General features: G+C 37.1%; 3 protein-coding genes across 5 annotated transcripts; 1 reads left to right on the top strand and 2 right to left on the bottom strand.

The window, feature by feature from the left end:
- The first annotated feature begins 9,120 nt into the window (after nt 1–9,120).
- LOC135712456 (peroxynitrite isomerase THAP4-like) lies at nt 9,121–9,698 on the top strand. The gene is made up of 2 exons (XM_065235408.1): nt 9,121–9,136; nt 9,198–9,698. Exon 2 carries the CDS (start codon nt 9,213–9,215, stop codon nt 9,696–9,698), a length of 486 nt encoding a protein of 161 aa, XP_065091480.1. The 5' UTR covers nt 9,121–9,136; nt 9,198–9,212.
- A 16-nt stretch (nt 9,699–9,714) lies between these two features.
- sage (salivary gland-expressed bHLH) lies at nt 9,715–20,015 on the bottom strand. 3 transcript variants are annotated; one of them, XM_065235405.1, is made up of 4 exons: nt 19,836–20,015; nt 19,112–19,728; nt 10,094–10,226; nt 9,715–9,967 (listed from the first exon to the last, which is right to left on the bottom strand). In XM_065235405.1, the coding sequence occupies exons 2-4, from the start codon at nt 19,686–19,688 to the stop codon at nt 9,715–9,717; spliced, it is 963 nt and encodes a 320-aa protein (XP_065091477.1). In that variant the 5' UTR covers nt 19,689–19,728; nt 19,836–20,015. The 3 variants fall into 3 exon arrangements, with proteins under 3 accessions (XP_065091477.1, XP_065091478.1, XP_065091479.1); XM_065235406.1 differs by having other exon boundaries at nt 19,859–20,015; XM_065235407.1 differs by having other exon boundaries at nt 19,112–19,706; nt 19,905–20,015.
- Nucleotides 20,016–34,927: 14,912 nt separating this feature from the next.
- gukh (GUK-holder) lies at nt 34,928–128,410 on the bottom strand. Its single transcript, XM_065235411.1, has 6 exons — nt 127,508–128,410; nt 70,678–70,961; nt 56,845–57,131; nt 56,384–56,632; nt 47,797–50,300; nt 34,928–37,585 (listed from the first exon to the last, which is right to left on the bottom strand). Exons 1-6 carry the CDS (start codon nt 127,803–127,805, stop codon nt 36,036–36,038), a joined length of 5,172 nt encoding a protein of 1,723 aa, XP_065091483.1. The 5' UTR covers nt 127,806–128,410; the 3' UTR covers nt 34,928–36,035.
- Nucleotides 128,411–133,544: the final 5,134 nt, after the last annotated feature.

Raw genomic sequence — 133,544 nt, 5'->3', positions numbered from 1 at the left:
ACAAACTTGAGTCATTTACCATTTATTTTATTGTTTTTCTATTGTTTAAAATGTATACTATATAGCACGTATTGTTGATCTATTGTAATAACAATATTTTAAATTTACTTGTATGATAAACATACAATAAGATCGATTGTTGGCAATAGATCACAGAGAACAGACATTGAGGCTCGAACAAAACTTCTCTAAAAACTTTTGTAAAGATTCCTATTTGACTTAAGCGCCACTAACGGCGACTTCCCCACTTAAAAACCCTCTTTGAAAACATGATGGCCCTGGCGTTGCAAAATATACACTAGACACTAAGTGCTGGTAGCGCCAAGTGGCAATTTTCAACTGATAATTCTTCGATATTAGCACCAAATTGTCGAAAGTGAAGGAAATCAGGAGATGCTAGTGCTATGTAACGGCAACGTTTCCACTTAACTTTACACAAGTTTCTGACCAAACTAGGACGTCTGTTCTCTGTGGTAGTAGTGTTGCCATGTGGTACACTGAAAAATTGCAGTTGCAGGTTCGTCACCCATGTTTTCGAGCCGCTCCGTCGGTCACTTCGTTTGTGGTTACTGTGCGCAGCTTTTTTTTTTAGCAAGAATGGACGATCTCCGGAAAAGGTTATATCAACAATCAATACGAAACTAACGATTTTAAATTGGCTCACCACTTTAGTAGCCTATTGGTCCCAAGCAAACGATTAACGTACCCTATTCTAGTTGAAATTCTATTACTACACTATGTTTGTTTTGATTCGCTATGAAAGTTTGACAGATAACATCAGGGGTGTGTGGATTCATGCAGAACATGCAGGGGTGAGTGAAATAGCTTGGGACTGCTTGGGACCGTTGTTCTGGTACTGAGTGAGCCAAAAATAATAATGATTTTCTTCGGGACCCAGTGGTCTTAGAGTTACCTCTATGGTTATATTCCGAAACGTTGGAGAGGCTTACGGATAAGTCAATGCAGTTTTTTCCAATATGGTATTATATTGTCGCGCTTATGTTAAATTCAAATTTGCGCCGCGATGCAACGATTATACACAGGTGTGATACTTTGATAGTATTTTATGGCAGCGGATTGAGGAGCGAATCCTGGATAAAGAGCCACTGTGTGTTTAATCAATGGGCGCAGTCGTACGGCCATAAACAGAAAACAGATGATATAATCCCTTTTTGAGAAACTATCCTGTATTTATGAGAACAAATAACCAGCACCTGCATCCTCCTTTTGAAAAAAATTGTATTTTTACGCATTCTCACGGAGAACAAATCATAGCAGACGCAATTATTTTTCCGGTCAAAATAACGATATTGTTCAATTAATCATGTTTTGTTGTTTTTGACATCATCCACATCCAGAGGGCCAATCACTTTCGAATGTATGGCAATGGTAGGAAACCATTTGGAAATGCGTGAAAGTTTTCAGTTTTTATTTATTATTGTCTTTATGGGCAGTTTTAGATGCACAAAAATTGCACGAGTACATTACTATGGTGATAAGGTAAACACTCGTTTATTTGTTTCCTTCTGTGAAAGTATGTTTAATCACAAATCGTGGATTTTCTGATATTCTCCATACTGCAAAAATGATTTTCCTACCACTGAAGGGGCGACATCTCTCGGATCTTCAGTATAGCTGCTACTCAAATCATATAATTAATTGTTTTAGAGATAACCCGAAACTATAGTTGATTTGACTATATATAGAGGGCAACAACTAAAGTCCATAGTTGGCTCCTCGGTTAGCTCAACTATATTTTTCAGTAGATGAACTAACATCAAACTTCAAAATACAACTATGCTTTAGTTGATTCAAGAAAACTATTGATAGGAAAGCAAAATATTACAATGTTTATTAAACAAACTACTCTTCATTATCGACATATTAAGGAAGTTTGTGTTGCTTCTTTATCGATCTCAAAAACACAAATGCAAAATAATAAAAAAGTGAACAAGAAGATTCAACTTAGATTTGAACCGTGTTCATCTGCGTGAGAGCCAGCTATCTTATCGCCTACTCTACGCATCACAAGTTAAAGGTATGTGGATTTATGATGATCACTTGAAACCAAATTAAATAAATACATTACATTTGACGGTTGTTATAATTGATCAAAGTTATAGTTGAATTGAGTATAAGATGAACAGTTGAATCTATTAGGTAGATATAATTGAGATGACGGTCAAATTCATGTTGGATTAACTATTGGTTTCTACACACAAAGAACAAAAATTGTTGCAATAAAAATAATGCATTTTAAAATTAAAAGTTTCGCTAATTTCGTAGTTTCAACTACGAAAATATTCAAATGAAAAGTTATTGTTTTGTTTTGAAAGTGTTTCTTTTACTCTCGACTCGTTATTTTAAAAGCGCATTCTTTTAAAATAAAAGTTGATCAACTTTCAATAATACCTTTTCATAGTGATGTTTTTGGCAACACTTGACCTCCATTTGGCGCTAAATTTGAGTTGACGTCGATTGATGGAGGAATGGTTTTGGCTGGCTTCCATATATTCCTATAGGAGTTTTTTGAGTGTGGTAATTGATTCAACGGTAAGTTTAATAAACTACGAAACCATAATTGATGATGATGAATCTATTTATGAAACGTAACCAATAATTTCATCTCCACAGATCAACGTATTTAACTCGGTATTCAAGGCGCTTAGTGAAGAGCTCCATTCTGATCTTGAATTTTCTCATCTTCCGTGGGAATAACCTGACGATTCCTACGGGATCAACTGACATGGTGGAAGTAGAACGGAGAATCATTGTTGCAATTCCAAATATCTAAACCACTGAAATAATGGTCAGCGGATGTTTCATCTTTCTCCTGCACACAATTCATCCACATGGAAGTGGGAACAATTTTTAATTCCAAAGGGACGAATGAGTTGCACATTTTGCCCGACGACGTGTAAAGGGTTCCGTACTTGACATATATAAATTAATCCGTTCGATAACTTATATACATATATGTTGAACCCGTACTTGAATTTCAACTGCATTAGTCATACGACAACGGTTTTGAACAACCATCTACTAGCCCTGTTCGTCTTGAGAATGGTACAATTAGCAATTATGGGTGATTGGAGCTATACCTGTATGCAGCTTATAGATTAATGTAAGTATTTACAAGAGATAAGTAAAGGTTTCCAATATTGATTTGTATCTTTCTCATTTGCAGTCTAAATACCCGGAACAGGTACACACAAAAAACGAAAATTGTATCGGTAAAAATATTAACCTTTCAATTTAAAAGTACCCCAAAATTTGTTACTTGAACTATGAAAATATTTGAAACAACAAGGTTATTTTCAATCCAAAAGTAGATGTTTTGATTTTAACTTGTAGTTTTAAAAGTGCAGATTTTCAAATCAAAAATTGTTTTACTGTCAAAACAACTTCTTCGGGGGTAGGTTTCTACCCATTTCTGGATAGTTTTTGAATAACGTGAGTAAATAAAAATAAAAACGCGCAAAATGAGAATTGAAAATTTTGCTTTATTAATTTCTATTCGACCAGTTTTCAAAACAAATCCCTGCTGCATTCACCGGATCATCCGTGAGCTAGACCGGCTGAAAATATAAATAAAATACGGCGATACCACAGGATCAATATGGTAAGTTTATCTACGATAATGCCTTGTTCAGACTAGAGAGTTTTTTACGGTAATAGAATCGCTTTCTTTTCGGAAATTTCAGTATCAGTCAAAAGTAAGATCATCGTTCCGGATTGGGTCACACCGGACTCTGAGCCAGATGGCTGAAACGATAGCACCACAGTTTAAGGTTGAAGCAGGGGGAGTGGATTGCATGGACGGCTCAACAGATGCTGACGAGGATGGCGGACAATTCCACAATTCAATATTTTTAATTTTTTTGTTAGTTTTACATTTAAAATATATATACGTAAAAATCAAAACAATGAACTTTATGTTTAAAAAGAAATAAAATTTTATTTGATTAACTACGCTCTCATTTTGAAATAAGATAAAATTTATTTTGACTTAACCTACTCTTAATTTGACAGTTCTACAATTTCATTTCAAAAGTAGAAACTTTTAATTTGACATTTATAAAATTTAATCATAAAAGTTGTGACTTTTAAAATCAAAGGAGTCAGCATTTTTATTTTAACTGTTCATGTCTTTTGCAATTGAAAGTTTCTGACTTTCTACCAAAAAGAACCAATGCAAACTTTTAATTCTACCAACGGTTTTTTTAATTCTATTAACGTTTATTTTTTGTGTGTACCAGTTGCAGGATGAAGCATTCCATCAGCTGCAGTGGAAAAATCATCGACGTTATCGAAATCATCAGCAGCGACGTCTTCGGAAACCGGGTAGACATAACATAAATAACATATTTATAAAATATACACCGAGGTGAATTTCCATATACCTTTTATGTGTGAAACCACATAGTTTTTTGCAATTAGACTTCACAAATAAAAAATATGTTTGAAGAACATATAAATTATTTGGTTTCCCACCAATACATTCAATGGCATATAAGAAATGAATTTAATTTGCTTTGGTAAATAGAATTTATGTGTGACGTTTATAACATTTATTTCTCGGTAGAACATAAAGATTATGTGTCTAATTCAAATGAAAGTCATGGTACAAATAATAACGCTTACGTGTCAATTTCATATATTTTATGTGCTATAAATATAAATAAAATAATAACAATACAGACTCTGGTAAATTATTTATTTTCCTGAAGATTTTACACCGTCACTGACGTCAGTGGATTGTATATTCCCGCGTGAAGGCGTTTTTGGTTTGAGTCCTCCGATGTATGTCGAAGGCGAGGTCGAAGGTGCCTCGGAGGGTCTAGCGTATACATCGCCGCCTTTAGTCTCTACGTCCTCTTCCTGCGCGTCCTCTTCCTGCGCGTCCTCCTCCTGCACTTCCTCCTCCTGCACGTCATCCTCCTGCAAGTCTTCCTCCTACACGTCCTCCTCCTGCACGTCCAACAGGAAGAATCCCTGTGTAGAATTCACAAAAAAAATAATCTCAAACAATTAAAATTTTTGCACTAACTCACGTTTGCCTTATGCCATTTAGGTATCCGACGGAAGATTTAGGTTTCCTCTGATTTTAAAGCTTCTCCGAGCTCATCACGGCTGTTGGCTAATGTTTATGTGAATTTTGTTTCACTGAAAACAATCGAAAATAATAGTTTTATGGTAAATAGTTAAAGATAAATGAGATAAATTATTATTTACCTTTGAGAATGCTCAAGTTTTGTTGGAAGATGGAGACGATTTAGCACAATTTGTGCAATAGTGTGCACTGAATTGAAGCACTTAAACATTATGTGTGAAAACACATAACCTTCATCTATGAGATTCGAACCATAATTTTTATGGCAGCATACATATAAATAAAATTTGACACGCATATACGTGATATGGACTAGCTTATAGTAGGTAAGGGGTTTATTATGAAAATTATGTGAACACGTATAAACATAATGTTTTGAATATCTTATAAAAATTATGTGCACAGACAAAATAAACATTAAGTTTAGAATTTTATTAGTGTAGTATATGCTATTAAATATTATCAAGAAATTAAAAATAATATAAATAATTAAAAAAATATTATATTGAAAATGATTGTTTTTAAATTGAAAACATTTATTTTTCCTATTCAAAGTGGTACATTTTATTTACACTATATTAAACTTTCATGTCAAAAGTTTGTTTGAAACACGCTGTTAATTTAAATACTGCCATGCTTTCAATTTGACAGTTCTACAACTCGATTTGAAAGTTTCAACTTTTAAGAGTAGGGGTTGGGCAACTTTTGAATTGACAGTTTGATCAACAATCAATACGAAACTAACGATTTTAAATTGGCTCACCACTTTAGTAGCCTGTTGGTCCCAAGCAAACGATTAACGTACCCTATTCTAGTTGAAATTCTATTACTACACTATGTTTGTTTTGATTCGCTATGAAAGTTTGACAGATAACATCAGGGGTGTGTGGATTCATGCAGAACATGCAGGGGTGAGTGAAATAGCTTGGGACTGCTTGGGACCGTTGTTCTGGTACTGAGTGAGCCAAAAATAATAATGATTTTCTTCGGGACCCAGTGGTCTTAGAGTTACCTCTATGGTTTGATTACTTTCGTTTTGAAAGCTAGCCGCTTTCTACCAAAAAGAACCAATGCAAACTTTTAATTCTACTAATGGTTTTTTTAATTTTATTAACGATTATTTTTTGTGTGTATCAAACAACAACATTTTTCCATGTGAAAGTAACTATTAGGATTGTTATCTAACTTAACGAATTTGTTCTCCGTGAACCAATGCAAACTTTTAACTCTACCAATGGTTTTTTTAATTTTATTAACGATAATGCTTTGTGTGTACTTACCCTAATACATTTCAGCCGGTGTTATACAATAATTTCGCCGTTTCATAGAGCGTATGCTCCGACACGGCAGGCATTTTTATTAAGTCCCGGATTTGGCTGACTGAGTGGCTTTTACTCAGTTTGGCATTTCTCGTTTACTCAGATTTTGACAACCTAATGCATCGGATGAAATTTAGTACGATCGACTAAAGCTTTCTAGTTAAAGTATGGACGACTGTCACCACAAAACTGAAAAAAGCTGTTCCAATCGAGCAAAACGGTGCATTTTGACGGTTCGATTGGAACAATTTTTGACAGACGTCCATAGAGCTTTTTGACGTTTAATCGGCGCACACTACTGCACCATTTAAATCGAACGAGTGCGAGCAAGAGGGAAACAGATTAGTGGGAAAACAAACCGTTCATTCATCCATGTGTGCTAGATAGAGAAAGACGATTAAACGTCAAAAATCTAGCTTTCATACTTTTACTGAAGGGCCTAATAAAAATGTTATGGTTAATTTGCTTAACGACGTGTTCGGGGTATCATCCAAACCATTTGTGGAATTGTTCAATCATTTGGGTTACCGTTCGTTTATGGTTATTTTTTATTAGGGGGGCTTTACGATAGACTCACCCGGTGAGTAAACTGAAGTAAGCGTGAGGAGCACTGTTAGCGGAAATGGGTATTTTTATACCCATTAATGGGTTTTCGCCTAAGAGGAGGCAATACGAGGCCGAAACGAACCACTTTTCTGTCAAACGCGAACCATCTCGTGATTGGCCGATTTTAAGTGCGTAAGATAGAGATAGATAGAGATAGAGATAAAAGAGTAAGAAGCCAGTTGTCTCCTCTTTCTCTTACACAGAGAAAAGAAAAAAATATCCTAAATTTAAGTTCTTTTTACTTAATTTTGGGTAGTTTTGAGTTTTGCATCTCACTCTCACTTTTTGTTGTTGTCAAAAACGGAACGAGAGATTCGATTTTCTCATGACTATCGTTCAATAAGCCTTGCAATAAGCTACGTGTGAGTATGAGGTACTCTGAAATTTGAATCAATTGAACTTAATTTTGTAGAAAATACACACGGAACCAAATTTTGTTCATTTTAGTTAAAAATATATATGTTTATTAAATAATAATATGAATAGTTCAAAGTAAATTAAAAACATGCTTTCACAAAAATATGTATGTTTAAATTAAATTCAAAAGCATGTTTATTTCAACAATACATAATCTGGGTAATCAATTTTTAGCGTGTCCTTTTTTTCCTTCTTGTTTACATTCGGCAAACTTAACCGAAAACGGCCTGCAAGCGGCGAATCCGAAGTATACTCTATAGAGGGTCTGGAATTTGTTACATTGGTCTATTTGAAAAGTGACGCGAGAAATTAGCTTATTATAGAGATGAGTGAAAATAATTGGGTAATTTTTCGGTTCCGTAGGTTTTCGCGAAACACCGTCGTGGATTCACGGGATTCACTCGAGTTTTTCGCAGATGTCATGTGCACGTTATTCCGAAAAAACCCATTAATGGGTATAAAAATATCCATTTCGGCTGAATGTGCCCCTCCTCATTTATTTACTCATTAATGGGTACCCATTTTCTTAAGTTGTGTTTACCGTAAAATGGGTGAAAAAATACCATTTTAAAAATGGAGGATGTAAGTTCTTCACGGTGTTTCGTGAAAACCCATTAATGGGTAAAAAAATACCCATTTTCAAACCATGTATGCAGCTGTCAAAAAATGGGGGAATTTTGAAATCCTAAAATGGGTGAAAAAATACCCATTTAAAGAATCAGTTCACGGTTGAATAATGGGTATATTTTTTACCCATTAATGGGTGAAAAAACACTTCGAAATTTTATCGTCTCATTTCCGTCACCGGCTCATTGGGAATGCAAACCTCGATGCAAACAGTTACTGTCCGCAGCAACGATCTCCGGAAAATGTTAGAATCCAAAACGTTGGAGAGGCTTACGGATAAGTCAATACAATGGATAACTTGTATTATAATGTTTCGTGAAAAATTTGAGCGGAACACCTGCATTTATTTTCAATGTTTTAAAAACATTTTTACATCAACGATCGCTTGCATCCTCCATTTGTAAAAATGGGTATTTTTTCACCCATTTTACGGTAAACACAATATAAGAAAATGGGTGAAAAAACACCCATTTATTGACAGACCACCCATTTACCCATTTATGAGTAAACCATAGTTTACCCATTAAATGAGGAGGGGCACTTTTAGCGGAAATGGGTATTTTTATACCCATTAATGGGTTTTCGCGAAACACCGTGTTGGTTATTTGCCCTTGTTGATATTAAAAACTTTTTAACGTTTCGGATTCTATTCTTTTCCGGAGATCGCCTATTTTCGCTAAATATGCTGCGAACATAGTAACTGTTTGCATTCCCAATGAGTCGGTGACGGAAATGAGATGATGAAATTTCGAAGTGTTTTTTCACCCATTAGTGGGTAAAAAATATACCCATTATTCAATCGTGAACTGATTCTTTAAATGGGTATTTTTCACCCATATTATGATTTCAAAATTCCCCCATTTTTTGACAGCCGACGTGGTTTGAAAATTCGTATTTTTTACCCATTAATGGGTTTTCACGAAACACCGTGGGGTTTTAATCGACCGTGCTATTTTCGCGTGACGTTTGTCGGAGTTGTCAAAGCGATAGAATAAAATTTTTGTAGTAAAAATTTACTACTCTGTTATCTCTTTTTTTATACGGCCGGTGTAATGTATGAAGACTCATCGTCAATATATTTCTACGTGCTATTTTCTATACGTTTCTATTTTCAGACTATAGTTTGTACAATGGCAAAAATTCACGAAGCGCTCAAACCAATCCAGTGGCTTATCGGAACTTGGGAAACGGTCAGTGCTAAGGGTCATTTCCCAACTATAAAAGACTTCGTTTATTCCGAGGTGCTGAAATTCGAATCACTTGGTCAACCATTGCTGAACTACGAAGCTCGTTCCCGTAACCCCGTGTCTGGTGCACCGATGCATTTGGAGAGTGGTTTTTTGCGAATCAAACCAGGTACAAATCAATTGGCATTTATGATCTCGCATAACTTTGGCCTCGCAGTATTAGAGGAAGGTACGGCATGTGAAAACGGGCTTGAATTGGAAACCAAGTCCATCAGTCGGATGTCGTTTGCCAAAGATCCATCAGTGAAAGCTTTGAAAAAGACTTATGTATTGAATAAAGATGGAACACTGGAAATTCGGACCGATATGGAAACCAGTAACACTGCAATGACCAACCACCTTGTGGCCGTTTATAAAAAACAAGAATAGGAGAATTAAAAAAAAATTAGGGCAAATAGTAATAGCTGTAGCCCTCGGTGTTGCTAGTTATAAACCACTGTGAGTTGTGAGCCGGCATATGATGAATAGCGTTGTTATTAGGATCCACATTATGATACGCTGTTGATGGTGCTGGTGGCGGTACCGAAGGTGGTGGGTTATATGAAGGTAAATCATAACAGTATTCGACAGCGTGAGGTGATGGAGTTGTCGGATATTGTAGCTCACGCTGTAGATGCCGAATGTATTGGATAGCAAGTCTGAAAACAAAAATAATGAAATACATATTATTTTTCATGTAATTTAATCAATTATTGGATGACCAACTGCCTTTAGGAAAATTACAAAATATTTAATATATGATTGAACTGCTGGTATATACCCACCTGAGACATTCAATTTTAGAATGCTTCTTGCCAGATGGTTTAGTGTGGGGTAGTTTCATACGAAGCAGATCAAAAGCACGGTTCATATCACGCATTCGGGTTCTTTCACGATCACATGCTGTCTTTTTGTAATCTGAAATACAAAGAAATGTCGTTAAAATAACGTACATAATAAAGTTGGAGTCAAATCCCCTAACATAGCTACACGGAGAACAATTAACGAATCGATTTGTGTACACAAATTATTGAAACAGGATTAATACATTCAAAAGAAACAGTTTGAACAATTTTAGGAAGTGGCAGTTATTTCATTTAATGTTGATAAATATTAAGAAAAACGGGATTTCATATTAAAACGCCAGTTTCTAATTTCAAACAATGCAATATTAAACACTAACGTAGACACTCGCCACCCCCCACACTCCCCCTATAGTGTCTACTAGAGAGGGTCTAGTATAAAAGAGAATGTCTGACCGTTTGTCAAATTTAAAAATGGTGTTGGCTACTCCCCAACACTCTTTGCATGTTGATCTCAGAAATCATGCGAAGACTTTTTCGACGTGAGGATGCGAAGACTTTTTCTAAACTCGTTGTGAGCCGCACAAAATGAGGCCGCGGGCCGGATTTACAAAGTGAAATACATATAAAAAATACCAGTATCATCACTTATGCCGTGGATACACTTATATGACAATATATGTGAGAAAGCAAAGCAGTCACGCTTACCACTACACCACCGGCGTCAGCCTCGGCATTACTCACACATGAAAGCTGCCTATTCCAAACTGGCAGAACGCGCCCTAACCCTCAAGGCCCACGCACATCAAGCCCCACGTGACAGCTAAATCTATTGTCTAACTGCCAAATTTACGTCAACGCAACGCAAACGGATCTAACAACAATCAATACGAAACTAACGATTATAAATTGGCTCACTACTTTACTAGCCTATTGGTCCCAAGCAAACGATTAACGTACCTCTTCTTCTTCTTCTTCTTCTTCTTCTTCTTCTTCTTCTTCTTCTTCTTCTTCTTCTTCTTCTTCTTCTCCTTTATTTAACGTCGGTCTCTGTTCCGCAATCTAGTGCCAATCACCGACGGACATCGATTGCCATCCATTGACGGCAACCGAATGTGCAGGAAGGCAGCTTCCACACCTGCGTAGGATATCGCACCCATTCACAACACACATGGACCGGGACCAACGGCTTTACTTCCCTTCCGAAGGAAGACGTGACCAGAGATTTTTATGCCTCAGAAAAATCCCACCGACCTCGGCTGGGATTGAACCTACTACCTACTACTACCTGACTCATTGGGGTGTTAGAAAGCAGTCACGCTTACCACTACACCACCGGAGCCGGCTTTAACGTACCCCATGCTAGTAGAAATTCTACTACTACACAATGTTTGTTTTGATTCGCTATGAAAGTTGGACAGATAAAATGAGGGGTTAGTGGATTTTCCTATGTTTCGAAGGGTGAATCGATTAGCTTGGTACTGAAGAGAGTACCAGAGCTGCGCCAAAAAGTTGAGCACGTTATTTCGGGACCTTCTAGTCTTAGAGTTACCTCTATGGATCTAATGTGGGCAAAACCAAACCAAAGGGCAGGAATTGGTCAAAAACTGAACCTACCCATAAATTGGTAAACTTTGCTGGGAGTGACAAGTTGGCAAATGAACAACATCGATCGAATTCATGCCGATATTGTCTATTTGTCAACTTGTCACTCCCAACGGGGTGGGACACCTTGGCAGAATATCTCCCATATTCACGTTTTCGTTCAAACCGTATTTTCAATTAAAAAAAAAGTTTTTTTTTATAGAAAATACGGTTCGAACGAAAACAAGAATATGGATTTATAGGGGAAATGGCTCTAATGTTGGCCTATGGATCTAAGATTGGGGCCATCGCTAAAAATCTACTATTTATCAATTTTATCTAGACGAACGCGTCATTGGGACGGTATTAATGGATATTTTTGGTCGCTATTGAAAATTTAATCGATTGTTGTTGACAACTTGTATTTATGTATCAGTCTAATTTTTAATTTCACAAATCTCGGAAATTAGAGTTCCATTTCACCTGAAATAGCCACTGCAAACGTGAAGTAACAGCTTCATTGTAGTACGTGTCGTGGAAGCTGATATTGGTGCACTGAAAGTTTCGAAGTGGTAGCGAGAATAAGGATCTCACAGCGAACCACTTTAGGCCGACATTACATCCATTTCCCCTACCTATGTTTTTTTTTATATTTTCGGTTCCTTGACTTACAAAAGTTATTAACGAATGTGAAAGTCGACGAAGATAATTCACCAAGTACATTCAGCTTGATATTTTCGAATAAACTAAGAACAAATTTGTTAAAGTAAAATAACAATCCTGATAGTCGCATTCACATGGACAAAGATTGTTGTTTAGAAGAAACCAACATTAGTTTGACCGTCAATTCAATAACTACCTAAAAGATTCAACTTAAAATTTAATCAATTTGACTCTTTAGCTGAGTTTAATCATATCGAATGATTAAAAATTAATTATATCTTGCTAAAAAAATAATCATCTGACAATAAACCCAATTTAATCATGTTTGATTAAATTGATAGTTAGGTATCTTTTGTGAATTAATTTTAATCGTTTTTGATTCCATTTTAATCATTTTAATTGATTTTTAATCTTTTTTCAATGATTTTTAATCTTTTTTGTTTATATATTAATATTCTAAAAGAATAAAAAATAATACCGAAAAGGCCTCCCTCATCTTGGTCAATATGGTAACGGACGGAGGTGGAAATACTCGCAAACAATGGGCGATTGTCTATGAATGCATGTTAAAATAGGTTAAAACGAGTGTGACAGCGATTTGTTATGCATTTTCCTCGGATTTCACTAAACGCTTTCACATACCGCACCAATACACTGCCGTTCTACGCATATCAGTCCCATGTTTCAAAAGTTGCTTCTGAGAAAATCGCGAATATTGTTTCAATTCATTTCTCCTCATTGGAAGATATATACGTTAAGATAAGTTCAATTCAATCAATATGTTTTAGTGAAAACTACAGAAATTACCTTCCATGAAATCAGTTAACACTATTTTTATACGAACAATATGTAATGGGACTGTTATGCCTAGAAATTTGCACTAAAGTAGGAAATTCTACGCATGTTAGTCCCACTAGGAACTGTTACTGCCAGTGTTGCTTTGATGGCCACGTTGCGTTTGACGTATTTACTCTTGTGATTACATGAGCGTGCTTGCGTTCTCCGCAGTTTTGGAAGACCCTGGATAGTTTGTATAGCTTGCCATCATTAAATTATACCAACAATAAATTTGTTGACACTTCTATAAAATCATTAAAAGTATGGTCATCTCAAGAAACTAATGATGAATGCACTATTTAGAACATAAACTTCTTAGCATCTTGTTCTACTCCTTAGCAAGATGAACGTAGGCCTAAAAGAGATTGTGCTTAATCATTTTGACCATCTATTTAAGATTTCAAGAAATACTTTGGAAGAGTTGACATGCACATTCAAATTTCTTCCGTACGGAGTTGACCTTTATACTACGTATTATTATATTATATAAGGAGCTTTTCATGAAACACGAAGACACTAGAGAGGGTCTAGTATAATAGTACGTTCAGACTACAGCGTTATAACATATTATAGCGCTATCTTGATGGTGGTTTAGTTGTTGAAATTTGTTTTTCTTCAAAGTAATTGATAGATTAGAATCATAGCTTACTATGGATATGCAAAGAGTAGGCAAATCTTAACATTTGAATCAACACCAATGAATTTTACGCTTAAAGTCCGAGATGTGTAGCGAGCATTTCTCACTTCATTTTTACAACGCAAAAACAAATACAGTTTATTGCTAGAACTAAAATCTTGTTTTTTACGTATCTATAACAAGCTTAAACTCTATTCTATCTACTACTTCAAAAAGAACTATGTTTCGTCAACTGTGTTCAAAGTTATTGGCAAATGAGCAGTTCGTGACAAAAACTGTGTATGCCAAGCATGCTAGAAACTACCCAGGCATAGGTTGCCAAGGCAGTTTGTTTTGAATCCGCGCCCCAACAAACAATTCAGTCACAAATAAGCATACACATTGAATAAATGCTGTATAACAGTGTACAATGCTGAATAAAACAGGATGTCGAATTATGTGCTGAAAAAAGCTCATTGATATGATTAATTTACTTATTGAAAGCTTTATAAACGTTGACTTTCTTCCTGATTCAGAACCAGAAGTTTGATCTAATAACAAACTGAATAAGTGTAATTTGCACATACATTGTCGACTGTTTTCAATTTATTAAATAATATCCTTATTAGACGTCCAATAATTGTTTTATAGCTCCAGATTCCATTGCATTGCTTTACTAAATTGCTGAATAAAGGTAGATACAGTCAGCATAATAGCTCTTATACCACTATGCGTCCATGTTTTAATGGCATGCATTGTACATGCTTTATAAACGGCGTATTAGATTCATTATTCCACAACACTGTCCAGCAAACAATTCAGAGTCACAAATAAGCATATAGATTGAATGAATGCTTTACAACAGTGTACAAATTATGTGCTCAAAAAACTATTCCGCTGATTTCTCTGATTTGATTAATATACTTATTAAAAGCAATACAAATGATGACTGTCTTCCTGATTCAGAACCAGAGGTTTGATCTAATAACATACTGAATAAGTGTAATTTGCATATACATTGACGCTTTAATTCGACTGTTTTAAATTGATTTAATAAAATGCCTTATTATACGTCTAATAATTGTTTTCTAGCTCCATTATTAGATTCCATTGCGTTGCTTACCAATATTGCTGAATAAAGGTGAATACAGTCAACATAATAGCTCTTATACCACTATGCGTCCATGTTTTAATTTCATGCTTTAACGGCGCCGGTGGTGTAGTGGTAAACGTGAAAAAAAAAAAATCATGCTTTGTAAATGCTTAACAAACGGCGTATTCATTAATTATTCCACAACACTGCTTCAGGCTAACAACAAAACGAAATTGGTAGCATAGTGGTTACCGTTTCCGGTAACCAAGTTCAATCCCAACATCAACCCTTTTTTTATTTATTTTCTACGCCTAATTAATTTAAATTGTAATCATAGATCGTATCACTCACGATAACCAATTCATAGATCTATCGAAAAGAAAAACATCCTTTCCATCGAAATTAGAAAGATTGAGAGGAAACGTTGGTCTCATGTTAAACAACTATGAATAAATTAATCATTCTCACATCTCCTTGAATTAGCTAGAATGCTGATAGGTTTTCAGATTCAAGCTTTTATTGATTATTTAGCTGCCCATATGATGTAATCTAGGATAGCTCAGATGGTAAGGCAAGCGGCTGGTGATCGGAAGGTCATGGTTCGAATCCCATCTAACTAACGGACATGTATGTGTATGTATGTATGTAGTAAATTTTCTAGTTCTGTATGGTGGGTGCGTGCTTCGACAGAAATAATGACACAACAATCACGAACGAAAAAAACAACCCTGCTCTGTTCCGTTCTTATTTTCGGATTAATTATCCCGTCGTTGAATAATCGTTTAATAAACGTATACCATCGCTGTTTTAAGGATGTTAATGATGTCTAATAAACGCTGAATAATCAAAAAATTGATCAAATATAAAGCTCTGTTTACAACTCTTGTAAGTCGAAGCTTCTCGACATACCTTATTCAACACCAAATATTTCAGATTTGTGTGAATAAAGCCTGAACAGAAGTTATTATTAAAAATAGTACAAATATTATTAAGCATGCAGTCACAGCATTGGAACTTCGGATCAGAAAGTGGCTCCACTTGTCATTTGCGAACACTAACGCACCTAGCGGTAGAAGGCATCTTCTGTCTGCAGTTAAGATAGGCAGCATGCTATGATAGTGTGAGTGCACATAGATAGCCCGTGTGGAACGCTACCACAACACATCGCATGTTGAGCAGAAAAACGAACCATTTTTGATTCACCGATTTGTTTGCAGTTCCCTTTCTGTTCTGTGATGCAGTTGAATAAAATCGTCAAGGGGTTGGCAATTATCCACGGCTTATACAAAATTATTATTTTTTGTATGGAAAATTGTCTACGCAGGGGGAGGGGGGGGGGGGGGTCAAGAATCCGAAAAAAACTGTCTACGTAGTTAATGCACTGCCCCCAACAGGTTGTTTCTTCAATAGACAATTGTTTGTTGGGATAAACACTATAGAGGTATTGCAATTATGTCATGCATTCCTAAAATGTTTGAAGCAATTGTTAATCAGAAAATATTTAAGCAGGTTAAGCACCGCATTTCATACTAATCTTTTAGAATTTGTAAACTTTTCTATTGAAGCAATGGATAGAGGTTATACCGATGAAACCTTATACACTGACAGAGTAGACAATGTCATACTACTAGACATTCCCTTAGCTTGGGCCGAAGAAAGTACCAGAGTTGAGCCTTCTGGTCTTAGAGTTCCCTCTATGAATGAACGTCCTTTGAAGAAACCGTGTTGTATGTTAGTGAAACAGTGATTCTGTTTTTGGTTTAATGGAACAGATTATCGATCGCTTCATCGGTCCCTCCCCATGGACATGGAGGTTGACGGTACTGAAGCAAAGGGTTATGTTTAATTTCTTTATATTTGCAACGATGATGATTTCCTATAGTGACACATATCACCTTCTTAATGCTTCAGTATACCTCAAACGATTAATTCTTGGTTGTTAATAGAACTTCCTTGATGCAATCGGCTGCATTATGCAGACTGAGCAATTCTGATTATAGTATCAGATTTGTTCTGTATACAGAGGAACTGGGAGGGCTTATTAAAAACTTCTCACCAATAAAGTAATGATCTTCTTGTAAATTTTGCATATAATTTTATTAATATTTTATTTTATTTAAGCATATTATTTTTGTTACAGTCAATTTGCATTAGCATATGATACAAGAGATTTAATATTACTTGCTCGTTTTCGCGTAAAATAATCAATATTTATCTTACTTGTAATTACCTTTGAAAGTTTTTTTTTTGTGATCTGAAAATTTACCCAGTTTGGTTAGAAGTTTCGAAGATAACGCATGTCCACAGGCCTAATAGAAAGATAGGCAGAACAAGTGTATCATTAAGAATGGTTGCATGCAGGGTTGCTTCCACTCACTTGCTATAGATGAGTGATTTTCGGAGTTTTGAATTCGTTAGATGTTGTAATGGAGATTTGTGCTGTTGGATGCGGGTGGAGATTGGAGGGCGGGTGTTTGATGCATAGAGCCTGTCAATTTCGCTTTCAGAGTGTCGCAGTCATCGGTTTTATGATTCGTGAGCGCTCGCGATTCGTAGAATCGTTGATTGGGGATTTGACGGGTTTGGTGTGTCGGACGCTTGTTTTTTTGGCCTCTTCTTGTATCTAATATGTGCAGAGTATCATTATAACGTCTAATGGTTTTGAGATTCCTGGTGGCGTGAAATATATTAGTGAGAATATCTTTTTGAGATTTTAGCAGTCACGTTTTGTTTGTAGTTTATATTTTATTTATTTCATGTAATTATCGTAAATAATAGTTATTCAAAGCGCTGTGGATTATAAGATGCTCGATGACCCTCGAGGGATCGATTTTGCTTACTGAGCAGAAAATCATGGATTTAACCCCAAGCTCTTCCACAGCACAATAAATCGCCACCATCATTTGTATATTTGATATTGAACATTAACCTCGGAAACTATTTGCATATCAAGCGAAAACGTAGTCCTGTATTGTCGCGAAGCGTTATGGTTCTGAGATGCTCGATGACCCTGGAGGGATCGTTTTTGTTTACTGAGCAGAAAATCATGGGTTTAATCCCAAGCTCTCCATCATGACTCTTAAAATTCATTATCACTAAACAAAATTAATATGTTCTTTCGATAGCCGGCTATCGAGAGATTAAATAAACAACAAATAAACAATACATACTTTTGGTTGCATCGCCAACTTGAGGTGAATCCTAGCCAAATACCCTACCCAACCCTCCAACTCCGTAGCACTTATGAGGGTGTCGCTAAGTCGGTGGCCTCTCGTTAAGTAAGTACTACATCAACATTTCCTTCCTTATCCCTAGTTATGGTAAAGATGGGCGTGGCCGGGAATAGCGACAGTCATGCTTCTGTTACTCTTGTTTAGATTGGAACCAATGTTTACTCCTCAGCATTATTCCTGAAAGTAGTCTAACTGAGAATTTCAGAAGAGACGTGAGTGTCGCTAGTATCCAATCTACGAAGTATATCATAACAACGCTAACGCTAACGCTAACGCTAACGCTAATGGAACAGATTATCGATCGCTTCAAAAAGCTTTGGAATACAAAAAATAATGCCAATTCCATGATAATGATCTTACTTCTCAACCAGGTAATTAGCGAACAATTTTGGAGTGTACACTCCGTTGTAACGCCAATGGGTTAAAACTATTTTAACGTAGTTGAAGAACTTTTTTGCTAGCAAGATTTTATTGCCATTTCAGGGAAAAAAATCTACGAAACCGGAGTATGACGATAATTTGACGCCAAATGATAATTTTTCTCTTAATTAGCAATATTTCATGTTCCGGTTTCCTAAAACGCAATATCAATGACCAAATTGAATTTATCGCAAATGTGCAAATAGTGTTTCAAGCGATTCCATACTTATGATGGGTAGTGTACTTTCCTGATAAATGAAAAAATCCCAAAGTTGTTCCAACCAAAATCCAGCTGAAATTTCAAGATATTTGAATTTGAATCAAATATTCATAAATTAATCATAAGGCAAATGTGTCATAAATGTCCTTGACGCAGTGTATTTAGATTCAAACCCATCTAATTTTTCATTTTTGCAGGATGGAGGATGCAGTTGTTTATTCTATGTGATAGTTTATATTAAGTCTCCGTGTTTGAGTCTGATGACAGCTTGTCTGGATTTTTTGTTGTTGCTTGCATGAGAAATATTGTGCCGAATATTTTATAATATTATTACCTTTTTCCATTTCAAGAGCTCGCCTTTTCCAAACAGTTGTATCCAATTGGTTCAATGTATCAAAATTACTCGAATTTTTGAAGAATGAACTCGTGTTGGAAGCACCATATCCGCCAATCGATGTACAAACATGTGAATTGACGTGATTGTCACCACAGTATCTTTTGTCGATATTCCCTATGCTTTCAGATCGGTCACTGCTTGTAGAACAGGATTTTGAAAAATCTATTGTAGCAACAGGGAAATTTTCAATTCTGGAATTAATCTGCAATAACGTTTCCGGTGGTGACGACGATGGTGGAGTTACTTTTAACACATTTTCCGAAACAGATTGCGCGTACAAAGCTCGACTTGAAGAGCGTAAAACACGTGGTTGAATTTTGTCACTGCTCATTATAGTTGCACTGGTTCCCAACACTATCTGATGCGCGCTTGGAGATTGTTCTACATCTTTTGTACTATCCGTCGCTTGAAGCTCATTACCACTGTCCACCTCGACGTCCAGAGAAGAATTGCTTGTCGACGGGTAGTCATGATCATTACTCAGATCGATTGGAATTAAGTCAGCAATATTCATTGCGCTTTGTGAAACACACTGTTTTCAATAAACAATAACTCTTTATCGGAATATATACAGAGGTATTAAAACTTTGTTTGGAGAAAAAAGGTCTGTTCCATTGCAACGTGTGATTAGAAATAAAAAACAGATTGTGGGCAGTGCTACCTAGCTTCCATAGTCAATTCTACCATCCTGTGGACCACATAAGCGAGTGATGGATAACGTCTGATGAACCGTATACAGAAGCCACGTGGTTGCTGGAAAAGAGCTGCCGGGGAAGGGAAAATTCTAATGCACAAGGCGCAACGAACTAAGCTTGCGGGTGGGACAAAACATGCGTCGATAAACGAAAGAGAGCAGAAGTAAACTAATGCTGCTCATTATTCGAATATCGCGCAGTATAATTGAACAAAATGGAAATATTTTTATTTATTTTTCATTTCTTTTTTACCTCGGCACATACTGGCAGTGTATTTCCTTTTCTCCTTCTAGACGACAAATGTGTGCACAAGTGGTTTCGAATAGCCTCTACTGAAAATATGTAACACGTACCTACCTTGTCACCTATTCATCTTGTCGAGAACATTTAGATACGGTCCATCATTTTCCTTCAGTTGAATGATTCATAAATGAGTAATGCTATTATATTCTGTAAAGATTTTACGTTTTTTTTTTCTAGAGGCCACCGACGATGATACAATTTTAAGGAAAAGAAAAAAAAATCAACCGTTCGCAATGTCTGAATGTATTTGGAATGAATATTAACCCTCGGGGTCTCTCTTAACGCATTCGGTAATGAACCGGTGTAAGAATTTTTCGGATTGGAAAATTTACAGCCTGCTAGGATTACTGCACTATGGTCGTGGATGGGAATGCAGAATTTATTAAAATTTTAGACGTATGATATTTTCCAGAATGCTCCTTCTTTTAGCCATAGAAAAAATAGTGACATAGTCACGAGTTCAAATCTCATCCCGGACAAACCACTACCTGTTAAAGCGACGATGATAAATTTTATTTAAACGTATTCTTCTGCAATGCTGTATAATTTAAAACTACGGTGATGAAGTATTACATGTTTGATCTCTTAACGTTCTCGTTTTAATGAAATGTTTTGCTCTGAGCGAAAAAAGCACTTGCAAATGAACAGTTTTTGGAGAAATGTGTGAACTGATCAAATTGTGGTTGTACAAGTTTTGGTGAAATTTTGCACAGAAAACGATTTAAAAGGCATTGTTATTTTTTTCAAAAAATGTAGCTACCAAACTTTCAAAAATTTGATCAAAAGATGTTGTTTTTCGACTTTTGTAAATTTTTCCCTGTCCAAGATTTTCATTATTCCAAAAGTTTGCATTTTTCAAAAGCTTTTTTAGTAACAAAAAAAAGTAAAATATTGAACATGGAAATTGCCGGCGCCGGTGGTGTAGTGGTAAGCGTGACTGCTTTCTCACCCCAATGGGTCTGGGTTCAATCCCAGCCGAGGTCGGTAAGATTTTTCTGAGGCATAAAAATCTCTGGTCACGTCTTCCTTCGGAAGGGAAGTAAAGCCGTTGGTCCCGCCCAAAGGCTGTGTCATATGTGTTGAATGGGTGCGATATTCTACGCAGGTGTGGAAGCTGCCTTCCTGCACATTCGATTGCCGTCAATGGATGGCAATCGGTGTCCGTCGGTGATCGGCACTAGATTGCGGAACAGAGACCGACGTTAAATAAAGGAAATGAAGAACATGGAAATTTTTTGTAATTTTAGTTTTTAATACCTTTTTGAAATTTTTGTTAAAAAGTATTATTTTTTTACCGTGTATATTTTTACTAAAAAAAATCATTTTTTCCCTAAAACTCAGACGTTTTTTCGATTAGAAGTAACGTTTTCATGCTACGATTTTTTGAAAAAAACACCATTAAAAAAAACTGCGGGGTTCACAATGGTGGAATTTTAACAAACAATTATCTATAGCTTCACATAGTCCACTTAATGCAAAATAATTTCTGCATTACGTTTATCAGCTTTTTTGTCAAAGACCGGCTTTACCTGTATTCGTTAAGAATTTTAACTTAATTTTTATGTTTTACTAATGAATGCCAATTTATTTGTTCTACAAAGAAGTGGTAAAAAGTTGTGATGAAAATTTCAAGGGTACACCAGAGAAAAACCCTCTGAAACGTCAGGAAAAGTCTAGGATCATATGTTTGAAGGATATTTGCACGCAAATTAATTTCTCTTACATCCAATGTATTGTTGGATTTAATACATCCTCTGCTGTGTTTCATGCAACAAATGTAATGGCAATCCTTGCAATGTACTCTGTACAAGCAAGTTTTCCAGAATGCATGGTTTTTGTATAAAACCTTGACGAGATGATATTGTACACGCAATGCATTCGGGGAAAACAATTTGTTAAAAAATTAAGCTATCATAAAAAATATAAAATAATTCAAATAACCTTCCAGTAACGACATTACAGAGACTGTTCATGTCACGAACAATTTAAATTCTGCATACTTTTCATGCACATCTGTAATAGGTGAATCCAATAGAAACTAAGCAATAGAAACTAGTGTGCAATAAAGTATACATTATTAAGAGTTTTTAAATTCGTCATTATGATGTAAACAAACGGTTTGGATGACATTTCTTCTCAAAATCGTCATAAGACCCTATAGAATCTTACAGTATCCAGTTGGGTGTGCGAATGTATTCGGATAATCATTTCAAGGGAATTCAGAAAATTGGGTTGAATAATTCAAGGAAACGTTATTGTTATAGAAAGCTATGAGATTTTGTTTAGCAAAATTTCGTCGGAGATAATATTTAGAGTATTATGCAATGAAATCCTAGAATGGTACAGGCATAGAAAATAGGACTACGTCTGAGATTTCTATATGGGGGAACACTTTGTGAAAACCGAAAATGGAACATGTAACAAAATTGTGAAAGATTTTGAACATTAATAACTCAGCTGCCCCAGGACCAATTTCAATAACTTTATCACCAATCGATCAGTAATTTTTCTATGCATCAATAGCTGATGGTTTTCAACAAGAATCTATTGAAAAAGTGATTATGTCAAGCATTGTCGAATGTACAAACAAAAAGTGAAAATATTATCACCGTTCTTTCCAAATCCAGTCGTCATAATCGAGTACCACTTGGTTGCACATTGTTCTGCTTTAACATGAAAAGATATAAAAGAGCGCTGCTGCCTAGCTTCAACTTACTTCGCATCGGACGGCGCGGTGAGCAGGCAGCAGAAGCATCAATAGCAGCAGTAGGAAGGTGGTGACAGGGTAGTCCACTCTTCTACCCAACATGCAACAAGGTCGTGGAAAAGGAGGAATAGGTCTTGGCAAAGGAGGCGCCAAGCATCATCGCAAGGTTCTTCGTGATAACCGCCATCCGTCGTCTGGCTCGCGGTGGCGGTGTTAAACGTATCTCCGGTTTGATCTACTAGAAAACACGAGGTGTGTTGAAGGTGTTCCTGGAAAATATGATCCGTGATGCTGTCACCTACTCTGAACACGCCAAGCGTAAGCAGCCATGGATGTCGTCTACGCTTTGAAGCGACAGACGCACTCTGTAGGGTTTCGGAGGTTAAATCATCACCAACTTTGGCAACAAAACGGCCTTTTTCAGGGCCAACAAGTTTATTACAGTAAAAAGTTTGAATATAATTTATCTGTGCCTGTTTGTCCATATTCAGAACCACACCCCCAACGAGCACACAAAATGCTCTCCAGAATTGTAATCTTGTAACCATACTTGGCAGCAGGGATGTAAGCGATTTTGGTCGATTCTCTTCATCAACTTTCTATTTGAAAAACAAACAAAAAAATACTACAAATTTGGTACGCCCACAGTTAAAAAATCGAAAAAGTTAAGATAGTACATGATCGATTAATTAAAAAAACTGAATGCTCTTCACATTGGATACGTCCACCAGCGGTCCTACGTCAGCTTCCGTTCGTGCCCGTAGGCACAAACCCATATACTTTTTAAAAATTTTAACACTCTGTAATGAGTAAGAGATCAAACGTGTTACATTTTTTTCCATATACAGCATAAATAACACCTTTTTTTTTTGTTAATTACTTTATTTGTACAGGCTCAATCGAATAAACTTTACAGAGCCAAGTTATCATTTTCTTTATACATTATAAATGTCTTAAATCTAAAATTAAAGGATTGGAACCGATTACTCGCGGTCTTCTCGAGGTTAGTGGATGACAATTGTTTGGATCGGGAGAGGGAAAAGAAGATTTGGAATATGATTTATGATTAAAAAATTTCACTAAAACATATACGACGTTATATCAACTCTGTAATTATACAATTATTACAGAAACAAATCTACAAAAAAAAAAAAAAAATACACACACACATACAAAACACAAACTAAACACAAGGTTAATCAAACTTACAATCTATGGTTAATATTCTTCAAGAAAACATATATGAGTTGCATAAACTCCAGATCGCGTCTAGCCAAAATATCCCGAACTGGAACATTAGGTTGTCTACCTCGAGCCCGAAGGGAATCGTACAACTCGGATCTGACTCCACGGTGCTCAGCACATGACCAAATAATGTGATCTGCGTCCTGGTAACCTTGTCCACATTCACAGAGATTACTGTCCCCCAGCTCAACACGGAACAAGTGAGCGTTTAACGAGTAGTGATTGGACATGAGGCGAGACATCATACGAATGAAGTCTCGACCCACATCCAACCCCTTGAACCAAGGATACTTCGACACCTTAGGGATGATTGAATATAACCATCGTCCCAAACTCCCTTCACTCCATTTATTTTGCCAGCTGGCGAGGGACTGTTGACGATAAATGAAGAAAAATTCGTCGTAGGCGATTTGTCGATCGTAAATATCGCCTTCCATAGCGCCCACCTTTGCAAGCGAGTCCGCCTTCTCATTGCCCGGAATCGAGCAATGAGATGGGACCCATGCAAAGGTGATGACAAAAGATCTTAAAGATAAAGCACTTAGAAGCTCTCGTATTTTCATGAGAAAATACGAGGAGTGCTGTACCGGCCTCATGGAGCGAATAGCCTCGACAGAACTGAGACTATCCGTAAAAATAAAATAATGATCTGGTGCAAGTGAGGCGATCGTTTCTAGCGTATAATGTATTGCCGCCAGTTCCGCAACATATACGGAACAAGGAGCATGAAGCATTAGAGAGGCGCTATGAAATTCGTTATAAATACCAAAACCAGCGGACGCCTCTATTAGTGATCCATCTGTGAAGAACGATCTTGCGGAATCAACTTGGCCAAACTTTGCAGCGAAAATTGACGGAGCAATCATGGAACGATGATGCTCTGGGATTCCGCGAATCTCTTGCGTCATTGATAAATCAAAATGAACAGAACTGTCGAAGTCGGAGAAGCAAACACGATAGGGATTATGCTCCGAAGGGCTGACATCCTGTGTTATGTACACGTAGTACAATGACATAAAACGAGTTTGAGGGCTTAGCTCAAGAAGCTTCTCAAAGTTTGCAATCACCAGTGGGTTCATAATTTCACAACGGGTGAGGAGCCTGAGGGATAATTCCGAAAACCGATCAGAGAGTGGCAACATGCCCGCTAACACTTCGAGACTCATCGTATGAGTCGAGTGCATGCATCCTAACGCGATACGAAGACAGCGATACTGGATCCGTTCCAGTTTGATGATGTGCGTTTTAGCCGCCGACTGGAAACAAAAACTACCGTACTCTAAAACCGATAAAATCGTTGTCCGGTACAACGTTAGAAGATCTTGCGGATGGGCTCCCCACCACGTTCCGGTAATTGTTCGGAGAAAATTGATCCTTTGTTGGCATTTCCGCTTCAGATACTCAATGTGGGATCTCCAGGTGCATTTTGAATCGAACCAGACCCCAAGATATTTGAAAGACATGGAATGAGTGATCGGCTTACCCAAAAGTTGAAGCTTCGGTTGTGCTGGGCTATGCTTCCTAGAAAAAAACGACCAACTCAGTTTTCTCCGTGGAGAATTCGATACCTAGCTGGATAGCCCAAGTAGACAAATTGTCTAAGGTATCCTGTAAGGGTCCTTGCAGGTTGGCCTCTCTGGGTCCTGTCATAGACACTACGCCGTCATCTGCAAGTTGTCTCAACGTGCAGTTGTCCCTTAGACAATTGTCAATTTCTCTGACGTAGAAATTATACAGAAGGGGGCTTAAACATGAGCCCTGGGGGAGACCCATGTAGCTAAATCGTGAAGCTGTAGAGTTTCCATGAGAAAAGCTCATATGTTTCTCTGACAGCAAATTGTACAAAAAGTTATTAATTAATGGAGAAAGGCCACAAGCGTGGAGTTTGTCTGAAAGGACTTCAACCGATACTGAATCAAAAGCCCCCTTAATATCCAAGAAGACAGAAGCCATTTGCTCTTTATTAGCAAAAGCCAATTGAATTTCAGTGGAAAGCAACGCGAGACAGTCGTTCGTTCCCTTGCCCCTACGGAAACCAAATTGAGTATCTGAGAGTAGGTGGTTCAACTCAACCCATTTGTCCAGACGAAAAAGGATCATTTTCTCCAACAATTTTCGAATACACGATAACATCGCAATGGGACGATACGAATTGTGATCTGACGCGGGTTTTCCAGGCTTTTTAATGGCTATAACTCTCACCCGCCTCCAATCATCCGGAACAATATTAAGCTCCAGGAACTGACCAAACAAGTTCAACATGCGCCTCTTAGCGACGTCTGGGAGGTTCTTCAACAAGTTGAACTTGATTCTATCAGCCCCCGGAGCCGAATTGCCACACGAAAGGAGCGCGAGTGAGAGCTCCAGAATTGAAAAAGGCTGGCTGATCTCGTCTACCGAATTCGTCGTTTTGCGAGGAATCATCTGTGCCGGCACAGAATCAGGACATACTTTTCGCGCGAACTTGAGAATCCAACTATCGGAGTACTCCTCGCTCTCGTTGTTTGAAGACCGGTTACGCATCCTTCGCGCCGCATTCCAAAGCGTATTCATCGACGTTTCGCGTGATAATCCGTCCACGAATTGCCGCCAGTATCCGCGTTTCTTGGCTTTGATGAGGCTCTTGAGTTCGCGTTCAAGAGCCGAGTACGCTTCGAAATGTACGGGTGTTCCACGTTTCCGGAAAAGCTTAAACGCGTCGGACTTTTTACGATAAACCTCAGTGCATTGCTGGTCCCACCAAGGGGAAGGAGGTTTCCTACGGAAAGACGTTCCAGGAACCGGCCGAGTTTGAGCTTGAAGCGCGCTGTCCAAGATCAGATTGGAGAGGAAGTTATATTCCTCCAACGGTGGAAGCCCTTCTACCGACGTTAGGGCATCTTCTATCACATTCTTGAACTTTGTCCAATCGATATTACGGGTAAGATCGTACGTGACGTTAACGGGTTCCGACGGATTGAACCCACTGGCAACTGAAACTTTGATCGGCAAGTGATCACTACCGTGGGGATCTTGGATCACATTCCACGTGCAATCCAACGATAATGAGTTAGAGCACAGTGTGAGGTCTAATCTACTTCCATTCGAGGATGGGCCAGCCAAACGTGTTACTTCTCCATTATTAAGAATTGTCATATTAAAGCTGTCGCAGAAGTCATATATCAAAGTAGAACGGTTGTCATCATACAGTTCCCCCCAGCCTGTACCGTGGGAATTCAAATCTCCCATAATCAACCGTGGAGCAGGAAGTACCGAACAGATATCTGAAAGTTGTTTGCGATTAACAACGGCTCTAGGAGGAATATAAACAGAAGCAATACAAAGGCTCTTACCTTTAATAATAGCCTGACATGCAACAACTTCAATACCTGGAAATTGTGGAAGATTCACTCTATAGAAGGAATGGCACTTTTTGATCCCCAAAAGTACCCCTCCTCCACGCGAATCCTCACGATCCAGTCGAATAATGTTAAAATCATAAAAAGGAAGATCGATATCTGAAGAGAGCCAAGTTTCACAAACAGCAAATGCATCACAATCATTATTGTGAATTAAAAACTTAAAAGAATCTAATTTAGGAATGAGACTTCGACAATTCCACTGTAGAACAGTGATCAAATCCCCGACCTCGTTTGGAAAATTATCCATCGAAGGAAATGATTGCTGCAATGAGGGGCCACTTCAATGTCAATTGCTTCAAGAGGGTCTTCACAGTAGGAAGCATTGCCAGAACAATGCTTTTGAGAGGATCAGAAATATTGAGGTACTTGAGAATATCGTCCACAATTTTATCAAATGAGAACAACCCGGATGAAGAAGGGGCTTCTGTTCTTAAAAATGGGCCATCAGGGGTTTTTGATGTCCCCGGGAGAGATGGAAAATTCAGGTTATAATCAGTTCTGCGGAAACCAGGAGGAGTTGAAACTTCCTTTTTTCCATCACTCCTTGATTTGGGCAAGCTGATTTGGGGTTCCTTATCTGCAACTTTCCGCGAACGGATGCGTTTTCGTTTCCGTGCAGAACCTTCCGGAAAACTGAAAGAAACTCCCTCCTCAGCCAATTCAGAGTCAGACTCGTCATCAGACAAAACAGCAAAGGGATTTTGGTCGTTGGTTGATGGTGTGGCTGTTTTTAGCATTGCTGCAAAAGACTGCCTGGAACGCTCCTTAAGAGAGCGTTCTAGTTTCTCCCCGCGTTGTTTGTACGCCGGGCACGATGAGAGACCATGAGGAGTTCCTTTACAGTACACGCATTTTGGTGCAGTGACTGTGCAGGCACCATCCTCGTGCTTCTCCCCGCATTTGGAACAGCGTGCCTTGCTGCCACAGTGAGAGGCCGTATGTCCCAACTGTTTGCAGTTTTGGCAGTTCATGACCCGAGGAACAAACAAACGCACAGGTAGCCGAAGTTTTCCCAACTCGATGTAGTGAGGAAGGGCTGAACCAGAAAAGGTCACCCGAAACGAGTCTGTGGGGGTAAAGCTCTTTTTACCCTCGCTGAAAGATACTGAGTTCAGCTTCTGGACTTCCAGTATCTCAACCGTGGGAAGCAAGGGGTTCTTGAAACGGCCAACCGCTTGCTTCGCCAAGATCTCGGGGGTCAGACTCGCTTCGGTGACCACACCTTCGATCTCCACATTACGAGCTGGGATGTACACTCTATACTCGAGTGTAAAGAGCTGGGAGGCAGCAATCTCGTTAGCTTGTTTCAGGTTAGAGACGACAACGCGAAGTTTATTGTACCTCACCTTCGAGATTTCGCCGAGAACCGCTTCGTCAGATCATTAGTAATTTGCATTACATTCAAAGGTTTCTTTTTGGGCTGAAAGTAAACAACCCATGGGCCAGTCGAGTCTTCTGGGTAGGCTCGCGATCGGGGGCTTATCTGTCCCTGTCCATTACCAGACTGAGATGACGAAGCAGGGATGGCATCATCTGATTTCTGGGATGACAGACGTTTTCGACCCTTCTTGCTATCGCGTGGCAAAGTGGTGTCGTCTTCTGACAAAACGTCCATTTCGTCTTCCGACAAAATGTCCATTTTGCCGTACTAGTGGGAGCGAAAAACGCTCTACCACTGCAACGATAATCAAAATTACTCGGACACAATACACGAAGAAAAAAATACTAACACAGAAACACAAACTTAAAATTCAACAGATGGGAGAAAGAAAGAAACAAGAACAAAAACTTATCTGATAATCCTATACTACTATCACCGAGCGTCTACACAGCAGTGGACTTCGTTGGTGTGTGCTTGTATGAAGCTCGGCACTCAGCTGAACACACGATGATGGATGAGCGGTTTGAATGTGGAGGCAGATGCGGACATTCGATGACGATGATCCGTGTGCACAGGTATGCGTGACCACGCACCGATGGTGCGCAAAATGATTGGCGAATTGCCAATCGCAAAAACAATTTTCGATGATGCCGAAAACACACTTTCTTCTCAGAAAAAAAACTCACTTTTTGATAAATTTATCCGGAATTATGCCAGGAATCACTAAGCGAGAAAAACTGATTATTTACGTCAGATAATAGCGAGAAAACTTCCAAATTAACGGAGCGCGAAACAAGTCAACCGTACTTCTTGCTAGGACGCGGTGGTGTCCAATAAATAACACCTATATTATTTTTATTTCCCCCTCATGATTTTCATAAATTTCAAAGGTGCGACAAAACTAAAAGAAATGTTTTTTTTATGCCTAAGTTGTTCAGATACGGCACTTGGCACTTGACACTGAAGAAGTCTGCAAGTAGTGGACGATATACGTATATCGTAGAAGGTAGCATTTATCTAAACTTTATCGCTACCGTGAACAGCGTTGCCACGTCATTTTCAGAAAAATCTGGACCAGTTAAAATATAAAATCTGGAAAAATCTGAAATGCTCTAAAAAATTTTTGAAGTCTCAAGCTCTTGAAGTGATTCTAAATTCTGGAATTTATATTTTTCTGAATATCCTTGGAACTATTCACAGGATATCTTCGTCCTTTTTTCAGAGTTCAATTTGATTCATCCTAGGTTCCATCACACTTCTTTCCTTAATTCCCTTAAAATTATCTTTATTAATCCAAACTTTTTAGTAACATTCTAATAGTTCTTAGCATTATCTCTAATAATCTCTTATAAATCACTCTCTGATTCAACAATTCCCTCAAACTGGAAATAATTTTTCTCTATGAAATTCCCTTAGAATATTATTAATAATTTCATTGATACACTCTTCAGAATGACCGTCACACTCTTTTCAGACTTATTGAACTGCTTTGTAGGTAATGTTAGAATTGTTTTGAAATACTCTTGATAAAAATGAATCTCGATAGAAAGATTGGACAAAATTCCATTGAAATTATTCTCACGATTCGTATCAGCACACTTCTTAAGTTTCATCTTAAGAATTTTCTATGATTTATCTTCCGAATGCTAACTATTTCCTTTCTTCACAAAATCTCCATGCAATTGTAATCAGAGCTTTTTAAAATACAATGTGTCAACAAGAGGTTGCATAGACTGCATACTTAACACTAGACAACTGACAACACACCACACTAGTAGGGAAATTTTTAGGTTGCGAAAAGTTAAACCGGCTGGACCGGGAATCACAATACGCCTGAACGACAGGTGACGCCGCACGACAACGGAGTTGGATGGAACTCTACTCAGATTTAACTTGAAATTCTCCTTTGGTTTCACAAGGAATTCGCCTCACACTTCACTGTAAACTATTTACAGAATTACTTTAAAATTCTGAATTCTAGGGCAGCTCAGAAATCTGCAAATTAAAAAAAGCAGGCTCGATATTTTTTGATAATTTGAGATTTTTTTCAGCCAATAATCTTTAGAAAATGTTTCAATTTTCATGGTTCTGCAACCCATTGCAAACCTGTTGTAACAATTCCAAGTACTATGCTGCAATAATGTCCAGCGTTGATGGCCTTTAATAAATAAAGTAGTAAGTTCGGCTTTTTATTTTTTCATTACAGGGTCCTTCAATTGCAGTAATATTTTTAAAGCAACATATTTAAAAAATCTGGGAAAATCTGGAATATATTTGAAAAATCTGGAAATATACGTGATCTGTCTGTGTACCTGGCAAGACGACTGAAAATCTGGATAATCCAGATAAATCTGGAATACTGGCAACGCTGACCGTGAAGAGCAATTTGAGTTCGTGCTCTCTCATTCTCCCCGTTTTTTCGTGTTCCCCTCCTTTCTGCCGTACCCTCACTCAATTTATACGATCGTTGTCTTCCATCGTTTTTTCGACCAGTTTCCGGTGTGGGTTTGCGTTTGTCATGAATTTGCGCTACGCTACATGCTGATCAGAATCTAGCAATTTTGATAAAGTATTTCTTTCATCTGCTTGAAACTTGCGTTTTATTTATACGCTGATAAGAACTTAGCGAATAATTAATATTTTGCTACCCAATTCGTACAATTGTGAAAGTACAGAATAAAATGATTATTTTACCCACCATATATCCCACATAGAGTATTATTCTGCGCCTGCCACACTATAAACTCCAGCTTTGGTTTGCATAGAAAGCTCTCAATTAATTACTGTGGAAGTGCAGAACTAGAACACTAAGCTGGGAGCCCTGCAAAACACTCGCTACAGAAACGTAAAAAGTTTAGAACCAAACAAGAATTAAACTTATGTAAGCTTGTGAAAAATATGAGAGCTCGATGTATCTGACCAGATTTTGCTGTAAATCCTGGAATTCCAAACGCTTCACCAGCAGAAGAGGTGTTGGTGTAAAGGCCACAGCAACAGACTTCTATGAATAGTACTGATTATTATTCAAACAACAGCAACATACAACCTCATTCAAAATTAGTGTTTATCGAATATAAGCAAACACACACATTCCTTGGAGATGAACTAGCCAACGGCTAAAACACAAGAAAATGCGAGAGGATACATCTCTTTTGTATTCAAATGCATAAGGACTGTATCGAAAACATGCTGTAGAAAATGTTCCTTCAAAATCCATAAAACATAAATAGAGAGAGAGAGAGAGAGTAGGATTAGTAATTTTTCTTTTAATTCCACTACCTTATTTGCTTATCTTTGACAGATACGCGTATTTCGTCTACAATGTGCAGACTTCTTCAGTGTCTTGTACTAATACTCGACTAGACTAGACTCGGAGTCGAGTATTAGTACAAGACACTAAAGAAGTCTGCACATTGTAGACGAAATATGCGTACTAGTCAAGGATAAGCAATTTTTTTTTTTTCCTTTGGTTTGTTTTTTTCCGTCGATCTTGTTTTCCGTGCTGAGCACCAATGCTACCGACGTGCCAGGAAGGCAGCTTCCACACCTGGACCCTACCTATCGACCCATCAACTCATGAACCGGGGACCAACGGCTTTATTTCCCATCCGAAGGAAGGCGTGATCAGAGATGTTATGCCTCAGAACATCCCGGCGGCGCCGACTGGGATTGAACCCAGGCCTGCTGGGGTGAGAGGTAATCACGCTTACCACTACACCACCGGCGCCGTTAAGGATAAGCAAATAAGGTAGTGGAATTAAACAGAAATTATTAATCCTTCTCTTCCTCTTTATACAGGTATTCCACTAAGACGCCCACATTCATCAGGATCCATAAAACATATAAAAAAGAAATTTATTCCATTATTTATGCCCTTCTTAAAAAAAAAAAAAAAATAAAATAAAAAAAAACAAAAAATAAAAAACATTTTGTTTATGGTATTGGGGCCGTAATACCAGAATGTGTACATTAATCGGGATAATTAATGTTTAATTAAATATTATGTGTATTTTGCAACATAATAAACATGTTTGATGATTCTGAACGATACCATAAAGTCATATTGCCAAGAAGTCGTATGCCGTCGACAAAGCTTGCAGAATTCTAGGGTTTATCTTCAGGATTGCCAAAGACTTCACGGATATCTAGTGCCTTAAATCGTTGTATTGCTCCTCGTCTCGCTCCATATTAGAATACTGCTCGGTCTGGACTCCTCACTACAACAACGGTGTCGAAAGAGTTGAGTCTGTTCAGCGACGGTTCCTTAGATAAGCGCTACGTAAACTGCCGTGGACGGATCCCTTCCGATTGCCTAGCTACGAAAGTCGTTTGCAAACTGATCCATCTGGAGCCCCTGTCGGTCCGAAGAGATACAGCAAGGGCATTGCTAATTGCGGATATTTTGCAAGGACGCACAGACTGCTCCGAGCCCTACGGAATAATTCAATGCTGCGCCTGACCATACAGCGAACTAATTATAGCATGTTCAATGCAATCTGTGGTTTACAGATACTCTTAAAGAGGGTCTCCGCACTGTTTGTTTTGACCTGACTCGTCAGCTGCTTCGCACGGAGGTTTAGTTCGTTTTTTCAAGATCAGTTTAGTTTGTCTAGTAATGTTCCTTTTTTACGAGATGACTATCTATGTACTTTTCATGTTTAGTTTAGGTTACATCATTGGGGCCAAAGACGCCTGTTGATTATTAGTCATAAATAAATAAATATTACAATCTTCTTCTTCTTCTTCTTCTTCTTCTTCTTCTTCTTCTTCGTAACATTTCAAGCTTATTGCTTATAGCATATATTAGCTTATTGCGTACTCTCAAACTTAGTGTTCTAGATGCACTTCCACAGTTTTTAGCTTTGGAGCGCACCATTTTTGCATTAGTATAATTGTGTGGCAAGTACAATCATACTCTATGCCCAGGAAAGTCAAGAAATGTTTCAACCGGAAACATTCCTAGACCGGACCGGGAATCGAACCCAGCTACCTTCAGCATGGTCTTGCTTTGTAGCTGCGCCTTTACCGACTGAGCTAAGGGAGGCTCGCTTGTCGCTATCCATCCGAAAACTGATTCGATGAGTATTGGCAGACCGGTCCCCAGTGAAATCTCCCTTCTGGATGAACAAAACTTGGACGCCCCTCAACCTCAATCTGCGTGGTGTTGGAATAAAGCATTGCACGCTGTTTTAACGAAAAAGCTACGATTTCGGCAGTGTACATCAGACTCGTGTCTCTATGTGCGTCATATCCAAGGTGTTACGCGATATCTGCTAGTGTACGTAGATGATCTTTTATTCGGATGCGTAGATGCGCACAGATCAACAAAGTGTTTGAAGTGTTTGAGATTTGAAGGAAGAATTCGAGCTGACGTGTCTTGGTTCTGTACGATATTTATTGGATATGGAAATTCAAAAGGAGGATGGAATATTTAGTTGGTTAACAAGCTGAATATGGGCAAGGCAGCATCGGCGAAAATACTTATGGATCCGGCCGGAGTACCTGTTAACGCAGACGCTATCGACGGTTATCGATTAAAAACCCTGATTCTAACCATTGTGAGAACCAACATCAACATCATCAACTTTTTTCTTCCTTGATTTGTTTTCCGTCGATCTTGTTTTCCGGGCTGAGCACCAATGCTACCGACGCCAGGGAGGCAGCTCCCACACCTGGACCCTACCCTATCGACCCATCAACTCATGAACCGGAGACCAAAGGCTTTACTTCCCTCGGTGATTAGAGATGTTATGCCTCAGAACATCCTGGCGGCGCCAACTGGGATTAAACCCAGGCCTGCTAGGATGAGAGGTAATCACGCTTACCACTACACCACCGGCGCCGCTTTACATCATCAACTTTGTTTGGCTTAGTGGTGGCTGCCAGTTAACCACCACTTAACCTCCGGTACCATCCTTAACCTCCTTCTTCAGCACCTTTATAGTTGCAGGGTGCTGTTATGTAAATTTCAAAAATATAATCAAAGACAAAAAATGAGGACTTCGGATCTAAAACACTGCATTTGTCGATTTGAATTTTTCGTTTATTGTATTTTTCTTTCGGATGTATAAAGCACATTTCAAGCCACCTTATAACAAAACGTTTTGTCTCATATCCATGGAATATCATGAATTAATTAAGATAATATGAAATGCAGTTATCTAGAAATAGGGAAACAATCTGAGCATAAATAGTGAAAATGATAAATGTCCGCAACGCAAGTAAAATAAGACCTATCAATGTATCTTTTTACTAATTTTACCGAACCAAAAACATTAAATCTACATAAGGACGAAATTCGATAGCTTAACTTCGGAACTGCTGGTCAGTCGTGATCAATCGGATTATTATGAATAGCCTATATTTTAGCCTTCTCGGATAAAAATTGCCTCTCTGGTGTACACGTTTCTATTTAGACTTATTAACACGCTTTTATAGAAATCTAGTTTTCTTCTTTCACTACGCTGTAATAATATTTAGTTGTCTCGTAGATATAAATATAAAGTATTAATGTTGATAATATATTAAATGATTCCTTTTCTATTTCAATACATGTTTCACGTCTGCTGTCTTTCATTATGCATTTGTATGTAAATAATTATCGAATAATTAATGGAATAAATAGGATATAAATAAATGTTTAACAAAAAGGCGAGTCATATCCTTATTGAATACAGGCATTGAAACTTGGATGAGCGAAATCACTGCGTTGGTTATGTTTAGTACACTTTTTATTTATTGACACTCATCGAAAAGGCATAAATCGTGAAGCTAATTATTTCTTTGGAAAGAAAAATCAAACAAGTTCCACTAAAACTATACTTTTGATGACAGTTTGAAAGACACATACATTTTAAAAGTGATTAACATATAAATTAGCGAAACTATGACTATAACTGTGAATTTACCTACGTTTTGTTGAAAATCGGTCATTTTGTGAAGTCTTCATTCATAATTGTCTCCGGACTAGCTTGTATGAATAATTTAGTTAATTTTAATGAATATAATTTGGATCCAATAGTAATACTTTTGTAAGAAATCTTCACATTGCATATCTGGATATAGCCGGTAAAAGTTGGTCTGTTAATTGATCCTGCGGAATTTTCGAATTTTGGCAATAGCGGACAGTTCAGAGAGCCGTTTCCAAAGACGGAGCTGCCATTTTCTGTTGGTGATCATCTTTCGTAGTGGTTAAGTCATTATTATAATTGACTTCGTTGATTTTCGGTGGAGTGGTGGAAAAACTGCTAATTCCCATATAGTGGCCATCCTTGAAGGTCGCGGATTTGATATGATTGTTATTACTTAAAAACATTGCCCTTTGGGCCTGCAATTGAGCACGTGTCGTTGCTGGCGATGTGGTCTTTTGCGGACGGGAGGTGGCCACTTCTCCCTTCATAAAGTTGTTTTCATCCTCTTGCAAGAATATGTTATCCCGAATGTTGGACATTTTTTCTTCAATAACTTCATGTTCCGCAGACTTAGGTGAGGACTTTACCTCGTTGATTGTTGCCGTGGGAGTTACATTGCGGCTTTGCGATTGTGATCGACTCACGGAAGCGGAATTACATGGACTAGAATTATCTTCTTCGCTGTTTGCTTCGGGGATTGCAGTGGACATAACCTCACTCCGCACATTGCTGTACCGCCAACCACCCCTGGATGAAAGTTTGGATCCGTTGCCGATTTTTGATGGAGATCCGTTTCCAAAGTTTCCTTGACGAATCATACGCCTTGTGGCGAATGTTTTTGGAGATCCAGATAAATCCAAAATATTCAAACTGTTATTGGCAGACGTCTTCGTAACTGGAGAGACTGGCTGAGCTGCGCTTGAACTCTTTGATTTTTTGAGTAATTCAACAGCAGACATTTTGCCCCCGGAAGTAAGGTTGGATTTGGATCCGTGAGCAAGAAGAAGCTTTTTGAAATCCATAAGGCTTGTTTTTGGTGTCCCTAGTCTATCCGAGCATGTTTGCGCAATGTCAGTACTGTTGGAAGCCCAGCTATGCCTGCCACGAGGTGCTTGCGCTTCGAGAACATTTTTTGGTGTTGAACGACCGGAGCTCACCGGTGAGTTTCCATGTGAGCGGACGCCTACTTGTTGCAGTCTCAATTTATATCGAAGCTCTTCGGTAAGTGACCTTGTCGGTGACAGTGATGTTTCATGTGGTTTTGATGGTGTTGATGTTTTGAAAGTAGCTGTATTTCTAGGATCGATCGGAGAAATCTTAAAACTACTGTCAACGTCATCGCTCAATTCGGTTCCTATGTTACTTTTAGCGATTGGTGAGAAGTATGTCGCAAATCCAGTAGGAGTTGTCTTAAGCTCATTTGATTTTATTTTGTTCGGCGTAGAATATAGTTCTTCGATTGGCCTAGCAGTTGGTTGAATTAGTTTCGAGTCATCCCGCATTCCTACCGAACCCATTGGATTTGGTCTGCGACGAGTTTGTAGCGTCCAGTAGACGTCGTTATTCCGTTGGAATGGACTAGCATTATTGCTCATTGGGGGCCCGTAACCGTAGTTTGACCTTGATGGCATTGCAACTCCTGCCGGCATGATATTACACATGGGGCGTTCCAGCGATTGCTGCACCAAAGAACGCCTGGGAAGTGTGTATGTATGTGGATGAGGTCCATAAAGTTGAACATACTCATCAGGGGATGAATGTAGATAATCTGTTAGGAAAAAAAAGAAAGAAAAAAAAAAATATTTAAAAAAAAAAATCGTAGATTCATTGTCATACTTGAAAATATTGAGAATGAAAGATGAATTCAGCTGAGAAGAAATGGTAATACTTGCTCTATTAATTTTATGGAGACATTTAAAGTAGTTATAATGCAATTGTGTCAGAGTTAAACTGTTCTCAGTTTGAATAAGAAGCAATCGGTATATTTGTGAAAAGTGTGTTAATAGTGAGTATAATAGACACTTAGAAAATTAGTCTTTCGAGGAAAAAGATTTGCAAATTTGTATTACGTACTTACCTTGGATAATGCTTCCTAGTAATACTAACGAATTCCAAACAACCATGCAGTAAAATTTTGCGTACGTGTGCTTCTATTTTTTCGATAGTTTAACTAGATACCGTGCACGCTTATTTTAACATGTATGTTTACTTACCTGATAAGTTGAACATTGTATTGTATACCATACTATTAATATGGATAGTAAACTTGGCAACAAACAATAATCTCAATTTAAATTATATGGCCGAGAAGTTTTGTGACGACCTTCTACCAGCAAGTTTGAGTAAATGATACATTCCATTCCAGATTTTTCAAGCTTAGCATAAATAAGACCATATTTTCTCGAGGTTCGAGGAAGAAAAAAAATATCAAGATGTTATTCCACGGCAAAGTTCGATTATGATTATGTAATCCATTTAAATACACTACTGTGGGAATGTTTTTTTAAAATTCAATCAGTCATCATCAATTAAAGAAGTTTTCTTTTGAGAACTATTGAAACCATGAATAGCTAGGGGTTAGAGTGACATAGTGAACAGGTGGGGCATAATGAGCATCCCACACTAAAGTCTCAAACTTCTAATTGTGCGAAAAAAATTAATGGGTAGTTGCAATGATTAATGATCAATTAATTTGTTTTGAACTATAAGAAATCGAAGGCTAAAGCACAGGAATCTTACTATGCCCCACCTGTTCACTATGCCCTGCCTTCCCCTATTGTCTTTGTAACATTCATACAAATGTTAACGAATCTTTAAATTGGAAGTCGTATCAACTGTGGATGAGACCACTATTGTTAATCGATAACCGTCGATATCGTCTGCGTTAAAGTCTCAATAGCTAACTCACCATCGCAGACATTAACGCTGACGTTATTAGAGGTTATCGATTAACAACCCTGATTGAGACTGTCCTGAGATGTGGATGGTACAAGTCAGTTTTAGATTCTTATTTTTTATTGACTTATGATGAACTTAATGCGTGCGCTTAGTTAGGAGTTGTTTTATTAGCATATCCACATTTAAGCAATGCCTGAGCTTGTATGGCAGTCATTGTATTTTTGCGCAAAAGGGTTTATCTTTTACAGTGCTATTTTTGGAAACACGTTCTCGTTTTTTTCTCTGCTTTCCATAAAATCCATCGAACTCCAAATTCAATTTGTGATTTTACTAGAAGATTATTCAACGATCAGAAATTACAGGTAGTGTATGAGAAACTGTCCAAAAGCACTAGCTGAGGAAAATTGAGTCATGTTGCCAAAAACGGGAAAGCACTGTATTTTGGAACCTGCGTTACATCTATAGGCCTATAAACGTCGCACTTCGCCGCCCTTCGCCGCCCTTGCCCTACCTTGAAAACCATCCCTACCTTGAAAACCATCATCATGATGCGGATTTCAACATTTTGTATGTGGCTCTTGAAATGATGATTGTATTAACTTTTTATTATAGAGGGTATAATATAATTGCAGATTCAAAACAAACTGCCTTGGCAGCCTATGCCTAGTTGATTTCTAGCAACACTGTCAATGCAATAAACCTACCCAAAAATGAGTAAACTGTGTTGGGAGTGACAAGTTGACAAATGAACAATATTGACATGCATCCGATCGACGTTGTTCATTTGTCAACTTGTCACTCCCAACAACCATTACCCATTTTTGGGTAGGTTCAGTTTTGACCGATCTGAGTGGATTCTACCCGAATTTTGGTAGTTTTGAAATAGCGTGTAGGCACTGCTCGATTGGTTCTGGTTTTGACAGTTCGTTTGGATCAAAAACCAGAGACGTTGATAGAGACGCGCAATGAAAATGTCTGTCAAAACAGCAGCACGGTTTTTGAGGTATCTTTTGGCAATGTCAATGGCAACCATGTTTCTTCGAGTAGCTTCAAATTACTTTCATACAGTGCCACAATGCTGTTGAGAAAATTTGAACATTCGACCGGAACTGAATAGAAATGAAGTGCACGGCAACATTTTGCAAAAATAAAGCGAAGACGAGAGATGACAGTCGCTCGATGACAGTATAACTTTTGTCATATTTTACTGTTTTGCTTACGTTCCGATACGAAATTGTTTTTTATCACTAAAAAATGGATCAACAATAAATAAATAAATAGAATCAACAATAAATAAATAAATATATCAGATATCAAATATTTCGTGAACATAATTAAACACTTTTTTCATGATTGAGAACAATACTCTTTTTGGTGAATTGAGCTAACAGTAATGTTTATTTACTTTGCCCGTTTGGTTCAGCGTTTGACGGTTCGTTTGGTTATTCTTGCTTCAGTCTATGCGTGTCTCTATTCAACGTCTCTGTCAAAAACTATAGTCTGCTTTTATCTTATACTAGACCCTCTAAGAAAGCTATGCTCGCGGTTGGACGGATTTGTATTTCCTGTTCACATTAAATATGTTTCGGTTGCTTCTGTCATAGTGCTAGCGTATGTTTTACATCGTTGAGACTGAGCAATTATCACTCTATCCTCAAGACAAATGTCATCAAAATAGCCTTATAACATGTTAGTGGCCAGTGTTTCAGTTTATGCTAAGTTATAGCATGTTATAATGGTTGACATCACAAAAAAAAAACCGCTGAAGATAGTATTATGCCTTGTCCAGACTACAGAGTTATAAAACATGTTATATATAGCATTTAATACTGGCCAGACTGGCCAGTTATAGTATGTTATAAGCCTTGATAATATTTTTGCTGTCGATAATTATTATAACATGTTTTAATCTGTAGTCTGAACAATGCATTATGCTATATTCAGATTGGAAAGTTGTAATATGTTATAATAATTGTTATTACAGAAAAAAAAAACAAATCGTTATAAGATTTGATAACTCACCGGTTTTAACATTGCATTATACCTTGTTCAGTCTACAGAGTTATAACATGTTATAATCATTATTGACTAGAAAATGTCTTCAACATGTTATAACTGCTCAGACTAATCATATGATTACATAGCATTCTGAATTATGCTTCAGTTACAACATGTTTTAAGGCTATCTTGATGGTGTTTTTTTTCAATACAGTCAATACGCTCGTTCAGGTTTTCTCATTGTGGTGCTTTTTAGTTGGTAGATCGTTAAGTATATAACGTCCCAACTAAAAACCAGTTAATCTGTCAGAAAATTCAACTTCAACTTGACATTTTTAGATAGAGTTGGAGTAAGAGCGAAACAGATTCTGTAAATAATGACTTCTCTCGATGATTTCTAGAATGTCAAGCGTCACCCACACAAATTAACTTCCCCTACCCCCTACCCGATGGTTATGTTGGTTTGTGTGGGCGTTCCTTTAATTCTTAGAAATCATCGAGAGAAGCCATTGCTTACAAAGGCTGATGCGCACTAATTCCAGCTAGGTATATCTAGATTTCGTTGTTGATATTTGCAAATTATAAATTTTTGCATGAATAAACACACTTTGACAGCTTCAAAACCGCCCTAACTATCATTTGGTAGATGGGATGAGGTTGCGTGTAATTATTATAATCTTCTATGAACAATGTATAAGTTTGAGACAATTTGAAATAATTAAGTTCAATTGCGAAAGGAATTAAAAAATACATGTTTAAACTACGTTCGAACTATAACTGATACAATCATGTAATACAGGCTATCTTGATATCAAATGTTATACCAGTGAAAAATTGACGTATGAGTGCTAATTGCAAGATAGCCTATATCACGTAATATCAGCTATACACAGTTCGAAAAAGTAGTGTAAATTTCTGTTCAATATGATGCACATACAAGGAGCGTGACATTATAAACCGTGTAAAGTTCTGAGACTTTTCATGAAATGTTGCAAATTTTGTATACAAAAGCCCATCTTTGTAAACAAAATTGCTTACAAGTTGCTCGTTTGCGTGAAATTAAATAAAAGTTTACCTGAATGAATATTTACATCACAATTAAAATTCAGAATTTTTTGCTGTGTAGTCTGCATACTACGTGCAATGCTACGTTTATAGTACGTTCAGACTATGACTGATATCATAAGCTGTCTTGCAATGAGCACTCATACGTCAAATTTTCACCGGAAATCTTTTGTATCAATTCTGATATCACGATAGCCTATATTACATGATATCAGCTATAGTATGAACGTACTATTATACCCCGTACAGACTATGGCTTATATCATGTAATATAGGCTATCTTGCAATGAGCACTCATACCTCTAGTTTTCACTGCAAAAATCATATGTATGAGTGCTCAAATCGGGTCTTGATTAGCCTCCCAAAGTTACAACTCATTTGGTTAGAAACAGACTTCGCACAAGCCATTTGAAGTTTACATGTAAATTACTATGGGAAATCTCAGCTTTTTGTTCATTGCCTTCTAGTATTTTTCCATATTGAGCTGCGAGACAGTTCGAAAGCCATTCTTATAGAAAATTTTCTCAGCTACAAGTTTGCTCAAGATCGTTTCTATGTAAAACGAGACAGGAAAATGTTATTAATTATTTAATAGATTGGTAAACTTATGACATGATCAAGCAGCTGCTCTGTAGGCAACACTGTATTTTGCAGTGTGGCATAGTAGCCATGATTTTTTTGTCCTATTCAACGCCCCAGAAACACCAATGTAGCCTGCTGAGCAGTTGATTGAGCATGATCATAAGACATCAGTGCATTGAACCATTGATAACTTTCGATCCTTGCTTTTAATCAAAAAGTGGTCTTCTGCAAAGTTGCAACTCAGAAAATTTCCTACAAGTACAGTTGAAAGTTTTTGAAGCAAACCGATATGGTGAATTATTAGATATACATGAACAAAAATCTTGGTTTTACCATAGTAATTCCCATACAAATTTGAAATGGTTTGTGCCATCTCAGTTTCTCACCAAATGGGTTCAAATTTTGAGAGGTTAGTCAGGATCCGATTTGGAATCGTTTAAGTATTGTGGAGCAAAAATTTCAAATTTTGCATCACTCTAGTGCTCATTGAAAGATAGCCTATATTACATGATATCAGCTATAGTATGAACGTACCATTATACCCCGGACAGACTATGGCTTATATCATGTAATATAGACTGTCTTGCAATGAGCACTCATACATAGGATTTCCAGTGAAAACTAGATGTATGAGTGTTCATTGCAAGACAGCTTATATTACATGATATAAGCCATAGTCTGTCCAGGGTATTAGACCAAAGCTGATATTACGTATTATAAGCTACACAGATAAAAAATCTGAATTTTAATTGTGATGTAAACATTCATCCACGTAGACTTGTATTTCATTTCACGCGACCGAGCAACTTGCAAACAATGTTGTTTACAAAGATGGGCTTTTGTATATAATATTTACTACATTGCATGAAATGTGTCAGAACTTTACATGATATATAATGTAAACGTATATGATATGTGACGCTCCATTTATGTATGATGCAGAAATTTACACTACTTTTTCGAACTGTGTGTCTTGCAATGAGAACTCATACGTAAAATTTTCTCTGAAAAATTATGTCTGATTTCAAGAATGCTTATACATATTACGTAATTTCAGCTAAAGTCTAAACGTACTATAATACTACATTCAAACTTAAGACGATATTACGTTGTATAGACTATAACTAATATTACATAAATTATGATATCAAATGTCATATATAGGATTTGCTGAAAAACATTGCCGTATAAATGCTCATTGCAAGACAGGCAATGTTACGTTATATCAGTTGTAGCTTGAATATAGACTGTTTTACAACGTAAAATGGGTGGGAGGATATTGCATGAAAGAACTGTACGTGCTGGGAAAAGGTTTCTTCGATTCTACTAGTATCATACCGCTGTGAAGGCTCAAATTATTTCTACTGAACATGCGCCATTGGTTTTGATCCAATTTCGCGACTAACGGAGAAAATACTGCATTTTGGTGATTGGTGCAAACAATTTGAAAGCTTGATATGTGATGAGGTTCTCTTTTCTTCTACTACCAACAAGATCACATTCTAGACCAATTTCTGTATCCTTGTGTTACCGTCCTCAAGTATACAAAGACTTGATGAACGGTTTAGATAGATCTTAACGGCAATTGTAAGATAGCTACATACGAAAATCGCTTTGAAAATAAACATATGCAAGGGACTGATCGAAAAAAATATCAGCAGTATTGGTCGCAGCACGATAAGGAAAGAAAAATGAAATAGGTTACAAACAAAATTTAACATTTTAATGATAACAAAAAAATACAGTTTTATAGTTAAAAATCTAAACCAACCACGGAATTGACCAGAATTAATTTGTATTTGATGGTGAAAAGAGAAGCAATGAATCCTGAGTTTTGTTAGATTATCAAATCATATTATTGATATAATGTTAAAAAAATTAATGCGAATTTCAAGACCAAACACTTTTCGATTAGCAACGTTTAATGACTAATAATAATGTTTGAAAATGTGCAATAAAACAAAATGTCATATACGTTATTGTAATTATTTACGTTGATAAATATATTTGAATTTAAAAGTATCTGTTTTTCATTATTATCTTTCGACTATTTTATTGCAATTGATATTCAGTATTCCTTTTCTTAAGCTACATGCATAAAAACAAAATGAACATTTTTATTAATAAAAGCGATTTTCGTACACAATTGCATTACTCACACAAATGAAAATGAGAACCACATGGTGCATAAGGGAAAACTGAAAAGTGAAATAAAACAAAAACAAGCGACTTTTTTTTTGTTAGACATTGAATTATTTTGTTTTATTATATTCAAAGCGTTAGGGCAAATGATACAAATAAAAAAAGAAGTATTCAAATCAGTAAAAACACAATTGTTATATATGTACAGTATAGATTCATTAGTATGTGATTTTTTTTTATAAATTATTTATTTATCGCATACATATTTTGTTAGTTATTGTCGTCATGATCAGGTCGTGTTTTGTCACGATTTTTATTTCGTCTCTTTTTTCACTTTGTGTTAGTAATGCTTAAAGCTATCTTGCCTCTTGTTATTTACAAACAAAGTTCATTCTCGATGATTTTGTACATTATTTGGAATGATTTATTGTATCCGTATGATATGAAATATATTTTATGAACAATTAATTTGTGTTTATCAATAATTTATAATTTATCGGTTAACTTTGTCATAACATTGCATTTGTACTATACACACTGTGTTTCTTTATTTGATTGTGCAAATCGTGCAGATGATAAATATTGAGTGCAACGATTGGTGATGGATTGGTACCTACCTAAGCAACGATGGTGATGGGTTTTGCTGCGCTTAATCATTATTTTATATGCTTTGTACTTCGTTTCAATAAGTATACAATGTGAAATCTCTTGATGGTTTAGCAGTCGCTGTTAGCAAAAATTACACTTCTCTTTTATTTTACGTAAATTCTACCTTTCGTCATAAAGTTACGCGCTATGTTTCGCTTGATACTTTGAATTTTTGTTTATTGAGACTTTGAAATTTGATCTTTTTATCTAAAATTGATAAAAGTGTAAGTTATTATTGTCCGTAAACCTACTGCATGCTAGACTCACAATTTTATATGATGGTTTTACCATCATTGCACGAAGGTTTGGATGCAGTAAAATCTCGCTGATTATAAAAACATTGTCCAATTAATAAAACAAGACAATTGACATCGTCTACGTATGGCTAAGGATCGAGTAGAGTGAAGACGACTTCTGCAGACAGAAGAGGACTCCTTCTTGATTCCAAATTCGTCCTATTTACGAGTTTCAATTACGTCCAAACGCATTGAAACGCCATTGGATTTTCTTCGTCATACGGATGATGGTAGAAAAAGCGAGTTCGCTAGGAGCGCTTCTTTTGTTTTGAGAACAATGAGTGTAAATATGCACACAATACGCTCTAACAGGCTTTGTGTTGTAGCTTGTGAACTAACGAATCGGTACAAACGTATTACTGATTTGTGCACGGTGAAATCATTGATTACACTAATGTTTTCTGCTCGATAGAACGGAAATGGACGATTTCGACGAAGTAGCGCAAATCTTTTCAGTACCAGCAAGTAGATTACGCTATTGGTAATTGTTTTTGAACATTCTTCGGCAACACATGCTTTGCTATGGCTGTAAAGAGCTCATACAGTGAAAACATGCCTAAATTCATGTAGAGGACACACTGAGATTGCAATATCAAAAAATTATTTGATTTCTGTCTAAATGAATTGTTTACATAAATTTTTCTCACATTTTCCATAAGACGAATCGATCAGATGAAACCCTCTCCGATTTCCATGTAACATTGCATATTTGTTCGCTCTGGATAATCTGTCAAATTTGTGCTGGAATTCGGTCATTTTGATTCGCACCTCATTTGTCAATGTCTTAATTTGTTGCTTGAAAAAGCATTTTTATGCGTAAAATTAGAGTAATCGTTATTGATGTTATTGAATATTGAATATCCCGTGTTTTTTTTCCAGGATATGTATCTTGAAATTTCCTAATATTTCCAGGTTTTATAGGTTTTTCTATGGTGTTCATGGCATTAGACATTCAGTATATGGAAACACCCTTTCTAACTTGTGGGCTCTACCATACGTCAGAAAGGGTTACAGAATTGCCCAGTAGCTTTCTCAAAAAAACGTTTAAATAAATAATGAAGCAGTTTCATTCAAAACTATCTCGGTTATCTCGCAGTGTATTATTTAATCAAAACATGTCTAGCCTTGAACCATTGTATTAACGCTTCATATTCTACTGAATTTTTTCCTTAACATTAATTCCTATTAATTTGTTTTTGCATCGTGCCTTTATCAACAAATTGGATATTGTAAAAGATATCACCAGCATTTCAAAATTTTAAATCTCAGAACTGAAAAAGCTGCGAAATAAGAAAGATATGATCAATTTAAAAATTCGATTTTCATGAAAAATTCAGCCTATTTCTTATTGAGTCATTCTACGAACATTTTCACCTGGTAAAATGGCGCGAAAGCTGTGAAAAGAAGACTGATACTGCATACATTTTTGCACTTATTTGTCTTTCTACTACTCAATGAAAGTCAAAAAATAAATCTTTTTAAACTACTTATTTGTACGTAGTATGTTTAAAAATATCTCACTACCAATGTTTCGGCATGTATTGTGGAGCTATTAATTTATGAACAATGTAATTTTTTCAATCTATATTTTACTTTTTTCACCAAATATCAGTTGAATTATCATTGCTTGTTGCACTGAAGCTCAAAACTCTGGCCCGGTGTTGCCCACTGTCCAAGGGGACAGTCAGCTTACTGGGCGTTAAAGGTATTGCGAAACTTCTTCTACAACTGCTGGGAGTTGTTGGCATCAAATCACGCAACACAACATCCAACTCATCGTCATTATCCTCAACCGTATTATTATCTAACTCGGTCAAGCTGCCCTCCGTTAGGATGCTAGTTTTGGTGCCATCCTTCTTCTGTAGCCCGAATACCTCATCGGATAGATTGAGCAATCTTTCAAATGAACGAGCAATAGATTTGCTATCCTCGTCCAAATCGACATCACTGATTTCTTCGTATCCATCGTCCTTGTCGCTATTTTGATCATGCGAGTGAAAATGTTTGCTATCCTTTTTCATCAGTAAGGACGAGAACAATTCATCTCGTTTATTTACATCCATCTCAGTGAAAACATACGAGCTCGTAGCAGCGATATCGATTTTGGGTGAGTTTGCATTCCTGTAGCTATCCCTACGTTTGACGGCAGAGTTGCTATTTAGGTCAATGTCCTTATTACGTCTGATGAGATGAGTTTGGTGCGTTTTACGAGAGGGAGAATTTTGCGTCTTAAATGAAAGAGAGAGCGTCTGCGGGGATGGCCGCGCGGAGGGAAAAATGATGTTCCTAACTTTAGGCGAAGTACCTACTATTCTAGAGACGTTAATCTTTTGCGATTTTGGATGCTTACCTGGTTGCTGGTGCTGTATGGTTGTTGGTTCCATATAGTGAATTGATTGCGGTTTCGCAGACGGTGATTTTGCTTCCTGTACATTAACGTAAGCACCCTTCAGAACACCGGAGGACATGATGTGTGACGCTGCGGATGATTTATCTACTTCCTGTGCGGTACTGTTGTTTGGATGGATAGTGGCTATGGGAGCCATACGCAAGGATGCCACACTATTGCTGTTATTATTACTGTTACTGTTGGTGTTGACGATTGCTTTTGTTTTCAATGCAGATTGCGATATCACTGGTTTCACTACTATTGGTTTCCTGTTCGCTAGACCACCACTTAGCAATGGAGATGCAACAACAACGTTTTTGGCATTTTCTGCAGATGCTGCTGGTGATGCTGCCTGAGTTGTAGTATTTGTAGTAGGAATGTTTGTCGTCGGTGCTGGTATTGTATTTACGTCTTTCACAAATGGACCCGGCGCGAAGGTCGTGTGCGCACCTTTTCTCCTCTTCAGACTGTCCGAACTGTAGATAACCTTGCCGTGCGCATCCAGTTTCACGCGGGCACCCCTCTTCGAAGCATGTTCGGCACTCTCTCCGGCAGTGACCGCTTCCCCTTCCGTAACAGAAGAGTTTGCTTTTCCGCTTCCTCGAGGAGGGGTGTTTTTATTTTCGGCAGAGAGAACATTGCTCTCGCAGCGTATATTGCACGGTAATTCATTCAAAGATACGTATTCGGTTTCCTCGTTGAGATTTCCCGAGAGAACCGTGGCCAAATTGCGTTTTACCACATCGTTTGAATAGTAAACACCACTGATGTGGTGAGTTTTCTTGGCAATTTTCACGTCGGCAATACGAACGTATTCTCCAGTTACGTCGTAAACAGGTTCGGCGCTGTTGTTTACATTATCCGACATTGAGGAATCCTTGCTGGGTGATTTTTTCAGCACCCCCTTCAACCTGCCAAACATGCTGTTTAACGGCTGCAAAGCATTTTTTCTTACACTGCTAGAGTCCTTTTTAGATTCTACCGATTCGTTTTGCACCGTTTCGTTTGGTTTCTCCTTCTTTCGTTTCAAGGAACCGTTTTCATCGTCGCTGTTTGTGGGCGTAATGATGCACATCGACGGTATTCTACTAGTGTTGATTGTGGTCTTTTCTCGAATTCTTTCAATTCGGTCAACGCACTCGAGATCCGATGATTCGGAATACTCGAATTCAGAACAACTTCTCACTCGTTGTGTTGGGCTTGAATTAGCATTCGATTCAATCGGAGACGAGCTCGTATTATTACCACTATCGGGTGACTCAATTCTGTTTTTCTTGCTTTCCTCTTCCTTGTGAATCAAGGCAGCTACTTCTTTCTGCAGTAGATGGCCATTACGCTTAATAGTGCCGGTTCTCTCCAGCGTACTTCCGACGGTGCTACTCGAATAGCTACGTTCTAGTGTTCCATTACTCGCCGAGCTGTTACTGCGATTGAGCTTCGTGAGTGAGCTCTTCCGTTCCGGCACAGTCGGGCCGATCAAGGAATTACGATGACCATCGGCCAGTACTGTACATATCGTTCCCGCAGAACTGGTTGTCGTTGATGTGGAACCTCGTCCAAATAGCTCATATTCATTTTCCGGAGAAATTACCGTTTGATTACCAGAGCTCTCGAACGAAGTCGTACTCGACAAGGCAGTTGTCGAGTGCATCGGAGTTACAGGTTCCTCTTCTTTCAGAGTTTTCAAGCCCGAATCAACATGGAAGGATGTATAGTAGCCTTCGGTGTCACACGAGTAGACCGAACTGGTTTCACCACCCTCGTCGTGATAGTCGTACATTTGTAAATCCGGTGTAGCTGTACCTTCACTTGTAACACTGCTAGAAGCAGAAGTATTGAGAAATCTACGCCGGCTTATGATGGAACTAGGAGGCCCGCTGGAGATTGTGTGATGATTGTGGTTCAGTGATGTACTAGAGGCACTTGATTTCGGATGAGTAGTGGTAGTTATCTCACTACCAATCGATGTTCTCCCTGATTCGGAGCTAGCACTCCAATTTCCACTGGATGAATGGGGTTCATCCTTGTTACCAAGCGCGGTACGGCGCTGTCTTCGGATGGAAGAGGACTCACGCAGCTTTACAGGGTTAATTGAAGCGGGCATGCTAGTGGTGGCGCTGGTGCCGGAAGCGACAGTTATACTTCTCTCTGACGAAGAGTAGGAAGGCTTTCGTTCGTGCGAAAGTTTTGTATCTTTGTCAGAGATTTTGCGTTTGCTGTTTCTGGTCGTATCAGAGATATTGAAGTCATCAATATCTTGTACTTTGTCTTTTGAGTCGCGGTTAATCATCCGTAGTCGGTTGCGGCCCCACTGTTTGAGGGAATTAAAGTGTGATAATTTGGTAGTGTGTTTGGATGTGTTGTCTGCAGAGGATGTCGTTGGAGAATCTTTCTTGAGTATGTCGCTTGATTTGCTACGAGGCACCAGGTTAGTAGTGACAGTAGAGGAGGTAGTGACTTCGTCCCTGTTGAAGAGAGAGATTAAAAGGGTGGCATTGATTAGCAAATGACTCCAGTATTGCGATAGTTTTTTTTAGATGGAAGGAAGTATCTAACATTGTGCATAGTGAGCGTTTGGAACTGGAAATGCATGCTTATTCAATACTAATTGAATATGCTCTAATGATGCTTGTTACAGTTTACTATTAATGAAAATATGTACGCATTTTTTTTGATAGGGTCTTTTCTAGATACTCGTGCTCAAATATTAAGACTTTGTGGATTTAGCTTTTACCAAAACAGATGTTTATTAAGAATGATATTTTATAATTATTGCATTGCCTATTTATTCAGGTAATGTTGCAAGTAAAAAGAAATACACAGCTAAAAAATCTGAATTTTAAATGTTCACGTAAACTTGTATTTAATTTCAAGCCAAGGAGCAACTTGTAGGCAATGCTTTTCGTTAGATGTCTCAGGACTGTACACAATTTATAATGAAAATTTTAAAAAATGTAAACTTATACGATATGTGACGCTCCATTTATGTGCATCATATTGAGCAGAAATTTACACTATTATTTTGAATTGTGTATTTATTCTTTGGATATTGCATCTCAAGACGGACTTCCATAGTCATTAATTGAGAGCGTGCTAAACATGTACCTTTTTTTGTATTCGTTCATTGTGTAAAAAATACAATTATACTTTTGCCTAGAGATGTTGTTAAATATTGCAACCAGCTGCTTTCGTGCCTTTACTGAATACAGAGGCTTATATGGGTTTGGAAAGTAATGTACACGGTTTTGCTTTCAATAAGCTTATTATGATTTAAATGCTCAAAGCAAAACTTGCCAATCTAATTTTTCATATTTCCAGCATTTCATATTTTAAAGCCAATCGGAATGTTTCAGTTTCACAGCCCTCAATTATTGAATTATCGGTTTTGTAAAGCTAACGCGATAAACGAACTAGATTAAAAAAAAATCCTCAATTTATTCTCGGAGTTTTCTTTGCAATAATCATTGCATGATCTGTATAATTTTCCCTCCACAGTCATAAGGATCATCTTTTAATTTGTGTATTTTTGATGAATCTATCTGACAAATTAAAAATTAATCAATTATCAAAACTAAGAATGGATTTACATTCCCACTTTTCAATCTATTTCTGGACTGAACTCTTGGCTAAACTTAACTTTAAAGCACCTGGATGGTTTACAGGAAGAATGAACTTTTTCAACGTTTTCTCATCCCACAAAGTACGGACAAAATAACCTGCTAGAAGATTGTTGTCAGTTGTGTACAGGGTTGTTAATGACCTTAGCGTCCGTTAAAGTCTTCAATGCGAATTCCCATTGTAGATGAGTGAAGAATTTTAAGTAAATGGTGTTTTTTTTAAATATATTTTTAGTCAATATTTTGATGTTAGTTAAATTAGGGTAGACCCTAAACGCTAAGCAAAGGTTGGATTTATTACAACGTCTGCATAAGTTTCATACAACAAATGTAATGAAAGTTTTTTCAGAATGCATATTTTTGCATAAAACCTTGCACGAGAGGATTTTCTAGACGCAATAAATTTGAGAAAACAAACTTTGGTGGAAAATAAGTTAACATAAGAATTGCAAAATAATTTTAAAAACCTTCCGGCGTTCACTTTTAATAATCTGTTCATGTCGCGAAACATTTCAAATTCTGCATGCTTTTCATGCAAGTCTGAAATAAAATTTTACGTTGTACAAATAAAAAAGAAAAAGATTTAAAATAATTTTTATATTGAAGGAATGTACTTTTGTCTACTGCACTTGAAATACTACTGGAGCAAATTTGGTTTAAATCATTTAATTTCTTTTTGGAAAAGGCTTTTTTTTTTTTACAAAATTCGTCTGTAAATTTTCAAATAAAAGAGATAGCAATTTTATTATTTCAAAAACCTGTGCACCGTTAAATGTTCTATTAGTACCTAGAACAAATAATTTGCGAGAAATCAAAAATTTAATCTTCATAAACAATTTTCAATGTGTCCACTTACCTAACTTATAGAATAAAACGTGAACCTTTCGAGATTGAAAATAATTTCATCAGCATAGTTGCTTCGAATGTGTTAATCTACTGCTTTTTTAGAACATTGTGCTGATCTATCCCATAATTAGGGTTGCCCTAATTGTTAGTGAATATTTTTTTTGTTCTTCGCGATAGACTGACTGTACAAAAATGTAGTAGGGGACATTCGTACACAAGCACCCCCTAGGTAGAACGCACCAGCTGACTTTCATTTGTGTTTTTCATGGCCTTTTCGTAGCTTTTTTGATGACTTATCAAGCAGCGCTCGAAATCCTGGAATTGGATTAAAAATGCCAAGAAAAACTCAAAATAAAATGAATAGTGCGTTCTACCTCGGGGATGCATTATGTTCCATTGTCCCCTACGATATGTTTGAAATAACTCTCATTTTTAACTTTGAGAAATTTGGATGGTGCACAGCTTTGCTGAAGTAACAAAATTGCTATCTTATGATTTGGAAATTTATGTACGATTTTGATTAAAATATGACTTTTCCAAAAGTGATTTGAATAATTTAACCAAAAATACTCCCGAAATGTTTTTACCATAGATAGATAAAGGTATAATCTGCAAAATGCAAATTGTAACATAAAAGTCCACTGGCACAATTTTTAGAAATACAGTTTAAACATTGTAAACATTAAAAAGAGCGTATTTTTCTAAAAAAAATCGTTTACAACGCTTCATAAAAAAAAATAGGTAACCACTTTGTGGCTTCAGCAAATATATTTTCTTCCAAAAATTGTTTCTGGCGCCAGGAATGCAGCTCCCACAACTGGATTCTACCTATCGACCCATCAACTCATGGACCGGAGACCAACGTATTTACTTCCCTTCCTTCCTTCCATGATCAGAGATTTTATGTCTCAGGAAATATCGGTGGCGCCGACTGGGATTGAACCCAGGCCTTTTGGGGTGAGAGGCAATCACGCTTACCACTATACCACCGGCGCCGCTGTTATGTTATATTTGATTACAACAAATAATTAGAGTTAAATCAATGTGCGAAATTTTATTTTTAACTGATCATTTTGGGGACACCCTAACTTGCATGTTGAAAACAAGTATACAACACCATAAGAGATATATATGGACTACTTTGTAAACTATTGCACCAATAGAATTCCCCCTTATTTCACTCACATCAAAAGTTTGTCTAAAAATCATGTTAAAACTTTTCCCGAAGAAGACACCATTCACCGAAAACTAACGGTAAAGACATAATCATTTGTATCTTTCTAAAGACGGCTTTGAGATCATTGTGCCATTTATTAATGGGTTGTATTTGTAGGATCCAGCCCAAGTAGCACACATCTTCTTTAAAATTGCAGCAACTTGATTGTGGCTAAATTGAGTCATATAGCAGTTACCTCAGCAGGTTTGTAACAAGTGCACCACTAGGAAGGCGTAGTCGCATTCGAGAACAAGTTATCCTTTTTTCAACTCTATCAGATGTTGTTTCAAATATCGGAATAGTTTCCAGATGCACTGGAACTTAGGTTCAAAATATTGTTAAATTTGGAAATATGATATTCCCCGAATAAAAAATATCATAGTAATACAATACAACTTATTGCTAAAATCAATTGCTCACACCATAAACCCTAATAATTTAATTTTGGTGTATGATGTTGAATTTTATTGTAAAAACAATAAAATTCATCGATATATTCGGTATTGTACCACCCTTGTATCGTAAATAAGGATTTTATAATAAATTCTATGAATCATTTGGCATGTTTACGATAAAAACCACATTTTTTTCGAGTAATTTTATGGCTAACTTCATTTATTGTTCATTATGGTAAAATCATTATTATTAAATCTATCATTAGCATGTATAGTTAAAATAATGTTGTTGCTGTCTCTCATAAGATAAACTTAGCAAATGATGACTTGTGAACCTTATCTCGAACAATATAATTTATAATATATTTATATTTTGTATGGTTAATTTACAGTATTTGTTATCCGGGTCTTGGTGCTAATGAAAAATATATGATAATTTCGGTGCTCTGCGACTGACATATACGAGCGTAAGTTTTGACGTGCAATTCAGCACAATCAAGTGTACTATTCGTCGAGTAACGAACTTTTAATTTTACATAACATGTTTGATTACGTCTCATCCGATATGTCAAAAATGCATGATTGAATAATGTTAGATGTAATGCTACAAAAACTAAGGCCAATATTGATGGCATCGTTCCGCTTCGCATTTTCAGGGGCACAAATCTTGACATCCAGGAGTCGTGCAGTTCTGAAAATTAAACTCGGTACTTGTTTTTTACAGCAAACACTCATTGTGAGCTTCGTACATGAAGTAGATTGCCAAATGAGTCAAATAAATTGCAAAACGGTAATACAAATTGTATAAAAAAGGGATTCCGTCTCAATCGAACTCAATCGAACTCAATCGAGTAATTAAAGTGAGTATAAAAAAAATCAAAAGACATGTTAATTTTCAAACCTATCCTTGCACGATCAAACCCACGGCAGTTTTTCAGATTTTTGATGAAAATAAACTAAATTTAAAATTTAAGGATGTCCGCAACTGGTGGTGCAGATTGTCTAACATAAATTTTTTAAATACGGTCAAAGAAATCCTCTCTTCAATATTACGTGAAATTATTCTTAGATTTTATCCATGCCCTTTTCACGTAACATTTAGTTATGCGGTTCTTACGTAGAAGCATCGACTTTGGAAAGCTTCAACGTCATTAGTTACTGTAGATTTTATGTAATTTTTTAGTTTTTTTGGTATTTTTTATATTGAGGGAATTTCATTTATATTATTTCGTGCTAGTACCGTAATGTACCGAATTCCAGATTATTATGCTATTTTGCGCATAGTAGGCAGTGATAACCAACTTTTAAAAGAGTCTGGACTAATTGTCTGGATTTCGAGTCTTTACGGTATCAATAGATAACATTTTCAATCAGATTCACAACAGCATAGGAAGAATATATAAAAAGTTTACTTCGAAATTTACTGTGTTCTTTTAGCTTTCCCAGGATCAATAGTCTAAATAATAACATGAGCTGCCTTTTCTCCAACTAGACCACATAAAACAAAAAAATACAGATCTTTAACAAAAATCCCCTCTCTACCCTAAAGGGAAAAAGGCCGTAAATTCCATCCTCGGTTAGTTGCAAATGCCTTCAGTTGTGTTTTACTCACTATAATGAAGGTTTTTGAATTTAACTGAATTTATCAGTAAATGCAACATAGGCATTATTGAAGGCCTTTTTCCTTAACAAGACCAAATCTAAAGTAAATCTCTCATTGATTGATCATCTTTTTTCTGGACTTGATGGAATAATTTGAAAGAAAATAAAAATGAATTGATTTAGAAACATGGTAGATTCAAGAAATGACCCTTAGAATTTTTCGTTCTAACAAAAAGATGCGTAACAATTGTATGTAAAAAACGGAAACTCATCGCTTAAAAAACAAACGCGCAGTCACAGATCAAAGCATTCGAAATACTGGAGTTTTCAAGACAATAACGAATAAATTTACAGGATAATGAAAACATGACATAAATGCTCATCCACGATATAGGAACATTACGTTACCGAAACACATGCAACATCAATGGCGTTAAACATCCAACAAACAGGCATATTAGGTTTAAATGATATGAAACGCATACACATTTAGCATTTACCACACGCAAAAATCCTATCATCGTCTTGTCATGCATTTCTGACTTGGCGTTTCTGGCGGCAATGAAAAAAGTGAGGTAATGAAACCCACGAGCATGATCGTTATGAATTGTATGTAGGTATGTATGTGAGAATGATAACGGAAAGCAAGTAAAATTTTAGCATAGACGTATAGTTTCTGGTAAATTTTGAATATATTGTAACCAAGGTAACGATTCATCAAATCTGACTAGTTTTGCACACGAATTTCGTTTTATGCTCCAGGCAAATTTCGTTCTTTCATGTTTGTGGGCAATAATTATATAACCGCCAGTCGTTTGCGGTTTTTTTTTCTCCACCCGTATTCTATTCTGGATCATGCAGTTTTGACTTACCCATTGTTAACCACTTCCGCAATTTCCTTCTGGTCCGTTCCAGCGATCGTATTTCTTCGTTTCCCTCTCGATCGTCGCGGTCTAGACCGTCGTCGTATTGTGTCACCGTCGCTTCCATCTGGCTGACCGCCAGCACTGGCTTCAGCCTGTTCGGACGTTGACACGAAATGTAGTAACGATTTCCTGGTGGCACACATCCTATCGAAACCACGGCCGGAGGTGTCCACTTTGATGGTTTCGGCGGGAAATCTGCAAGAAGTAAAATGTGTTTTAGATTGTGGTTTTGATAGGCTGAGAAAGGGAAACGATTGAAAGAAAAAATGAATTTATATATGATAATATTATAAAAATATCACAATGTAGTTAACATGGCGTCGTTCACTGTTTTTAGATCAATAGCTGAAACATTTGTCATAACTGCAACTCCTATCCCAATAACCATAGTAAAAACCACAACATACTTGAGTGCAATCATCTGGCACTGTTCCTCCGGTGAAGGTAACCTATGGTCCAGTGGTGTGTCCTGTTCTCGAACCAATCTTGAACTGCTATCCACCATGATGATGTCATCGGTTTCGTCGAATGAAGTGCTCGTGCCAGCCTGATAGGACGGAGAAGCATTTTGGGAAGCATTCCCCAAAATCAGAGAACCATTGCCTGTCAATCGTACGGTACAATCCGGAGGAACTGTTATATCACCGATTGCTTCAAACGAGGTCCATTTTCTTAAGTCCTCAACCGCGGAAGGCTGCAAATAAAAAAGAAATGGAAAAATCTAATGAGTAACTATTAAATAAGCCGAGGCCGTGGGCTAAACGATTACAAGCAAAATTGATCTGTCCTTCAAACTCTCTGCATGAACGAACACGACTTTAACTCTATTTCATGGTATCGTAATCCATGAAGGAATCTCCCGAAGCATTTAGGTGACGATTAATGGTCGCAATCAATTTCAAGGCAAACGTATATAATTTTGCTCTAATCGTTTCTTTGCGACGGTGGTCATGGGAGTTGGAAATTATAAACCGCGCACGTCTGGCGCTTTAATTATCGCACCTTTTTTCATACTTTGCAACCACCGGTTGGATTTAACTCACGTATCCTCTCTAAATCATAACGCAACGAGTTGGTCGGGATCGGAAACATTATGTGGTGTGAAACCGGTAGCATACAATCGAATCAATTACGCTTGATAACATTGTGTTCGCAAATGTTCAAAGCAAATATGGTTTCATTGCCATCGATGCTTGGATGGAAATAATTATTCGGATAATAAACATAAGCTATAATTTAATTAAGTTATAATTTTGGACCTTTTGTTCTTTTCCTTTAAAAAATTGAATTGAAAAAGTCGGAAGACTTTTAAATAATATTATGTTATTAATAAAGTAATGAGCTAATTAATATTAATTAATGCAAATCAACTTAATTATTTCAACAATAATTTTAGACAAAAACAAATCACCTTGTGAAGGTTCCATACACAAATATTGCATTTGAAAAAGTTTCTCGTTATAAACATACGCTACAAGTAATCCCTAGAGTAACATTTATTTAATTTCAATCACTGAGCCATGTCCGAGAGTTTTTAGTTTTTTCATTCAAAAATAGATTACAATGAACATAGCTGAGCCTCAACTTGAGGATAAACTCAAAAAAACGTCAAATGAAGTAAGATGGGACAAAAGTTAGAGTGGAGCAAAAGTTCGTATTGAGGTTTTCGACGCCTGTGCAAAATAAAACTCATTGTTTTGGCACTTGTTTGAAAAGTCTTACAGAGCCAGATTTTCCCATTGGAGGTATTTCCGAATATTTATTGGCAAAAGTGTGTTTCAGGATGGTAATTAACATAACATTAATACCATTTGTACCATCTCTGGGAGAGTACAACAAAAAACTTCAATAGAAGCCATTCCATAGTAAAACGATTTCGCAGAAAATGGTAGTTTTGTGGTTCAAAAGTCGATTTTTTTTTTAAATTGGGATTTTGCATTGAAAAGCATTGATTGTAATTGTTTTTTATGGTATTCATGGTTTTTAATAACAATTATTTTTAATTACCTTTCATTTGATATTTTGATCTTTGCAATCGGCTCAGTGGTTCAAAAGTTATGATTTTTTTAAATAGTATTTTTATGCAAAAAATCGATTTTTTTGAAAAGGTAACCCTAATGACAAAATAAAAAAATATGGTCTAATATTTTGCAATAAGGAACAAAACTACCAATTTTTACGAAAATCTGAGACCCCTATATCGTTTTGTTATGGAATGGCTGTTTCACTAAACATTTTATTTCAGGGCTTTATTACGATTTTATTGAAGATGATTTTAGGGGTATCAAACTTTTGATATGCCCTCAGGAAGCTGGAATTGCCTATAGTGGGACAAAAGTTCGAGTGATCGGGGCAAAAGATCGAATCGTGTCCCAAACTAATGTAATGATTCACAAATGTCTAAAATACATTTATTTATAGAGATATACAGCTTATATACAGATACAGCTTACGACTTAAAGAATCTTAAATAAAGAAAACCAACCAACCACCATTTATTTATTCTATATAATTATAAATGGAGCAGAATGTGACAAAAATGTCGAACAAATTGCGAACTTATTGCATTTATTGTGGAAAAACACCATTTTTGAGTGAATTACGTTGTTCACCGAGTTCTAACAATATGTGGACACAAACATGTGGTTTATGTATGTCCTTCACACCATCACACCATCACACCATGGGGTGTTTAAAAATTTGCAGTGGCATTAAGTTGCGAACTTTTGCCCCATTGCTGAAACGGTTTTGGAGTTCGGTCTGAACACTCTTCAGATAAAATTATTCTAGCTACGGATGGACTGAAAATTCATTACTGTTATGTAAGTGAAAGTTGCGAAACCTAAATGAGTATGGAATTAGCTTGATTCCAAATGATTGTAGTTTTGGGAAATTTTAATTTTTTCAACTAAGCTTGAACTTCTACTGCACCTTATTTTACACATTCTCATGAGTATATTGCTGTTGATAATATAAAACCGATTGCTTTTAATGCTTAGAAATCTTTTTCCGTAGGATAAGTGTCACTTGTCATAAATTTTAAACATTTTTATATTCAGTTATGGGCTTCACCACTTGTTCCTACGGTGACTTCTCTCTATATTTTCCTAATGTCCCAAGGCGAACCAGCCAATGGCTGAAAGCCTTGTATATAAAGGAAAAAAAAAAAAAAAAAAAATATTTTCCTAATAATTTGTCAAGTTTTTGCACAAGATCTAAGTGTGTCATGCTGATATACGGATGTTATGGTTTCTGTGAAATATTGAAAGCAAAGTTATCAAAAATGCAAAGTTTTTGGAAATAGACACAATGGACACTTAAAAATTAACCAACATCGTAGATCATCAACTTTTAGTAAAATGTTTGGCTAAAATTCAAGGAATCAACAATATCTCCAAATGACAAAATGATAAGCGATCAACGAACCGAATGATAATGCTATGTGGAAAGCAATATAATGTAATCTTCTTCCTTTTTTGTCATGACAAGCAACCCGTTCGACACAGCTCACTCGGGGCGGTAGAAGGAAACGAACAAATTGTTGGCAAGCTGCTTCACGAAGTAAAGCCGAAGATGATACACGTGTGTTAATTGGAATTTTTTTGTTATGTCTTTTCTCGATTCAGATCAAGCTATGTCCTCATCCATGTATATTGCAACAAAGCAGGCAAGCAATATTTCATCTTTCTACCACTCCGAACGAGCTATGTTACAGAGCGAGTTTGTCATGGTAGTCGTAGCAACCATTTTGTCTGTATCGTTAGCTACTTTATGTGTTTGGATTCGCTGCTAACAGTATTTTCTGGACTATAAAATATGTTTCCTGCATAAGAAACAAAAAAAATGTTCCGATTCGTTTAATTTTACGGATCGCTAGTGCCCATAGTCACCTGCTTTGTTCAATTCTATTATCATGAAACTAATTGGAAATTAAAGCTTATGAACTTTCACTTTTCTTGGTGCAGACTAGAAATACTCAGAGGGAGAGATGGGCGGAGAGAATGTTTTGAACCAAATGAACTGTCAAAATCTGCGCCAATCGAACATTCCAATTAGATTTTTTCCGAGGATTTCTTATTCTTACTAGAATAAATTTGAGAGTATTGCAATCGAACAGAAATTCAATCACCTTTATGTTTTGTGTGCTTCTCAAATTCAACTAGTTTTTAGCTGGGTACTGCGGACTCACTCAATGTGCTTGTCACTTGGGAGCCAGTCAGAACTGTCAAACGGGAGCCAAACATTCAGAAGCAACAAACTCAGTTACTGTTCATACCTCTCGTCAAGCATTGCAATCTCATAAAAATGATTCACACTTTTTCATAACACATTCTTAATTGTGAGCTCAAAGACAAAAACCAAAAACAATATTCTAACTCTATTGATTTAGGGGAAAAGTTGGCCTCAGCAATACCTTAACCTATTATCGTCAGGGGGGTAAACAACGTCCTTGGGAGCTCAATTTTGGCATGTGGATACATTGCGTTTCAGAGTAACTATTGGCCAAATTTGAGTGCTCTAGGACTTTGTTTACCCCCCTGACGATAATAGGTTAAGGTATTGCCGAAGAAAACTTTCCCCCTATTGATCTTCGTTGGTTAATGAATGGCACCAAGAAATGTGCAAAATATTGCGATGCAATCAATTATTATTTTGCACGTAAATCGAATCAAAAATACAAGTCATTTGAAATGCTAGCTTCTAGCAAGGGTTACGAAAAAATCCCGGCTGCCGAATTGTATTTTGTTTTCTCCGCCTATCTCTCCCTCTGAGTATTTCTAGTGCAGACCGGATTGGACTAGATTGGAGCGGAGTGGTAGTCGGGAATTGGTTCTAAATAAATAAAGCTCATTTTCTTTCTGTATGAACCGGTTAACTCCAAAAATTCTTTTTAGTGGTACTAACGACTTTGAAAATACCAAGCTATAAATATAAATTAGTATATTTTAACGGTTATCTTATGGTCTCTTAAGGGTTAATAATTTGATAAGCCTATAGGAACGTTGTTATTTTGAGCACATCCACAGTTATGTCCCGAGGATTCATGACTTAAGTTGTAATAGTGGTAAGAAGAGTTGGATCTCACCATGAGTGGAATAAGGTTGTTTAAATTCAGGTCTTGCTTTTTGTGCAAAGATAACTGAAATCAATTTCAGTACTCCTACAATACATCAGTATAGTGTGAATAAAAAATGTACAAAATTTGTCGTTGAGAGAGCAAACCACGTACTAGAAAGGCGATAGCCGTCACGCATAAAAGTATAAATGGCCTAGTGAAATTACACTTTCCCCCACAAAATTCAAGCGTCCTCCGAACCACAGCAGGATATGAATGAAGCAACAGTGCGTAGTTGTTTTCGCATGAATGAAGTTCCAAATTGTCCAGCTATAAAACATTCGCTTATGGCGGTTATGGGCAAAATTGCTGGTGTGTCACATGGCCAAGACAATTTGTATGTGCCATTGTGCCTTTTGTCTTACCATACCGCCACATCAGTGCTTTAATGTAGAGGTAAGGTCATTTAAGAAAATAATAAAAGGGATGCCGTATCAACGAAAGCTGCCATACTCCCCACTCTTTACCATATTGTTGTTGCTGAGGTAGATGTTGTTTGGCCTAGCAGTGCGTTCGGTATGGGAAAATAAACCTCCCTGTGTGGAGGCAAATTAGTGTTGTTTGTGTAATTGCGTAAACGTGAGCCCAAGTTTACGCATCTGTAAGGGTTTGTATTCATTCGTTTAATGTTTTTTTTTACCCTTCTTACAAAGAAGGGTATATATATCGCTTGGAAATCCAGCTTTCGAAACGAGGTCCGTAGGGGTGCGTGTCACATACTATTCGAATCCGTTTGGCCAGATCGGAAAATGTTTGTATGTGAGTGTGTGTGTGCATGTGTGTATATGTGTGTGTGTTATTAAAATTGAGAGTCGTGTTTCTCGGCTACCACTGAACTAAATTGGACGCAAAAACCGCCAAACAAAAGGCACTATGGTCCCATAGAATATTTCTCAACTAATTCCAGAGATATGGCAGAAACAGGTTTCCCTTAATACGCACCTTAAGACTAGAAGGGACCTGAAATGTACCAACCATATCATACAACACCTAAAAACACATAAGAATTCAAAAACAAGATCTTCGGTGGCCACATTCAGTGTCCCCTTTCAAGAAACGAACCAGCATAAGGAAAAAACTGTCCATCCCGGATATGTTCCGAGTTGTTTACATATTCTGACCAAGGTTGCAAAGACTCATTTCAGCTAAAACAATGTTTTTCTAAATTATGAAATAATTAGATGCCATGATCAAATTTTGAATTGGTAGGATACAAGAAGAGGTTACAAAGAATGTGTTTGACATATTAAACCTGTTTATTTCACTTCATGAGAGTCACAATAAGCGATTTTTCACAAACTCACTCACTCACTCACTCACTCACTCACTCACTCACTCACTCAGCGATCAGCAAATCGCTGATTGTGAGTCATAGAAAGCAAAATTTACAGGTTTTATGTTTCCAACGCATACTTTGTAACCTCTTCTTGTAAGTTACAAGTAAAACATGCCATCATACCATCTTTTGGTTTTATTATTCCGAAAAACATTATTTTAGCTGAAATGACTCTTTGCAACCTTGATTCTGACTTGGCCAAAGCTCATCATTAAATCACATAAGAACTAATGTATAAAATCATTGGCGGTCATATTGAGTTCCCAGGCCCACATTGGTCACATCTGAACATGTACCAGTTACCTTCAGGAAATCCAAAACCAGCCTGAACCAAAATCTTTCATATTAAACATCAAATCACATGGTCGATCATATTTTGAAATGAACCAAAACTTATCTTGCAACGCATCATACCGTCATACCAAGAATATATCATCTACACAAGCACCGCGTACCACCGGGAATGTGGCTAAAATCTGAAGTAAACTAAAATCACATAAAATCACATCAACATTCAAATATATGATCATTTGCACCGGGCATGTTCCTAATGCTCCCTGTTAAAAATCTGCCATGTATATCGCATGAAAATTCAAACATAGACCCACACATCATTCAGAAATTATCTTCTTCTCCCTAAATGCAGACAAGAGCCATTTTTTCGTAAATTAAATAAGTAAGAAGGGTCATATTTCACCATAGGTGGATACGCTCTGGTTTATTCATAGTGTTTCATTGCATTGCATAATAAAACTTGCGTCTTTTCAGGGCCTGGCATTTTTGTGCATCTTATGTGAGCAATACTTTATCAACCAAAAATTGAGTAAACCGATGATATTGCATGTAAGAAGGTAAAGCAGTTGTTGGGGAAGGAAGAAAAGGTTCAAATAATGACTGTGTGAAATAAGAAGGGTAACAATGTTGCTCTACCTTTTCTGCTGAAGGTTTTCCTCGTAAAGTGCTTTTTTTTGCGCCCAGTACTTAATTACTGGTAAATTTGGTATCAAAGAGGCTGCAATTATTGCGTAAATTGCATGAGCAGTTCTTGTTTTTTTTTCTGTTTCATTTTAGCGAAGAATTTAATTAATTATTTTTTGAAAAGAATTGAACACCAAACACTCAACTCATTTTTCATCATACGGCATTTTCAATTCATCATATTTTCATTCCGTGTATTTAACAATATCGCTTCGTAAGGAAACATTCAATAATTATGTAAGCATTTAGTGGGCGAGTGGGTGTTTAAAATTTGCATACGAGGGAAAGGGTCTTAGAAATAGTCAACGTAAGAACGAATGGATCAATAGCAGAACATATAAATATTGCTGAAAGGGGGGGGGGGGGCAGGATGGGTTTTTTAGTTTTTATTACAAAGTTATATAATGGGGGGAGAGGGGATATTTCTTGTATTTCTTTTTGTAAATTTCTGTCTTTTATTGAGGATAAAAAAAACTCTTCAGCTACACTGTTCCTCGACTGCTTTTGTTGTACAACTTTTCGTCATAATCTTAGGTCTTGAAGCTCTTGCACTCCATTTTCCGGCACGTTTTTGAATTGTCACGGTAAGTTTCAGCTCAACGAGTTCAGAAAAAATATGTAGGTATGTGTTTGTTCCAATTTTTGGGTGACCTGTATCTCAGCAACCACTGGACACAACATGTACCAAATGGAAGGTATCAGATATGGCCGGAACATGTTCCGACGAATACAGGTCATGGGTCTTGAACCGGCCTGAAACGTGCTAAGCCCATCACGTGATACCATGAGCATGTTGAACATTAAAATTAATAATCAAGGTTTTTTTTTTTTTTTGTTTATTCATTTATTTGATAAGGCTCAACCGAATTAACTTTACAGAGCCGAGGATTCTTGGTCACTATACAATACATTTTAAAACTATAGTCAAAAGGTAAATACAACACAATAAACACTTTATCTTCCGCTATCCAAAAAGCCTCCTCCATCAGAACTGGAGCCGCTTCCAGTAGTTTCATTGTATGGCAAATTGTTGTACGCCAACGAGGGTCAGAGCGCGTCCATTCCAGCAATGGACGCAAAACGTGGTCAGCACTCACACACTCATCACGAAACGGTTGCTTTCCAAAGTCGACGACGCATCGACCGAAAGAACTGCTGATGAAGAACAATGAGGAGGACCACACAATGGTTGCTGCCGAGAAAACAGACGATCGCGTAGCACACATCGAGAGTGGCCTGCTTTTGTCGACAGCCGAGTGAACTGAAATAATCAAGGTTAATGGCAGTCAAACTAAGTGCCCAGGACAACATTCAACAACAATCGGAGTTCAAACCAGGAGTAGAGAACGCAGTAAGCACAGACGGTAACGCGGGTGGATCCCTTCTTTATGGGGCATTACGGATTCAGATCGGAAGCTGAACCATAATCCTGGCTAGGTTATACTATAGCTTTTTTTATTTTCTTTCTTCTTTCCTTTATTTAACGTCAGTCTCTGTTCCGCAATCTAGGACCAATCACTGACGTTCATCGACCATCCATGGACTGTAAACGAATGTGCAAGGAAGGCAGCTTCCACAACTGCGTAGGATATCGCACCCATTCAACACAAATGGGCCGGGACCAACGGCCTTACTTCCCTTCCGAATGAAGACGTGACCAGAGATTTTTATGCCTTAATAAAATCCTACCGACCTCGGCTGAGATTGAACCCAGACCCATTGGGGTGATACAGCAGTCACGCTTACCACTACACAACCGGCGCCGGCAGCAAAGACCCGATTTTGTTAGCCCCTTTTTTGAAAACCCATCCCATTTTTTAGTGTTTCCATTGAAGGTGAATGAGAAAAATGTGGAATTACGGTTATTTGAAGTAATTGAACGATAAAACTCTGATTCACGTGATTCCTCAAATAACTTAGAAGTTGATATTTTGAACTCAATAACCCCTTACATTAATCACTTACATTAAAAGGTAGCATACACAATATTTTAAAACTTTTCCGAAATAACCATTTACCTTTACGTGGTTTATCCATTTTTGTCTTCCTAAATATGGCCACTATTGTGCATCGGTTAGTTCGGAATCGCCCAGAGTAGGTATGGTGCCGTGGCAGCACAAAGCGTTGCAATAAAATATAGTCATTAGAGTTGAAAGCTGGAAGAACTCACTAGCGAAAATCAGATTAATTCTCGTTCTACACGTTATACATAGTGGCGGCAATAAATGCGTATTATAGCACATCATAGTCCGATTACAGAACACTTCTTCCGTCACTATGTATAAGTACACGGAAAGAAAAAAGTACGTAATTTTGAGTTCTTTCCACCCAGGTTGGCAGTTCCGTGCGTCAACCCAATTTAGAGTTCTAGCGCCTACTCAATATTGAGTTGTTGTCATTCACTCGCATGTAAACAGGATTACTTATTTTTAAGTTGTTTTCACTAAACGTCAAGTTCAAACTACTCAAAATTGAGTTTTACACAACTTACAGAATTTTACCTTGGCGCACGGCTGTCTAGTTGGGTGAATAGAACTCAATTTTGGGTTGGTTTGCCCTTTTTGTTTTTGACAAGAACAAGAGAGCAAGTGAGAGGCATCAACTCAAAAGTAAGTTTAAAGAACTCTACCGTTTGGTAGTTTTGGTTCTCCGTGTATAGAAAGAGAGTAAAATCGATTTTCGCTAATGGGATTTCGTGTGTTTCAGCTGTAACGACGCTAAAATTGAGTTATCCATTCATGGGTTGAAAATCCATGTGAAAATAATTGATACAATTTTTAACCCATCAATTTTTACCCACAAATCAGAAACAATTTTCCCTAGCAGCACACTGCCCAAGTAACCATCAAGCCCACTAATGGAAAATGTGAAATATAATGATGATGTAAGGCTGATATAAACATTTATACCCGTATATTGCAAAAAGGGGCCTTATCGAACTATTAGCAGGCTTGGTGGTTACTTGGATGTAAAGTTATGGTTACCTGTATGTAACTCATTCCAGTCACATTCAAGTTGCAGCAACTTATTGTGATAAATGTGTGTGGTTGTAGTAGCTCTTTCGTGGGTTAAAAATTTAATCCATGAAATGGATATCTGCACTGGATCTGGATAAATTTTTGTGACCAGAATAATTGAAAATAAATCATTCAATTTTGGGTCAACTTAATCATTATTTTAGGTACATCACGCTAGAAGAATAAACAAAAATCGACCGCATTACGAAAAGTGGTCAGGTTTTTACCACATATAACTCTGTAAATAACGGGTGGATTATGATTCTAAACTAGCCAATTGGAAATTTTGCTACAAATTTGTTAAACTGAACACTTTATTCATTTTCAATAGTTCACTATTGAAAATTACACTAATGTCCAACTGTTGCAATAGTCATCAAAATTATCATCGATTGCCTGCAAAAGCGCTTTCCCTAACACAGATTTCAAAATCAAATTCCATCTGGTCTCACTGAACGGTGTTTATTCAATCACCCTGTGTGGTCTGGTCAGTCGTCATCATCATCATCATCATCATCATCAGCAGCAGCAGCAGCAGTGCTTTTGGCGCATTGTTCTCCAGTACACAACGAAAGGCTGCCCGCAAGCAGCGAGCTACAGCCCACATGAGCGTCCATTCACCGAAGAAGAAAGAAGCCGTACCCGCTACTGATCGGAATTAGTACCTCTTCATGAGTCGCTGTGGGCCATCTATACCAAGCGCGTCACCCTCGTTCAAAACAACATTCAGTTCACCAGCCTCATCTCTATGTTGAACACCTTAATATCTCAGCATTACTCAACTCAACAAATTCTCGCAATGACCTTGTAAATGAACACTTGGAATTAAGGTAGGGTTTTCTCCAGGACGCTAAAAAAAGCAAAAAAAAAAAAAATCGCGAATCTTTATGATTGATCGCAAATATCCTGCGATTGACAAATTTTAGCAAGAAATTCCTACATTAAATTTTTGCTTTCTAATGAATAAACCAAAAACTCCGTACGTTTTGTGCACGATAATGCGTAATTTTGTCATAAGAAAACGAGGCGTTTCCGTGATGGGAAAAAATGGTTTCCCTAACACAGTCGCCCAATATTGATATCTAGCACGTAATCCTACGTCGAATCTATGGTCGTGTCTTGTATACAACCTCTACTTTAATTAAAGCAGCATCCATCTTTCCTGCGGTGTCCGTCTTTACCGACTTTCTCCTTTTTTTATTTTTTCATCGACTTAAAGTTTTTACAAGATTTTACCTAACTGGAAAAGAAAATTATCTTCTACAATAGTGGTGCTTAACTTTTTTAGAGAGACTTACCTTAGCAATGAATCATCAAAAAATGTACCCACTGATTTTCAAAGATCAAAGACCGAGATGATTGAAAAACGTGTAGAAAGATCAGCATCAAAGATCTAGAAGTGATCAAGGTCAGTTACGTTATGAGGACAAATTCCTGTATTACACAAGTACTTCATACATGACGAAGAATATTTATGCTTTTGAAACGTCATTGTATAGTTCAATAGTCTAATATAGTTTTTGGTTGGTGTAAATTAACAACCACTGTTTTTGGTTTATTCGTATTACTCAACGTTTCTGCCATTAAGGTTCAATTTACTTTGATGCATTTTTTAAAAATTCAAAAGCAGTTTTTTCGACGCATTATTTTAGATTGCAAAAAGCTCGCGTCATTTTGTGTAAAATATCAAAAGGAATCGAATAGTGCGAGCTTTTTGCAATCTGAAATATAATGCGTCGGAAAAAAACTGCTTTTGAAATTTTCCAAAAAGCATCAAAGTAAAGTGAACCTTAAGCGTATATTTATTTTTGGTTTCATTTCTCCCTAAAAATTCAGAGAAATTTAACTTATCAGGATGTTTCTGAAATCATGTTTTATGATTAATAAAATATTCAGAATTGATCGGTTTAGTTATGAGCTTGGTTAATAGACAAGTCTGCATGAAGTTTCAGTAATTTAAGTATAGCGTTGTTTTCAAGCATTGTTTTATAGTACAAAGACACAAATTATGTGGACAACTACTTATGTCAAAGCGGCACCGGTGGTGCAGTGGCAAGCATGACTGACCTCACCCTAAAGGGCCTGGGTTCAATCCCAGTTCTGAGGGATAAAATTTCTGATCTGAAGGGAAGGAAAGCCGTTGGTCCCCGGTCTATGAGTTGATGGGTCGATAGGTAGGGTCCAGGTGTGGAAGCTGCCTTCCTGGCGTCGGTAGCATTGGTACTCAGCACGGAAATCAAGATAAACGAAAAACAAATCAAGGAAGAAAAAACTACTTACAGTGTATCTCAAAATTAAGCGTACATCTGAATAGGCAGTTTTTTGAAAGACTGTCAGTAGATAGATTTTTGAAATCGTGGCTAGTGTTTGAACAACTATTTATTGGTTTATCAGCATAGCTTTGGACTTTACCGGCAGATTTTGTTTGAAGTTTGAAGGATTTCAGTAAAACGGTCGATTTTCTACTTTTTTCATATTAGGCAGATTTTAATAATATTAGCGGCATTTTAAAGATCTTTATTATGACTATAGATTAGCAAAATTTAAATATGTTTGGCTCATTGTATTTCAAGAAAATGTGTTTTTTTAGGAAATCTAGTTTTTCTAAAATAGCTCTAAATTCTTACACACTCATCCCAATACTATACCGATAACCAATATCGATAGCCAAAAATTTAGAAGTCTATCTTTTAAAGTTGTGCTCGTACAGCTATTTTCCGGAAATATACGGACAGCTGGACGCTCAATTTTGAGATACACTGTATGTCCGGCACGGTTCATAACTCTGAAGTGGTCAAGTAGCTATCAAAGATTTTAAAAATAGAGATTTACATAAATTGAAGCTACAAAAATCGTTTTGAGAGCTAATTAACCATTATTTAAAGAACTTATCAGCAACACATGATAACAAAATTCCATTGAAAACAGGGAAATATCTGATAACTTCTGACATAAATTTTAATTTTTTCGCTATCTGTTGTACACCAGGGGAATGTGTACCCTAGGTTGAGAACCGTTGTTCTACTAAAACAATCTATATATATAAAAATGAATTTCTGTCTGTCTGTCTGACCCTTATAGACTCGGAAACTACTGAACCGATTGGCGTGAAAATTTGTATACAGGGGTTTTTGGGGCCGTGGAAGGTTCTTATGATGGTTCGAGACCCCTCCCCCTTCTGTAAGGGGGGGCTCCCATACAAATGAAACAGAAATTTCTGCATAACTCGAGAACTAATCAAGCAAATGGAACCAAATTAGGCATGTGGGGGCGAGTGTGGGGGTATAAGGAGATAATCATAGGGGGTAGCCCCTTAGATAATAGGGAGGGGGGGCTACGTACAATATAGCATGCTTTTTTTTAAATCGGCGCATAAACTCAAGCTAATATTGAATCCCGAGCAAGACCGGGCACACTCAGCTAGTATTGTATAAATAAACATTTATTTTATATATAAGAAAGATAAATTTGCACTGCTTGGTTAATATACATTATTTGTATTCTTCTACAAGCATTTTTTTCTTTAGCACAGTTAAATTAAGCAAAATATAATGTTTCGCAATATAATATTATACTGTTTATGGCAAGGTTTTTGGAAACTTAAAAATAAAATAATACTGTAGTGTTAAAACTGGACCACCTATTTTCACAGGATGTCCCATTAAATAGGGTGTGTTCTTTTGATGGCATATGTGAATCTATTGTACCATAGTAGGAACGTATAATCGTAATTAGTTCACCTTTGTTATGAAAAACAATTAGAAACATTTGTTAAAGTCTTGAGTTCACTTACCAATCTCGTTTCGATTTCCATGTCGACCTTGGCTCGGAGTTTCCGTCGCGTCTGACCCAGCACCGGTGTACAGAGGAATGCATCCGAGCTGCGACGTTCGGATTCGCTGTAACCGGCGATACGGTCCATTTCGGCAATAGCCGACACCGGTGTTTTAGCCGCCGCATCGTACAATTCCTGCAGCGTTTCCGAGCGAGTTTCGGCAGTGAATAGGCAGGTATCAATTCCGTGCTTTGTACTGTAGTGGTTTTTTATTTGAGCGAATGTTACCAGATCGCTTTCGGCTGAAAAGAAAAATGACAGGAGGAAAGCAATTAGACATCAGCTGAGATACATTTCTTGTATTACTAAGATTTACAGTTAACATCGTTATATTTCCTTTTAAACGACAAGTAGAACCAACTTAACATTGATAGAACTATTTGTCAGAGCAGCGTTTACAGTTTCTTGTGTCTTCTACTGCTAACTGAATGCTGTAACGTGCTGTCCAGTCTTTTTAGATTAATTTTCCCATGTGTTTTGGCTAGCGTGTGAGTTTGCGCTTTCTACATAGAGGCATGGCATTTGTCTCCTTTTACCGCAGTCTGGCGAAGTAACATCTTTGATAGACGCCTTAAATGTTTACACGTGCATTTGCTTTGGGCATAGTTTTTCTATCGCCTGCCAACTTTAAATCGATTTCATTTATACTCACAAACTGTTATCAGCTAGTCGCTAGTGTACACATCGGTAACTATTTGTCATGGCTGACACTTTGAACCACTTGAAAATTGATACGTTTACGGTTCGAAGCAGGGTGATGAAGGAAACGTGAGTGCAAGTGCATCTGATAGTGATGGTGACTAGTCAAGTTGCCAAACGGAGGGAAGTGAATGAAACGTGTAAGATTACATTTTTTGTCACTTTTGATGCTGCCGTGACGCAACATGACACCTACTAATCAACAAAGTTGGTTTTCTTTGGCGACCCTTCCGATAAGTTGGTTTTCCCAGGAAGCCATCGATATTTTTCCTTTGAGAGTTTCTTTAGCGTAAACAAATAATATAAGCGATATGATTGCTTGAAGTTATCTGGTGTAGAATATTTTCCTAGGGTTCTTCCAAGAAGAAACGTGGAAAGGAAATTTCGCATAACATTTGAAAAGGACCTATCCTTGTTGATTCAGTCCGACAGAAGATGATGTTAGCTTGCGTCTGAAACAACACACTCAATGGGAAATTCAAAATCGATGAAGAGAATCTTTCACCAATGATAGGCCCTTTTCTTGTGTTACGCTAGGAATCAAGGAACTTAAGAACTACTGCATCCAGTTTTAATCTGCTTAATTTAGAACATTTCTAAATATCTGTTGCTATTTTTGGGAATGCAATAACACTAATTGTGGGATCATTAAACGGAGCACAGTCACAGCGTTGGAATGAGAATTCATTCCGTAGGTTGTTAGCCTATTTTTGTAGTGCGATAGTTCATCGCTTGATTCCATGATATGATCGTGAGAAACGTGCACGATAGCAGGGGTGTGCACAGGGCTGAACGATCGTTCTTATGATTACCTTCAACTTAGTGTTTTGAAGTATTAAAACAGTTTTGAATTGAAAATTGTGTGATTTATAGGCATTTCAACTCCAAGCGTGACTATTGGAGGTACTTTTAAAATACATTCTAAATCCGAACAAGCATTTTCTAGAAATTGTATACTCCCTATGCCAGTATCACCCTTGAGACGCTAGTGTCCAGTAAAAACAGAATCGGTGACGGCGAAGCGCACCGAAACGGGACACATTCCGGCATATACGTGTCTCATGAGAAAGTAACGCGTCAGTGACACATGATTTATCCCGTAGCATTATTTTCTCTCTCCTGAAGGTGATATTTATAGAGAGAAAACGCTCGAAGATACGGAATATGAATGCGAGGAATAGAATACGATTTGCGTTTCTTTCTCAAGGGAACGCCAAAATTTGTTTTATTGAGCCATGCAATCACACGTGTATTGAATTTGGGAGAATGTAGTGACAGTTGTCAATTTGCAGATTAAGATGATTTTTTTTATTCAGACGACATTTGTTAATTGGTATTCAAGAAACGATCAAATAACGCAAAAGCAAAATAAAAAAACAAACATGAAAAATTAGTCGAAACCTGCAAGTGGTTCAAAGGCATCATTACTGAAACACCATCTTAGGGAAGAACAGGTTTTCGAAAGGAACCGTAATCTACACATAACTATTTAATTGTGGCTTGCCGCTTTGATGCAAGTCAAGAAAAAAGAGGCATAAAACTGAACACAGACAACAAACATCGACGAAAAAGACGCACTTTGCCGCTGCGGAGCCTGAACTGCTGCGCTGGCTATATACGGTCAAGTCAGGAATGGAAACCGGCTGGCCGTAGCATAAAAATGGGAATACTTCTTCTCTTGCAGCCTGTGAATCGATAATGTTGCAATACCCAACTGTCGGTCGCTGCAACCCGGTTGAACTGAACATGAGTTAATACCGCTGCGTAACGTACACATATCATGACATGTGTGCCTGCACCCCTAAAGGGGGACAATCGGGGCACTCGTCAACGGGCGGTACTTGATTGACGGTGTAGTGGAGGATAAGTTTTTTTTTTATGTGGAAATTCCAGTGGTGCATACAGATGTTAAAAAAATTGATCTAACTCAAAAATCCTAGGTTCATGTTATCGATTAATGATAAATTATAGTTTATGCAAAAAAGAAGAAATGAAAATAATAAATACTAACAAAGAAATCTAATATAAGTAGAAGCAGAAAAATAATAATATGAAACGGGATAGTAATAACAGTTGCAACTAAATTTAAGCTGCAAGCTTGCGTGTGACATCAAATTATCACCTCCCTTATTGACGCATAATTTTAACATCTATGCCTATGAGTGGTTAGTATTTCTTGTTATATTTTAATTCCATGCATTAACCATCAAACAAATACAGTAATTAATCAGAAATTTGCAAAATTCTACATAACATAAATTCTAGATAGAGCTGGAATTAGGGCGTAATAGCCTTTGTAAACAATGGCTTCTATCGATGATTTCTAGGAACTCAAGGCACATCCACGCAAACCAACACAACCGTCAGGTAGGGAAAGTCTTCCTCTACAAGATGGTATTGTTGATTTGCGTTGGCGAGTTCTAGAAATCATCGAAAAAAGTCATTGTTTACAAAAGCTGTTACGCCCTAATTCCAGCTCTATCTAGAATTAATGTAGTGTAGGCCGCTGGTCTTGTCTGCTTCTTTGTGCAAAAATGTTTTGTAGCTGGCAGAAAACAGTTCAGAAATGTCACGACATTTTTGCCGCGTGCCAGTTTGTTTTTGTGTGTCTTCACTATGGTCATTGCGAAAAGTATGAAATGTTAAGGAACAAATAATGTTAATCACCAGTACTGGTGATACGACTGGTCTTGGCTAAACGTTCCTACTGTGGTGCGTTGCAATTATGGCCTATGGAATTTACAATTGCCACTAGATCAATGAGAATATACGAGAAATGATAATCATTATTTCTAAAAAATATGACGATTTGTGTGCAACATCTAGAGGAGATTATTTTTCTACGAGCAATCACATTCTTATCATTGTCGTTGATATAGTTTGATTATTACACTTATTGACACATACATTGACAGGTACAAGTTGTAAAGATACTATCAATCGATTTTCCTCGTAAAGATCACCCAGAATAGAACGTTACAGGTCACATGAGAAGCCTTCAACATCGAAGCGTCTCGTTTGCATGTTCAAACTGTTCAGTGTTCATGGAACATGTAATCATTTTTATCTAATCGTATGTATGTATATTTTTGATTGATTTACTAATCCGTTTCGTTTTGTGATTATTAAGAAAACTTTATGTTCAGTCTCATTCAGCCAAAACGTGTTCGCCTTCGCGAATGAACCAACAAGGCAGCACGCTACGCTACCGTTGCTTAAATTTCCGATATTATAATTCGTGTAATAGAGTACGGTATGCCAATATGGGAGCGTTGTGCTAAATTCCATCGCTTCAAACTTCAAAGGATCCAGAACAAGATCATGAGGATGATCCTCAATAATCCTCAAAGGACTCGAAATTCTGAGGTCACAGACACTTGAAGAACGAAGAACCATTTTCCTGGTTCATTCGATCAGCAGATCCCTAGGGATCTGGCACGTTAGGTTTGATTTACTCTTCGGCCACTACACTGAAAATGAAATCATTTTTTTTTTCAACATGTTGTATCTCGGATTCTTTTTTATACATTTTCTGATGTTGGATGGACATGTTATTTATATTAGATATTTTGAAAATTGGTCACTTCAGCAAAAAATGCGTAATCAAAAGTTCTGAAAGGGTCAAGAATATATCATTTACGAGAAATAAGTCCAGTTAAGGTTAACACAATAAAACTTATTTTTAGAGACCACCCTTATTTACTTATTAAAACTTGATATAAAACTTGAACCATGTGGGATACACACCAAAAAATTCTTAATGTTACTGGCGATGTAAACATTCATGCATGTAAACATTCATACATGTAAACTTACTTTTCACGTAAACTAGCAGCTTGCAAGAAATGTTGCAAACAAAAGTGGACAGTTGCATACAATATATGGAATATTGCATGACATGTCTCATAAATTTACACGATCTATAATCTAAACTTCTATGATATATGACGCTCCATTTATGTGCATCATAGTAACGGAAATTTACACTACTTTTTTTTAGCTGTGTAGTTTCTTCAGCAAAGTTGCTTCAAATAAACAGCTTCATAGCTTTGTCGAACATTATGACGATCTATTCTAAATATAAAAAAAATATATAGAACTCATTAACATATGAATCATCCAAATGTCACTCTCTCAACAATTTGATATAGTACATAGCTTTCAAAATAATAATAGTAATACAACATTAACTTTAGAGGACTGCAACTATATAGGAAGCCTCCTGGCAGTGATATGTTTTATATACCGTTAGTGCCCATAAGAACTCCCAACGTGGAAACGTAAGATTCTATTACATATTTGTATAAAAAAAACTGCAGGATTTGTAATGTTTCACCACATGAGCAGAATCTTCTATGTGGTTATTGGAAGAATTTTTAAACATAATTTTGTAATCTTTATGTTAGCTAAGATTTCGGGTAAAGTTTGTTTTCTCGGATGCTGAGACTAGAAAATCATCCCATGAAGGTTTTATACGAAAATGTATAGTCTGGAAAAATTTGTTTGCATAATACAGTCCATCAGTAGGAGTTTTTAATATCATTACATTTGTTGTAAGACAAAATGCAGAGGATGTAAGAAATCTACACTTACATTTGATGTTCGGGTCATTTGAGTTGCTTGAACATATAAGAACTCTGATGTACTGCAAATACATTATAATATTTATTTTAATTAAATAATAATTAATTTAAATCTGATATAGAGTCGATGTATAGAGGCTAAAACATATCGAGATGCTATAACAATAATCTTATCTTTTGCGCCGCACTACTTGTGTACAATACTTGTTTTGCAATAATAATTGCAAAGTTGTCCATGAATTTATGTAGGTTTCTACAATTATGTCATGTACTGGAGGTCAACGTTATTCTTTTATGTGACGAAATCAATGACATGACTCATGCTTACTAAGTATGAAGTAACATTTCTCACCTTGTATTACTCTCAGGTGGTGCTGGGATCATCTTGATATTCACGTTTTAAGTCAATACTTTATGCCCCACGATCATCTCTGCTCGAAGCTTCAGACTTTTCATTAAAACAAATATCCTCTTCTAATACATAAAAGCAAATGATTGTTGGCAGCCCTTCGTTGGTTCGTCTCTTAGTTGCCAATGTTAGTTTTATACTTTTCTTTTGGATCGAGTGTGTAGTGAGAATTAAGTTTGCATATTAAATTATCAAACCAGGGTTGCATTGACTCCCTTCTGTATAAAACAGGTCTCTCGGAATGACATCGATAGATTTTATAATGATTTTTGTACGTTAAGTTATAAGAAGAGGTTGTAAAGTATGTGTTTGTCACATAATACCTGTCAGTTTAACTTTCAGAGAGGCACAATCTGCAATTTTATGATTCGTGAGCGTTCACTTAGAGTGAGCGATTACGAATCATAAAATCGAAGATTGTGACTCTCTGTAAGCGAAAATGACAAGTTTTATCTGTTAAAATGATATTTTACAGCCTATTTTTGTAACCTACATGTACAAAATATCATTATAACATCCAATTATTTCATAATTCCGAAAACATTTTTACTGCAAAGTGAGTGGAAGTAACCCTGTATCCAGCTTGCCCAAGCATCACTTTTGCCTATAATTTTTGCAAAACATCACCAATTTGTACAATTTTTTGGGGAAGTCTGGCTCTTAAAGATTTTCCATTCAAGTTCCAAAATATTGAGTTTTATTTTGGACGGGCTTCGAAAAGCTCAAAACAAGCTTTTGCCCCACCTTATACTATGGTATAAGATGTAAGTGATTAAGATTTTTTATGCGCATTTGGTGCTCAATTTACCCCATATTCCTTGAGCACGTTTGAACGGTATATTCTGTCATCGAAACTGCAGACTCTCACAAAAATGGCACTATATCGGTCGGTCGTTTCCCGTTCGATACGTTCTGTGTGCCACGGATGGCATTTTTTCCCCGTTTGTTATGCTTCAACACTGTCAATGTAGCTGATGATGCTGCTGCAATCCCAATCGCGTTACCCCATAAACAGATTCCTCGTACAACAAGTGCTTCGTTACTTCCCATAAAGTTAACGACCTCGTTTGGTTTTGTGGTTCCCTGATACATGATGGTCCACATGGTTGGCAACGAAAAAAAAAACGCATGATTTAACATCTGATCCCGAATACCAAATTAACCCGAAGGCCAAGCAACACTCAGACTAGTGTTTATTTATCTTTACGGTTGAAATTCACTTTAGATAACTCGGAAAAGTGAACGCACGCACCATCAAGAGGCGCAACCAATATTTTTCCTAACTATAAGTACATTACCAGAGAGCACACACAACGCTGCATCGCATGGAAACGAGTCTGCCCGACATATTTCACAGAATGATTTAAAACTACTAGTGTTCCACTCCGATGGGACGATGGTGCTCATTTGCTTTACAAATTAGAGCTTTCTGGGTTGTATGTATTTTGTGTAAAAAAAATCGCTTCACGGAACAGCTATCCCCGAAAATTGGAATGTGTCGTTCCAGTGTTGCACTGTAGAAAATGCATATATATTTTTTGGTCAACACTGGAATATAGTCCACAGAGCTATCATTACAATCATGTTTAACGGTAATGGTATTATATACATTTTAAAATTAATATTATTATATTTGGTTGCTTTCCACTGGATGCATGTTGAACGATATTTAATATAAAATTGAGGTCCTTCACTTTGAGTGATACCGTCACTTGACGTTGTTGGTGAAAAGTGATTTTGGAGATGAAAAACATTTTATTTAGCACTCAACAGGAAGTGTAATTTTTGGATTCAAATAAATAATAAAATAAGAAATTTACTGTTGTGTCATCCACATATTTCACTAAATTCAGTAAAATGATTGAAACCTACCGATAATATCTGATATGAATACATTTATCACTATTACCCTCACTAGTCCGAAGTCGCAAGTGAGCTGTGATGCGTGTAACTTGCGAAGCAAGAGAAAAAGTGCTGTTAACCAAAACATCGCATCGGTTCTCAGTCGAACAGGCAATAACTATTAGGGTGGTTCAAGAATCGATTTTGCTTCATCCGAATCAAATCAGATCTTGATTATTCTCTGAAAATTTGAGTTCATTTGATTGCAAACTCGTACTGCACTAGACCTTTAAAGTTTATATGGGAATTACTAAGGGAATAGGTAACGATTTGTACTCATCGTCCTAGCCCTTTGCCATAATGATATACGGAACAGTTTGCTGTCTGAACTTATGTGAAATTTTGGCCAAGATTCAATGGTACGGAGATAAGAGTTGGCAATCTCCCGCACCAAACATCGACAGCCGGATAAAGGAGAAGTTCAGCGCCGGGGACAATTCCGTAGCCCTTAGGAGATCGGTAGCAGAGCTGACCAGATTGTACCCAAACTACATGCATCGTTACACGGACGGGTCAAGATCTAGAGCTGGAGTTGGAATGGGAATCGCTGGTAACATTTCCCCAACGAGTAGAAGTCTGCCAAAACAATGTTCGGTGTTCTCGGCAGAAGCAGCGGCTATTCTTCATGCCGTCACGGTTCCTGCGGATCGCCCAATCCTGATCCTGTCGGACTCCCACACTCCCAGGGCATCTTTAAGGTTGCGCATGGTTTCCCGGACACTGCGGGATCCCAGGGAACATCGAGGCGGACAACCTAGCCGGGTCTGGCCCATCGGGTCCTCGGTACTCGCCCAAGGTACCATTGCAGGACATGAAGAGATGGAAGACTTGCACAGTGCGGATAGCGTGGGCAACGGAATGGTTCAGTGCCAGACTTCCGTTTATAAGAAAAATTAAAGGTGACATCGGAAAGTGGACGGACCTTGCAAACCTGCGAGATCAGAGGATTTTTTCCAGACTCCGGACTCAAAAGATTTCAGCGGAGGACCCTTCAGGAATACCTGTGTATTCTTCCATATTCCTTCGACGGTGGAGCACGTGTTATGCGTATGTCCATAATTCGAGCACCTTCGTTGCCTCCACGGTCTGCCTGCCAGCGTACGGGACACGCTAGCAGACGTGCCCTCAACTCAAGCAGCTGTACTGCGCTTTTTGAAGGCGGCGAAGCTATACTGCAGGATTTAGCACCATCGATTCTTTCGGCCGTCCGGACATCTCCCCACTGGACGGGACCCCCAAGGACCTCCTACAGTGGACCTATGTTTTGTTATTGGTTTTAATTTGTTCATTTTATATTTTGTTCTTATTTTTTTGTATCCTTTAAGTCTGTCTTTTTCGTATGCTACTTACTGTGTTATTGTACTAGCTGTTTAAGTATTTTAGCTAAGTAGATTATCAAACGTTAATTACGGAATTATGACAATCGTACTAGAATGAGCAGAAAATCAAAAATACAGTTTTTCTTTGATGTGGATAGGAAGTGATCTGAGCATACAAAAATATTTCGGGTGGCTTGGCTTGAAATGTAAAATATTTTGCTTGGAGTGATTCGCTAGCGTTAGATTTTTCGAGCATCTAGAATTGAGATTTAGATGTGTCGCCCCTCGATAATGTCACTATTACTAAAAAAAAAAAAATGCTCATACCAAGAAGCAATGTTTGAAGAGAAATTGCCGATTTTTTTAAAATCTCCATACTGCAAAACAGCTTTATCCACCGCAGTTTGTTTTGGTTGCGTACGTTTTGGTTATAGAGCTAATAAACTATAGAGGCAGAATAAGCGCAGCGCTACAGTATCTCTCCTGGATTCTGTCAAAGTTGCCAGTCTTCTTGATATGATGTCTTCGGTATAATTGTACTTGCCACACAATTATGCTAATGTAAAATGATACCGGCATTGAAAGCTCTCAATAAATAACTGTGGAAGTGCATCTAGAACACTAAGCTTAGAGCATATAATTTAAAAAATGAATAAGATGTTCTCATCTTTCCTACAGACACTCTTTGCATAAGCCCCAACAGAAGTGTACACACCTTTCAATATATGAATCTTGGGTATGTTTGAATTGTTTATACCAGTAAAGCTGGTATAAATGATAAAAGGTGGTATAAGTGTAAATAAATTTTGAGTGTAAAAAGCGTTCTGTCACTACCAATTGAAATTTAAATGTCTCCGTTTCTGATTCCTATGTTACCTATCTGTTCTGTGATGATACTCAAGCAATGTGGCTGGGGGACCTCTTTCTAAGGCTTCCCACTCTTTACGAAGATGAACTAGCCTACGGCTAAAAATCTCCTAAATAAAGGAAGAAAAAAAAATTGTAAATAATTATATGGGTTTGGAACACAACTTGAACTTTTACCCCACTGACTGATGAAATGTACAAAGTTTGACACTCCTAAAAACATCTATAAGTTAAACGTAATCATGCTCAGAAATAAAATTATTCCCTTACTATTGATAATTTCTTGATCACAATCCTGTTGATACAAATGTTAAAATTTATCTGTATACCTGTAACTTGTTGAAAACATGACAATTTTTTGTGATTTTTTCAAGTGCATGCTGGCTTTTACAGTCTAAACATTTACATTGACATTGAGTTTCATATCGCTCGGACTACAAAAACCTCAAAACGAAAGTTTGCTTAACTCGTACATTTGCCCAACCTTACTCTAATCAATTTAGCACAAATCTCGTTCTCCGTTGTATCAAGCGAAAGGCGCTTGCACTGCTTGATAATTGACTATCAAGTGGATCTATCAAATTCATACAACACATAAAGCTCAATCACTGTGCATGAAGTGGGGATAGTTTCCGAATTAAAAAAAAAAAAAACCCACTAATAAAGTTTAAAAAAAATGTGAATTCACTTTTCAATGGTTCACTTTGTATGATTTCTTTTCAAATCCTTAGGAATAAGGGAAACAAGTAAACTTGTAAACACTCCACCACATAATGGACAAAACTATTGCTATGAAAATTACTAATACATAGTACATAGTCATCGATGTAGGGTGGTTCGAAATATCGAAGGTGTTCAATTGATTCCATAATTTGTGCTCATTTGGTTTTAATCTTATACTGAACTGTACTGTTGAAGTTTATATATACACTACTATGAGAAACGTGAACTTTTTATTCACCTCATTTCTAGATTTTTAACATGTTTAGCCCACCAAAGTGCTTCGAAAGCCTCCAAAAATACTAAAATGACCGGCGTTACATAGCGCACACATAGTAATTACTAGATATTTTTTTTGCCGGCGCCGGTGGTGTATTTGTAAACGTAACTGCTTTCTCACCCCAATAGGTCTGGGTTCAATCCCAGCCGAGGTCGGTGGGATTTTTCTGAGGCATACACATCTCTGGTCACGTCTTCCTTCAGAAAGGAAGTAAAACCGGTTGGTCCCGGCCCATGTGTGTTGAATGAGTGCGATATCCTACGCAATCGATGTTGCGGAACAGAGACCGACGTTAAATAAAGGAATGAAGTATGTAACTTTGCAGAAACTAGCAATATTGTATGCAAACTTGTAAACAATGTTGTTGATTATGCTAACTATAGGTTAAAGTTAAAAACGAGAGGTGTGTAACCATAGCCCGTCACCCACCGGTGTATTGCGACTCATAGATTAAGAAACGCTGCAATAAACTTCTTTATTCCTAGAAAGTACAACATTGTACGAAGTTACTTGAAATATACAAACTCAGTGTCAAACAAATAAACAGGACGCCCACTCGATTGATGTGCTGGTACCTAACTAATCTAAAAAATAATTATACCTCGTTCGCTGCAGCGCCATGAGTGCTACTTGAGAAATCCTGGGTTAGTTTATCGCTTGAAAAGACACAACCTTCGTCGGTGGCACACAAGACAATGACGGGAGCTTCGGTCAGATGGAGAAATACAAAATTGAATTGCAAATTAATACACGCTTCAATTCTGGTGGGAACAGGGGCTTTGCTAGGTATATGGGTTTATGAGAAATTTACCGACATCAATTAGCACATGTTAATCCAAAATGTACTGCATTGAAAAGTTTAAAGCAAAAGTTTAATTGCAATACATGATATATGCATTTAAATGATGATTATCGTCATATGTTCTAAAACAATTATGAGTTGCTTTCAACCCTCATCATGAAATTTGTATCGGTGTAGGTTTTATAGTCCATTCAACCTTCGGAAGGTTTACGAGCAATTGTTTGGGTGACATAAAAAAGACACAATCCACATGAAAATTAAAGCTATCAAATACCTGTTACGAGTTGAATGCTCTGCGGCTCTTAAAATGACTTTTAAAGAGACCTAGTTCGGTTTGTTCTTTTGATTTCAATGTAGGAACTTTTTGCAAGAGAATCGTTCATACATGTTGAATTGCAAAACTTTTATCTTTAGTTGAATACTCAGCACTCTTGGTTACTTACGAAAGCCTGATGGTAGCATATTACATATTTAAAGAGCATCCAGTAAGGACAACAATGGAAATGTGCTTCTGGACTACTACTTCGGTTACCGAATTCAATCTTGGCGTTCGTAACTAAAAAAAGGCAGTAATTTAATCAATAATACAGAGATTTTCTACAACAGGTTGATTGTGGAGTATTAGAGTATTACAATATCAAATTGTGATAATCAGAAAAAAGGACAGGGACTGCCATCCTGTTGCAAATTCTTCGTTTCCACGTAGAATAAATTATTCACCGTCACTTATGCTGGGGCGAAAAATTGTTTCATCTTCACCGTTCTCCTTCCAGTCCAAAATTGCTTCCCTTTCCATGTTGTTTGCTCACCAAAGTCATTTTGCTTTTTGCCTTTTTGTTTTTCGTATTTCTTCGACAGCTCACTGTCCGTGTAGGTATAGGAAGGTAGGTAACGTGTGTTCAAGTGACGGTTCTTGATTACTTCTTGCCGTTGTTGATGATGTTAAGCGAATCTGTCTTGCTCGGTGCAGGATGGATGAAGAGTTAACAGAAAAAATAACCACAGTTTTCTTACTGGCTGGGAAACAAAACTCAGCGAATGGATCAGTCTTTGAACGAACAAAAAAATCATCCGAAGAAAATAAGGTATGAGAACAACTCCCTGCCATCTTATACTTGGCTGATCGTCTCGTTGAACGGATAGAACATGACTAAATATGGGCGCAGCTAAGCCATCTTTTCCCATCTATGCCGCGCTGCAAAGACAACCGGAGAGAGTGGATGGAAGAAAATCTGAGAAAATATGAAGTTGCATCTTTTTTCAATTTAGCGGAAGACGTTGAGTGCTGCACTGTCAGGTTTTGAAGATCTGCAACTTTGGAAAATGTCAGCATTTTAAACAGGTACCGATGGAAGTAAAAAAAAAAGATCATCGTAAATAGCAATACACAGGCTAAAAGGAGAAGAATGATATTTGCACTGTATTTTCTCGTGCAGAACCCCATGGTGGAAGGTTGCGGTACTTTTAAGCTGCTTTTCTCAACTCATTCCTAGACCGATGCCATGGGAAACCAACAACACCCTAAGATTAGTGATGATTGCAGGTACTTGCTACGCAAACTCAACAAGAACTGTAATTGGAATTGTAAGTTTCGTTCGTGTTTTTAGTTTGACTTTACAAAACGATAATCTGTGCTCTTGGTCAGATGAAGCTGATAAGCTACTATTTTGTAAAATCCTAAATTGTGCCCATGTGCCTGACCTGGTTGGGTTGATGAATGCTTCTTGATCATCATTTAATCTCTTATGTAATCCCACGCACGAAGGTAGATGAGTAATTTACTGTTCAGGGAGACTGGAAACATTCCCAGCGGTAGAAAAGTTTTTGCAGATTAATTATTATTTTTAAACCTAAGAAGGGTATACATTAGGGTGAGTCAAGTTTGAATGGTGGATCACAAGCCCCAGCTCCCTTCTGCTCGTTTGATCTGTATTAAGATCCCCAACACCTGTGTCATTTTTTTACGAATTTGGAAACGATCTGTATTTGCGGGAGAACTTTAAAGTTTGTGTGGGAAACGGATCGAAGCTATTTAGTTGTTTATCAAAAAATTTGACCAAACTTGAGACTTATATTGAGAAAACTACAGAAAAACTTTGTCGAAGACCACAAATTTATTCGACTCCTGTGCATAGAGTGCACATACCATACCACTGAACACTTGTCTAAAGTAAAAGGTAAGGGAAACAGCCCTATTGTTGCGGTACGTTAGCAGCGTTAGAAGCCTATTGTTGTGTATGGAGGTCTCCATACACAACAATAGGCTTCTAACACTGCTAACGTACCGCAAAAATAGGGCTGTTTTCCCTAAGTAACATTTTGAACTCCATTAGATGTGTGATTTTCGACAAAGTTGTTGAAGTTCTATTGTCAATGAGTTAATGAGCAACTGAATAGTTACGTTTTGATTTCCATACATTTGGTCATACAAACTTTGAAGTTCTACGGCAAATCATAAACAAATTCGTTCAAATTTGACATATTTGTTGGGGACATCAATACAGATTGAAAAAAAACAGGGGATTGTAAAGTTGACCCAGCAAAGTATACAAACCGCTTGAAAACTGATCAGAGTCAAGTTTCAACATCAACAAATTAGGACGGATAGAATCTGGCAAAAATCGAGGAGCAAGCAAAGCAAAAAAAAACAAAAAGTTTCGAAAGAGCGGGCGAGCATTCAGAAGAACCAAGAACGTTGCCCCTCAACGGTTTTCCGCTTTAGAAATGGAAGTCAACCACTTTTGCAGACAAGACTAGAGAGCGTGGGTGGACTCCCTAGTTGACGAACTAAAACCAGGTGATATTCGGTTCTCACGTCAGCTCGGAGGCTCCATCATTGCAGAATATAGAACCAGCTATCCAATGCATGCTATCCAACAAGACTCCTGGGGTCGATCGCATATCAGGAGAGATGGTCAAAGCTGTGTGCTATCCGCATAAATGTAGCATACATTATTTTGTAATAACTGGGACACCATGACTTATCCGGCTAACTATATGCAGAGCATCTTAGTGAAGGTCCTTAAGAAGAGGGATCTAGCTGTGAGCGACAATTGGCGAGGCATCATGTTAATCAGTATTGTTCTCATGGTTCTGTCCAAAATTATCTTCTATCGGATACAGGAGAAGATTGTCGATATTCTCCGACGGCAGAAAGCAGGATTACATGCCATAAGATCTTGTGTGGACCATATTGTCACGCTCGGTATCATTCTGAAGCAGGTCTATGAATTAAAAGACTCTCTGTGACTCTCGGGAATGCGTAATAAACAGACTTCATGTGTCAATCACATAATTACAACCTTCTTGTAGCTTTTAGGGTCGTCCCTAATGCCGGCCTTTGAGTCGCTAATATTGAGTCAATGCATACGTTTCGAAGGAAAGCGTTTTTTGAAAAATTTTCGCTGACATCCAAAAATATCCATCTGTATTGTCCATATGATTGATCAACGAAAAATGTTAGAACAGGAAATTTGTATCCATGGGCCCAATATTTAAATCCATAGGCCAAAATTAGAACCATTTTCCTTATACACAAAATATTTTCAAAACATCTAAAGATTTCCGTTAAATACGAAATACGAAATGAAAGGCAACAACTTTGGATCTCGGTAGGTGCTTTTGACCATGTACCAAACCGTAGACTGGTTTGGAAGCCTATCACTATGGAGCACCTCATCGACTTCGGGTTGGCTAATTATGATCTATTAGCACAATGGCACTCTGAAATGTAGAGTAAGCTCAACGATATAGCCGAATGCTTTTCTGCAGTGGGTCTCACCATCAACGTCCGGAAGACCAAATTCGTGGACGTCAACTCGGACAATCTTTCCAAATGGGTAGCAAGGCAAGGAGGTAGCTGAAAACAGGGAGATAGTTGAAAGTTTCCCATATCTTGGAAATCAGATAGCGCCAGGCAGAGGGACCAAGGGTAACATAGGAGCAGGGTTGCTTCCACTCACTTGCTATAAAATCATGATTTTCTGAATTTTGAAATCATTAGATGCTTTAATCATATTTTGTTCTTGTTAGATACAAGAAAACAACGGCGCCGGTGGTGTAGTGGTATGCGTGATTACCTCTCACCCCAGCAGGCCTGGGTTCAATCCCAGTCGGCGCCACCGGGATGTTCTGATGCATAACATCTCTGATCACGCCTTCCTTCGGATGGGAAGTAAAGCCGTTGGTTCCCGGTTCATGAGTTGATGGGTCGATAGGTTGGGTTCAGGTGTGGGAGCTGCCTTCCTGGCACGTCGGTAGCATTGGTGCTCAGCACGGAAAACAAGATCGACGGAAAAAACAAACCAAAGGAAAAAAAAAGATACAAGAAGAGGTTAAAAGGCAAGTGTTCGCTTCCAGATAGTCACAATCAGCGATTTTACAACTCGCGAGCGCTTACTCTGAGTGAACGCTCACGAATCATAAAATCGCTGATTGTAACACTCTGGTAGCGAAATTGACAGGTTTTATGAGTCAAACACTTGCCTTTCAGCCTCTTCTTGTATCTAACAAGTAAAAAATATGATTAAAACATCTAATGATTTCGAACTTCAGAAAATCATGATTTTATAGCAAGTGAGTGGAAGCAACCCTGCATAGGAGCATGAATCAAGAAGGTCAGAGTTGGCTTTGCAAGCTTACGAAACATTTGGAGATTAGTAAATGTACACCAAAATCCGAATTTTCAACTCAAACGTGAAATCTGTACTGTTACACGCCAGTGAGACATGGTGCGTATCAGTGGAGAATACACGAAAGCTGTAGATGATTATTAACCGTTGCTTGCGATATTTAATTTGCTCTTTCTGGCCTCACAACTAGATCTCGAATACTGAGCACCATCATCGATATTACCAGAAGCCGTTATCAACTGAAGTTCGAGAACGTAAATGGAGGTGGGTCTGCCACAAACTACGAAAGTGGGGGAACGAAATTTGCAACATGGTAGGGCATCAACAGACCCACGGGGGCTCATGGCGACGGAGCCTCATCAAGGAATGAAGCATGTCGATTGTAATTTGAACTGGGCCGCTCATGATGGATTTCTTTGACGTTGGCTCTTTGCACTTCTGAAGATCGGCAGGATTTATGAGTAAATGAGTGACGAACTAGGACAATGTAAGCATTTTAGGGTAGTCCAAATCTGGACCACTCTTCAAATTACAGCTAAGAGTGTTGTATGCCGATTTTAAATCTCGTTTTTGCAGCAAAGTGATGTTCGCAAAACAAACTTCCCAATGATGAATAATGTTCCTAATTATAGTTTTTCAGCTTCAGTAGATGCTGTTTGATGCCATACAGATGGAAATACAAAAAAGTGAAAATTGGCCGTAGCGGCGTATACACGGTAAGAAAAAATTACCCAACGGCCAGTTCACTTTTACCTACCTTTGGCTAGTTTGTCTCTTTTTCTCCTACTAATGTTGTCAAAAACGGAGGAGCAAAACCACCCAACAGGGGTAGTAAAATGTGGGAACCCAACGTTGAGTATAATCATATTTACCTACTGTTGGGTACAACTAACTTACTTTTCGTTAAAAAGCTAGTGGGAAATTCCATACGAACTGCACACAAGTAAATGAAAATTACTTTGACCCGCTTTACCTACTTTTGGGTTCCTGCACTATAGTGCCTAGATGAGTGAAAAGAATTTAATTTTGGGTACTTTTTTCTAACCGTGTACTTTTGAGTATTGTTTGTGTTGGATTATAACTATAACCGAAAGGCAGCTATAGGAGTTAATCTCCTAGAAGTGGGTGCTAGCAGAGAAAGAGATAAATTTTGACATGAGACGGTTTCAAAAAAATTTTCACGGTGAGGTATACGAGAGTATTTTTGGTATTATATTATTCAAAAGATTTAATTAAATTTGGTTTTCACTACGGGGTTAAAGTCTTTTAGGGCTACTCGATAGACTCATGCAATACTATTTTTTTTTAATGTTTGCATAAATTGATAGATTTTAACGTTTTTACCCGCGTACTGTAGACCTAACTTAATTAAAATGCTTAAATATTTTATTACAAGAATCTAAAAACTTCTCTCCCATACCTGACCGTGAAGGAATTTTGAAACCATCATCATGTTTTTAGTTCTTATGTTCGCCGTGAGGGTCAACTTTAGATCGCGAATGGGAGCAAGCGTCTATTTAGAATAAGCTTTTTTTTAAAAGCTGTTTTTCTTAAATCTTCTTCTAGAAGCTTTTTCTTTAGAATCTTCTTTTAGAAGCTTATTCTAGACGCTTGCCCGTTGCTCCGCTCCTCTGACTAAAAAAACACGAACAAAACCGTAAATCTGAGAAACTAAGTACACTCTAAAACAAAACTGAAAATTACAGGAGCTTCAATTTACATCAGATCTCATTTTCATGTCATGTAATTCAATAAATGACATAGTTTTATATGCAAATAGACGCACTTAATAAAAATCAATATTGGCATTGAATAATAAATACATCTAGATGTGAAATAAATGATTGAATTTGTCATCAACTTCTGAAAAATATGTCATGCTCATAAAAACATAAAATTATATAACCGAAAAATGAAGAGTAAATTTGTGACGGATTTAAATGTTCAAATAGATGTTTAATTACATGATGCCTAATCTCGGCGACAACGATCCTGATAGCACTAAGTCAAGCTTCGATCGTCATCGGCAGCGTTGAGCACGTTTCTTCGGAACCTTCTGGTCTTAGAGTTACCTCTATGGCTATGGTATGGTATTGAAAAAAAAAATGCACACAAAGCACACAGTTACAGTAATGTAAATTTCTGTTCAATATGATGCACATAAAAGGAGCGTATCATATATGTTTACATTATAAATCGTGTAAAGTTCTAAGACATTTAATGAAAAGTTGCAAATATTGTATACAAAAGCCCATCTTTTTAAACAACATTGCTTACAAGTTGCTCGTTTACGTGAAATGAAATACATGTTTACGCGAATCAATGTTTACATAACAATTAAAATTCAGAATTTGCAGTGAACAGATTTTTTTTTAATTTTGCTATGTAAATATCCATGCATGCAAACATTCGTGCATGTAAACTTTATTTTCACGTAAACTAGTAGCTTTTAAGAAATGTTGTTAACAAAAACGAATGGTTGCATACAATATTTGGAATTTTCCTTGATATGTCTCATAACTTTACACTATCTAAAATGTAAACATGTATGATATATGACGCTCCATTTATGTACATCATTGTAACATAAATTTACACGACTTTTTCAAACTGTGTTGGTTTCGTTGGTTTGTCAAGGTGAGTATTCGATTGCTATATATAACTTTGGTTAAATCAAGCCATCAATGTTACAGAAATCAACATTTGTTGTCTTGCTGAATAAATGATATGACTCATTAGATTTACCATCCTTTTGAAATAAAATTATGCCTAATAAGATGCAAAATTACAAGTATTTGAAAAATAATAAAAATTAGTAAAGTGACTGAAATTGTATTAATAAGTTTTCAGTTTGTGGTTTATGTGAATTTAAGAAAGGACGTACATTTGGGTCAATTAAGCCGCTTTTTGTACACACTTAGAAATAATCAATTTTACACGATACGGAATCCATCTTTGACATAAAAGATGAGACGTAAACAAACACGTCATGTAATATTAAGTGGTCCGAGACTGAAAAGTTCGTTGCTCGACGAAAAGTACGGTTGATTAAGCTATATTTCACGTCTGTTATGTCTCAAATTTGCTTCAAAATTGACGCTCGTATATTTTACTCTCAGAGCACCTAAACTTACATGACTTTTTCGAAGTGTGTAGGTACAGCTAAAAAGATTTAAATTTACATGAAATTTTCCATGTGTGCAGTAAAAGAACATTTTTTAAGATCAAGATTTAAGGAGCGTTTGCAAAAACCATTTCCTCATAACCGAAAAGCTTACAATATTTCGAAGAAAAATGCAAAAATTCGATCCGTCCCGAAAGGGTTAGAACTGCCTCCATCAATTATAATACTAATTCCGAAAGTGACCACGTTGCGGGAAGATAAAACTATCGGTAGTAATCTCCCCAGTTTTCCCTGCATTTTCTCGTGTGGGTGCCAAGAAAGTTCAAATAGCGCTTCATCAAACGCAGCCATACACTCAAATGAGCACACCGCTTTCCCACTTCCCTGTCTTCGGTTGGCCGGTTGGTAGTCAAACTAACTCACTAAGATACGTTTACAGCATATGCAGGAAGGTGAATGTTTGTCTTCAGCTCGAATTGAAAATGGATTCGAAGGTGTATAATATGCAGATGGGTGAAACGGCTACAAGCCACAAATAAGAGGGAAATGAAATCCGAGACACCCGGTGTTTGTGATTATGTCTATACGAAAAACTGCACCTTTGTGCCTAAGCTCAAGCTTAGATAGTAAACGTGCGAGGGCATTGAAGGAACCGTTAGCACCTTTTCGTGGTCACAAATCGGAGTCTCACACGTTAATTAGCAAGGCAAGCGTGAACTGATTCCGACAATCTGTGGCCGTTTCGACCCAATGAAGCGAACGGCGAAAATCACGAAGACGCACAAGTGTCTCCAAAATCCAATTGTTCATGTGCGAGTGCATGTTATAGAACCAGATAGGTGCCTAGTGATCGATTGGTACAATTCAGTTAGACGCCATAGCGAACAATGGAAAGTTCTACAAAACTCTTATCACTGAAGCTTCAAACACACTCATTGACCGGCTGGCGGTGATGGCGTTGATGTCATGGTAATTGATTTTATAACGCATTACCAGCATTCCGATTGGTTTTACTCCTCAGTACGTTCCGGTACGTGATGAAGTAATGAAACATAAAAGAAACATACCGGAGATCCGCCGGGTTTTGTACCTTTTGGTTTGTAGCTATATGGTATATCAACAGTAGATAGGCAGATATACGCAGACTATAAAACTGTTTCTATGTTCAGCTTAGATTTAAAAGATATAAAGACGATGAAGAGGAAGAAATTTATTATTTCTGTTCTTTTGGTTGGTCTTTATTTCTGTTTGGGGGTTTATGGATGATTATAGATTTTTTCATCGTTTACGAACGACGCAGGCAATGGCGCAATGGTTCCCGAATTTCAGTGGATGAAATAGAGGCAGAGATTATCGTGATCTGATAGGGGACTGGAGTGGGGAAATACAAAAGCGGCTAGTTGTGGCGTCTGGGTAGGTTATTGAAATTTGATCATCTTTAAGGTGAAATTCCTGATGCCTCTCCTAAAGGCGGCGTGGCTACAAAATCATGCTGGAGATGGCGAGTTTGATTCTCGATCGTTTTTTTTCGAGTATGAGTTTTTCCATGCTGCGTATTAAAAATTCATTGCATTATATTTTGGCGTTGCTCATTGTTATTAGTCTTGTTTTTGCATTATTCGATAGAAAAGTAACATGCATGAGCATACAAAAATAAAATGTAACACTTTGTTACATTCAAAATGGTATTACGAAACACCTCCTCCATATAGCTTGCCGTTATTAATGAATGCTTTCTAAGTATGTAGACAAATTTTAATATTAGGCATTGTTCGATGAAAACATTCGCGAGCAGTACATCACACCAGTCGGGTCACTGGAGGCGCTGCATGCTCGTACCTTAACCCTGCTGCACACATCTCCATCCAGCCCGAGATATGGGAAACTATTCGAAAGTGTGGCATCAATGAATTCTGCCCACACAAAACACCGATGGTTTGAGTATAAAGCGCTACGTGCTTCTTTTCTTCCTCTCCACTTGATTTAATGTTTGTTCGTTCGTTCATCGCGTATATCTGTTCGTTTTTTTGTATGTGCACGATTATTTACTTAATTTGTCTGAACTGATGGATGTGTTCGTGAACCTTTGGTCTAGTGCACGCTAGTCGCTAATGTAACAACAACCGGTGGTTTTGAGAGCAAATAAAAACAGAGGTGCACGTTTTCTAAAGGAACCATATGGTTTGGCAATTGGCGCGTTAATGAAATAATTTCCTTGCCAATGCTGTTTTTTGTTGTACTCATGGAACAGCGCAATAAATACCAACCAACACACGGAAAGTGTTTAAATGATTCTTCGAACGAGCACACGGATGGAGTTCGCTCTCCATTGACTGGATCGGTTCAAGTCTTGGTGAGATCGGAAACAGGTTTTGTCCTCCACTGATGGCCGAGGTAGCACTTTTATAGGTATTCCACTGAATGCACCGCTGAATGCCGTATATGCTGTTACGGTTCACATTCACAACTACCCAAAAGCAAAGGCACTCTGCATGCCCTCCCAAGTGGAGCCGGGCATCATGGTGACTGGTTGTTGTGCAGTGGTTCACCGTATACCTATTTGGAGTTGTGAAAAAATAAAGCATAACTTCGTTGGCGGCAGTCGTGTCTCTCCTGCCTTCCTGCTTCCAGCCAACATCATTGGGCGGGCAGAAGAGATGATCGTCGCTTCCTAAGCGTTTTCAAGCGTCTCGTTGTCGCCACCCATCTCCACTATTCACTGTTGATGTGCTGTCCGAAAGCAATTGAATCGCTTTTACAGAACGTTATTGCCCGTTATAAAATTCAAATCTACAGATAGCGAAGGGCTTTGCTGAAGTGAATTAGGCATTCGTGAGGCCTTTCTCTACACTAATCGTCAATATATCAGCGATAAGCAAATTTTTATTTCTTGTGTGTGTGTTCATTATTGTTGAGGTTTGAATTTGGTTTGCTTGAACAAATTAAGCAAATCGATTCGTTCACGCATTTCACGATTCCCGTTTGATTTATGTACCTACTGTGGCCGTCTTCATTTTGCAGCGAATTTTTAGTATATACTGCGAGTATGGGACTCACTTCCAAGTGATTTTTTTATTAAGGCAATGCAAAAATTCTCCATTAAAATTAATGTCAATAATAATATTGTTACTTATAACTTAACACTATATCCATATTCATTTAATTTTACTGCTGCAGTTTTAATTTGATTCATACGACATATCATGTTACGACACATTATCTTTTCACTTTCGTACATTTACATCCATTTAACGTAAAACAGCATCACCGTGCAGCACTTGGCGTTACCTGAAAAGTATCGCGGCAGCCATTATCATTGGTGCGTGTTGAGCTGGGCACTGCGGACTCACTCACTTGTCACTTGGGAGCCTGTGCAAACTGTCAAATGGGAGCCAAACATTCAGAAGCAATAAATGCAGCTACTGTTCTTACCCATAGTCCAGCATTGTAATCTCATAATAATGATCCATACTTTGTCCTAACACATTCTTAATTTTAATCTCTAAGACAAAAAACCACCATATTACATTCCGTTGAGCTGTATTTTATGCAAAGCTTGTAAAACATGTTTAAGATTATTTAAAAACTATCAAAGCAGTTTTATTTATCGACAAATTTCTACGAAACACGGGTTAAATCCAAAAAAAAAAACTAGGGGAAATGTATGTAATATCGGCCTAAGTGTACCTAATTTGGGCCCATGCATAAATTCAGCAATCGACTAAATTTTCAATAGCGACCAAAAATATCCATTAGTACCGTCCCAATGACGCGTTCATCTAGATAAAATTGATAAACAGAAGATTTTTAGCGATGGGCCCAATCTTAGATCCATAGGCCAACATTAGAGCCATTTCCCCTATATCTTAAAGTTGCGTTGTTTTTTTTTGTATATTTTAAATAAAACTTTATAACAATGCATTATCTTCTCTACAACTGGATTTTGAAGGGACCATAGAGTTATAGAACTATAGAGCTATATAACAATAATCTCATGGGAAAGTACCATCTCATTAGCCATGTAATCCATTTTTACTTTGGTTCAGTAGACATCGAGTTGTGGAGAGTTGACTGTATTTACACTCATTCTTCACGAGAAAAAATAATCACTCCTAGCGAATCAATTTTTTTCGCCTTCATCAGTATGCCGAAGTGAATTCAATAACGTTTCAATGTGCTTATACGGAACCGAAGAAACAGTGTTAGATTTTTAACAATATCGCAACAATTTGACTTTTTATTAAAAGCTAAAAAAAAACTGGGAAGGTAAATCACTATATAAGTCATCTTAAATAGAAACATCCAGTTTTTTATTTTATTAAAACCCATTAGCTAAATAGAGTTAGAGTACGGGTGTGCTTAGTATGATGGAGATCTTAACCCAAAAGCTGAATTTAACATAAGGACGCTGTTTTGTAAGGTATACAATAATATCTTAATTTCATATTATTTACATTGAAATAAAACCAAGATCTTAAAAAAATAAACACTTTGGGCCTTGGAAAATTTTCAACGTTCTTGGACTCATTTCAAGATTTCTGCTAATTTATGTTAATTGCATAGCAATATTGGCTAATTTATGTTAATTCCCAAGCAATATTGAGGCTGGCAAAAAAAGGTACTTCAACTATTTGTTTTATATTACTTCTGCGTGAAGTCAACGATTTACATAGTTGAAGATGCTTATTTTAAATAACAGACTAGAGTGGTAAATTTCATACGATAGATGAGGAGATGAAAGTATAGAGTTGATAGTTCCGTTAGAGTACGGCAGTATGAAATTGTTAACATAGAGAGTAGAAAGCGAGCAAGGACAACTTTTATGAATGAACGTACAAATCGGTTTGATCATCTCTCTTTTCCAAACTCCCCCGTAAGAGAGGGATGGTGAGTTGCATTCCCCCCGCCAACTCCTCATCTATCGAAAAAAGGTAATTCTGGTGAAATCTAATGAAAATCCATGGAACATCTGATCAATATTCTAAGGTAATGCTGAAGTTAATTCCTCTGGAATTCTGAAGATTCTTCCAAAGAAGTTGGAGAATAAGTCAAGATGAGAGTTAAAAGGAAATTTCGAGCAGATTTTCAAGAGCATCGAATTAAAGAATTGTGAATTCTAAGAAAATTCAATTTGTAGGGTATTTTTTAACGCTTTTGAGAAGAATTCAATGAAAAATCTGAGATGTTTTAATGGATTTCTCTGGAGACATCCAAGAAAATCTCAAGAATTGTAAAGGAATCCTGAGAAGCATGGATCTTTGAAGGAATTTTTAGAATCACTCCGAGGTCGTTTCGGGAGCAAATTGTGGAATGAATTCGAAGGAATTTTTAGGAAACTTCTAAAGAGAATCTCAAAACAACTTTAAGTTGAATTATGGCGACTCCGAGATGATTTGCTAGAATCATGAAGAAAACACAAAAGAATTTGAAAAAGAAAGACAATTGACACATTCTTCAATCACAGACTGAACATTTAATATTAGACAGCGGACAACACAAAATATCCAGTAGACCAAAAGGGACATTTCCTGAAACGAAAAAATCCATCGGATGGGGTGGAAGTCGAACCTTTACTTCTTGGTACTCACAATACGCCTGAACGCCGGGTGACACCACTAACCGCATTGCCATGAAATCTACAAAATGCAATCTAGCGGAGAAAAATTAATAACTCCGAAACGAAGCATTTCCGCGACTTGGTGTCTTGCGTAAAGTTGCTCATCATAATAAGGACCATCTATGGACATAAACAAATAGTTCAAAACTCTTCCGCAAATATGGCGCCACAATCTAACTTCTTTCTCTGACGTTTTGGAGTCTTGATGTCTTGCGCAAAGTTGTTTGCCTTGACAAAATAAATAACTCTTTTGAAGACGTAAAATTTCCACAGCCTACTGGTTTCGAGTTATATGGAGTTGAAGAAAAAAATGTCGAACATATGGTTTTTCTTTCTGTTTCAGTTTTTTTGCTGACAACCATATAGGGTAGAGCGCTACTTCGTCGTAATCGCCCGTTTCCGTTCTATCAATCAGAAAAGATCAATAATATCAATGATTTCACCGTTTCAGAAATTAATGATAGGTTTGTTCCGATGCGTTAGTTCATTAGCTACGACGAAAATCTAATGGCATTTCAATGCATTAGGACGGAATTGAAACTCGTAGAATGAATTTAGAATCAAGAAGTAGTATTAGATTTTAAACAATATCTCAACAATTTGTGACTCTTTATCAAATCCAACGGTACGTATGGAAAGGTGAATAAATTTAGAAGTCATCTTACATAAATATTCCATTTTTTGTTTAAATTCGTTCAGAAAAGAGAGGTAAAGCGCGGGTTGTGCTTAGTAGGATGGAAATTAGATAAAAAAAACCCTGATGTTATATTTTTTTCTCATGCAAATGCATTTAATAAATAACTTTTGTGAAGAAAAATACTGGTTTAAGCTTCAAATTTTAAACATATTGTTGAAAAACCGAAAAACAATTTTTGAACTTTAATATCCCCCAAAGCGCAAAAAATCGCAACCTGACATTTTCAGCAAAAATTAAGCATAAACAAAATATCATAATTTGAGAGAGGTATATTTTGGTGTTTTTGAAAATTCATCATTTTAGTGGAGCATGAATTTTTGCTAAAACTTTTTTAAATGCGTTGAAATGGCGTTTTGAAGACTTGACGACTAAGGCTTCTTTATCTTGATAAAATAAACAAGTCCGGAGTGATTTGAGATTTAGGCGTAATTGCTTTTGTACACAAGCACATCAATCGCCGATTTCTCATAAATAAAAGCTGAATCTCATAAACAAACTATACCCAATGATAGAGGGATCATTTTTCTATCTGACAGTGTTATTAGTTTTCGAGATTATGCTCTTATTCACGATAAATCAGCGATTGACTTGTTTGTTTACAAATGCAATTACGCCCAAATCTCAAATAACTCCGGAACTCTTCTGAAGAAGTCAAAACTCCACAGCCTACTGTGTTCGGGAAGATACTCAGTCACTGAGCTACAAGTTACAAGTTGCAAAAAGGAGGTGTTTTCAGGTTCATGATTGTGAATAACATCAGGAGGTTCATAATTGTGGAAATAGTGCTCTATACGGTCAGTCAAAACCCTGATTTGGAAGGATCGGATGAACAAACGGTAGTTTCCATTAAAAATACAATTATTGTTCACAACAAAATAGATTATAGAGTAAAATCTATTCCATCAGTTTCCACAGTATCCATAAAGTATCATTTTTTTTTAATGCATATGAACGTGAATTGAGTTTGGTATATTTCTTACCAAATATGGTAACATTTTGACAGATTCTCGACGACATATATTGATTGCATATTGAAAATTACGCTAAAGAAAGGAAACATGTTCATTTTTATCACAAAGAATGTGTGCATACCAAAAATGTATCACGGTTGGTCAATCGTTAGAAAAAATAATGCCAGGTGTCCATCCAAACTTACCTTCTATATCTCGATGGATATCATATTTATAATATATATCCAGCTTTGTTTTCAATTGAGCGGTTGTTTGAGAAGTCAATTTTATTTTGCACAAAGCCATTTTAAGAAATTATTCTATTTTGAAAACTGCAACTTTGTTAGCATATGGTTTTGTATTCTGAATTTTATGTTCAAATCACGATTCAAAAGTTTTCTCTCAACCAAAGTTTAAAAGATTGCGAAACAAGAGAGATATATTCTTATTTCCTTGAAAACACGCCTTTTTCTGCATCGTGTCCGACTATTTCCGTCTGGTTTCAAGACACTTTTACAGGGCAGAACTGCATAGCTAACCGTTATTAAACTTATAATACTAAATTAAAGTAAAACAATGAACGTAATTGGACTGTTAATCATTCATTTTTGAGCTCGTTAAGTAATACATTGATAAAACCATCACAACGTGGAAAAAGTTTATAGAAATCCGTTGTCAAAGCGTTGTCATTTATTTTTCATCATTCAATGATAGTAAATGATAATTAGAACATGGGTTAAATTATGCTCTAGGATTTTACAGACTTTTCATGTCATTTGTGAAAAAAAAATGCATTTTGTTCATCATGCTGTGCAAAACGCATCAGCGCTATTGTTGGATTTTTTCGACGCCATTTCACAAGCACGCAATGGAATTCTACATTTTTTTAACTGAGAGCTGAGATCCCAAGCTTTGTTTTATGAAAAATTTAAAGTTTTTGCGAGCTCGAAAAAAAGGTTTTAATCAATTTTTGGTGTGATTATACATTATCAGTGATCCATAGTGTATGTCGTATGTCTACTTTCTTTCGGAACACGAAAAATTGTATTATTTTGATGTTGACTAGGGATAGTGTACCAGTTTTGACTATAGTTTCTTAAATTGGCCATACCTCTGATATACAATTTAATGTCGATCTTTTTGCGTTTTGGAGACAATGTATACATGCATATTTTTTGGATCAACAATCTTAAATCTGAAATCAACAGCATGACCAAAATATGTGCGTTTACCCTATATGTTTTAGACGATCATAATTCCTACGTGACTTTTATTTTTTATTAAGCTTTTATGCTTGAATTACAAAATTTAGTCAACCAACTGCTGGATAAACGTTAGTCCATTGATAATAAGGTGTAATAAAGCGATGTTGCCGATAGTGTTTTTTTGGGTTGCATATGAAAGAGTAAATTCGCGCGAAAAGGGCATCATTAGCGGCCATTTTCTATTGTACACACTTAGAAACTATTACCGACTGCGGTAATTTTCTGAGCTAAACAGCTGAACGATTGGTAAAACTTTGACCCTCATTTCAAGAGCTGTTTCACTAAATTATAATTTCAAGACACTGTCAGTCTTGTTTAAATAATCGGTGGTGAAGGTGTCCTTGTGTTGAAGCCTGAAAACTTATTTTTACCGAACAGTAGAAAGTTCGTTAAAAATTACCGAAATCGGTGATAATTTCTAAGTTTGTAGATTAAGAAATGGTCAAATTTTGAGTTGTGCCAATATTGCATGAAACCGACGATGTGTGGCCTCCAAATTGGAGCATGAAATCATGCACATCACCTGTACACAGAAAAAATATTGTACATTTATAAATATCATAATTTAGTGCAATTTTAAACTATTACATGTCTAATAAAATGTTGTTTGAATTTGAAATATTCCAACTTGCCAGCTAATGGAATTAGCTCCAGAGTATCTTCAAGTTTTTTTTTCACTGTAGCTATTTTCTAGAAGCCCCACATTTGTCTCGTTAGATGACATGATTGAAGCGAACAGTGGTACCAGGTAACCGCGAAATGAATTAATATGCCCCCTGCATACTCTCTGATCCTTACCAAGGAAAGAGGGTGATGGGAAATCCAAGAGGAAAAGGGAGGGTTTTGATCAAGTAGTAGAAGTACGCGGCAAATCCGGAAAGCCGATACGTGGGAGCTTAGGTGTAGGACTGCCGTGGGTTGGTTTATCATTTGAAAAAAAAAGTGTATACGTAGAAGCAGTTAGACTACTTCCAGGAAGACTGAGGGTCTGGGGTGAGTCTTGGCGTCTTGCAAAAGAAGCAGAAAAGTGTGACATAAATGAACTACCCATCATAGTGGAGCACCCAGTACGTATTTACTGTGACTGTGTTTATGTAATTGTATATCGTGATACGTTTTAAGCTGATTTTTTGTTCACTCGTTTAGCCCTTTCATTGGGCCGGCATGAACTGCATGTGCTCGCACGGTCGTTGTTGGGTGTCATTTAATCTTCTTCATTATGACTCATTGGCTTTGGACGCGAAAATGTAATTAAGGGGAACTTTCAGCTGGAATACGTGGGGCTGGTTGAGGACGGAAAGAAACGCCGTACTTTGATAAAACCAATAAAAGAAGTTAGGTTACTTCTCACACGATGACGGACGGTACATAGCAAAGCGGAAACCGCTAGACATGCTAGCTTAGTTTCAGTTTTAGAAAGTTAATGCGCTTACTGGAATAACCGATTTTCTCAGAAAACATGCAGTTTAGAAGAATTGTTTATTTTAATTACTGCAGGCGATGGGTTTAAAAGTCGTCACTTTGTCCATTTATTCTCTGAAGCTGCAGCATTTGAATATTTGCATACCCTGATTTTTGAGAAAAGAAACCATTTTCATGCATAATTCCTTTATGAGTGGAACCGCTTATACAAAACCTCGCCTCACGGTAGTCGTTTTACTACTGGCTAGCAAAATAGAAATTATTTACATTAAAAACACGACCTGCAAATCTGGGAAGAATGGGATAAAGGAAACTTTTCGAACACATCTGGCATATCCAGCGCGTGTATGAATAATGAAAATCAGAATTAAAACATCTGCAGCTACGAGACTCAACTCTCGAGTGAGATTTTAACTTTGTTGGCTGATCGGGGAACCATGTACAATAAAAGTGAGTAACTGAGCAACGGCAACAATATAACAATAACAAACTTTTTCAGACCGAATAAAAACATCACACATCATTCTCTGTATCTTGCACATCTGTTTGAAGTAGGCGATGATGATTATGTTCAAACCTGTTGCTCAACTTTTTTTTTTATAGGTCATAAATGTAGCAAAATTTACTTAAACTGAATTGAAATTTCATTTTCTGAGTCAGCTTGGGTACTCTCTGCATGCCCTTGTGAAAACATATCCCTTGCTTCACAAAGCCTCCAATTCCAAAACGTAGTGCATCAAAGTCCAAGATGTTCGAATTTCAACCGCATTATTGCTATTCAACGGTTTTGGTTTGGGTGTACTATTGCTGTGATCCCAAGCGAGGGAAAGAGGATTTGTTTATCGCAAATCATTCCAACGCCGCAAAGGCCACTAAGCGACCAAGAATGACAGGGTTGAATTTTAGAAACTTAATCGCAGTAGCCCTTGAATTTTTAATTTGTGATTGAGGTTAATATCCATAGAAATAAGCCTTTATGGTAAAAATCGTAGAAAACTGTAACAAACAAGAGCAGCTTTAATAGGTTCTGCATGATTGAAAAAATTTTGCTGAATGTTATTACAACCCTGAGCCCGGTGGTTAGCATGTGGGACTGCATTGCAATTTGCGGCGCTCCACATCAGCTTAACCCGATACCATTGAGGGAGCTCGTTTTACAACCCAATATTCACTCCATTGAGTAGACAAAACAAATCAGAATGGCGCAAGAATTATAAATCTGGCGAGTCAGCAAAGAAACAGGCGTGAAGTGTTTATTGCAACCACATGGCGAGGATTTTCTCCGTTGTTTTGTATGGATGCTGCGGCAAATGGGAGTCTTGACTTGGAGAAAAGGATTTGGACTGTGTGATTATTATGCCTTTAATGATGCCTGATTTGTTAGCGGACATTTTCTCATGTGAAAGAATAACTAGCACATAGTTAGTGTGATAGGGGAAATGGATATAATGTTGGCCTAAATGCCCCTTATTTCGGCAAATACATAAATTCAGCAGTCGACTAAATTTTCAATAGTGGCCAAAAGTATCCATTAGTACCGTCCCAATGACGCGTTCATCTAGATTAAACTGATTTTTGGCGATGGGCCCAATCTTAGATCTATAGGTCAACAATTCCCCTTTGTTAGACAATTAACCGTTACTTACCCCTTGGTTTTCTCGCAAAAAGAGTGGTATTGCTTTCGTCAGTTTATAAATGATTTCGGTGAAACAGGTTCATTTCGATTTGATTGTCATTCTAATTAATTATTTAAATATTTTAAAATTTATTCGAAAATCATGCTCAAAATGTGCTTTGAAAGAAGAATTATTGCAGCTTGATTAAAAGCTGTTCAATCAAAAACGGTTCATTGTGCTAACAGCAAAAAATAAATTTTAATATTATATCCAATAGGATGCACTTCAATCATGTCAAAAATATCATGTAATTTTTATGGCCACAAAAATAAACAAATGCAGTAAAAGCAGCGTAATGTTAGTTCATGCGCTGTATTAATGATAATTTTGTCCTTTTTTGCAAGTAATATTACACCATATTTTTGACACGGTTGAAGTGCATCCACTTTGATGTGATATCAAAATTAATTTTTGCTGTACTCTTTTATCGATGCGGGTCACGCGATAGTTTGTTTATTCGATAGCAACTATTGTTGAGTTGCTTGTTCGCCGTCTACAACTCATTGTAGACTTTTGATGTAGCCGGTAGAAGCAAACAACTGAAGATGTATGTTGATATAAAGTAGATGATCAGATTCAGATTATCAAATGGAAGTGCGAAACCCACCATGGGTGAAATTTCCGATTTAGTGAAAGAGCTGGACGTGGATCCCGTTCAGATGATTGCAACAAACGGGATAGAGGAGTGGCATCTTTGTTCATAAAGTTCAAGTGAGAGGAGCGAATTGTCCCAACTAGATGCATTTCCTCAATCTGAAGGGGAACATATTTTATCAAGGGCACAAAAACTTGTGTTTCCTTTGTAAGTTGGAGGGACATCGGACGAATTCCAGCCTCAAGCGGAAGGACCGGATTCAGCCAAAAAACAACAACAAGAAGACGAAAACCAACAACCGAACCAGTACGTATGATGGTGTAGTAATTGGAAGAGCATTGTCAATGGACAACGGCAATAAATACACAGAGGAAGCGGTTGAGGTGCTGGAAGAAGAGGTGGTGGAGATGGACTTGATGTCCCTGGAGGCCAGAAGAACAGTGGAGAGGACGCAACCGATGCTCAGAAAAAGCAGCTGCCTCTTTGCAAGCATACACACTTAGATTATTTTACCGAAATCTGTGAAATTTTACCGAAATCTCAACAGCTGAACGTTCGGTAAATAGTTCGGTGATTTTTCACAGATTTCCTGTAATTTTTCACCGAATATCTGTGAAAAATTACAGGAAATCTGTGAAAAATCACCGAACTGTTTACCGAACGTTCAGCTGTTGAGATTTCGGTAAAATTTCACAGATTTCGGTAAAATAATCTTAGTGTGTAGAAACGACACGTCTACTTCTACAAATTCGGGATAGTAGACTAAACCAAAAAAGAGTTTGGCAAGAATTTGAAAAAGAGCAAGTAGCAATGGAACATTCAAAATATGTAAATAGAAAACATATGACGATGTTTCTTACAATTAATGACTGTAAGTTTTTAAGGAAAAAGATACACATAAGATTGATGCAAAATTTAAAATTTACGCTCCACAGTGTTCAAACGGTTCCAATTTGGTTCCTGATTAGCCTTTCAAAATTTCAAGTCATTTAGCAATAAACTGACTAGGCACAAACCATTTGAAGTTTATATGGAAATTACTATGGGAAAACCAAATTTTATTCATATATATCTAATAATTAACCCTATTACTCTTCTGTAAAAATGTATAGCTGTACTTGTAGTAAATTTTCACAGCTACAACTTTGTTGGAAACTATTTTTCGATAACATTTAAGGATCAAAATTTATTAATTATTCATGTCACTATTGTCTTATGATTATGCTCAATCAACTGCTCAGCAGGCAAAATTGGTGTTTCTGGCACGTAGAATAGAGCTAAAACATCATGGCTACTATCATGCAAAATACAGTGTTACCCATAAGATTATCAATCTCTTAAAGAATTAATAACTATTTAATTTGATGTTTGGCTGAAAAACAATATTGCGCAAAGTTGTAGCTGAGAAAATTTTCGAAAAGAACAGCTATAGAAATATTTAACGGTGCAATATGGAAGAAGGATAGAAGACTACGAAGAAAAAGTTTAGTTTCTCCATAGTAATTTCCATATAAACTTCAAATGGTTTGTGCCCAGTCATTTTCTTACCAAATCAGTTCAAACCTTGGGAGGTTAATCTAGACCCGATTTGGAACTGCTTGAGCACAGTGGAGCGAAAATGTCAAATTTTGCATCAGTCTAATACACATGATATGATAATATTGTCATGACCCGTTTTTTCAGCCTCCACGCCTCAGACTTTTATCTTTCAATAATTTCACATATACGTTATCCCAAATCTTTCTCATTCATTTTCAAGATAGATGTTTAAGGTATTCTTTGGTGCAATAAAACCACTGAAAAAGCACATGAGCTTTAGAAAAGAGTTTAAAATAAACGGCTGACTGTATGTCGATGTAAACTATGGATTGACCGTTCGTTCTTATAAAATGAAAATGTTAACTTCAACGGGATTTGGATGTTGAAAATAATACGCTCTGCGTTGGATAATTTTACTTCCGTTTACCATAACTGATAGCTAAACGTAAAAACGGGGAATTATTGGGCCAAACCCCTTTAGTTCAAGGTCCTCGGTGGCTGCGATGTACGATTATCCACCGAATCAAACACGAATCATCTTTAACCTCGAAAAAATACGCAACTAACGCACTCTAGCTCATCTCGATCCAGCCAGCATCCGAACGTCTACCATAAAACAAATTTCCTGAATTGATTGCTGTTTAATTACGCCCATTTAACTTCGTTAGCGCAAAAGTACATTCACACCATGGTCACATCACAGCTCAGCATAGCTCCAATGATGCCGCCACAGCCAATGTCAAATTATACTGACTGACTTCGTCTTGGTGAGGGCTGAGCAGTTGAAGTGTATTTGGGGTAGGATGTTGCGATGCTGAAAAATACCAAGAAGTCTTCAACAACAACCAACACGGTTTGAGCATAATGATGAACGTACATGGGGCTCGCCCTGCATGGTACCTATCACGGAATGAGATGAGGAAGGGAACGGTCCGGCATTCTGAGTAGAACATCTAGCTGATGATGGTGATGAAGGCGATGGTATAATGAAAATTCCGAAAAATTCCAAGTAAATGACCTGGGGTCTCACTTTAAATTTTTAATGCGAGAGCACTTGTGCGAAGAGCAAAGCAACGGTGCTAAACGACTCTAGAAAGTCGTAATTTTTCGGATTACTAGAGATTGCTACACATAGTTGTTGATTGTAGGGTGGTGATTTTAAGAAGAAATATTTACGTAGCAAACCTTTTCAATTTGTGTTAAGTTGTCAGCTACACAGATGCTGATTGAGAATTAGAAGACGCAAAAAGAACATTAACAGTATATGATGCGACCAATTAAGCCCACTTAGTTTGATTGATGAGTTCAAATTCAGTTTTCTGCATATTGAAACTAAGTGCTGTGATCTGCTTTCTTAAATGTCTTCATCTTCTTGACAATTGCGTCCTACCTGGACCTTTGTACTTTGTTCTTTGAGCACTTCTTCCATTTATGTTGGTCCAATAAAACACAAGTTCAACCGATATACATGTTTAATATTGTTATCGGCTATCCATAGCCAGAAAAGTCGAGAAAATTTGCAACCCGAAAAGATCCTCGACTGCCTCTGAAACCAAAAATCCAATGCCTTTAGTAAGCATTCAGCAGCATCAGATTCAATTTTTCCATTTTAATTATCTGTCAAATGTATTAAATACAATTTTTTTTATTTTTTTTTGTGGTTTATTTTAATGTGAACTTTTTATTGTTGGTCATTCAATTCCACCTGAGCCTTAATGAAACTTGGGATCACAAATTAAGGATCACAATGAAAACAAATTTTCTATATCAAAGGTCATTCAATTTTTTGGTTTTACTAAGCATGGCAGTCTTGTTAAAAAAAACATAATTCATGATTAAAAAACATGTTGGCAATCTCGAACCCCAAACAAAAATCATCCTCTGACATCCCGAAGAATTGTCCTGGTCCAAATTCTCAATTGTTCCTAAATCTGGAATCTTTTTTTGTTTCTAGATCCAAAATATCAATCTAGACATAGATAAATATCAACATCCAAGGTTTATACAGCAGTCAATGTTCTTGAATATGTATTCAAAGCCATCGCTTTGATTCTATGCATGGCGCATTTCTCATCAAACTGTACAAGTAAGCGCACTCATTAAAAAAGTATGGTAAAACTGCACGATTACGTCAAATCGTTTTGTTTTCTTTGGTGCACTTATTCCTTATGAAGCAAGAAATAGGTGCTCCGAAGACAACAACACGATTAGGAGTAAACGTGCACTTTTATCACACTTTTTACATTTTTTAAGCAGTCGTCCAGTTTAAGCTGCAACCTAAAATAAGAGAGTCAAATTTTTATTTTCCTAATTACAAAAATATCTCAAGTATATTTTTCATTTTGGAATCTTATTAAAAATCATTAGCTTTTCAAACAGCTGCTTTGCCTACATTTTTCAAATTCCATCCATGGTCCCGAGTTTTTAAATCCAGTACATCCTGATTTTGTACCCTGGTTTTAAGTTTAAAAATGCAAAGTACATAAAAAATACTGCATTTTTATAAGTTTAGTTTTTGTTTTCATTTTTGGAATGGCATTTACATGAGTTTGATTTTAGCAATCCGACATTGCAGACAACTTTTTGCGATTTTGTGATTCTAAGGACATATGCAAACCGTTGGCGTTTCTAAAACCATTTTTCCAGTTCGAGCTTATTTTGGTGTTTTAAGCTATTTTAACTCGATACTTTTTATTTCAAAATAATGTGTCGCGGATTCTAATAATTCATTTCTTAATGTTTTGTTTAGGGTTGGAAAGGATATTTCCTCATCTTTTCATTGATATGTTGGTCAGCTACTGGTTTAGTCATTGCATCGTGAAATCCAGATTATTGTTATTAACTAAATTTTCCAGAGGCCAATACTATTCTAGTAGTGCAATTAAAAATTAATAGATATTGTTATTAGCTTTCAAAGAAAAATATGCATCAATCAGTGTTAACCTGCTAAACCAGCTTGTCTGAAATTCAATCGCGGTACGATCGAAGCGAACTCTTTTGATCCGCTCGGTGCACATTTTCTGCTGCGCTGGGAGTTCTTGGTGAGAACTCCGTCGCCTAAATTTTCGTTAATGCTTTATGCTGATGGTTCGATCAAAGTGCAACCATCAACCCCGAGGTGATAGGGTGACCACCCGTTCATCTTTTGGTCACATCCAGCTGCAATGGAAGCACTCTGACCGACGTTGGCGAATCTGCCATACAATGAAACCACTGGAAGCGGCACTAGGTGGAGGAGGCTTATTAGATAGCGGAAGATATTTTTTTATTGTATTGTACCTTTTGACTATAGTTTTAACATGTATTGTATAGTGAACAAGAATCCTCAGCTCTGTAAAGTTAATTCGGTTGAGCCTTATCAATTAAATTAATAAACAAAAATAAATATCAACATTAGGACTTATGTTCTATGACTTCGCAGGGTTCTGAAATATATATTTAAGTTCTGTTGAGGGCATATTTAGGTCTATCATTTCACAATGATGATTATAAACAGTCATCATCTGATTAAACGGTCCAAATTTAGCGTAATTGGTCCGATGGCGATCTATTGCGAACAAGTGTCGATTGCGTAATTGTCGGGAAGGTGCATACAAATTTAATCTTGACAATAGATCAGCTGAGTCAATGCTTTGCATAATGCTATTGTTTAATAAAGAAATCTTTGCATAATCCCTACGATCTTTCAATGTTTGAATGCTGATCGACAAGCAACGTGCTTCATATGACGGTAGAGGAAAATCCGTCCAACCTAACTTACGTAGTGCATATAATAAAAATTGTTTTTGGATTGACTCTATTCGTTCCTCATGCTTTTTCATATAGGGTGACCAAACAACGCTACAATATTCTAAAATTGACCTCACATAAGCAACGTAAAGTGATTTTATTGTATATGGATCTTTAAAGTGGATACCGAAACGTTTTATAAAATTAAGCATAATGCCTGCTCTATGTATTATTGTGTTATAAGGGTCCACAAATGTCAATTTAGAATCTAGAATAACACCTAAATCTCTTACATTTTCACATTTTTGATCATTTTCATTACCTAATGTAATACAAAGATTTTGTTTGTTTAGTTTACTACTGTAAATTTAATATTTAACATTTAACATTTTTTTTTTATATTTAATTTCAATGAACTTTTACTACACCATCTGTAAAAAAACATGTATTTCATAGTTGAAGATGCTAACTTTCAAATAACAGACTGTAGTGGTAATTTTTATACGATAGATGGAGTAGATGAAAGTATAGGGTTGAATAGTTCCGTTAGAGTACGGCAGTGTGAAAATTGCATATAGATAGTAGAATAGCGAGCTAGGACAACTTTAAAGGAAGGTACAAATCGGTTCTTTCGAAATGTTAAAATTAATAAGTTGTGGTGAATTAATGCCATCTTGTTGGATTTTTTTTTAAAGTTTCGGTGTTTAACTGTTTGTCGTTTTTAAGTCGGATCAGAGTCCACGAATCATGGTACAAATCTCGAAAACTACATTGGTACCCTGTTTATTGCACTGCAGCTTGGGTTAGCAATTTCAAAGCTGTCTGTTTTGTGATATCTAGCTTTTGATGATGGTACTATTGGATAACTGTTGAACATATAGCTTCCATGCCTTAAAAACCATTGGAGATTATTTTTCGCGTTTCTAGATTTTTTGTCATTTTGGCGTTTTAATTTTTGATATTTTAGGCGTTGATAATTTTGGTGCTCCAAGATGCACTAGATTTTAATGATATTTTTTTACGCTCGCTTAGCTATTTGGTGTTTTTTTTACTTTTTAACAGTTTTTTCAAGTGTTTTGATAACTTCTTAAAAGCTATTTTTGCTCTGATTTTGTGTTTTAATACAGTTTTATCATGTCTTCAACCATTTTAATTATATTTTTTTTTGTTACAATATACTTTTACATCGCTTAGAAAACTGGAAAATGTCCGTGATTATTAATTCGATAGTAAGATCATGGTGAGTGTTTAAGACCACATTGGCATGGGATACCTTTTATTAGTCAGAATAATGTTAAGAATTCTTACTTTACTAAGATCTTATGAAAAAGGTAGTTGGTGTCAAATAATTTGGAAAAAAAGTTTGACTAAGCTATAATAAAATAAAACAAAATAATTAAAAAAAGACAGAATCATTTGAAACAGCTCTTTGAGTTCAATCATGAAACGCTCTCACCGAAAATGATTAACTTATGGAACTTACGAAAGAGTTAATTATTTTCATGAGTACTTTTATACCTGTGTAGCTGAATAATTTTAACCCAGTCATGGGGTTAAAAATCATTCCAAAAACTCATCTACACGTTAAGGAACTTTCCCCATTTACTTACGTTCATTTTAATGGCTATGTGTCAAGATGCTGTAGCCACTTAACACTAACCAGAGAAAAAGTGTGGAATCTCAACATAGATTTTAGTTTTTTCTTCTCCCTACTCGATCGCCAGTTCTTTGTTTATGGATGTCAGACAGATTTTTCGACTGACTCGCTCTTTTCACCATTAGTGTCTGCATTTCCTGCCCAACAGCCATAGACCCATTAGTTGCACAAGAGCAAACAACGGCAACCGACAACAACGCTTTACCAGTCTCCTCCCCTTCCCGCTGGACCACTGAGCAATAAACTGAGAAAAAGAACTTAATTTAAGTTAAGCAAGTTAATACGGTTGAGTCATGTGAGTTAAGATAACACTTTCTCTCTTTGTTTTCCCACTCAGATGCTCATGGTTTTCTAAATAAACAAAGTTGTTGTTCTCGCTTTGGCGAACTCCATGCAATATGGCTGATCGTCTTCCAGACGTGACCTTACGGGTGAGATGTTTTAGCATCTACATCGATTGACTATGGAGTGTTGGTCGTCCTACCATGTCTCGTTACGATCAATTTAATAAATCTGTCTTGTACACTGTCATCGGTACATAAGTTTTTTTTCCATCCTTCGATTACAGAATTTTTTTTTCCTTCGCTCGAGTTCATATTCATTTACAACCGACCGGAGCCACGAGTTCATTAAGATTTCAATTAGGTAGCTTCGTTCAGGTGGATTAATTTAATCCAAATATTAATTTCAAGAGCCCAACGGTGTTGCAACCAGCAAGGGGACGGAAGCTGAAAAATAAGAGCTGAGTTGAGCTACCATAATTTGTTCAGTGAATCTCATCGGCATCGTATGCTATTACAGATTGAAACACCACGTTTTCGCGAAATTGTCTTCCTGGTACCGATAGTCACGCTAGGGTTTCAAGTATAGGTTCCGAAATAAAGGTTTATTGGATAAACGAATTCATTGTTTTTGCTTCGTGTATCGTTGAACAGCTTTCCGGGTTTATCTACATAATAATGAAAACTCCAAAAAACGAGATTGAAATTTCGTGCTGCTGCTTCGCTGTGAGATAAAATAATCGATGGTGCCGTGCCGGGTTGATTAATAGACATGGACAATAGATGCTCTTCTGGCTCGCAACCCGCACAGGCGTTTGCCTTGTTCGCTCTGCTATCTTCGTATTGCTTAGATTCTTTGGATCGATCTCCTTCTGATGAACGTTTTTTTAAGCATAATAAAAGAAAAAAAAGGCCTGCGGACGAGGACAAAAGAAACTTAGGGTCAATCGTCCATGAGATTTGCTTCATTACATGAGAGGGATTTTGTATCTTATTTCATCATGTTTATGAATATCATTTCACCAACAGTCGGCGCTTTGAAACTCGCTTGAGATGAATTCTTAATGGTATTTTCGCACTATGGAGTTATAACATGTTACAAGAGTATTATCGGCAATAAATTAATAGTCTTATAAGCTTGTAACATGTTATTACTACGTAGTGAGAACATAGCATAATTTGTGTGTGTGAGGTTCCGAATGAATTATATCAGTGTAAAAAGTGTGTGCATGTACATCTTATTTAACTTCTACTATCTGGGAGTGGCATCATAGATAAATTTTGCTCGTAATCAATTTTATGACTGCAATAAGCTTGGATCCGGAAGATAGAAGGTGATAGCTCTGCCTTAGTTCCAATAGTCCATTTCAAGAGTGCAAGCATTTGGATGCTACTTAGACAACTGTATCATTGATAATGTTCTGACATTTTAAATGAAAGAGAGGGCTATATTTGATTGACTCATATATCATAAGTTTTAAAATATTCTTTAGAGACAAGAAAAAAAAACTGGAAGGCAAATGAAAAGTTAATAACAACTTAGCTGAGTTTAGGCAGACTGGCGACAAAACTGTTCCATTCCACCCACATTTCTCATTTTAACGAAATGGAGTGGTAGTTTAAATGATCATTATTATAAAATTCTCTCTTTAATTTACATTTTAATGATTCCATTTCCCATTATTTAATGTCGAAAAAGTTTAAATAAATACAAAAAAAAAAAAAAAAAACTGCAATCCCAAATCTTTACAATTTTAAAGCAAATACTTTTACCTGCATTTTGAACTACTATAGCAATTGTTCACCTCTTCTTGCAGAAACAACTTTCTTTTCGAAAAGTAGCCCAACGCAAAAAAGTGTAAAAGTTGGCTCAACTTTTGTGAGGCTCTGAGGTTATATATATTTATTTGGTAAAGCTACCCTAATAAAATTTGTTTGGTTATTTTGTTTAACGACGTGTTCAGGATATCATCCACATTATTTGTGAAATAGTTCAATCATTTGGGTTATCGTTCAGGTATGGTATTTTTTATTAGGGTATCTCTTATTACTACAACACTAGCGTCCCAAAAACTAATACCAATAGTGTATGGAGTATTTGATTGGTCTCAATGATGCCATGTTTTATACTTTTTTACAATTCATTGTAGGGCTGTGTAAAACAAAGGTTTATGAAAAGCGAAATATAGTTTTGTTTCAATATCGTTGTCGGGTCGTATCGCATTTCAACATATGGATTTCGGTCCGATATCTGCATTTTTTTTAAAACTTTCAATTCAAGATTCTGTTTAGCTGGCATGAGATGCGCAAAAGCTCACAATTAATAACCTTGGAAGTGTTTCATGAACACTAAGTAACTAGTGTAAGAACGTCAAAGCCAGGACGAATAAAATTAAGAGTCAGACACGCAAGATGAACTGGAGTGTATGAGAAATGCTTGCAAAAATAAATTAGCAATCGGCGGGGTATGAACCTAGAAACTCCATTCAGTACACCGGCTATACGACTATAATATATACTAGGGACGTGAAATATGTGGGTAATGACATATTTATCCTATACTGTTTGGATTTTTAATCGATGTTCGTTCATAAACTTTCCTTTTATCATTGTAAAACTAAACTGTTCCACAACAATTATAAGACTCAGGAATTCATTTCAAAAATTAAATTATTGGTTTTTACCTTTGTTCTATTGATAATGCCATTATGCTTCAAAACGAATTGTGCGAGCATCTTACTGATGGATGGAAGAGAATATGAAAACACGAATTTGTATTTCTTTCCCGGGATGCCAACGGTCAAAGCGTTGAGATGATTGAGGAGCATTTATTGGAGCCGACAAGAACGAAACTCTTAATGTATAACAATCGCCTAAGCAGCAGGAGCAGAGAGAAAAACTGAAAGAAGACGTATATCACGATTTTCTTGTTTTGGCGGGCAAGGCATAACGAGAGAAAGAAGGGAATGTCTGAAAATAGAGATTGAGTAGCAAAAAAACTTGTTTTCTTTAGACATACTAATGGGTTCAAGGTACCCTTTCAAGAGGGATTCTGTCGAATCATGAATATTTGAGAAAGATTATAGGTTTGATGTTTTGTGCTTATGAACAGATGAACGGTGAAACATGCTATTTTTGTTCAACTATGTGTCTAAATTTATCCTTACGACCCATTTTAAACTGTCATGGAAAACACAGACAAGGAGTCTAGCAAATGTGCTGACAAACGCTCAAGTTTGTTTAAAAATAAATGTTCACATGTACTGTCGTAATTCAATAGCCATTATTGTAGGCCTCGAAAAATATCGTAAAGATTCCCCCTATGACGGTAGCACATTTTGGTTATGGCGTTAGTACACGTCTGGTACTAATAAAATATTTACAAGCGGAGCAGACAGACCCATATAACCATAATAAATGGTACACTGCAATGTTTGCAAGAACCCGCAATTTGTTTCTATTGAGTGATCCCTAATTCTATTTGAAAATATTGAATCACTCCCACCTCAGTCGTTTTCTACAAGACACCCAATATCTCCTGATAAAGAAGAGCTGTATCGTTACAAGTATCCTTAGGTGCTTCCGTTTTCCTCAGCACTAAAAAACGTGACAAAACTTCCGTTGTAAGTACTTTTTCCTGTGGGCATGTAACATCATACAACGAACCGGAGCAGACACAAACAAAAAATCCAACGAACGACACACTCTCCTCGCTTCGTTCGTGAGTTAATGGTTTCAAATTTCAAGGGCGTCTAGGCAGAAGAAAGTTTACATGTAAGCGAACTAGGGATATGACAGCAGCATAGAGAAATATTTTACACGGTCGAATGGACGTTCTGGTTTCTATAGGTTCGTCAGCCACTTGAAATTCTAATATAAAAGGAACAACTTTACATATGTGACGTTCTTCTGCGAGTATTTGCGTTTCCCGTCGTCTCCTTTTGAGTTTCTAGCTGCTAATCTGTCCCGCTCATGTTAACCGGCTAGTTAAACATCCCTTTCAACCCCTGAGAGAAAGGGAAAATTGTTCACACGGAAATGATGACAAAGTAAATCTTTTGCTCCTTTATGGGAACTTTACTGTCGAAATCTCTTCATACTTCGTTTAAGTGCGTATCTGCTGTCCCAATTGAGTAGGCATCTAGTATTGCGGCATGGTTTTAGCTTTCATTTCACCTTATACCTCATTCGCTGGACTATCAGCACCTGATAAGTTGACACGGTTTGATAGCGGCTTGCTGGGGAGGCAAAGCAAAAGTCTAATTTACTTTTTGTCTATTTCTATACAAGCCGTGGTAGAGTATGTATTGCCTTGGATCTGTTTTGTTGATATTGAATGTGCACATGTGTAGCACATTCAGACAGTAATTGTGTCCAGTGGAACTCTTTTGTCGGTGTTTGCTTTTAACTTTGCCTACTGTATTCTAATCCAATTTAATTCATTCGTTCAATTGTTGGTTTGAAATAGTGAATTGTGGGAAGATCAATCAATTTGGAAGGCTATGGCTGATGTGCTAGCTTTTGAAAAAGTTCCCTCTGTATCATATAGTTGCCAATGATATTTGGCATATAAAATACTGGCCAAACTGAGAAGTTAAAACATGTTATAAGGCTATCTTGATGACATTTTCCTTTCCGATAACTAGGCCGGAACATTTTTTTTCTTTTATCATACGACATGTCGTCGAATAAATAAATTATCGAATTTGAAGCTAAACCAAAATGATACCGTACATTTCAACCATTTAACATTATTTATTGGTATGGCATTCACTTGCATTCATCTCAACCGTGACGTCGAAGTATGGCTAAAACTGCATCTAAAAAGGTGGGGTTAATAAAATCTTTAAAACAAATCATAAAAAGTAATTTCTGTTACTGTAACGGAAACTTGAAACTCCACTATCTCAAGCATTTTTCAAAATTGTGTAGAGAAATAAGTATAGTTTCTTAGCGGCGCCGCTGGTGTAGTGGTAAGCGTGTTTGCCTCTCACTCCAACAGGCCTGGGTTCAATCAAAGACAACAAATCAAGAAGACTGGCAACTCTCCCATTTTCTCATGCAAACGCTATGAGACAGGTTCAATCGCGTCGTCTGCCGCTCAAAGGTAAATGCTTCGAACGAATTTGATAGCAAAGATTACATCCTCAGAAGAAAGGTTTGTGTATTTGCTCATTTTTCTATGCGTTGCTTCCACCTTCACTCAAGCGCAGCGCTATTGTATCTGTCGCTTGGATTCTGGCAAAGTTGCCAGTCTTCTTGATGTGATGTCTTCGGTTCAATCCTAGTCGGCACCGCCGGGATGTTCTGAGGCATAACATCTCTGATCACGCCATCCTTCGGAAGGGAAGTAAAGCCGTTGGTTCCCTGTTCATGAGTTGATGGGTCGATAGGTAGGGTCCAGGTGTGGGAGAAGCCTCCCTGGCATCGGTAGCATTGGTGCGCAGCACGGAAAATAAAATAGTATAGTTTCTTTAAAGCTCAAACTTTTAATGCAAACTGGAATCAACACATTTTTATAAGTAAAATTTACTCTGAAAAGTTATAAAGCTCACTTTCTCCAGAACACTTATCTTGTTATGAAGATGGGCCAGGAGATTTCAAACAATGCGTACGTCATTAAGTAATCCACAGACGCTTAAAATGTCTATTCTAATTTATAATGACAATTGGACCTGTTTTAAACCAGATCTAAACACATTTATAACACGTATCTGCTCAAAAGTACTGCAAAGGTAGAAAAATCATTAAAATTATATTGAAGAAAATAAAAGAATTTTTGTATTTATATTAAATAAAATTTCATCTTGACATCTGGAAAATATTCTGTTCAGGGATGAGCTTTGAACTAGTTACTTTGGCGCTAGAGTTATGGCAGTTAATCAGTAACCCAGGCTGTCTCCCAATATTCATTAAGTTTTTCACTACCCGTATAGAACATAACCATAAGAAGTGTCTTACTACATGTTCGGAATATCATTCCAGCTTTATTTGATATGCTTAGTACCCGTTTGTCAAGCTAGTAAATTTTAGAGAGTATATCGGGGAAATTCTGAGGAGAATTCAAAGGAAATTCTAAGTAGACTTCAAATACAATGCCTATGTGAAATTCAAGCTAAATGAATACTAGTAGTATTGGCAAAAAATCTTGAGGCAAATCCAAAGGGAATTTTAATTCTAGAGCGTATACAATCACCTCGCCATGTTTTCGAAAGGACCATCAGGATAGGTAGAGATCGACTTTCAGAACAGTATTTAATCACGGTTTCATAAGCATTGCGGGTTAAAAAAAAAGTATAATGTATTGTGTTTTCAAATCATAACTCGATCGTTTGTTTAGTTAAAACTTGATGTATGGGAATCTGAAGGGACTGCTCAAATCATTGAGAGAAATTTGAGAGTTAAAATGGAGAGTTGACATGACTAAGATAAGCTGACGTAGATTCCTAAGGAATATCAAAGAAAACTATAAAGAAAATTTAAAGCAAATTCTTGCTAGCAATATAATGGATTCAATGAGATTTATATATTTAAAGTTTTTTTTTTACAAATAAATTCTACATTGTTTTCGAAATAATTTTCAGGGTACATTAGAGTAAAAACACAAAACTATTTTTAGAGATTTTTGAAACAAGCTTTGTGGAAATCCCGTGATAAGATCCAAAGAAATCCTTTGACAACCGAGAGGGCGACCCCATCCATACCTCTCACGCCTAAGTCACGAGTTCAAATCTCACCCCCGGACAAGTCACGAATGACCCAAGAGCGTTAAAGTGACTATAATAAAAAAAAAATCCTTTGACAAAAATCACGGCATTCGGGAGAAATTCCGAAACCTAACTTTGTAGACATGTACACAGATGTAGGAGATATATATCGTCCCATCAATTCTACAACTAGGTATCATTATTTAAAATCTATCCAAAGATACCTAGTTGAAGTAATCGGATTTACTGACGACATTGTTATTATAGTTCGCGGAAAATTTGATAAAATTGTATTTGATAGAATGCAAAAAGCATTAAAATTCACACTATCATGGTGCACACAAGAAGGACTGAACATAAATCCTACGAAAACATCAATTGTACCCTTTACTAAAAGACGTAGAGTCTCTATCATTGATCTTAAACTAGGAGATGTTAAATTATCACTGTCGTCAGAAGTTAAGTATTTGGGAGTAATCCTAGATAGTAAACTCTGCTGGAACAGACATATGAAACAACAAATAGAAAAAAACAACAAATGCTTTTTGGGTCTGTAAAAGATCATTTGGTAAAAAATGGGGTCTAAAACCGAAGATGATACATTGGATCTACTCGGCTATTGTTAAACCCAGAATCACTTATGCATCACTAATCTGGTGGCCGAAAACCAGACAACAAACGGCACAAGTTAAATTGAACAAGTTACAAAGACTTGCTACTCTTTCCATTACTGGAGCAATGCGTAGTACTCCTTCGAAGGCATTAGATGCTCTACTCAATATTCTTCCTTTACATCAATTTATTCAAATGGATGCAATGAAAAGTGCTCTGAGGCTCAAATGGTCCATGCATTTCTTTGATGGAGATCTTATTGGACATCTGAGCATTTTAAAAGAGTTTCAAATAAGTCCACTAATTTTAATGAATGAAGACTGGATGCGTAACAACTTCAATCACCAATTCAAAATTCCTGAAGTGACTCGTTATGATTGGAATACAGGAGGGCCATCTTTTCGTCCTGGGTCAATAGTATTCTATACGGATGGATCGAAACAAGATAATATGGTTGGGGCTGGAATAAGTGGTCCTGGGATCAGCCTATCGGTGCCGATGGGAAAATGGCCAACAGTATTTCAAGCTGAAATATATGTCATCCTAGAATGTGCCACGATTTGCTTAAAAAGAAATTATAAAAATCCAAACATATGTATTTGTTCAGATAGCCAAGCAGCGTTGAATGCTCTAAAGTTCAAAACTTGCACTTCAAAACTGGTTTGGGAATGCACTAAGCTATTGCAGCATTTGTCCTACTGTAATAAGGTTAACCTATACTGGGTTCCTGGTCATTGCGGAATTGAAGGGAACGAAAAAGCTGATCAATTGGCTAAAGTGGGATCATCAATGCAATTTATTGGACCTGAACCATTTTTAGGATTATCTTTTTGTGCTCTTAAAATGGAGTTCAATAACTGGGAAAGAATAAAGGTACAGTGCAACTGGAATAAAACCTTAAATGCCCGGCAATCAAAACGTTTCATAGAGCCCAACACTTTGCACACACAAAAACTGCTGACCTTATCGAAACACGATTTGAGTACATATACTGGTTTGATTACAGGACACTGTCCTAGTAAATATCACCTTAAACTTATCGGAAAAGTTGATGAAGACAGATGCCGTTTTTGTAAACTAGAGAGTGAGAGCTCTAAACATCTGCTGTGTGACTGCGTTGCACTATTTCACAAACGACGTATATATCTAGATAAGGGGCTTATGGAACCCTGGGAAATCTGGGCTACTTCTCCCAATCAAGTTATACATTTCATAAGGAATGCATTACCTGTTTGGGATAATTGCCAACAACAGTAGTGGTGGTTGCTCATATAAATAGCATCTTGCCATTGCGTTACGGCAAAATCAAAAGAGGATACACCACAATAGATCAAAATTATCGTCGTGGTGGTATTATGTCCCCAACACAGGAAAAAATAAAATAAACAAATTAAAGAAAAATTGAAAATTACTTCTCGAAAATGGTGGAAATAAATGCATTGCCTTCAGAAGACTGCTGAGGGTAGCATTAGCATTAGCAGTACTGATTAATAGCTTTTAGAATTTGAAATGCTGATTAAAAGCTTTTTAGCATAAGCAATATAATCTAAGCCTAAGGGCATATTAGCGTTAAAAGAACGCTTTCTGGACATATGGCTTAGTGTATCATTCCCCGAAGGACAGTGATTCAGATTTACTTGAGTTTCTGGATTGATAACGTGGTTGAATTGAACGTGGGCAATTTAATTGGTGGAGATTTCAATATAAAATGGCTAAATTTTAAACATAGTGAACGCCTACGCGGGGTAATGAATCGATTTGGTCTCATGCAAATAGTGATTGAATGCACCAGATGTACAGTGTATTCTGGAACAGTGATTGATTTAGTATTTTGAAATAATTTTGTACATCTGTCACTGTCAGTGATAATTGATTATAAGATATCAGATCATGAAACTCTTGAGATCACCAGTAAAGAAGAACAAGATATGCAAAATGAAGGCACAGTTATAACAATATAATTTACATGACTTAGCTAAGAGAGAATTATATGAGAAAGCAGAAATACTTGGAATAGTCCTGAACAGTGCTGCAAAATTTCGACAATACACGGTGATACTCAAAATTCTGCTTTGGTTACTCGTTTGAGCTAACAGTCATCGTCAAGGCAAACCATGTCAATTGTCAGTACCATTTTTGTCAGTGACGAACATGTGCTGATTTGTTTATCAGATAAATTTGAAATGAAATTAAATGGCTTGAGCAAAACAATTACATGGAGCCATTAAAGTGAATAAGCATCTACGTCCTGAACCGCTTGGATAACAATAATGTGTCTCAGAATGCAAGAAATTACACTTTCTGTTACCAGGTGAATCTTTGTCATTGACAAAAAAATGAATGAGATTTTGACCAAGATTTTTTTGAGGATCAAGTCTATCATTGACTATGTGAAAAACAATTTTGTCAATATCGCGCAAAAGTCTGTCAATGACAATGACAAATCTCAGCACTGGTCCTGAAACATTGGTTGAATCAGCTTGTTTTGGTGTAATCAATAGGATGTACTTCTCACAAGAGATGTAATTTTAAATAAAATCACACAAAATATGTTTACAGATAAGTTCCAGTAAGTGGAAATGACATTCACGATCACCGAACAAGACATTTTAATTACTTGAGTATTCAGAAATAAATATATTTTGTAATTTTTATCTACCATCTATTTAATCTATTTAAATCACACGATTACAGATATGAAATTCAATGAGTTAAAGCTGAAATTTACTCGTTCATATAAGTTTTTATCTTTGATCGTTGAACATTGAATAAATTTCTGAAATTTTGACTTCAATGTAAAAAAAAACATATGCTTGTAAAATTCAATGCAAATGAATGTATTATAAAAAACATTGATCCAAAATAATTTTTTTATTACTGTATGATTTAACTAAGCCGAGAAAATACATGAATGTGCCACATTTACAAAGTGTTTGCTGTGGGGTTCTATTTTCGATGACATAAACGCAAAGTTTATTACAGTTGAATTTTAATTTTTAACTCCCATCGGAATCTACATATATCTATCTTCCATCTTGAGCAGTGTTCATAGTAGAAGATCTTGAAAATTATTTAAAGACTCAGAATGATGACAATTGTTCCCATAGCTTATTGGCATTCGACCTAGTGGCGTTTGACCTAGTGGCGTTTGACCTAGTGGCGTTCGGCTTAGTTGCATTCGGCCTAATTGTTTATTGTACTAATGATTCATCTGACAATCTTTTAATGAATTAGAACAAAATAATAGTTGCCCTACACCCATCTCATGTATCATATCTTTACTGGATTAATTTTATTATCAATTTATATAATTAGGTCCCGGTTGTGAAGTATTCTTCCTCATATTACCGAGTTAAAATTTTCATCAAATGATAGCATTAGTCTTTCTCCTACTCGAATTGCTATTTTCATTCTACTGAATGCATTTTTAGAACTTTCAGCAGGGCGTGCATCGAAAAAATTTATTCATGCATAACTGAACAGGTTGCAATTTTCAGCCATATATAAGAAACCAAAGCAACGCAGCACGCAAATTCACACACTCATTTGTATGTATCGTCCTTTCGCAGGCGAGGGAAAGTTTTGCCTCAGTGGTTTCAAAAACAACGTTTCCCTTGCTGACGCTGCATTTTGGTCATGACCACCAGAGCAGGGAGAAAAAACAAAACAACCAGAATCCATCCAAGGGATCACTTTAATTCATTGACTATTGATGACCTTTCAGTAAATTCATGGCTACGACGGCATGCAATTAGGGTTTGTTCGCTCTAAAGTAAGCAACTCAAATAGGTATTTCCGTTGAAATGTAGTGACTTTCGATATCTGTTGCTATTGGTTATTGTTATTGGGGTTACCGAAAGGAACCAATTTATCTTGTATCATTCTAAGAAAATCGAATTCGCACATGTATGTAAAGATGAACGAGAGAAGCTGTGGCTGCTGGCAGAGAGATCTGATGTAAGAAGAGGTATTTCTCGTGTGTGGCACGACGAACTCAAATCAATAGAAATGCACGTGGGAGGACATCCTGTATCAGCCCGATCCATGAAGTCAGTCGGTTTTCATACATGCGAAACATAAAAATCGTCATTCGAATCGGAACGAAAGGCAACTGGAGGTTTGTGTGAAATGGGCTCTTGGGGAGTTCTTGGGCTCAAAGTGTTGGTATCTTGCTGGGCTTCGTCAGAAGGTGGTACAAGTTTGGCTAGACTGGTTTTTATGAATCGAAATTTCGCAGTGATTTTTTTTACACTTGCGTTCCATCAGTTGGCAGCACGTTTTTATGGAGGTGTGGATTTACAGATTTTTCCCTTTTGTACATACTCTGGCAGTGTGTACTACTTCCAACGGTGGTGTGCTCAAGGTGCAGGAACCAATAAAAACATAAAGGTGCGTTGTGTTATTAGTTTTCAGCTTTTTCATTTTTTTCTCATTTTCTTACGCTGTTCACAGGAGGGGAGAGTCGAAATGCATTGCCTTGCCGAGGTAAATATTACTAAATAAAAAAGGTTCACCTTCTCACACAGAACAGTATTGTTTCAGCGTGGCAGGGTGGAACATAAAATATTTCCGGTGCAGGGCGGAACAAGAAAGAGTAGGATTTCCAAGCACCAAATAGCGAAACGGAACCAACGAATGTGTGTGTGTGTGTGGGTGTATCGAATACCGGTGAGAGTATTGCCTGTGCAATCTCGATCTTGAGATGGTTATTGTGTGTCGATAACACGAAAAATCAATAAGAATCGGTTTTGTTTTCCGTGTTTGACAATCAGACAATGTTCCTTGCATGTGTGTTTTTAAAAACCCTCTTGGAGCGCAGCTCAAAACGAGTATGGTTTTAGACACTTACCGGAAAACTTGAAGTTGAAAACATTGTAGTAGTTGTGTAGCTATCAAGCTTTTTATCAGAGCAATGGTCATAGGCTAGATGGTTATGCATAAAAAGTTTGGATTTCCTATAGTAATTTCCATGTAAACTTTAAAATGATAGTGACAATTAATTTTCTATCTTCATTCCTTTATTTTACGTCGGTCTCTGTTCCGCAATCTAGTGCGAATCGGCGACGGTCAGCGTTTGCCATCCATTGATGGCAAACGAATGTGCAGGAAGGCAGCTTCCACACCATTAATTTACTAGTCAAATCAAATTATGGAAGGTTATTCAGCACACTATTTGAAACCACTTGTGATATGTGGAGCATTACTTTCAAAATATGTATCAGTCTAGTGTTCGTGCTAATAAATAACTGACTATTGTTGATGTTTCCAGCTCTATGTGCATGATTTCTACCATGGTTCCATGTATTCATGGAAAATTAATGATACACTCTGTTTCTTTCTTGGCTTCATCCAATCATTCTGGATGAGATTCAATTTGCGCATCCAAATTGGAATTTGTTTTATTTACCATGATTTATAGCGGTTATTCAGAACATCCCGCAAGGAAAACAATCGTTTTCCCCCTCATATGACTTAGAGTGTGAGATTGTTGCTAGGACTGTCACTGGTGATATTTTCGTGGACTCACCACGCAACTAGACATGCATGCGAGCTGATAAAAAGGAGCCACTTTAATTTCTGATTATTTTTAGAACCTTGTAGTCCTCTCGCTCATTACATTACGCCGTCGTCGTCAACATCAGCCCATATTAGCTGAGTATAGTGGGTATGTAACAATAAAATATAGAATACATAACAGCGTTGACTGGCCCGAGTCCCACTGAAACCGACTGCCGTCTGGCGTAACGGCATGGTGTAAGTTTGCTGCCTGTCGTCGTTGTTGTACGGCAATAAGCCGGGTGGCAGGGCGGCACATGAGTGGTTTCACCCTTATGTTTCCCCTAGTTTTTAAAAACTGCATTTTGAGGTTAAGACTATCTTCAGCGCTAGAACGCGGTGGTGCTTATACATACAAGGTCAACTAACACGCAACACTGGCGCACAAACCATTCGAACGACAGAAACCTTTGAATGGTGCAGTAATTAAATGACAAAGGCAGTGAGAGAGGTGGCACAAAAAAAAAAAAAAAAAAAAAAAACGCGGCCATACATAACGATTGTAGTTCCACAGTAGGGAGAGGTGAGATTGTAACTTACATTGCGATGCTATCTGTGATCTAAATTGGAGAAATATCACAGACGAATGAAACGGTGTTCCTTATTTTGGCCTGTCTCGATATAACATACCATATACGAACAAGCGAAACCAATGGACGGGATTTGCTAATAGGGGAAAAGCACCAGTGTTGGCCGTGTTCATATTTTGGCCTCCTTATGACGATATTTCACGTTGTTTACAATTTTGAGATGATTAGTTGCGTTCCGTTTGTTGGTACAAATCATATTCATCGGTACATAAAAATTTCGACCACAAAATGGACGAATATTGTAATTTAATCGATTTTATAAGGTGTGGCCAAAATAGAAACCTATGACCTATACTGGTGCACTTCCCCTATAGGAGTAAGTTTTTGAATGTATTTTTGATCACTTTTCCTACACCCGACCTCACTATCTGTGGTCATCTCACATGAAGCTACGTTTGTGTATTTCTCAGTCTCAATGAAGAAAATTCCATTCAACCGGACCATTCCGGATCTTACATCAACCAACGATCGAATGTCATACGTTATTCATTTTTACAGTAAAATTTCTTCTACGGCGCATGGGAGTCTCATTTCTCTTATTAATTCAGCCGGCCGTACAACCTCGAAAACAAAAATGGTAGGTTGACACCAACTGAAGCGATTTTCGAAAGAGGAAAGCATTATGTCCAAGTTAATGCCTTCATCGTCACTTTCTAGCCTTTGGCGAATTTAAAAATGTAGTTCTCTCGAAAACCTGTCACAAACAGTACCATTCAAAATCGGATTTACTTCATCAGACGGTATATTACATATCATTATGCTCATTCTAAAGTGACAACAGACACTTTGCAGTTCTGCTAAGCCGTTAGTTTTTGTTCATTCAAGCTTCGGTTTTACGTGGCAAATGATTCGCTCGAATGAAACTGGCTCTTACTTTCATTTGCATTGAACGTCGAAATAGAGAGCGGTATTTTACAATTTTACCTCATTCCTAATATTGGTGGAATTAAAACTAATGGTTTTGGGTGCTAAAAATTAAACGCGCTGTGAAATGACAGGAACTTCAGACAAACCATGAGGATCAGCGAGATAAAGAGTAATAGGAACAGGAAATACAAACATCAAACACCGGAAATTCATCAATTCGATTTTACAGAGAATATTGCTCGCTTTTGGGTTCATTCCACTTCTTCGGATCGTAGCATTCCGGGATGTTGTGGAAGGGAAGATGCGGTAGAAATAGAGTAGGCGCAGATAAAAAGCAGACGGAAAGAGGCATCATCACGTATACCGGTGGGAGAAGAAGACGAAGAGGTGAGATGTCAGTGGTGTAGTGAGAGGTTGGTGCACCTTAAGTAAGAACCGGCATTAAGGTTCAATTTACTTTGATGCTTTTTCGAAAAATTCAAATGTAGGTTTTTTCGACGCATCATTTCAGATTGCTGAAAGCTCGCGTTATTTTGTGTATAATATCAAAAAGTGTAGAATGACGCGAGCTTTTTGCAATCTGAAATGATGCGTCGAAAAAAAACTGCATATGAATTTTTCGAAAATGCATTAAAGTAAATTGAACCTTAAGAGAAATTGGTCTATTGCGGTGCATACTGGGGCAGAATGGTATTTTGTTGGACAAAAATCGTAGTGCTTCACTTATGCATTATGTAGACTTGAGGGTTCTGACACAGTTGTATAGATAACGGTTACGGAAAATGGTTATCGTTAGATACCATTAATTTAGCTCTAGATCTCGCCATTCAGATGGTGCTAAGTTTATCATTTTACACAAACAATCTAGCTAGGCAATTCTAGTTCAAAGTTAGTTGTTTTCAATTATTTGACAATTTGTTCTGAGACATCAAATCTCCACCACCGATTCAGCCATATTTTGTATTCCTTTCGAAACAGATTTCCACAATTAACTTTTTGCATGGGAAATCCGTTGCGAATGGAATAGAGGGTGATTGAGTGAGAGATATTTATAATTTTTGATCAATTTCTAGAAACTAATATTTATTAGCAATTAAGCTCAAATGCTTCTATCGTGACCTGCGGCCTTACGGTCTCAAATGGCATATATTTTATTTCAAAACCTTGCAATTAATGTAAGGATTGTTAATTAATAAAACTAACTAACCTTACAATATCATAGATTTCTTGAGAAATAAAAAATGAGATTCAGTGAAGACGATGTTTTACCAAGCTTAAGGCAGCGGGTTCGTAACCTGACTTATATTTGGCAGTATGCATGACTAAAATACTGAAAAATTCTCCAATTTAAAAAAGAGAGCGGTACAAAGAAAACGTGACGGTATAGAACATATCAAGATCAACAATTGAAATGGCCTTAACTCCATTTTGTAAACAAACCTTGTAAGGTCATTTTCACGCGAACCGAAACCTTCATTCGCAAACCTAAACCACAATCGGGTAGAGGAGAATTTCCACTACCTGTTCATTATGTTAGTTGGCCCTACAAGATTTTTTTACAAAATGGAGTTAGGGCCATTTCAATTGTTAGTCTTGATATATATCTTCTAACCTTATGTAGACCAAAAGAAAAACGAATATGGTCACATTTTTCCGTTATAGGATCTAACGGTATTTTTATAATTCTGAAAACTTTACATGTTTCAAAATTGTATTAAAGAAAAAATCGTAAATCGTAAAATCGTATTTTGAGTAGTTTTAAATCGCATGAGCAGTGGCGCCGGTGGTGTAGTGGTAAGCGTTATTGTCTCTCACCCAAAAGGGCCTGGGTTCAATCCCAGTTGGCGCCGCCGGGATTTTCTGAGGAATAAAATCTCTGATCACGCCTTCCTTCGGAAGGGAAGTAAAGCCGTTGGTCCCCAGTCCATAAGTTGATGGGTCGATAGGTAGTTTATTGCTCAGTAGCTGGTATTTGTAATACAAATTTAGATTCCATTCTTCGGAACACAGGCCAATAATATTTACATCATTAAACAAATCCCAGGTAGTCGTGACATTTTGTTATTTTTTTATTACATCCGCGTAGTAAACCGATTGAATAAGTAAATCCATTTCGAACGAAATATCTAAATTATATAAGTAATCGAAAACCGCGCGAATTCCGGAAGCCGTGCGAGACCACCGAATCGAGAAAAAAAAGGTTTATTATCATTTAAAGAGTGCCACCAAAAGAAATGTGATAGCCTTTGTTGGCAAGTTGATTAATTTTGGTTTTCTCCCAAGATATTCTTCTTATTTACTACTGAGCATTGTATCAAATTAGTTAATTTAAAAACGTATCAATCATTTCAAGATTTCTAGACCGTACCGAACAAATTCTAAACTACATAAGCTCAAAACTCTTTTGGCAAGCTCTACCGAATTGCGAATCACTTCTGCGTAAGCTCCGTAGACGTAGGTGCGTTGAATCCGACAGCCGCGAAAAGTTAAACATGCATCGATGCGTCAATACCGCATAAGAAAAGATCGATTTTACAGTGACGTAGGATTTAGTTCATAAATTAACATTGACTGCTGTTAATGTAAGTACTTGAACACTAAGAAATAAGTTAACTCAAATGCTTTAACCGCATATATTAGAGATTTCGCGTTTTGAGAGAATAATATAGTTATTGAGGGGGAAAACAATACCTACAAAAGATTAAAAGTTATAAATTATCACATAACTCTACTTTTACTTAATTCCTAAACTATTCCTCTCCTTGATAATTTGCTAAATGCTTTTGGTTTGCTTGCGTTTTCTTATTGAAGTTCAAGATTAAATAGGAAGATTTATTCTACAACTTTAAATGTTAGTTGCCTCCCTAAGGGGACCCCCCGCATCCTAATTCTTCTGTTAATCTGACCGGATTAGGCTTCTTGCAGACATGTAGGAAATTATTGCATGTATCGAAAATGCCACTACCAGACGATGAGAAATTGCCACTACAGAATTTGACATAAAAATATCATATGTGAACAACAATAATTAGAAATTTTCGTGATCAAGTACACCCCACTGATCAACTTGACCCCGATTCAGTATTTCATTTGGTAAACATTAGATTGAAAGGCAAATCATTACTGTTTGTAAAAAAAAACATGAACCACATAATTATTGGACTTTGAATAAGTAACTGTTTTACGTGAAAACACCACCGGGTGCGCTTCGCCAGTAATTCTAAATTAGTTGATATGGCATTCGGAACCGATGTTTTAATTTGTAATTTTGCGTTTTTAAATGTTTTAGCAAGAAATTTTAGCCATTATATGTTTGCGGTATTACCAAGCCGGAGACGGCGGGTTCGATTCCCGGTACGGTATAGAACAGCTTTCGAGTTGGAAATGTTCTCGATTTCCTGGGCGTAGAATATCATTGCCACACATATACAAATTCATGCATTGTTTTGAATTGAAAGCTCTCAATTAATAATTGTGGAAGTGCATCTAGAACACTAAGTTGAGAACGAGCAAAACGCTCGCTACATAATCGTAAAAAGCCTATGTTTGCGAGTTACCATTGCAGATTTCCAAATCCTAATTACAGCACTGGTTCACAGCATACAGAAAACAGACATACATGAAGTAAAAGCGGAAGATTCCGACTGCGAGAGGCTGTGAAAATAGGAAGAGTAAAGCAGAGGGGTACTTACGGACTGCGACTTGCTTTGGGTCAAATTCCTCCACTCGCTTTGAAAGATTGTCGATTCGCTGTTTTATCCCAAGTGATCGTTCACTAACACTAGCCAGTTCCTTGTTGAGTTCGGTGAAGATCTGGTTCGAGATGAGTACCAGCGAAGCCAGCTGGCGGAGGGCATTGCTCAGCGTTAGGTTGGTGATTGCTTCCAGTTCATAATCTTGAACCGGTAGCGCAGCGGTTCCACGTGAATGTGACGGTTTGATCGACCGTGCAACATACTTCGGGGTCACAACACGTTGCACGAAAGGCATTTTTGCATCGTGTGTACTGAACGGTGACGACGGACGATGACCAAAACCGCTACTACAGCTTCTGTTGCTGTTGGTGCTGCGGCCAATGGAGCTTCGTTTGCACCACTACTAGACGTTCAGCACAGAGATTCACTCACTCATTCGCTATATATTCACATTCGTTGGTTTTGCTGCCTTTTCCTCGGCTCATCAACAGGCCATGTTTCATAAAATCAACTATACACATCAAAAAGCATCCAGATCACGTCACGCTATTCATTTAATGTGTGGAACTTAGTTTAAATCACAGACGCCAACAGATACGATCTTCGGCTTAACAATTTTTCAACGTACTAACAACACCATCTGCCCTTAAATTACTATCCACCAATAAAGCACAACTATCAATTAAAAAGTAACTGAACTTTACAGTGCTGTATTGTGCAACTGCATCTGCCAGAGGTCTTCCTCAACGGTCGATGCTCACGTTGCTCTATGAACCGATTATTCAAATTAAGCTTAGGCACAAACATTACTGATGAACACCTGAACGAACTGGGGCTCGGAAAAACTCACGGAACCAACCGGCATCGCAGGTCGACCGACGAAACTGAACTAACGGACGGGTGAGAGAACAGCTTGCCTCAAACTTGTTTTCAACCCTCGCGCGCTATGTTGCATGTTGGGCTGGGACGCGGCTGCGGAAATGGGTTGCTTTTGGGTGGAGAGTGGAGAACTTGCTTTATTTGGGAGAACGAGAGAAACTATGGTGAGAATATTGAGAGACTATCTGTTCAGTGTGACAGTGCGGCAGTGTTGCCGATTGGTTGTATCAACATAACCATTGCTCGATTATGAAGTGATTGATTTGTTGTATTTCAGTTGTAGTAGTGATTGATTTTCTGTATTGAAAGCTATAAGTTTAAATTTGACCGATAAAGGTTGCTATTTCACTACTTAGAATTGTTTTCATCTTTCAGAAATTGGCAACATAGCCATAACAAATTTTCATCACAGTTAACAGGAGAGTTGAAGAGAACCGCTGAGAGAACTTGAGAGCAGATTACATTCAAGGTAAATCACACAACCCAGTAAGAATTGTCGGTCCGATGCGACTCCGATGAGAAACCGATGCATCGGACTATCGGCCTGACGTAAGTCCGATAAAACAGTCCGATTTGACCCCTTGTATCGTGCTAATTTGCAACCAAAACATCGGAATTGTAGACCTCGAGAGCGTGCTCTCGCTCGGTTTGTAGCACTGATGTGACTCCGATGTGGAACAAAATTTTGCATGGCGCATCGGGCTCTCATCGGGGTGTCGATTTTCGCTTTTGAGCGTATTCCTATCAGAATGACACTCCGACGTGAAGCCGATGCGGGGCAAAATTTTGTTCCTGGCATCGTGCTCGCATCGGGGTGTAGATTTTTATCAAATTTGGATAGGGTAAGGAACATCTACGGCATAAACGCCCATTTCCGTCATATCCAGTGGAAACATCAAATAAATAAATAAATTCGCCGAATCAATCGAGCCCTTGGTATGACAGTTTACTTCAAAAGCTACAAAACAATTTATAATTATGAGAACGCATCAAATGAATGTTTACATTCATTCTTCTCAAAAACAAATCAAGTGCGCCGAGCAACACCATTTTTTCAGCCTGCACTCGTGTGCCGAATGGATTTCAATGGCATTTCAATGTGTTCTGCCGGAATTGAAACCGTATGACGGAATGGGCGTCAAATAGTGGTGTAAGGATTTTATCATTATCACAACAATTTGTTACTCATTTGGTAATCAACCGATGCGATTGGTAAATCCATTTAGAAGTTGATTGAAACATTCTACTATTTGTTAAGTGGTTAAGAGCAAAAGTGTTTTGCGCTTACTATGACGTACACTAGGGTATTTAACCCAATTGTTATAAGAATTAGCATAATGAATATAACAAAAAATATAACAATAATGAGAATAAGAATAACTATACTGTAATAATAAAAGAAGGAATAACAAAAATAAAGAATAGACGTAACAAATAAAATAATTTAAATAAATTAAAATTTAAATTTTCTGAAATTGTTCAAAAATCACATTTTATTTTAAATTATGCTAAATGTGATGAATCTACACGCTAGGAAGTTCTTTAAATTATATTACGTAATTTTAGCACAAGTGGAAAAAAATTCGATTTGACACATAGATGAAACAGCTGGGTTTCCAAAATCGAGATCCATGTGTAATATGAATAAGCATAATAAATAAAATAACTACCGTAATAATAAGGGTTAGCAAAATAATAATAAAAGTAAGCATAATAAGATGGCGGACTATAGTTACACTGAAATTGGGAAATATTGTCAAATACCCCACAATATGGGTATTTTTGGAATCAGAATGACGTGCAGAGACCAGAAATAGATATCTAACGCCGTTTTGAAATCCAAGATGGCGGTTTCTGGATATAGAGAAACTTGGAAATACTGTCAGATAACCCACAATATTGATATTTTTGAAGTCGAGTTAACGCGTAGGGTCCGGAAATCAATATCAGATGCTGTTTTAAAATCCGAGGTGGTGGATCTGATTAGAGACAAACTTTACAAAACCGCCAACTACCTCACAATATGGATAATTTTGGAATCGGGGTGACGTGTAGGTACCATAAATTGATGACTAACGCCTTTTTGAAATCCTAGAGGCAGCTTTTGCTTAGAGATAAACTGTGGAAAACCGGTAAATAAAGCATGGCAAACTTAGTAATGGACTTTTTTTTGCTTATTACAGCGCTCGTAGTAGACGTATTGCGAAGCTTTTGACGTGTATTTGTTGACATCGACAATAGCAATAACAGTGTTTTTTGAGTTTATAAAACGCTCTTGTTTTGGAGTCAGTAATATTAAGGGAAAAGTTCGAGAATTTCGAGTAACCAGGAATAGTATGCACTTGAGTGAAAACCGATTTCAAATCCGATAATTCATATTCGAAATAGACCCAAATCATGTTGTTTCATTACTAAGTGGGCCATGGTTTACCTCACAATATGGGTAGGGTAGGGGGGGGGGAGAGGGAGGCAAGATTGGTCACCAAAGGATCATGTGATATCTTTCTCTGTGATGTTATTCGGGGGCTATTAATGGTAAAGGGTGATACGGTCAAAATTTGGTCAATATCAACTTGACGTATTTCTTTCAATTTTGCATTTAAAAAACCTGAACACCCCTCATTTTGAAGGTGTGTGTGTGTAGAATGTTGTTCCTATTTTGATTTTGGAATTCACTCTTCAGTTGTCAAAATACCGTCCAAGCAAGAAGAGCGGCGTATCAAAATTTTGCTCGCGCATCGCGAAAATCCGAGCTACTCGCACGCAAAGTTGGCAAAATCGCTAAAAGTTGCCAAATCAACCGTTACAAATGTAATTAAAGTGTTTGGGGAACGTTTGTCGACAGCCAGGAAGTCTGGATCGGGGGGAAATCGAAAACCGGAAGCCGCTGAGACGACAAAGAGAGTTGCCGGTAGTTTCAAGCGAAACCCTAACCTCTCTCTCCGAGATGCCGCAAATAAGCTGGGTGTATCGTCTACAACCGTGCATCGAGCCAAAAAACGAGCCGGACTATCGACTTACAAGAAGGTAGTGACTCCAAATCGCGATGATAAACAAAATACGACGGCCAAAGCGCGATCCCGGAGGCTGTACACGACGATGCTGACGAAGTTTGACTGCGTGGTAATGGACGACGAAACCTACGTCAAAGCCGACTACAAGCAGCTTCCGGGACAGGAGTTTTATACGGCAAAAGGAAGGGGAAAGGTAGCAGATGTTTTCAAGCACATGAAACTGTCAAAGTTCGCAAAGAAATATCTGGTTTGGCAAGCCATCTGTACCTGTGGCTTGAAAAGCAGCATTTTCATAGCTTCCGGGACTGTCAACCAAGAAATTTACGTGAAAGAGTGTTTGAATAAACGTCTGCTGCCTTTCCTGAAGAAACACGGTTGTTCCGTACTGTTTTTGCCGGATTTGGCATCTTGCCATTACGGTAAAAAGGCCATGGAGTGGTACGCCGCCAACAACGTGCAGGTGGTTCCCAAGGACAAGAACCCTCCCAACACGCCAGAGCTCCGCCCAATTGAGAAATACTGGGCTATTGTCAAGCGGAACCTAAAGAAGACCAAAAAACTGCTAAGGGCGAGCAGCAGTTCAAGGCAATGGAAAAGCGGAAGCCTAACTGAATATTTTTCCTGAATTTTATACTAATTGAACTTGAAAAAGAAATTTAATTTGATTTTTTAAATAAACGATTTCACCGATTTACACGCGTTTTCCCTTGACCAAATTTTGACTGTATCACCCTTTATACTCTGACAGAATGAAGTATCATGCAACCCTCCTACAAGAAAAAAATGTGATACATAATACTTTTTTGAACAAGATTTAATTTTTTTATGTGGCCTTTGAATAAGCGCGGAGCAAGATGGGGCAAGAAGGGTCAGTCACCAAAAATTAAAATTAAAATGTTAAACCTTGTCAAAACATTGAGTGTATGTCAACAATGATGAAAATGCAGGATAAAATTTAATGTCGGCAACATCAATACTTTTACCCATTATCGTCAGCGACATCGGCCTTCGCGTTTCTGCGGACATCGGGTGGCCAACATTAAGCATTCTTAGACTTTATTTACCCCACCCACACGATAATAGATAAATGATTTGACGAAGTCAGCATTTACCATGCTCAGCAAACTAAAAAAACAGCTTCCATTCACCTTTTTTCAATACATTTTTAAGATAACAATTTATAGAATGTATATCACGACCAAGGATCATGATTGGGCTACTTCCTTGGCAGTTTTATAGAACTGAAATTAATTTATCAGCCGATAGTGTACCGTCTGTCTCGCAATGCCAAAAACGTCGAAATTAGAAACACTGGAATAAGAGACCAGCGGAGAAAAAAAACATGAATTTGGCAACAAGATAAACATCAAAGTAATTCTGGCATCACTTGCATTTGTAACTGCTTGCGAGTGACTTCGCCAATGCACCGACGATCGAGTACATGAGTGATAGTTAAACGATTTCAATACTCCTCCCTAATTGAAACAAACCATTTGTAAACATTTCAGATTGGAACCGCTTTTGACAGTTCGATTGGAATCATAACAGTGTCTCCGCTGGTCTCTTATTCTAGTGTTTCTAGTCGCAATGCACCTCAAATCCAAAACAAAGCTTAGGTTGATAGATGGCCTATTCTGCTCCTTTCAAAATGATTAGTTTTGCCGCAGTAAAGGTGAAACAACATGTTTTTTTATTTATTGTAATATTTCTATGCAATATGTCAATCTTTGTATATGATGCGATGGATAAATAATGTATGTATATTTAAATACATGTTTTTTAATTTTAAATAAGCGTATGGTTCACCCTGTCACGTATTGCTGATGGCGTGTATTGCCTAAGGAAAGCTGACATTTTACTATGCATATTTTTATAGAAAAAAAAGAGAAGGGTCTGTGCCTAGGGGCAAGAACAGGAGCTTGACGTAGGACCGCTAGTGGACGGAACAAATGTGAACATTTAGTTCTTTTAATTGATCAATTATCGTAACTCTTTCCGTTTTTTGTTTGTAGGCGTATCAAATTTGTAGTATTTATTTCAAAGAGAAAGGTGATGAAGAGAATCCAAGGGACTGTCAACTTGAGTATTTTCGATTCATCTAATCGACTTTAAAAGGTGTATTTTGAATTTTTTGTTATTTA

Source organism: Ochlerotatus camptorhynchus, unplaced genomic scaffold, assembly GCF_037179485.1.
Source record: "Ochlerotatus camptorhynchus isolate MF236.1 unplaced genomic scaffold, CSIRO-AGI_Acam_v1.1 ptg000482l, whole genome shotgun sequence".
NCBI lineage: Eukaryota > Metazoa > Arthropoda > Insecta > Diptera > Culicidae > Ochlerotatus > Ochlerotatus camptorhynchus.
Note: the sequence above shows the minus strand (reverse complement) of the source record. Positions and strands in the feature narration are given on the sequence as shown.

Excerpts from the sequence above, each read along its gene's own strand:
- LOC135712456 (XM_065235408.1), top strand. The coding sequence starts at position 9,213 with ATGGCAAAAATTCACGAAGCGCTCAAACCAATCCAGTGGCTTATCGGA.
- sage (XM_065235405.1), bottom strand. The coding sequence starts at position 19,688 with ATGAATATTGCTGACTTAATTCCAATCGATCTGAGTAATGATCATGAC. Across the intron at positions 10,227-19,111 it reads AGCTCTTGAAATGGAAAAAG|ATTACAAAAAGACAGCATGT; the intron begins GTAATAATATTA and ends TTTGTATTTCAG. Across the intron at positions 9,968-10,093 it reads TCTAAAATTGAATGTCTCAG|ACTTGCTATCCAATACATTC; the intron begins GTGGGTATATAC and ends TTTTGTTTTCAG.
- gukh (XM_065235411.1), bottom strand. The coding sequence starts at position 127,805 with ATGCCTTTCGTGCAACGTGTTGTGACCCCGAAGTATGTTGCACGGTCG. Across the intron at positions 70,962-127,507 it reads CCCAAAGCAAGTCGCAGTCC|CCGAAAGCGATCTGGTAACA; the intron begins GTAAGTACCCCT and ends TTTTCTTTTCAG. Across the intron at positions 56,633-56,844 it reads TGCCAGATGATTGCACTCAA|ATTTCCCGCCGAAACCATCA; the intron begins GTATGTTGTGGT and ends TACTTCTTGCAG.